Raw genomic sequence first — 144,179 nt, forward strand, 5'->3', positions numbered from 1 at the left:
ACCAAGTAAAAAAAAGGTTCAGCGTAGACACTGAGGAACCCGAGGAAGATCATGAGATGGTGCTCACACCACCGCCAGTGAACAAGCAACAAGAACATTCAACAGCATGCACAGTCTCTGCGGTCAGGCCGGACAGGCCGGAATCACCACAGGGGACACTCACGTCAAGGCTCAACAACCAGAGCCCCAACTGCGGCGCTCCACGAGAGAGCGTAGACCACCTGAAAGACTTAACCTTTGATCCCAATAAGACTTGGAGGGGTGGGGGGGGGGGGGGGAGGTGATGTCATGTATGTAACCTCTATGTAACACCACTGCAATACTGTATATACTTAAGCAATGCACACCTTGACCACAGGGGATGAACTTGTGGGAGACACTCCTTACCTGGTCGTCCAGGTATATAAAGGGAGGTCCCACGCAGGGTCATCACTTCTTGGTCCTGTGAATAAAGGTTCAGGTCATGGAGTGACCTTGTCCATAGAATGTGCCTCGTGTGGGTTTTGTGCCGTTGAGTAAGGACATTACAGCTTCTCTGTTTTACGCAAGCATTACATCATCCCAATAAACGCGGTGTTGGGGATAGAAAGCCCACCTGCTGGACCTGATTTCAATTGTTGTCGCGGGCTGTGACAGTATTGAAAGTGGTAGATTGGAGGTTTGTGGCAATGATTGCCCACAGGGTCAGGTCCTGCCCTTCGATGTGACAACAAAAGGAAAAACTGAGAAGTGAACCTCAGAATGAGCTGCTTCTTTGTTCACCCGCCCTCACGCCCTCTCCGCCCCCCTCCCCCCCCCACCCACCCTCCCCCTGCCAAAGGTGCTCACAGTGGTCCTAGTTTACTCTGCTGCAGAATACTGCCTCATGATCCTGCAACCTCCACACACAGAGGTCATGGACGTGCAGCTAAACGCTGCCATGAGGACGGTGTCGGGGACACTCAAGTCCACTTCAACTGTCCCGCATCACCCCGCCTGCCATTTACTGCGACGCCACCGTGCTCCGTGAGATGGAAAAAAAACATGAGTTGCATCGACCTTCCCATTCACGAAGACTTAAAAAAAAAACCATCACGATACGCTTAAAATCGTGCCGGTCATTCTGGTAAAAAAACAGCCAATATACATGCAGCTGGTATCGACCCACTGTCCAGATAGATGGAATCATCCAACACACACAACATAAAGAACCAACGACCAACGCCTCATCACTGACCCAACAGCAGAGGGCCCTGGCTCTGACCTCCCTCGATGACACTGGACAGCGCTCAACCCAATCCGCACAGGGCATGGACGATACGGCCGCCTGCTCCACAAGTGGAAGATCAGGGATGACCCGAAGGGCGTCAGTGACCATGAGTCCCAGACAGGGATGGATTAAAGGTGCCTTGGGCCCCAGGCAGTACCTAGGCCATGGGCCCCCTACTCCCATTCACACCCTGCAGTAAATGACATTCGTGAGCTAAGTCACAGGGCACTATACTGAGTATGCATCAGGTCAAGGTCAGGTCAGGTCTACATCTCAGGTTATGTTTTCACTGATACTATGACGACATTTAATATTTTATTATGTTTCCAAACAATCAAACCAATACCTTGATGAAATCCTGTATAACAGTAAACAACAATGCTCTGCTGACTTAGTTTGTTGGACACAACTTGAGGGTTGAAGCTCTGTTGAGGATGCCACCAAGCTAGAAAACTGGATGAATTCACTTTCAATCCTAGGTTCCAGACCTTTGGGATAGGAACAGGCAAGATTTGCTGCGGCTTGCTTGATCTCATGACTCGAGAGAGCGGCTAGCTTGGACAGGAATCCAAACTTACAGTTGATTTCCGTATGTGCTTCAAGGTGATGTTTCAAGGTATTGATTAGTTGATCAATGACGACAGGAACACTTCAGTTTTGAATTTCTCCTTGGGTGACAGCACAATGTTTTCAGCGTCTCCATCGTCATAGTGGCGGTTGTTTACCCGGAAGTGCCTCAGAGCTGAATTGTATTCATTGTGGCCACACAGTTTAATCCCGAGGTCTTCGAAGTCCTCAAACTCCGTCCACTGGGTCTTGACAAAATCGACAAGGGACTCGAGTAAGGACACTATGAGCTAGACTTTCCACTTAGCTGGCTATCGCCCCAAAAATGGACGATGTTCAAGCCTTGGCGATGTGTCAGCCTTCATGGTCACTGGAACATCGCCCATTTTTAGGATCGCAACTTTTGGCTCAGCGATAGCCCAGCGATGTGAAATGGGCCCAGCAATGTGGAATGGGCCCAGCGATGTGAAATGGGCCCAGCGATGTGAAATGGGCCCGGCGATGTGGAATGGGCCCAGCAATGTGGAATGGGCCCAGCGATGTGAAATGGGCCCAGCGATGTGAAATGGGCCCAGCAATGTGGAATGGGCCCAGCGATGTGGAATGGGCCCAGCGATGTGAAATGGGCCCAGCGATGTGGAATGGGCCCAGCAATGTGGAATGGGCCCAGCGATGTGGAATGGGCCCAGCGATGTGAAATGGGCCCAGCGATGTGAAATGGGCCCAGCAATGTGGAATGGGCCCAGCAATGTGGAATGGGCCCAGCGATGTGGAATGGGCCCAGCGATGTGAAATGGGCCCAGCGATGTGGAATGGGCCCAGCGATGTGAAATGGGCCCAGCGATGTGGAATGGGCCCAGCGATGTGGAATGGGCCCAGCGATGTGGAATGTGCCCAGCGATGTGAAATGGGCCCAGCGATGTGGAATGGGCCCAGCGATGTGAAATGGGCCCAGCGATGTGGAATGGGCCCAGCGATGTGGAATGGGCCCAGCGATGTGGAATGGGCCCAGCGATGTGAAATGGGCCCAGCAATGTGGAATTGGCCCAGCGATGTGGAAGGCAAAGCTTCCCTCGCAATGGCCTTCTGCGCATGCGCTTTTTTTTGGTAAACAGGTTTTCCCACATTTTGGGAGGACAGGGGTCATCCACACATGTGCAGAAGGCAAAGGGAGGGGGGGAGAGAGAGAGAGAGAGAGAGAGAGAGAGAGAGAGAGAGAGAGAGAGAGAGAGAGAGAAAATAGAGACGAGAGGAAAGCAGCAGTTTGAGTAAAGAAATAGAGATAAAGGGCAGTATTTTTCAAATGTTGGATTCTGATAATAGCATGCAAGATGTGGGGAGCGGGGCGGGGGAGAGGAGGGCGAAACCATTTTCTGACGAGGCGAATGAGGCCTTAGTCACTGAGGTGCACTCCCGGTGGGCTCAATTAACCCGGGGTGGGCGTGAGAAACCTCCACACCGGGCCTACAGAAAAATATGGGGCGAGATCGCCGATGCAGTCTCGTCTGCGTCCCGCGAGGCCAGAGGATCTGACCAGTGCCTGGGTGCTTTGGCAAGAGTAAGTTTGGATTTTGTATTGTAATGATACAAATTGTAAGTATAATTATAAATCTCCTGGATTGAATTTAAAGTTCAATGGCGACTGTAGCCGAGAGAGATGTTTGTGCCAAGCATTAGCTCCTAAACACGATCTTTGTTATAACCGTGCATCAATTGTGGATACAAACCCCATTTGCATAGAATGTTGGCGAATGCTGTCTTTCCATGGTATTACCTGGTCAATGAGCTTATGCCATGCTCTTTTCACGTTTGCAGAAGAAGTTAGCGAAGGATAGGTCTGAGCGAAGGCGAACCGGAAGAGGTCCTGCCCAACTAATGAAGCTAACGGAGTTGGAGGAATGGGCAGCGGCACTGGTTGGGGACCACACTCGCTCAGCCACCCGTGGTGAGGCAGAGCCCTCGCTTGCGTCACGTGAGTAATGCATCAAGCAGCGTTAAAGTAATGTAACGTCATTTCATTATAATATCCGAATGATGTCATGTGATGCATGCAGCTATCCTGATTCCCATGCAGCCTCTGTGCTACTCTCAGGATGTCAAGAGATAAGAGCAGGAGCAGGCCACCTGGCCATCTGTCTCCTTCTCTGTCCGCTCCCCATAAACATTCACTCCCTTATCATTCTGTCTTTCTCCGACTGATCCAGCCTCCAGAGCTATCTGGGTCGCTGAATTTTAACTTGGATTTACGACCATATGTACTACCGTGTCTTGCGTTGTCATGTAACGTCTCTGGTCTCATTTATTGTAGTGGTGCGGCTCATCCTTCGTGTGCCAGTGCAAAGCAGCGCAAGCTCAATTGTGTTTTGCAGGTCCACCGACAACCCATGCGCAGCGAGGCACGAGCCGAACCCCTCCCCCTCCAGCTGCAGATGCCCCTCACCGCGGGAGGGGAGGAGGAAGAGAGCAGCGACCATGAGGAGGAGGAAAGACACCATGGGATCAGAAAAGGATGCCCCAACCACCATCACCATGGCTGATGTAACTGATGTACCTGTGGGACCTGCGGCCACTTTGAGGTCTTCGCCAGAAGAGGTAGCGGGACCAAGCCGCGTGCAGCCAGAGACGCCGAGGCGTTTAACAGTGCACACGCCGACCCATGGAGGTCGGGTCAGTGGGGTCAGCCCACGCCTCCTCTGGCCGATCGGATTGAGGGCTTAACCAGACGGTGCGAGGAGAGTGTCACCATCAGTCGGGAGCATCTCCAGGCGCTCGTGGTATTCACGGGTGTGTGCTTGCAAAGCGGAGATTTCGCAGCAGACGCTCTTGGAGATGCGTGCACATACCTCCTCCATTGATGCCTCGTGGCATGCGTTATTGGTGGGACACGGCACTGAATTCCAAGGTGCCGCTGTCAGACATACCACGAGCACCAGCACACAAGTGCTGCCTCCTGACTCGGAAGGCAATGCCCCAGCTTTGTCTTCTGGACCAGCTCCCATCGAGGACACAGTTTTTTTTACCAAGGACAGTAAAGGATCCTGGCTGGTCCAGGTCCTGATCTGGCGGGCCGGAACGGGTGACTTTTCATTTTCAAATGCATCCATCACCAAGAGCAAGTCTGCAGGTTGCGCCAATTCCACCCCGGTGGTGGGCAATGGTAGCCGACTGAGAGCATCAGCGCAGTTCTCTGTGCCTGGCCTGTGGCGAATTACAACGTTATGTGCAGACAGCATGAGCGCCCATCTTTGGATGTGAGCAGAGACATTGGTATTAATACCTTTGCTCTTTGACAATAGCGGTATGAGCGGCTTATGGTCAGTTTCTAACTCGAACTTAAACTCAAACAGATACTGGTGCATTTTTTTCACCCCGTAAATGCATGCCAGAGCTTCCTTTTTCAATCATGCTGTAGGCCCTTTCGGCCTTGGACAAACTCCTGGACGCATAGGCGACCGGTTTCAATGTTCCCGATTCGTTAGCCTGTTGTAACACACACCCGACCCCGTACGAAGATGCATCACAAGCTAGCCCTAAACGTTTACATGGGTCATACAGAACAAGCAATTTGTTGGAACATAACAGATCTCTGGCTTTCTCAAAAGCAGTCTCTTGTGATTTCCCCCATACCCAGTCATCTCCCTTGCGTAGCAACACATGTAGAGGTTCTAGCAAGGGGCTTAGCCCGGGTAGGAAATTACCAAAATAATTGAGGAGTCCCAGGAACGACCGCAGCTCCATCACGTTCTGTGGTCTTGATGCGTCTTGGCGTCGGTGGACCTAATGCCATCTGCCGCGATTCTGCTCCCTAAGAACGCGACCTCTGGCAGCAGGAAAACACACTTCGAGCATTTCAACCTGAGTCCCACACGATCTAGCCGACTTAGAACCTCTTCCAGGTTCGATGGTGTCCCGACCTGTGATCAATATGTTGTCCTGGAAATCCACGGTGTGCGGAACCGACTTTAGCAGACTGTCCATGTTCCTTTGAAAATTAGCCATGGCCAATCGAATCCCAAATGGGCATCTATTGTAGATGAACAGACCTTTGTGCGTGTTGATGCAAGTGAGGCCTTTCGAAGATTCCGCCAGCTCCTGCGTCATGTAGGCCGAGGTCAGGTCCAACTTGGTGAACGTCTTTCCTCCTGCCAGCATCGCAAATAGGTCGTCTGCCTTCGGTAGTGGGTACTGGTCCTGCAATGACAAACGGTTAATTGTTACTTTATAGTCCCCACAAATTCTGATTGTGCCATCACCCTTGAGAACCAGAACAATCAGACTGGGCCACTCGTTAAATTCAACCGGCGCGATGATGCCCTCTCGATGCAGCCTGTCCAGCTCGATCTCCACTTTCTCTCGCATCATGTATGGCATCGCACGTGCCTTGTGGTGGATGGGTCATGTACCGGGAACCAAGTGCACCTGCACCTTTGCCCCAGAGAAATTTCCGATGCCTGGCTCAAACAACGACGGGAACTTGCACAAAATTTGGGCACATGAGGTGTCGTCAATGGATGAAAGCGCTTGGATGTCGTCCCAGTTCCAGCGGATTTTTCCCAGCCAGCTTCTGTCGAACAGTGTGGGGCCATCTCCTGGTACAAGCCATAGTGGTAGTTCGTGCATCGCTCCATCATAGGAGGCTTTTACTGCTGCACTGTCAATTACAGGAATCAACTCTTTAGTCTAAGTTCTCAGTTTAGTATGAATAGGGCTCAGCTTGGGCCTTTGTGCCTTGTTGTACCACAGCCTCTCAAAGGCCTTTTTGCTCATGATAAACTGACTTGTACCCTTGTCCAATTCCATAGATACTGGAATTCTGTTCAGTTCAACTTTTAACATGATCAGTGGACATTTCGTGGTGAAGGTGTGCACGCCGTACACTTCTGCCTCCTCGGGTCGAGTCTCTAGTTCAGTTTGATCCACCATGGACCAGTCTTCCTCTGCAACGTGGCGGTTTGCAGGGTTCGCAGCTCATCTGCACACTCTCTGGAGGTATCCCATTGTTCCACAGCCTTTGTACGCATAGTGTTTGAAGTGGCATTGATGGGCTCGATGATCACCTCCGCAGCGCCAACAAGGTGTTAATTGCCTCACATTATCGCTTGATAGTGGACTCTGAGTCATCTGAGGTCGTGCAGCTGCAGGTGTGTACGTTCTGCCATATGCATTCCTGCCTGAAAACGATGTTACTTTGTGTACAGTACTTGCCGATGCATCTTTATGCTGCAAAATTTGTTTTGTGTTATCGCTGGTGGACATAAATGCCTGGGCTATCGTTATGGCTTTGCCCAGGTTCGGTGTTTCAACAGTCAACAGTTTGCGAAGGATAACCTCATGGCCAATGCCAAGCACAAAAAAGTCTCTTAGCATTTGCTCCAGGAATCCATCAAATTTGCAATGTCCTGCAAGGCGCCTTAGTTCGGCGATATGGCCTTCAGACTTTAGACATGTATAAAATCGATACCTTGCCATCAGAATGCTCGCCTTCGGATTTAGGTGCTCCTGGACCAGCGTACACAGTTCTTCATACAATTTGGTTGTTGGTTTCACCGGAGCAAGAAAATTCTTCACGAGGCCGCAGGTTGTTGCCCGCAGACGGTGAGGAGGATCGCCCTTCGTTTGGCAGCGTTCTCATTCCCTTCCAGCTCGTTGGCCACAAAGTATTGGTCAAGTCGCTCCACGAAGGCCTCCCAATCATCACCTTCTGAGAATTTCTCCAGGATACCAAGAGTTCTCTGCATTTTCGCATGATGGTTTGTTCTCTATTACTCATCGCCAGTTGTTATGTCTCAAATAAAGAAATGTGACTGAGTACTGTAGACTTGAGTAAGTGTGACCTCAGTCTCTTTATTCTGACTCCAGAGTGCTGGCACAGCATGGGAGGCCTGCTCACAAGGGATGCTGGGATCCCTTGGGACTCCAACAGATGCGCCCTCTGGTGGTGGTAGAATGCTGATTACAAGGTGTTGCATACATAATGGGGGGGGGTACAGGATTTGGAGGGAAATGTGGTCGCAGGTAGCAAGGGGGGTGTTTTATTGTTATTATTGTTATTGGTCTTTTTTTATTGTTGTTGGATGATTGTTGGGGGGGGGATGGGGCAAGTTACAGTTCAAAAAAAATTAGTTACAATATTGTTAAATTAATTAAAAAATGTATTGAATTTTACAATTGTTGTGCAGTGTCTTCTAATAACGTAAGTTAAGGTAAAACAAGAATGCAACTGTTGTACAACAATGGCCAGGCCAGACCAGGCAAGGATGAAATGTAACTCAATGCAAATGCAATGGTCGTCTAACTGTAACTGTGACTGTGACTGTCCCCAATGTAAGTTCATGCAAAGCGTTCATTTATGAGCTTTGCAGCCGCGTAACTTCCACAGGGTTTCTCCAGTCTTCCGGGGTGGGGGGGGGGGGGGGGAGTGGTGGGGGGCTGGTGGGACCATGGATTCATCGGCAGGCTGATTGTTCTCCCCGAGATCCTCACCAGCCTCCTCCTCCTCCTCCTCCTGCTCCTCATCGTTTACCTCTTCCACCTCCACTCCTTCCTGAGGTGGACCGGTAGCCCCATCTGGCAATTGTCCTCTCCTTATATCTAGGTTATGCAACATGCACACCACAATAAACTCAGTGACCTGGTCAGAGTGGTACTGTAGGCTGCCTCCAGAGTGGTGCAGGCCTCCAGAGCACTGCTTGAGCACTCCAATTGTCTTTTCGATGATATTACGTGTAGCTATGTGGCTTTCGTTGTAACGCTTCTCGGCTTCCGTCAGGGGATTACGCAGGGGGGCTATGAGCCAGCTGGCAAGGCCATATCCTTTATCCCCCAGCATCGAACCATGACCTTGTGGCTGACTGTCAAACAGGTCAGAGACAGTGCTCTCACGCAAGATGTGCGCATACTGCAAATTTAGCATTAACTGCCATGATTATTTGGTTGTGGTCGACAACGAGCTGCACATTCAGAGAGAAGAATCCCTTTTGGTTACGAAACACCTCCGCATCCTGTAAAGGTGCTTTCAGGGCGATGTGCGTGCAGTCTATTGCTCCCTGCACCTTGGGGAAGTTGGCTATTCTCGATAAACCCAAAGCCCTCCCGGTCTGTGCCTCCCTGATCATAGGGAAGTTTATAAAGTCCATCCTGTGAGCCTAAAGGGCTTCAGTCACCTGTCGAATGGAGCAATATGTGGCGTGCTGAGAGAAACCGCAACTGTCGCCAGCTGAGGCCTGAAAGGAGCCCGATGCGTAGAAGGATAGTGCCACAGTCACCTTTACCTCAACGGACAGTGCGGTCCTGATGGTGCTGGCAGGCTGCAGATCCCCCTCGATGAGCTGGCATATCTCACTGATGACCTCCTTTCGGAAGTGCAGCTTCCTAAGGCACGCGTTTTCAGGCAAGTTGAGGTAAGATTGCTTTTCCCTGTAAGTTCGTCGGCCGTACGTTCTCCTCCTCCACCTCCGCATTAGTCTGCTACCTCTTCGATTGGCCCCTTCACTAAACCCTTCACTTAACTCAACTTCAGATGCCAGCATGTGAGCATGTACAAGTAATGGCAGAGAAGTTACAGGCCCCATCACTATCACTATTATTACTATCACTATCACTGTTGTTATAAATGCCCTTTGTACTAAAAAAAATATAAATGATAAATATAGATATAAATATAAGTATAAATGTGAGTGGATCGATCAGAAAAAAACCCTTAAGTAACTCACAAATTATAAGCCCCTTTGTTTAAACCGTCTCCTCACTTCCTCAGACGTTCAAAATGGCGTCGGTAGTGCCAGGTTGTGTGAGAAAGGCCAGGTAAAAGCAGCTTTATTCCAGCGATGTCCAGCGATCTTCTTGGTGAGCGATCAGCCCGGCGATGTGAGGGTGATGTGCCGAAAAGTTGCACTGGGCGATGTGTAGCCGATCACCTCGGCAATCACCTCGGCGATGTGACACGAAAGTTGGGCCGGCAATTTTCCGGCGATGTTCTGCCCAACTTTCCACTTTTGAAGCAAAATGGGTGATAGCCTGCCTTTTTGGACGACGTATGGGCACTAGCCCAGCGATCTGAAGTGGAAAGTCTAGCCCCCATGACATTCAGATTCAAGCCGGTCTCTTGAAGCGAGAGATTGGTCAGGTGAAAGCGCTTCAAGACTGTGTTCCAAATCGCTGAATCCAGGTCGCCCAGTTTGTCAAGGATCAGTTGCCAGGGATTCCAACACTTCGCATATGGGAGTGTAACCTTTGAGCAGGGCTGACACTGCTTCATGCTTTGCTGACCATCGAGTAGCAGAAAGTTGTTGACGACAGACAGCCCTAAAAACTTTAGTTTTTCATAAAGCAGTCACCAGCGATACGTTGATGGAGAGAGAAAAGTGTACAACCTTTGTACATTGTCAAAAATCTGATGATCACTGGGCTGCGTTCGACACTGTTTTTCCCCACAAGGTTGAGTGAGTGTGCTGCGCATGGTATAAACGTTGCATATGGGCATTGCTCTTTGATGATAGTTTGGACACCAATGTATTTCTCGCTCATTTTTGAAGCATTATCATAAGATTGTCTGACAATTTTGTATGTCAATCGCGTTCACATCCGGAAAGGCCAGTGTTATTTCTATTATTTCTTGTCCAGTATGACCGATTATCGGCAACAACATGAGGAACCTTTCCTCAGGAACAGTGGGTAGAACATAGCGGACGACAAATGTCAGCTGATCTGAGTGTGTGGCATCTGGCATTGAATCAACAGATATTGAACAGAACTTCGCTGATTTCAATTCCTGAATAATCGTCCCATTTGCCACCCATCAGACTAATCAGTTCTTCACAAGTGGTGGAAGACAAGTATGAAGTATGCCCCTTGCCTTTGTTGGCAAACCGCTTGATGTGTTCAGGAAGAAATGCTTCGTACTTTGCGAGACCCTCCAACACACCCAGATAATTACCATTACTTGGAGACCCAATGATTTAGTTTCTGTCTTGCAATGAAAGACCTCGTTCACAGAGAAACGTTATCACACAGACAGCCCGCTCGAGCACCTTGTGTCAGCACTGCAGTTCATTTTCAAACTGGAAGACAATGGCCCTGAAATCCCGGTTTCTTCTTCCCGCAGGCATTCGATTAAAAATAGGAGAAAAGATGTGGCCTTACTTTTTGGTCGAGCGCTCACCAGGGATTCCGGACTCGAGGCCTCCTCCTCTTGCGCAACGGAACGCCTTCACGTTGGGACGTCTGTAGGAGTCACGTGGGCCTGGACACCCACTCTAGGCTTGGGTTCCGGGCAACTGCCCCATCTATCCACCCCCCCCCCCCCCCCCGACCCATTATTCCACCCCTGGTCCTAGACCAGGGAATACATCATATCACCCTGCCCATTAAAATCTGTTGCGGGATGCATCTCATTTCTCCATTCGTCATCTCAGGAGGCCATCGAATGGCGAGGCAAACTAGACATCCCGTTACAAAAGCAAAATACTGCGGATGCTGGAATCTGAAATAAAAACAGAAAATGCTGGCAATCTCAGCGGGTCAGGCAGCATCTGTGGAGAGAGAAACAGAGTTAACGTTTCAGGTCGATGACCCTTCGTCAGAACTAAACAATACGCCATCTTGGTAAAGGAGCTGAAGCCAGTTTGAGGAACGGCTGCCCGGGAGATCGTTACGGATCTGATTGCCACTTAAATTGCTTGTTAGTGCTCATTAGGAAGGCTGCAAGGCATCTTGGTCGGTAGCACTTGAACTAATGCCCTCTCTTAATAGCGGCCAGCTGATTGGGAGTAAACAAGTCGTTGCAGAGGATTTCCAGCGCTACATAAAGGTATCTCACGATTTACTGTTCACTTGCTGGTGGAGGTTTGAAGAGGATGTTTGAAACACATCGGGAGACTTTCAGGGATATTTTGTCAAGACCTCACTAACACTGTATCACCATACATTCTGGAAATTCTCTGAGGACTTCAGCTGAAGAGAGGTGAGTGCTGTGCCACTCAATCTTAATGGACACCTTATAGGAGTCACCGGGAGAAAGGGAGCGCTTGGTCATCGGCATCTTGCTATGGGGGACCCCTGGGCCTTCAGGAGGAATGAGAGGAGGTCACCAGCCGCTGCCGGAGAGAGAGACAGAAGGGCAAGGTGGACTCCTTCCTCCACCCAACACCCCCCATCACACCCTCCCCCCCCCGCCACACCCCCTGACCTCCAGGTACAGAACATCCCTCCTCCACCAGGACCGCCATGCTGCGACCGAGAACCTGTGCACCCTCTTATTCGGTCCCTGAGCCAGCCTGAAACCTGCCACTGTGTGTCAGCCAGTGCACTCCACACCTTCAGTGGAAGTGAATACATGGAGCCTACACACCTGCTCCATGAAAATTGTGTCTAATCAGCACTTGAGTGCTAAAACTGCAGGCCTGCGGGGATCTCATAGAAACATATAAAATTCTGATGGGACTGGACAGGTTAGGTGCAGGAAGAATGTTCCCGATGTTGGGGAAGTCCAGAACCAGGGATCACAGCCTAAGGATAAGGGGTAAGCCATTTAGGACTGAGATGAGGAAAAACTTCTTCACTCAGAGAGTTGCGAACCTGTGGAATTCCCTGCCGCAGAGAGTTGTTGAAGCCAGTTCATTGGATATATTCAAGAGGGAGTTAGATATGGCCCTTATGGCTAAAGGGATCAAGGGGTGTGGAGAGAAAGCAGGAAAGGGGTACTGAGGTGAATGATCAGCCATGATCTTATTGAATGGTGGTGCAGGCTCGAAGGGCCGAATGGCCTACACCTGCACCTATTTTCTGTGTTTCTATGTTTCTATGTAACACCTCTCGGCAAGTTCAAATTCTGATAATCATAAATCAGAACCAAAATTGTATGCTTTATCCAGACTTTCAAACAGGCTAATCTTTTTAGTGCAGCATCCATTTAGAGCCTGTTTTCACCCTTTCAACTGATTGGGAGAATGGTTACAGAAAACCATAAGTAAGGGATTCAGAGAACCCGTAGATACCCAGTATTCTCTGCTCAAAGAAAATGTCTGCCAGCTGTGAGAGATCAACGGAGAACCAAGTGACATTCATATCAGTAAACAACTCAGTGCCATTCTAATACCGTGCATATAAGTAAAGCCTTCAGTGAGACTCTTGGCACTGTAACAGGACGATCAGATTAGTTACAAATAGCTCAGCTCCTGTATCCCACCATCTCAGCAGTCAAAGCAGGGATGTGAGCGACCTCTTCTCAACCCATAAGGGTTGCACCACGTAGGAGTTGTAGGTAAATGAATAGTAAAGCTTTGTAGTTGCACAAGGGTGTGTGACAAATGTTATGACATTAAGTTTGCTTTCTTTAGTACAGTCACAGTACTTATTACTTTGCACCACTTTCCTGTGTTGGCCATTCCTGGTTACTGGGTGGCAACTCACCTTTTCAGCTGTTTGTTGCTAAATGGGAAGACACGAATTGACATGAATCGCTGGAGGGCTGTGCACTTCAGCTAAGGGAAGCACTTAAGCGTACTACACATGGAATACGTAGAGGTTCAGAGCTCACAGGGGTAAATAAATCATAAAAGCACATTACATTTTACCACATTTAGAAAACTACTAAATAAAATGAATTCACTTTTAGTATGTCTTACAATCGGTCATGCGTTTATTGTGAAGCGTCAGCCATCTAAAGAGTAAAGACAAACAGAACATATGAGGGAAGCTTTCATTCAAACCCTTCAAACTTTACATTCACCGTCTCTACCTTTCTTTAGTTAACACTGAACCCAAAAACAATTGTTCATGTAAACAAGTGGACAAACTTCTCCATATTACATGCAGAATCTAATGCACATAATTGTGGTATTCCTGGTAAGACCTTGGGAAGTAGATCTGGAGTAGCATGGATTCTTCCACCCAACTTGGAAGTATGTCAGGTTGGGATTGAAGGGTGCAGTTACCATCCCCTCCTGCGATCACTGTGCCTGTGAGGAATGTAGGGGAGTCACTGTACCTGTTAAACATTGTGATAACTCTCCTGAAATGTAGACCTTTATCAGAATGAAATGCAGATGCATGTGGATCAATATGGCCACCCCTCTGCTCTTGGTAGGGTTGGAGACTATCATTGTTTGACTCGTTGAGTCCCGTGTGAGAGTGATGTGTTCTGGAGGAAGGAGGTGGGTTTCCAGCCTATTCTGTTTCGAGTTGTGGGGCACCTCCCCTGGGTAGGGTTCCTCACTATTTGCTTCTCATCGTACTGTGCCCCATACCCAGAAGGAGTGTTTCGCTTGGGGTCTGGCGCAATGTTGTCCACCATGTAAAATTGGATTTCCCTTTTCCTTAGTGTTTGAGAGAGGCCCCTCTGTCTCCCCATCCAGATTCTAGTTTCACTCCAGAGGGGTAACTCCCTGGTTGAAAGTAGGATGGTGTGGGGCTTTGCCTGACTCCACCTCTGTGCCCTATCTTACACAAGTAGTTAGTTGCAATGTGCATAGTTTTTTCTGGTTGAATATCCAATTTTTCTTATTGGTGAAAGGAATCAATACGGTTCTGTGCAGTTTGCAGCACAATATAGGTGAAATGGTTATGAGGCTAATTGTGATGTTCAACCTGAAGATATATGAGACCATATAACTGCTAGTGTAATACTGTAGATTTTTCAACAGCAGATAATGGGGAAAACAAATTATCCAACATTCTTAAATCATTCGAGGAACTGAGCTCATGTAATTACCTCTATGTATGAAGAAATGGTATTTATTGCATCAATTCCTGAAACAAATCCCATTTGGAGAAACATTCCATTGCTTTTTGCAGGTCATTGCTGTCTCCGTCCTTGAACAGCATGTGCTGCAACAGAATACTGCAGCCATCTCCGACTGGGCGATATTATGAGGATGCTTTCGTGAAACTCCAGCTGTCGTTAAGAAATACAGATGATGTCATACTGAAAAGCAACCAGCTACAAGATTTTTCCAAGCTGTCAGAACAGCTATTTATCATGATTTACTTAACATACAGAAAATAAATACTGGAATAGAATTAAGCTCAGTTTGTCAACACGTTAAGCCCATATTTCAATAAACTAAAATCTAATTTAGGTACAGAAGTATTATTATTTTACGACCTATTGAGTTGCATTATCAGGACTTGACATGTCTCCAGCTATTTCAAATCACAGCACATTTTTAGGGAGTGTTTTTCAGCTGCACAATATGTTAATATGCTTTTCTCCGCTGCTAACTGTTTTTTAAATTCATTCCTGGGATGTGGGTGTCTCTGGCAAAGCCAACATTTATTGCCCAACCCATTCATTAAACCACTCCCCATGTCCCCTTCATCCTCACCTCCAACAATTGTGAGGAGCTCATGGATTTCTTCATCATCCAAGTTATAGACCATCCGTTCAATTGCCTCTGCTGCTTCCTCCCCTTTGGCACCGTGCCAAACCTCCACCGGGCCTTCCTTGCACTACCTTTGAATCTGCACCTCTCTCCAGTTTCTCGCCTATCTCCCTGCTTATCCTCGAGTAGTCCCCTGACCCTATTCCCACTAAACAGCTGACCACCCAACTTCCTTTATTATTCCCCATGCTAGTTAACATTGTAAGTGGTTCTCTCTCCTCAGGTACTGTCTCCCTCCCTTTCACAACCGCCATCATTGGTCCCCTCCTCAAACAACCCACCCTCCACCCCTCGGCCCTTGCAAACCACCGCCCTATCTCCAACTTCTCTTTCCTCTCTAAAGAGCCTGAACATGTTGCAGCCTCACAAATCTGTACCCGCAACTCCCTGTTTGAATCCCTGCAATCAGATTTCTGCCCTTGTCACTCTCTGTGACCATAACTATGGTACGTTATCCTTCCTCGACATCTCTGCAGCCTTTGAGATGGTTGGTCACACCATTCTCCTCCAACTCCTCTTCTCCATTGTCCGGCTCAGTGGAACTGCCCTCACTTGGTTACATTCTTACCTGTCCAATCAAAGCCAGAGCATCACCTCCAATGACTTCTCTTCCCACTCCTGCATCATTACCTCAGGATTCCCCCAAGGATTTATCCTTGGCCTTCTCCCTCTCTTATCTATAGCTGTCCTTTGGTGACATCATCTGCAGGCATGAACACAAATGATACCCAGCTCTGCCTCTCCATCATCCCTCTCAACACCTCCACTGCCTTTATTTTGTTCGACTACTTGTCTGACATCCAGTAATGTATGAGCTGAAATTTCTTCCAGTTAAATATCGATATAAACAAAAGCCATTGACCTAGAAATTCGGGAGCGTCCATTTTTTGGGCACCTTTCCCTCAGAGTGCTAGCAGTCCACGCTCAAATGGGACGGTCCGAGGAGCGCAGGATTTTGGCCTTAATAAGAACATAAGAACATAAGAATTAGGAACAGGAGTAGGCCATCTAGCCCCTCGGGCCTGCTCCGCCATTCAATAAGATCATGGCTGATCTGGTCGTGGACTCAGCTCCACTTACCCGCCCGCTCCCCATAACCCTTAATTCCCTTATCGGTTAAAAATCTATCTATCTGTGATTTGAAAACATTCAATGAGCTAGCCTCAACTGCTTCCTTGGGCAGAGAATTCCATAGATTCACAACCCTCTGGGAGAAGAAATTCCTTCTCAACTCGGTTTTAAATTGGCTCCTCCGTATTTTGAGGCTGTGCCCCCTAGTTCTAGTCTCCCCCACCAATGGAAACAACCTCTCTGCCTCTATCTTGTCTATCCCTTTCATGATTTTAAATGTTTCTATAAGATCACCCCTCATCCTTCTGAACTCCAACGAGTAAAGACCCAGTCTACTCAATCTATCATCATGAGTTAACCCCCTCATTTCTCGAATCAGCCTAGTGAATCGTCTCTGTACCCCTTCCAAAGCTAGTATATCCTTCCTTAAGTAAGGTGACCAAAACTGCACGCAGTACTCCAGGTGCAGCCTTACCAATACCTTATACAGCTGCAGCAACACCTCCCTGCTTTTGTACTCCATCCCTTTCGCAATGAAGGCCAACATTCCATTCACCTTCCTGATTACCTGCTGCACCTGCAAACTAACCTTTTGGGATTCATGCACAAGGACCCCCAGGTCCCTCTGCACCACAGCATGTTGTAATTTCTCCCCATTCAAATAATATTCCCTTTTACTGCTTTTTTTCCCCAAGGTGGATGACCTCACACTTTCCGACATTGTATTCCATCTGCCAAACCTTAGCCCATTCGCTTAACCTATCCAAATCTCCTTGCAGCCTCTCTGAGTCCTCTACACAACCCGCTTTCCCACTAATCTTTGTGACATCTGCAAATTTTGTTGCACTACACTCTGTCCCCTCTTCTAGGTCATCTATGTATATTGTAAACAGTTGAGGTCCCAGCACTGATCCCTGTGGCACACCACTAACCACTGATTTCCAACCGGAAAAGGACCCATTTATCCCGACTCTCTGCTTTCTGTTCGCCAGCCAATTCTCTATCCATGCTAATACATTTCCTCTGACTCTGCGTACCTTTATCTTCTGCAGTAACCTTTTGTGTGGCACCTTATCGAATGCCTTTTGGAAATCTAAATACACCACATCCATCGGTACACCTCTATCCACCATGCTCGTTATATCCTCAAAGAATTCCAGTAAGTTAGTTAAACATGATTTCCCCTTCATTAATCCATGTTGCGTCTGCTTGATTGCACTATTCCTATCCAGATGTCCCGCTATTTCTTCCTTAATGATAGTTTCAAGCATTTTCCCCACTACAGATGTTAAACTAACCGGCCTATAGTTACCTGCCTTTTGTCTGCCCCCTTTTTTAAACAGAGGCTTTGGACCTCATTATCATTGCAGATGGAGCAGCAGTAGGACCCCACGCTGGTTCATGCGGAAATGTTCTGGTTAGTGATTGGGTAAGATCGTGAAGGTATGGAGGAGGAATGGCTGGGCCTTGGAGTGTGAGCGAAGGGCTATTAGGGAGGACGATCGCAGGTGTCAGGTTTACTTTTTTTGGGGGGGGGGGGTCGGGAGTTCTGTCGGGGTGGCGGGGGGGGGTGGTGAGGGCTAGTTGGTCAGGGCCGGGGCTAAGGGAATATCTGAGGGGGGGGGTGCCTGGAGTTCGGAGTTGGGAGTGAGGTCGGTGATCTCGGGACCAGGAGCAGCAGCGATTGTGGTATGTACTTAGCTTTTTTAAATTCCGTGCCGTTTAGCATTGGTTTTCCCGGAGGCAAAGAGCACTGGTGCTGGCTGCCTCAGGCGTAAAGCAAAATCGCAAGAGGCAGCACAAGCAGATGTTGGGCCCTTATTTGCATATGTTAATGGTCTAACGCCTGCTTCAGACATGGGTAAAGGCTGCCTCTTGTTTGACCGTCAGGAAGATGGCCTTCGGCACGGCCCACACCAGAAGTGTGCACAGGCTGCCCAGATGCTATTTTGGACACAATTTGACACTGGTAGCGACAAGCTATGGGCACTACGCAACCGAATTTGTAGGCCATTGCCTTCACTCCTGTGCCACGAATCCCATACCCAGCGATTGTCTCAGGTTGATTCAGATCATTCGTATCCTCTGCATCCTGTTCGAACCAGAGCTGAGTTTGCCACCCGACGTACACTCCCTCACAAAAGGCCGTTTACTTCCACCTCAGCCCATCCGCTGCCGAAACCCTCATCCACGTCTTTGTCACCTCCAGGATTGACTATGCCAATGATCTCCTGGCCGACCATCCATAGGTGAAGCTCCTCTCCTCTGTAAACTCCAGTGTCAGCTGTGGCTCAGTGGGCAGCACACTCGCCTCTGAGTCTAGAATGGTTGTGGGTTCAAGTCTCACTCCAACGACTTGAGCACAAGCAAACCTAGGCTGACACTCCAGTACAAGCTGAAGGAGTGCTGCACTGTCAGAGGTGCCGTCATTCGGATGCAGACGTTAAAACAAAATCCTGTCTGCTCTCTCAAGTGGATGTAAAAGATCCCATGAAACTATTTTGAAGAAGAGTAGGGGCGTTATTGCCAGCGTCCTGGCCCGTATTTATCCCTCAATCAACATAATAAAAAACAGATTATCCGGTCATTATCACATTGCTATTTGTGGGAGTTTGCTTGCGTGCGAATTGGCTGCTGCGTTTCCTACATTACTACAGTGACAAGACTTCAAAAAGTACTTCATTGACTGTAAAGCACTTTGAGACGTTCGGTGGTCGTGAAAAGCGCTATATAATTTCAAGTCTTTCTTTTTCATCCCAAACTCTGGTGCCTGTATCCGAGCCCTCACCAAATCCCATTCACCCAGTACTCTTAGCCTCGCTGATCCACACTGGCTCTTGGTCTTCCACTGCCTCAAAATTAAAATTCTCATCCTTGTGTTTAAATCCTTTTCTGGACTAACTCCTTCCTATCTCTGACCACCTTCAACCCACTACCTACCCATCCCCAAACTCTCTGTTCCTCTGATTCTCACCACTTGTGCCTCTCCCTCCTTCACCCTACCATTGGCCGTAGTACCTCTGTGGAACACCTTAGAATGCTTTTCTATGTTAAAAGTGTTATATAACTGCAATCTGTTCTTGTATTCATATTTTAGGATTTTACATTTGAGTCAATCTACAAGACGTCATTTTCAGGTGATTAATTTGCTGTTGACTGATTTATTTATATCCTACAGTCCAGATTAATAGAATTACTTGATTCATTGGTGAGGGTTATTGCTTTGATCTTTAGTCGCATAGGTGAAGCTCCTCTCCTGGCGTTTACATTTAAAAGGCTTGAAATTCAGACCAGTCTGCTCTGCCAGCGGAGGGGTGGGTTGGGGTCATTCTAATGTTCAGAGAAGGCAGTCTGTGCCTGTCAGCCTATCCGCTGTGCTCACCCCAACAGCAGCCCAGAAAACTGAAGACACTCCATGCCGTCCCGGTGGTGGATCGGTGCCCAGGAGGGGCAGAAGCTAGGGAGGCCTCAGGTTTAAAGATACTATAATGGAGCACCTTTAACATAGTGAAACGTCCCAATGAGTCAAAAATTTGACAGGTATTTAAGGTTTTAAGGTAATCAATGCCCTCCATTCTAGAGCCTGACCTGGGCTCTTAGTCGAACTCGCATCAGCTGTCACTGGACAAGTTCCATTGAGGCCTGCCGAGGGCATATTGGGCAAAATTCCTGGGGTAGTCCGGGAAGTCCCATTTGGTGTGAGAGGAGGTGTTGAAGATGCAACCTCTTCTCCCCCCTTCCCAATGGAAACTCGCTCAGCCATTCCAATGGGAGGGAACCCCTGGCGGAACTGCGTTCTACCCGCTTTTTTCATACTTTGTCAGACAATCTGCCCCAGGACCAAGCCTATTTTAAATTTATCGCTGACGGGTTTAAAATGTGTCCAGAAATTTCCGAGGACTTCTTTAAAAATCAGACATGCTCCTTCGGGGTGGCAACTTGAAACAACGTGAGAGTACCCCTTCCAGACCGAGCGAGGGTCCCGCTCCAGATTTATACCGCAACTTTAGTGTTCATGCAAAGCGGAAACTAGTTTGAGCACTGACGCTGAAGTTGCAGTTGTAAATATACCTTTAGGTTTTTAAGCCTCAGGCCTACGTCAGATGCCTAGCAAGAATGTAACTACTCTTTAGCGCTAAATCCACTAAACTTCAAACTGATCAATAAAACAACGAATACATGTGAATATGTTAGACTAATGAATGATCCATTTTAAAGACGGCATTCAAATGAATTGACATTAGAGGGGCCAAAATTCAGCCTCCCAAAAAGGCCTCTTCCCGTCGGAAAGCAGAGGGAGTCGCGTGGCTGCCGATTGGGGTCCGAATGGCCGCCACCAGGGAAATTCACTCAGTTGAATTTTCCCGCCGTCCCCACTTGCGCCCAGCCGCTGCTGACCCCTCCGAAGTGCGTCATCAAAGAGCCCACGGCTGATCTCCCGCACCGCCATCGAAATTCAGCGACAAAAGTCTTCTGGCCGCGGCGGCCCCGGACAGCTTTGTCTGCGGGTGCACTGTGTTTTCAGTGTGTGCGGCATGGCTGTGCGCCGGCCATTCGAGGGGAGGGCGCGTTGCCACGGCCAGCGTTTTATTTGTTGTGTTGGCCATCTGCCAGGTCGGCCTGACAATTATGCCCCCTCTTGGGTGCGAGGCCACACACCCCCACCCCCCCCCCCCCCCCCCCAGCCGAAACCCTCCCTGGTGGCCCACTGGACCTAACTAATATCATTCGCAGAGCTCGCAGCGGCTCGTCGCTTGAAGTGAGGGGGAGAGACGTGGTGATGCGCCCACATCACGATGTCATCAGCGCCAGGCTGATGGCTGACATCCCAACTTCCACTTCCGCCCCTCTAGACTGCTCACTTTGACTGATATCCGGTCGGCTCCAAAAAAAAAAACCAAAGAGCTGGATTTTGTGCAGGAGGCCACCTCATCCACTGCAGCGGTGGAAACATATCAGAAGCGGTAGATGTGACCCGTTTTGGACGGCGCTGAATTTCCAGCCCAAAATCTTTTGCACTTCAATTTCATGTAGATGGGGCCTTTGGGAATCATACATCAGCAATAGATGATTTACACAAACAGCCAAAATATACAGAGCGTTTCCCCCGCATTTTCACTGGCAGGTATCTGAAAGCTAAGTTGAAATGCCAACAACCTAAAAAGTCGTAATAAAGTTCAGTGAATTATTCTGAATGTGACTTTTATACTTTTTTCTTATTATCCTTCAAAATTGCCACATAATAAAGAATTCTAAACCATGTTCAGATTTTTCGGTGTTGCATTGTAAGAATAATTTTACAATCCCACGTGTCAGTTTGAGAATAGGGTGGAGGGGGCAGTGGAGTCAGAAAACCATGGAATGATCTGAGATTTCATGGCCCAGCACATCCCTCGCTGCTCGATTTAACCATTCTCGAGCCAAGACACCAGCCCTGTGGAAGGAGAGCATCAGGCATAGCCCACTATGATGCACCAATCTTATAAAACTACAACACATGGTTACCTGCATTCTAAACCCCGAACTCAGCAGGTTATAGACAGAGTAAGTGGTCCCACAACCAAACTATCAGAGCAAAGCTGTACAATCCTGCCATATTCAGTCGCGAATGGTTGTGAAAACATAGAAAACATAGAAAATAGGTGCAGGAGTAGGCCATTCAGCCCTTCGAGTCTGCACCACCATTCAATAAGATCATGGCTGATCATTCCCTCAGTACCCCTTTCCAGCTTTCTCTCCATACCCCTTGATCCCCTTAGCCGTAAGGGCCATATCTAACTCCCTCTTGAATATATCCAATGAACTGGCATCAACAACTCTCTGCGGCAGGGAATTCCACAGGTTAACCACTCTCTGAGTGAAGAAGTTTCTCCTCATAATAAGTCCTAAATGGCCGACCTCTTATCCTAAGACTGTGTCCCCTGGTTCTGGACTTCCCCAACATAGGGAAGCAGGTAACTAACTGGAGGTGAAGGCTCCAATGAACATCTCTATTCTCAACCATGGTGCTGCCCAGCATGTGAGTCAAAGAGAAAAACTCAAGTGTTTAGCCCACAGTGCTGAGTGCACAATCCTATTCAGCCACTTCTCAAGTTCCACACCGTCAGAAGATGCTAGTTTCCACTCAGTTTAGTTCAGATCATCCCATGTGGCATCTGGACACAGCAAAGACTTTTGGCCCTGGCACCATCTTGGCTGTAGTTTTGAAGACCTAGGCAGTAGAACTGTCACGTTCTCTCTGCCCAGCCCTCCCCCAAGGCAAGCAACTATGAATCTCTTTCTACCTGAGACATGGAACATTGCCTTGGTAAATCTAATCCACAGAAAAACAGGATGAATCTAATCTGACCAATTACAGCACACTCAGCCTCCTCCGAATCATCGGTAAAGTAATGGAAGGGATCAGCAAGATTACTGCCATCAAGAGGCACCTGCCAGCCAATAATCTTCCCACGGTTGATCAGTTCCATTTCTGTCAGAACCAATCTGTTCCAAACCTGATCACGGCCTTAATTCAGATTCGGGTGTAAGAGCTGAATGCCAGAGAGATGAGAGTAGCTAAGGCAAGGTTTAACTGAGGATAACACCAAGGTCAACGGGAGTCAAAAATAATTTTTTCCAGTGGCTGGACTCAAACCTGATACAAAGGAAGATAGTCATGGATGTCAGAGGCCAATCTTCACAGCCCCAAGACATCTCTGCAGGAATTCCTCAGGTTAATATCTTCAGCTCAACCTTCTTCAGCTGCTTCATCAATAGAAAAGAAAGAACTTGCATTTATGACCTTTCATGACCGCATGATGTCCCAAAGTGCTTTACAGCCCGTGAAGTGCTTTTGAACAGCAGCCACTGCTATGCTGCTATGTTGTAAGAAACTTGGTAGCCGATTTATGTTAGCCTGGATTATGTGATCAAGTCTCTAGTGTGGGGCTTGAACGCATGAATTTCTGACTCAGAGGCAAGGGTGATGCCACTGATCTAAGGCTGACATGTATCAATGGCTGTAGTGTCTCTTACAAACTCACACGAGGCATGGATATATCAGACACGGTCACTCTGTGACATTCACTTTGTTTCCAGGACTCAAGAGTCTTGATCCTGGGTGGGACCTCCCCTTTTATACCTGGAAGCCCAGGTGAGGAGCTCACTCCCGGTGGTCAGGGTGTGCATTACAAGGGTACAGGTACAGTATGCATGAGTTACAGTTACATACTTATAGTCATTGCAAGATGGTGAAATACATGACATCACCTCCCCCCTTAGGTCTTTTAGTTTCAGAGGTTAAGTCTATCGGATGATCGGTGCTCTCTCGTGGAGCGCCGCAGTTGTGGCTCTGGTGGCTGAGCCTTGGCACGCATCTCTGTCACTTGAGGTGATTCCGGCCTGTCCGGGCTGGCCGCAGGGACTGTGCATGCTGAGGGCTGTCTTTGTTGCTCGTACGCTGGCAGTGGTGTGGGTGCTATCTCATCATGCTCTTCTTCCGGTTCCTCCGTGTCTGCACTGAACCATGTCTTTACTTGGTCCAAGTGTTTGCGGCATATCTGCCCATTGTTTAGTCTGACCACCATGATCCTGTTTCCTTCTTTGCCAATTACGGTGCCCTCAAGCCATTTGGGTCCCAAAGCATGGTTAAGAACAAATACTGGGTCATCTATTTCTATACACCTCTCCCTTGAGCCTCGATCATGGAGCTCGGTTTGGGACTGGCGCTTGCCCTCAACAATGTTTGTCAGGGCTGGGTGAATGAGGGACAGCCGCGTCTTGAGCGTGCATTTCATGAGAAGTTCCGCTGGCGGGAATCCCGTGAGCGAGTGTGGCCGTGACCTGTAGGCCAGCAGGAGGCGCGATAGGCGCTACTGAAGGGAGGGTCCTTGGATGCGTAGCATGTCCTGCTTTATGACTTGGACTGCACGTTCCGCCTGGCCATTGAAAGCCGGCTTGAACGGCGCCATCCAGACATGCTTGATACTATTGCCCGACATAAACTCCTGGAATTCATGGCTGGTGAAACATGGGCCATTGTCGCTGACCAGGATGTCGGGCAAGCCGTAGGTTGCAAAAACCGTACGCAGACTCCCCACGGTGATGGATGTCGTGCACGAGTTCAATATGATGCACTCGATCCACTTCGAGTATGCATCGACAACGATCAGGAACATTTTTCCCATGAACGGGCCCACATAGTCCACGTGAATACATGACCATGGCCTGGTGAGCCAGGGCCAAGGGCTGAGTGTGGTCTCCCTGGGGGCATTGCCCAGCAGGGCACACGTCGTGCACCTGCAAACCCAGTGTTCCAGGTCTGAGTCAATTCCCGGCCACCACACGTGTGACCGGGCATTGGCCTTCATTAACACAATGCCAGGGTGCTCGCTGTGGAGTTCCCTGATGAACGCTTCCCTTCCTTTCTGGGGCATGACTACCCATAGCAGGCAGTCGGCTTGGATGGAGAGCTCATCCATCCGTCTCTGAAACGGTCTGACTTCCTCGGGGCACGCCCTGTGTGCGGGCGCCCAATCCCCAGTCAGGAAACATTTCTTTATCATGGATAGGAAGGGGTTCCTGTTGGTCCAGAGTTTGATCTGTCGGGCTGTGATGGGGGAGCTCGCAGTGTCAAAAGCCTCAATGGCCATGACCATCTCGGCGCTCTGCTCCGACGCCCCCTCGGTGGTGGCCAGTGGGAGCCTGATGAGCGCGTCAGCGCAATTTTCAATGCCGTATGGTGTACTCATATGCAGCCAGTGTGAGGGTCCATCGCTGTATGCGAGCTGACGCATTAGCGTTGACAGCCTTGCTGTCGGACAACAGGGATGTTAACGGCTTGTGGTCCGTCTCTAGCTCGAACTGTTTACCAAAAAGATACTGGTGCATCTTTTTCACACCGTACACACACGCGAGTGCCTCCTTCTCGACCATGCCGTATCCACGCTCTGCCTGGGAGAGCGACCTGGAGGCGTAAGCCACCGGTTGGAGTCGGCCGTCATCGTTACCCTGCTGCAACACACACCCAACCCCATAGGATGACGCATCGCATGTTAAAACCAGTTTTTTACAAGGGTCATACAAAGTCAACAGTTTGTTGGAACACAGCAGGTTCCTCGCCTTATTGAAAGCCCGTTCTTGACAATCCACCCCAAGACCATTCACAACCTTTACGGAGGAGCATGTGTAACGGCTCCAACAATGTGCTTAACTTCGGCAGGAAGTTCCCAAAATAGTTCAAGAGTCCCAGGAATGATCGCAACTCCGACGTGTTGCCGGGCCTGGGCGCCCGGTGAATCGCCTCAGTTTTTGATTCAATGGGCCGGATCCCGTCATCGGCAACCCTCCTGCCCAGGAACTCGACCTCTGGGGCCAAAAACATGCACTTGGCCTTTTTCAGCCACAAGCCACGGTCCAATCGGCGTAGCACCTCCTCCAGGTTGCGGAGGTGTTCCTCAGTGTCTCGACCCGTGATAAGGATGTCGTCTTGGAACACGATCGTTCCAGGGATGGACTTGAGCGAGCTTTCCATGTTTCGCTGAATGCTGGCTGCTGCCGAAAGAATGCCAAACGGGCACATGTTGTAGACAAATAATCCTTTGTGTGTCATGATGGTGGTCAGAAACTTGGATTCTTCAGCCAGTTCCTGAGTCATGTAGGTCAAAGTGAGGTCCAACTTCGTGAACAGCTTACCACCTGCCAGCGTGGCAAAAAGGTCCTCCGCTCTCGGGAGCGGGTATTGGTCCTGCAGCGACACTCGGTTGATGGTGGCTTTGTAGTCGCCACAAATCCTAACCGAGCCATCTGCTTTGAGGACGGGAACAATGGGACTTGCCCAGTCGCTGAATTCAACAGGCAAAATCATGCCCTCTCTGAGCAGCCTGTCCAGTTCACTTTCAATATTTTTCACGCATCACGTACGGCACCGCCTTTGCTTTGTGGTGCACTGGTCTGGCGTCCGGAGTGATGTGTATCACTATTTTGGTGCCCTTGAATGTTCCGACACTGGGTTGAAAGAGTGACTCGAATTTTTGCAATACGTGCGAGCATGAACTTTGCTCCACGGATGAAATGGCGTGCACATCCCCCCATTTCCAATTCATCTCAGCTAGCCAACTCCTCCCCAAGAGCGCGTGGCCATTTCCTGGAACAATCCAGAGTGGCAGCCGGTTCTGTGTCATTTTTATAACATTGATTCCCTGCTTCATTGCAACTTTAAAACCAGGGCTGTGTGCGTAAATTAGCTTGGTCTCCTCTCCCCCCGCCATAAAGGTCTCAGCTATCAACGCCGCCACTTCTAAAGTCAAATCCTTAGTCTTTATGAGCTTCCTGAAAATGCAGGCATGATTAATGCCCTCGATGAAAAAGTCCCTTAACATCTCCCCCCTGCAGGCATCGGAGAACTTACGGAGACTGGCCAAATGCCGCAGTTCCGCCACGAAGTCCGAGACATTTTGTCCCTCCCGACGCCGGTGAGAGTAGAACCGGTGCCGGGCCATGTGTACGCTACTTGCCGGCTTGAGATGCTCACTGATCAGCTGGCTGAGCTCGTCGAAGGACTTGTCCGCTGGCTTTTGGGGTGCGAGCAGGTCTTTCATCAGCGCATACGTCTGTGGACCACAGCTGGTCAGTAGATGCGCCCTCCGCTTGTCAGCCGCTGTCGCTCCCAGCCAGTCCTTTGTGACAAAGCTCTGCTGGAGTCTTTCCACAAAGTCGGCCCAGTCCTCACCCACACAGTAACGTTCCTCTGTGCCACCGGTGGCCATCCTCGTGGTTCGGTGATTCCTGATTCTCATCACCAGATGTAATGTCTCTGCACCTTGTTACAAACTCACACGAGGCATGGATATATCAGACACGGTCACTCTGTGACCTTCACTTTGTTTCCAGGCCTCAAGAGTCTTGATCCTGGGTGGGACCTCCCCTTTTATACCTGGAAGCCCAGGTGAGGAGCTCACTCCCTGTGGTCAGGGTGTGCATTACAAGGGTACAGGTACAGTGTGCATGAGTTACAGTTACATACTTATAGTCATTGCAAGATGGTGAAATACATGACAATGACGGTCATTAGGACAGGAGTGGAACTGCTGCTGCTGAATTAACAGAGTTCGGCTCCATTCACAATTCTTCCAATAATGTTGCAGCCCATGCCAGCCTTGGACAACATCTAAGCTTGGGGGTAAAAGGTGGCAGGTAACATTCAGAGCACATGAATGCCAGCTAGTGAACATCTCCAACCAGTAAAAGCCCAACCCCTTCCCTGTGACCTTCAACGGCACGACCAACTTGGGGTCATCATTGGCTAGTAATTTAACTGGGCCAGCTATATGAAGCTGGGCAGAGGCTGGGTACTCTGTGATGAACGGCTCACCTACTGACCCCGACATCTTATTCACCATCTACAAGGCTCAAGTCAGGAGTGCTTGAATGGTTAGTCGTATGCCACAGGGATCGGTGCTGGGACCACAACTGTTTACAATATACATAGATGACCTGGAAGAGGGGACGGAGTGTAGTGTAACAAAATTTGCAGCTGACACAAAGATTAGTGGGAAAGCGGGTTGTGTAGAGGACTCAGAGAGGATGCAAAGAGATTTAGATAGGTTAAGCGAATGGGCTAAGGTTTGGCAGATGGAATACAATGTCGGAAAATGTGAGGTCATCCACCTTGGAAAAAAAAACAGTAAAAGGGAATATTATTTGAATGGGGAGAAATTACAACATTCTGCGGTGCAGAGTGACATGGGGGTCCTTGTGCATGAATCCCAAAAAGTTAGTTTGCAGGTGCAGCAGGTAATCAGGAAGGTGAATGGAATGTTGGCCTTCATTGCGAGAGGGATGGAGTACAAAAGCAGGGAGGTCCTGCTGCAACTGTACAGAGTATTGGTGAGGCCGCACCTGGAGTACTGTGTGCAGTTTTGGTCACCTTACTTAATGAAAGATATACTAGCCTTGGAGGGGGTACAGAGACGATTCACTGGGCTGATTCCGGAGATGAGGGGGTTACCTTATGATGATAGATTGAGTAAACTGGGTCTTTACTCGTTGGAGTTCAGAAGGATGAGGGGTGATCTTATAGAAACATTTAAAATCATGAAAGGGATAGACAAGATAGAGGCAGGGAGGTTGTTTCCATTGGTGGGGGAGACTAGAACTAGGGGGCACAGCCTCAAAATACGGGGGAGCCAATTTAAAACTGAGTTGAGAAGGAATTTCTTCTCCCAGAGGGTTGTGAATCTGTGGAATTCTCTGCCCAAGGAAGCAGTTGAGGCTAGCTCATTGAATGTATTCAAATCATAGATAGATAGATTTTTAACCAATCAGGGAATTAAGGGTTACGGGGAGCGGGCGGGTAAGTGGAGCTGAGTCCACGGCCAGATCAGCCATGATCTTTTTGAATGGTGGAGCAGGCTCGAGGGGCTAGATGGCCTACTCCTGTTCCTAATTCTTATGTTCTTATGTTCTTATGTTCTTATGTTCTTATAAAGAAATTCGAGCCCATTCAGTGGAGTCAGCACCCCTTCCTGTGTACAGAAATTATTTCTTCAAAACTGCAGCAAGTTCCGTGGATATAGAACACTGACATACTACAATGTAGGTCAATGGATGTTAGAAATGGTTGTGGATGTTTGATTGACTGAATTATTTATCATGCAGGAGACTTAAACCGCCTGCGTATAATTGTTAAAACACAGCTCAGATGTATAAAAGAGCTTATTATGGAGGAAGATTCCCTGAGCAATTTTCCTTCATTTGAAATCAACTGGAGTTGAATTATTACAATGCCAGGAGTAATTTGCTAATGTTTGACAATCATAATTAAATCAATAAGGGGCCAATTTTCCTCCCTGACTCTGCTGACTGGAAGAACATAAGAACATAAAAAATAGGAGCAGGAGTAGGCCATTTTTCTCCTCAAGCCTGCTCCGCCATTCAATAAGTTCATGGCTGATCTGATCATGGACTCAGCTTCATTTCCCTGTGTTATATATGCATGCTTGTATTATTGTGTGATGTTTGTAACAATGAATGTACCTTACACTGTACACACCTTACTTGTACACCAGAGGGTGCTACTGCTGGAGACCTAAGGGGTTACCTGCACACTGCGGGTAACCCAGTATAAAAGGAAGCTCACAGCTTGGTGTCCTCACTCTAGGAGCTGCAAATTAAGGACTTCAGTCTGCATAGTTTAAGTATCATACTCTGCCTCGTGGAGTCATTGTAAAAGGTGCCTACATACACTACAACCTGCCCACTCCCCATAACCCTTTACTCCCTTATTGCTCAAAAATCTGTCTATCTCCGCCTTAAATATATTCAATGACCCAGCCTCCACAGCTCTCTGGGGCAGAGAATTCCACAGATTTACAACCCTCCGAGAGAAGAAGTTTCTCCTCATCTCAGTTTTAAATGGGCGGCCCCTTATTCTAAGACTATGGGTAGACTTTCCACTTTTGTGCAGATCGGCTAAAAACGGGCTTTATTTCCAGCGTGGGCGGTAAAAATGGGTTTTGAGATCGCTGGATTATCGCCCATTTTCAAAACCCTAACTTTCCATTTTTTAAAATGAGCGTTACCGTTAGCGATCTGAAATGGGCGTTAACGGTAAATTTTTTTGACCTACTGCTGTAAAGTGTCGCCGACCATAGAAACGGCATGGCAACGCTTGTTTCCCGCGTCTCAGGAGGTCAGGGGTCATCATTACATGCGCATGCGAGGAGACAAAGTGAGAGGGAGCAGAGAGAGACTGAACACGTGTGTGGGTGTAGTGTGTGCTTCTTTGGCTGTTGTGGGAGGCGGGAGGGAGATTCACCAGCCTACTAAGCACAAAGAAGGTAGTTGCCGCTGATTTTTATGGAAAAAATAATATTTAACATGGAAGGGATGGAGTAGACGGCCCAGCACGTTGTGGAGACTGAGGACACTGACAAAAGCAGTGAGCTGGGAGAGGAACAATTGGGAGGATGCAAAAGAGCGAGGAGGTTCTCAGACGAGGCAAATGCCTCCCTCATGCAGGAGGTCGAGTCACGCTGGGGTCAATTGGCCCAGGGAGAGTGTGGGAAGCCCACCCCAAAGGCCTACCAGAAGATATGGGCCGAGATAGCCGAGGTGGTCTCGTCGGCGACCAACGAGGTGCGTGAGGGCAACCAGTGCCGCAAGCGATGGAACGACCTTGTCGGATCCGCCAGAGTAAGTATTACATTTATTTACATGTACTTATATATTTATATAATTGGAATTGTAAGTGTAATGAGTGATGTCTTGCATTTATACCGGGAAGGTTGTACTCAAAGCCTGCAGTCACGGTGTATGTCTTTAGGTAAAGAATGATCATTTTCATTATAATCATGATTACAGTATGTGTTGTATCAGTCTCTGTGACAGTACCTAGTAATGATATCATGCAATGATCTCATGCCATGTCGCGCTGTTGTTACCTTTTACAGAAGAAGCTTTCGAGGAATAGGGCCGAGCAGAGGTGAACGGGTGGGGGGCCACCAGTCATCATCGACTGCACCGATATAGAGGAGCGGGCGCTGGCCCTAGTGGGGACCCACCCTTGGTTGGCCACACAAGCAGCAGCAGAGCCTGATGTGATGCCACGTGAGTAAAGTATACATCATTGCGTGATGTAAAGTCAATAGATGCCACACCCACTCATATCCGACCAATATTATATGCTAGATGAATCATAAAATTCTTCTCTAAAGAATGACATCCTCAAGAGAATTATTGCAATGTAGAATGTGTTGATGGTCATGAAATGTGATGTCCGTGATGATCTTGATAGCGGTGTTGCTTTTGTCGTGCATGTGTTGTGTGTAGCGCGGGACTCACCTTGTGATCCTAGCACACCTTTCTCCTCTTATAACTTAATTTGTGTTTTGCAGCTCAGCCGGCAAGAACACTGGGCACAGAAGCTGGGGGCGCGGGGATAGACTTGCCAGATTCTCCTCCACCTGGTGCTGAGGAGCACCGATTCTCGCCCGTGCATCTGCTGGGTCCCTTCTCAACGGATGACAGTGCCGACTTCGAGGAGCCTGCATCGCCAAGCTCTATAATCCATTCGACACCGATGACATCTAGTGCTCCGGCGGCCATTCTCACCTCCACAGGGGAGGTACCGGACCCAAGCACCTTGCCATAGGGCACCTCAGGTGTCTCCAGGACAGTGCCGACCAAGCGGTGGTTGGTTCAATGTGGCAGGTCTGCTCCACGAGCAGCAGATCAGAGCGGGGACATGGTACACTTGTCCAGGAGGAGTGTTGACATAGGTCAGCAGATCCAACAGACAATGGGGGGCATATCCCTCCAGCTGGCCAGCATGTCCACCACCATGACTGAGTACGTGCCGTGGATGGCGGAGGTCCTGGAGCTGTTAGCCAGGAACACTGGTGGCAGAAGCCTCCCAGTGGTCCCGGAGCGTAGCACTGCACCCCAAGGTGTCGCAACCTCATTGCCAATGACATATGAGAGCCAGGGGGAAGATCTTGCTTCTGGCTCAGAGAACATTCCCACCTCGGGAACGTCCTCTCCCGTATCCGTCCAACCAGCGGTTCTGTCGTCATCCTCCCCAATGAAGCATCACCTGAGGAGCTCCTCGGCCAGGCGGCTTGGAGTCAGAAGGGGAATGGGTAGAGGTGGGGAGGAGAAGCGGGGGGGAGGGAAGGAAAGTGAGGTGCATGGCCGCATGTGTTGTCTTAGGCATATTTTTATGTTGTTGGTGCTATTTTGGTGGAGGGTTGGGGGAAGGGGTGAGGGAGCTACCTTGCTGGTTTGCATTTGTGTCCTGTGTTGCTGGAAATGGTGACCAATTGAATGATGTAAATGTGATAAATTTGTTGTGGGGTGGGGCGTGGATGGGGGGTGGGGTGCTTTTATAGTTATAATTATGATTTCACACAGATGGTTGGCTTAAATGTTTTTTTATTTAACATAGCCTTGTTGCGCATTGTCTCAGATAGCTGCACCGTTACACATGAAAGGGTATAATTACACTTAACTTGAATCAACTTAAACGTTAACTGTCACCAAGGTGATGCACACCATTGATGTATGAGCTGCACACCCAGCAGTGTTGCAGCTTTGTAAATAACAAAAACGTTGTTTCAAGCAAAGCGCTCATTTATGAGCTGCTGACCTAAGAGTCTTGAAGCTATGTAGCCACCACGAGTCCTTTCCTGCGGTCTACAGAGGGGCGGGGGCATAGCTTCATCATCAGCCTGATTGTCTGGCCTGAGGTCAATGTCCATCTCCTCGTCCTCCCCTTCCTCTCTCTCTCCTGAGGTGGACCATCAGTCCCTTCTGGCAGTTCTTGTCCCCTCCTGATAGCCAAGTTGTGCAGCATGCAGCACACCACCACGAATTGAGCTACCTGCTCAGGGTGGTATTGGAGCTCTCCTCCTGTGTGGTCCAGGCATCTAAAGTGCTGCTTCAGCACACCAATGGTTTTCTCGACGATATTGCAAGTGGCTCTGTGGCTTTCGTTGTATCGCTTCTCGGCTTCGGTGTGGGTGTCAGGCAGGGGAGTCATCAGCACCCAACACTGACCTTGTGGCTGAAAGGTAAACATATCAGATACAGCGCTGTCACGCAGGATGTGAGCATCATGGATGCTGCCCGGAAATTTGGCATTCACTGCCAGAATTATTTGCTGGTGGTCGACAACGAGTTGCACCTTCAGGCAGTGGAATCCCTTGCAGTTCCTAAAAACCTCTGCATCCTGAAAAGGTGCCCGCATGACGATGTGCGTACAGTCTATTGCTCCCTGCACCTTGGGGAAGTTTGCAATTCAGTAGAATCCTAAAGCCCCCTCAATCTGAGCCTCCCTGGTCATAGTGAATCTGATAAAGTCCCTCCTGCGTGCGTACAGGGCGCCAGTGACATGTCTAATGCAGCAATGTGTGGCATGCTGAGATATAGCACAAATATCACCAGCTGAGGCCTGAAAAGAACCCGATGTGTAGAATGAAAGTGCCGCAGTGACATTTATGGTGTATGAAATGATATAATGAACTCCGTACTGTGAGCCATGACTAGGTGTAACCTGGTCAGTCTTTAATGGCTTCCAGAAGTGAAGGTACAAAGGTCAAGTTCAGGTTATGTACCAGGCCCAGCACCAGTGTACCTGTGACCCTAGGACCTCTGACAGTAGTGCCCCCTGATGGTGGGCAGACCTTATGTACATTACCTCATTCCTCCCCCCAGTTCTTGGAACAAGTCCATATGACAAGTTCAGACGGTCCGGAGCACTTCACTCCCTGGTTGACCGCCTCAGTACAATCCCAGTGCTTTCCGAGTCTCTCACGACTTGGGGCTGGGTGTTGACCACAGTGGGTTCTTCTGATGGCTGGACGTGAGCTGGTTGATCATCTAAGTTCGCGGTGTCTTCTTCCAACTGTTCCAGTTCGTCAGTGTGTCTTTGCTTGATTTGATCAATGTATTTCCTGCACATCTGCCCATTCCTGAGCTTAACCATAAACACCCGATTACCCTCCTTATCCGTAACATTGCCCGGGAGTCACTTGGGCCCTTGACCATGGTTAATTACATACACTGGGTCATTTACAGATAGGTCATGTGACACTGTGGCACGGTCGTGATACCAGTGCTGGCGTTGACATCGGGTGTCGACATGATCGTTGTCATGATGCACTGGAGAGCCTGGTTTTGAGGTCTCTCTTCATCAATAGTTCTGCAGGCGGGACCCCGGTGAGCGTGTGTGGCCTTGTCCTGTAACTGAGCAGTGTGTGTGACAGGCGTGTCTGCAAGGAACTGTGAATTACGCGTTTCAGGCTCTGCTTGATAGTTTGAACTGCCCGCTCCGCTTGACCATTGGACACGGGTTTGAACGGGGCTGACCTCACGTGTTTTATGCCTTTCTTTTTGGACTTTCAAAAGGCTTTTGACAAGGTCCTGCACAAGAGATTGGTGTACAAAATCAAAGCGCATGGTATTGGGGGTAATGTAGTGACGTGGATAGAGAACTGGTTGGCAGACAGGAAGCAGAGAGTCGGGATAAACGGGTCCTTTTCAGAATGGCAGGCAGTGACTAGTGGGGTGCCGCAGGGCTCAGTGCTGGGACCCCAGGTCTTTACAATATGCATTGGCGATTTGGATGAAGGAAGAGAGTGTAATATCTCCAACTTTGCAGATGACACTAAGCTGGGTGGCGGTGTGAGCTGTGAGGAGGACACTAAGAGGCTGCAGGGTGACTTGGACAGATTAGGTGAATGGGCAAATGCATGGCAGATGCAGTATAATGTGGATAAACGTGAGGTTATCCATTTTGGGGGCAAAAACACAAAGGCAGATTATCTGAATGGCGGCAGTCGAGAAAAAGGGGAGGTGCAATGAGACCTGGGTGTCATGGTTCATCAGTCACTGAAAGTGGGCATGCAGGTACAGCAGGTGGTGAAGAAGGCAAATGGTATGTTGGCCTTCATAGCTAGGGGATTTGAATATAGGAGCAGGGAGGTCTTACTGCAGTTGTACAGGGCTTAGTGAGGCCTCACCTGGAACATTGTGTTCAGTTTTGGTCTCCTAGTCTGAGGAAGGATGTTCTTGCTATTGAGGGAGTGCAACGAAAGTTCACCAGACTGATTCCAGGGATGGCTGGGCTGTCATATGAGGAGAGACTGGATCGACTGGGCCTTTATTCACTGGCGTTTAGAAGGATGAGAGGGGATCTCATATAAACATATAAGATTCTGACGGGACTGGACAGGTTAGATGTGGGAAGAATGTTCTCAATGTTGGGGAAGTCCAGAACCAGGGGACATAGTCTTAGGATAAGGGGTAGGCCATTTAAGACTGAGATGAGGCAAAACTTCTTCACTCAGAGAGTTGTTGACCTGTGGAATTCCCTGCCGCAGAGAGTTGTTGATGCCAGTTCATTGGCTATATTCAAGAGGGAGTTAGATATGGCCCTTACGGTTAAGGGGATCAAGGGGTATGGAGAGAAAGCAGGAAAGAGGTACTGAAGGAATGATCAGCCATAATCTTATTGAATGGTGGTGCAGGCTCGAAGGGCGAATGGCCTACTCATGCACCTATTTTCTGTGTTTCTATGTTTCTATGCTGTTGCATTTCATGAACTCTCGAAACTCCAGGCTCATGAAACACGGTCCATTGTCGCTGACAACGATGTCTGGCAGATCATGTGTGGCAAACATGGCTCTCAGGTTCTCAATGGTGGCAGTGGAAGTGCTGGATGACATGATGACACATTCTATCCATTTGGAGTATGCATCTGTTATGTATGAATATAGAGTCTGACCAGATACTGTGAGCTCAAAGTAAAGTGTGACCTTAGTCTTTTATTACAAGTCTCCAGAGTGCCTCTCCATCCTGTGAGGCCTCCTTAAGTACAGGTGCTCCCAAGGGATTGTGGGATCCCTTGGGACTCCAGGGGATGAGCCCCCTAGTGGTTAAACAAGGTATTTACAGGTTTACATATATAGCAACATTCCCCCCCAAAGTCAATAGTGTAACTATTTACAAGGTGAGTCGATCTGGGGCCTTTCTTTCCCTGGTTGATCGTCTCGGTGCAAATGCTGGTTTTGGGCCCTCGCTGGGCTGCTGTGCAGCTGGCCTTGCTGGGCTGCCTGGTGTGGTGAGTCCTGCTGGGCTGCTGCGGGTGATGGGTTCTGCTTCATTTTCAACCGCCATGTCGGTTGCCACTGGTGTGTGTGCGTTGGGGAGTCAAAAAAGGTAAGGTCTAATGTGGGTTGCTCTGGATAGTCCGTGAATCTGAGTTTGGTTTGGTCCAAGTGTTTCCTGTAGATGAGTCAATTTGAAAGTTTGACCCGAAACACTCTACTCCCCTCTTTGGCCACAACAGTGCCGGGAAGCCACTTGGGACCTTGTCCATAGTTCAATACAAATACAGGATCATTGATTTCAATTTCGTGTGACACATTTGCGCTATCATGATATGTACTTTGTTGAAGCCGCCTGCTCTCTACCTGTTCATGTAGATCAGGGTGGACTAACGAGAGCCTTGTCTTAAGTGCTCTTTTCATGAGTAGTTCAGCGGGTGGAATCCTGGTGAGTGAGTGGGGTCTCGTGCGGTAGCTAAGCAGGACTTGGGATAGGCGAGACTGCAGTGAGCCTTCAGTTACCCTCTTCAAGCTCTGCTTGATGGTTTGCACTGCTGTCTCTGCCTGACCTTTGGATGCTGGTTTGAACGGGGCAGATGTAACATGTTTGATCCCGTTGCGGGTCAAGAACTCTTTGAACTCAGCACTGGTGAAACACGGCCCGTTGTCACTCACAAGGACATCAGGCAGGCCGTGCATGGCAAACATGGCCCGCAGGCTTTCAGTGGTGGCAGCGGACGTGCTTGCCGACATTATCTCACATTCAATCCATTTGGAGTACGCATCTACAACCACTAGGAACATTTTACCCGAGAACAGGTCTGCATAGTCGACATGGACTTTAGACCATGGTTTGGAGGGCCACGACCATAAACTTAGTGGTGCCTCCCTGGGTGCATTGCTTAACTGTGAACATTTGTTACATTTGTGCACGCAGGACTCTAAGTCTGCATCGATACCGGGCCACCACACGTAGGATCTGGCTATTGCTTTCATCATTACAATGCCTGGGTGGGTACTGTGGAGATCACTAATGAAAGTGTCCCTGTCCTTTTTTGGAACCACTACCCGATTACCCCACAGAAGGCAGTCTGCCTATATAGACATTTCATCTTTGCGGCGCTGGTATGGCTATGTTTCTTCTTGCATATCTAATGGAACACTGGACCAGTTCCCGTGAAGCACACAGTTTTTTTTACCAATGGACAGGAAGGGCTCCTGGCTCATCCAGGTTCTAATCTGTCGGGCGGTAACGGGTGATTGCTCACTCTCGAATGCTTCCATTACCATGACTAAATCTGCGGGCTGTGCCATTTCCATCCCCGTGGTGGGCAATGGCAGCCTACTGAGAGCATCGGCACAGTTTTCTGTGCCTGGCCAGTGGTGGATGGCACAGTTCTATGCGGACAATGTGAGCGCCCATCTCCGGATGCGGGCCAATGCATTCGTATTTATCCCCTTACTTTCAGAAAAGAAGGATATAAGTGGCTTATGGTCAGTTTCCAATTCAAATTTGAGCCCAAACAGATATTGATGCATTTTTTTTACCCCACAGACACACGCTAACACTTCTTTTTCAATCATGTTGTAGGCCCTCTCAGCCTTAGACAGACTCCTGGATGCATAAGCAATTGGTTGCAATTTCCCAGAATCATTAGCTTGTTGCAATACACACCTGACACCGTATGATGACGCATCACATGCTAGTACCAAACGCTGACATGGATCATACAACACCAACAATTTGTTTGAGCATAACAATTTTCTGGCTTTTACAAAGGCATTTTCTTGGCTTTTACACCATACCCATTCGTCCCCTTTACACAGTAAGGCGCGCAGTGGTTCTAACAGTGTGCTGAGACCTGGTAAGAAGTTAGCAAAGTAGTTCAGGAGTCTTAAAAACGACCGAAGCTCCATCACGTTCTATCGCCTTGGTTCATTCTCGATTGCCTCCGTTTTCGAATCGGTGGGCCTGATGCCATCCGCCGCAATTCTTCTCCCCAGGAACTCCACTTCAGGCGCGAGGAAAATGCATTTCGAGCGTTTTAACCTGAGCTCCACACAATTAAGCCGACTAAGAACCTCCTCCAGGTTCTGCAGATGCTCGATGGTGTTCCGACCTGTGACCAAGATGTGGTCCTGGAAGACCACGGTGTGCGGGACCGACTTCAGCAAGCTTTTCATGTTTCTCTGGAATATCGCCGCGGCTGATCGAATCCTAAATGCCCATCTGTTGTAAATGAAGAGATCTTTGTGCGCGTTGATGCAGGTGAGGCCCTTTGATGATTCCTCCAGCTCCTGTGTCATGTAGGCTGAGGTCAAGTCCAGCTTCGTGAATGTCTTTCCTCCCACCAGCATCGCAAAAAGGTCGTCTGCCATTGGCAGTGGGTATTGATCCTGCAGGGAGAAACGATTGATAGTTACTTGGTAATCACCACAGATTCTGACGGTGCCGTCTCCCTTGAGGACTGGAACAATCGGACTGGCCCACTCATTGAATTCGATCGCTGAAATGATGCCCTCTCTTTGCAGCCAGTCTAGCTCAATCTTCACCCTTTCTCTCGTCATGTACAGTACTGCACTCGCCTTGTGATGGATGGGTCGCGCCCCCGGAATTAGGTGGATTTTGCTCCTTGGAATTTCCTGATGCCTGGTTCGAACAGCGAGGGGAACTTATTTAGGGCCTGGGTACACGAAGTGTCGTCGACGGACGAGAGCACTCGGACATTGTCCCAGTTCCAGCGTATCTTCCCCAGCCAGCTCCTGCCAAGCAGTGTGGGACCATTGCCCGGTACGACCCAGAGTGCACTGCTCCATCGTAGGAGACCTTTACGGTAGCACTGCCGATTACGGGAATCAGTTCCTTTGTGTAAGTTCTCAGTTTAGTGCGAATGGGAGTCAGGACTGGCCTTGAGGCTTTGCTGCACCACAATTTATCAAAAGTCTTTTTGCTCATAATGGACTGGCTCGCGCCCATGTCCAGCTCCATTGACACCGGGAGTCCATTTAATTCAATCTTCAGCATTATCGGGGGACACTTTGTGGTAAATGTGTGCACCCCATATACCTCTGCCTCCTTGGTCTGAGGCTCTGGTTCATCGTGATCCTCCATGGATCTGTCCTCCTCTGCAACATGGTGGTTTGCAGAATCAGCAGGGTTTGCAGCTCGCCTGCACATACGATGGCGATGTCCCATTGTTCCACAGCCCTTGCAAACGTATCCTTTGAAGCGGCATGAATGGAATCGATGATCACCCCCGCAGCACCAACAAGGTGTTAATGGCCTAACATTCATCACCCTTGATGGTAGACTCTGTGACATTTGCGGACGTGCAGCTGCAGGCATGTGAGGCCTGCCCTGTACGTTACGATTAGAACACACCATTACTTTGTTCACAGTACTTGTAGCTGCACTCGTGTGCTAGGGGATTTGCTTGGTGTTGTCACTGGTGGTGATGAATGCCTGGGCTATCGCTATGGCCTTACTCAAGGTTGGGGTCTCCACAGTCAAAAGTTTGCGAAGTATTACTTCATGGCCAATGCCAAGTACAAAGAAGTCCCTGAGCATGTGCTCCAAATGTCCTTCAAATTCGCAATGTCCTGCAAGGCGTCTTAGCTCGGCGACGTAGCTCGCCACTTCCTGGCCTTCAGACCTCGTGTACGTGTAGAACCGGTACCTCGCCATCAGAACGCTTTCCTTCGGGTTTAGATGCTCACGGACCAGTGTGCACGAGTCATCATATGATTTCTCTGTGGGTTTTGCTGGAGCGAGCAGATTTTTCATGAGGCCATACGGTGGTGCCCCGCAAACGGTGAGGAGGATCGCCCTTCGTTTGGCAGCGTTCGTGTCTCCTTCCAGCTCGTTGGCCACGAAATATTGGTCGAGTCGTTCCACGAAGGTTTCCCAACCATCTCCCTCTGAAAATTTCTCCAGGATGCCCACGGTTCTCTGCATCGTTGCGGTGGGGTTCGTCATCTGTATCTCGTCGCCAGCTGTCATGTATGAATAAAGAGTCTGACCAGATACTGTGAGCTCAAAGTAAAGTGTGGCCTTAGTCTTTTATTATATTACAGGTCTCCAGAGTGTCTCTCCAACCAGTGAGGCCTCCTTAAGTACAGGTGCTCCCAAGGGATTGTGGGATCCCTTGGGACTCCAGGTGATGAGCCCTCTGGTGGTTAAACAAGGTATTTACAGGTTTACATATATAACAGCATCCACCACCACAAAAAACATTTTACCGAGGAAGGGGCCCACAAAGTCGATGTGGATGCTCGACCACGTTTGAATGGCCATGACCACAGCCTGAGTGCAGCTTCTTTTGGGGCATTGCGTAACTGCAGGCAAGGGCTGCACTGATGCATGCATGACTCTAAGTCCGACTCAATGCCAGGCCACCAAACATGGGACCTGGCGATGGCCTTCATCATGACATTACCGGGATGCATACTATGTAACTCCCGTAAAAATCTCGCCCTGCCTTTCTTGAGCATTACAACACGATTACCCCACAGTAAGCAGTCAGACTGGATGGAAAGCTCATCTTTGCGATGGCTGTACGGTTTGGTTTCATCACCTATTTCCTTGGGGATGGTTGACCAGTCCTCGTTAAGAACACAATGTTTTACAACCGATAGGGTCGGATCCTGGCTGGTCTCGGTCTTGTTGAGCAGTGACAGGCGACCCTTCACTCTCAAAGGCATCCATGACCATGAGTAGCTCTGCGGGCATTGGTGTTTCCACCTCCGGTGTGGGCAACGGTAACCGGCTCAATGCATCAGCGCAATTGTCGGTTCCTGGTCTATGGTGAATGACATAATCATCGGCAGATAATGTCAGCGCCCACCCCTGGATGCGGGACAATGCATTGGTATTGATACCTTTGTGTTCTGAGAACAACGATATAACATTTAAGAAGGTTAGACAGAAAGGAACAGGAGGTGGGGTGGTGTTGCTGGTTAAAGAGGAAATTAATGTAATAGTAAGGAAGGACATTCGCTTGGATAATGTGGAATCGGTATGGGTGGAGCTACGGAATACCAAAGGGCAGAAAATGCTAGTGGGAGTTGTGTACAGGCCACCAAACAGTAATAGTGAGATTGGGAACAGCATCAAACAAGAAATTAGGGATGCGTGCAATAAAGGTACAGCAGGGCGACTTTAATCTACATATTGATTGGGCTAACCAAACTGGTAGCAATACGGTGGAGGAAGATTTCCTGGAGTGTATTAGGGATGGTTTTCTAGACCAATATATCAAGGAACCAACTAGAGGGCTGGCCATCCTAGACTGGGTGATGTGTAATGAGAAAGGACTAATTAACAATCTTGTTGTGCGAGGCCTCTTGAGGAAGAGTGACTATAATATGGTAGAATTCTTTATTAAGATGGAGAGTGACACAGTTAATTCAGAGACTAGGATCCTGAACTTAAGGAAAAAAAACTTCAATGGTATGAGACGTGAATTGGCTAGAATAGACTGGCGAATGATACGTAAAGGGTTGATGGTGGATAGGCAATGGCAGACATTTAAAGATCACATGGATGAACTTCAACAATTGTACATCCCTGTCTGGAGTAAAAATAAAACGGGGAAGGTGGCTCAACCGTGGCTAACAAGGGAAATTAAGAATAGTGTTACATCCAAGGAAGAGGCTTATAAATTGGCCAGAAAAAGCAGCAAACCTGAGGACTGGGAGAATTTTGTAATACAGCAGAAGAGGACAAAGGGTTTAATTAGGAGGGGGAAAATAGAGTATGAGAGGAAGCTTGCTGGGAACATAAAAACTCACTGCAAAAGCTTCGATAGATATGTGAAGAGAAAAAGATTAGTGAAAACAAACGTAGGTCCCTTGCAGTCAGATTCAGGCGAATTTATAATGGGGAACAAAGAAATGGCGGGCCAGTTAAACAAATACTTTGGTTCTGTCTTCACGAAGGAAGACACAAATAACCTTCCGGAAATACTAGGGGACCAAGGGTCTAGTGAGAAGGAGGAACTGAAGGAAATCCTTATTAGGCGGGAAATTGTGATGGGAAATTGATGTAATTGAAGGCCGATAAATCCCCAGGGCCTGATAGTCTGCATTCCAGAGTACTTAAGGAAGTAGCCCTAGAAATAGTGGATGCATTGGTGATCATTTTCCACTATCGACTCTGGATCGGTTCCTATGGACTGGAGGGTAGCGAATGTAACACCACTTTTTAAGAAAGGAGGTGAAGAGAAAATGGGTAATTATAGACCGGTTAGCCTGACATCAGCAGTGGGGAAAATGTTGGAATCAATTATTAAAGATGAAATAGCAGCACATTTGGAAAGCAGTAACGGGATTGGTCCAAGTCAGCATGGATTTATGAAAGAGAAATCATGCTTGACAAATCTTCTGGAATTTTCTGAGGATGTAACTAGTAGAGTGGACAAGGGAGAACCAGTGGATGTGGTGTATTTCAAAAGGCTTTTGACAAAGTCCCACACAAGAGATTGGTGTGCAAAATTAAAGCACATGGTTTTGGGGGTAATGTACTGATGTGGATAGAGAACTGGTTGGAAGACAGGAAGCAGAGAGTCCGAATAAACGAGTCCTTTTCAGAATGGCAGGCAGTGATCAGTGACGTGCCGCAGGGCTCAGTCCTGGAACAATAAACATTAATGATTTGGATGAGGGAATTGAATGTAAAATCTCCAAGTTTGCAGACGACACTAAGCTGGGTGATGGTGTGAGCTGTGAGGAGGATGCTAAGAGGCTGCAGGGTGACTTGGACAGGTTAGGTGAGTGGGCAAATGCATGGCAGATGCAGAATAATGTGGATAAATGTGAGGTTATCCACTTTGGTGGCAAAAACACGAAGGCAGAATATTATCTGAATGGTGGCAGATTAGGAAAAGGGGAGGTGCAACGAGACCTGGGTGTCATGGTACATCAGTAATTGAAAGTTGGCATGCAGGTACAGCAGGCGGTGAAGAAGGCAAATGGTATGTTGGCCTTCATTGTTGTGTAGGCATGCCTGTTCACTGTGTGATGTCTGTAACACTGTCCTGCAACATTGAATGTACCTTTGTACTGTACACACCTTACCGGTACACTAGAGGGTGCTGTTGCTGGAGACCCAGGGATTGCCTGCACACGGCAGGTAACCCAGTATAAAAAGGATCACACAGCTTGTTGTGAGCACTCAGGAGCTGCTAATAAAGGACTGCAGGTCTGCACAGTTTAAGTATTATACCCTGCCTCGTGGAGTCATTACTAAAGGTGCCTACATACACCACAACTGGCGATGGGAATACGGAATCACGAACTACACGCTCAACATGTCTAACCTCAGCAACTTTCAGCATTTTACAGAGGGGGAAGATTGGGATGCATTTGTGGAAAGATTGGAACACTTCTTCATAGCCAACGACCTGGACGGGGACACACCGGCCACACTACCGAACAAACGCAGGGCCATCCTGCTGAGCAGTTGTGGGCCCACCATCTACGGTCTCGTCAGGGAATTACTAGCCCCGGAGAAGACAGCCACCAAGAGCTATGAGGAACTTGTAACAATCATGCAGGAACAACTAAAACCAAAAGAAATCATCCTCACAGCCAGGCACCAGTTCTACACTTACTGGCGACCTGAGGGCCAAGAAATTGCCAAGTATGCTGCACATTTAAGAAGACTAGCTGCACCGTGTGAGTTTGGCGACCACCTTAATGAAGCACTAAGGGTTATATTTGTCATCGGAATCGGCCACGAAGACCTCCTACACAAATTGCTCTCTGCTGACATTACGGTCACCCTGCAGAAAGCAGTTCAAGTGAGCCAGGCCTACATGGTTTCGGCCAGCGACTCCAGGTGAATACTGACCCAGGACTCTAAACCAGCGAGCGCAGTGCACCGCATGGACACTTCTAAAGGCAGAAATGCTGCCCCGAGTCCCGCAACCCTGAGTCCGCCACATGGGGCAAACTGGATGGCCCCGTGCTGGCGCTGTGGAGGAAACCACAGGGCCCACCAGTGCCGCTACAAAGACTATACATGCAAAAGCTGCAAAGAAAAAGGGCACCTTCACAGAATGTGCAGAAAAGGCTGTACTCACTGTGCCTCTGATGAGCTGGCTGATCACCGGGACTCCGACATAGATGAAGATGTAGCTGCTCTAACCCTGGGAGAGGAGTATGGAATCTTTACCTGCTCCACCGGAAGTTCTCCGTGGATGATGGAAGTGGACATCGACAGGGTCCCAGTCTCCATGGAGATCGACACAGGGGCGAGCCAGTCTGTGATGAGCCAAAAGACCTTTGAAAAAATTTGGAGGAATCCTGCCACTTGACCAAAACTGTCTCCTGTCCAGGCAAAGCTGCTCACCTACACCAAAGGTAAAATCCAAATCGTTGTCAGTGTAGACGTCCAGGTCTCCCAGGGCGGCGTGTTGCACAAACTCTCCCTGTGGATTGTAGCCGGCAACAGTCCCACACTGCTGGGCAGGAATTGGATGAACCGGGTCCACATCAGGCGAAGTGGTGCTGTGGAAGAAAAGAGCACCACAATCTGCCTGCAGCAAGACCACAGAATGGCTGCAGCACCACAAGCATGTGGAAGAAAAGAGCACCACAAAATGGCTGCAGCAGACCTGCATTCAAATTGGCCTCCTCCATGCCACGAGTCAACATGGAGGAGCATCACGTGACATCGAGCAGCCACTCGGATTTGAAAGCTCCCTTAAAGGAGACCGGTAACCAAAAAAATTTAAAGGGAAACTTCCAACTATTTGAGTACACGGACTTTAAAGCTAAAGGTGCAATTAAAGGGTGCAAGTATGAAAATGTATGCAATGTAACCATGAATTGTGATGCTGGTTTAACTAATGTGACTAATGAGATGAATGCAGGTGTCGGTAAAGTTAAGAACAAGTTTATTATGCTTAACAATAATGATAGAGATTGTGAAATGCCTAATGTGACCATGTCTGTTGAAACCAGGACACCCAAAATTGATGCAAGTACGAGAATGTATAATGCAGGCTCAGCTATGTGTGATCACAGCCAAGGTGTCATGTATATTGATAGGACACTGCCACAGCACATTGGGTCCTACAGGGACCATGCTGATGCCAATGGAATCCCCCTGTGGGAGACCCCTAGGTCCAGCAGGCTACCTGACCATGTAGCCTGGACCTTTGGAACGAATGTGATGCCCCTTGCAGGACACACACACAGCCAGTGGGAGCAGACCCACTACAGGGACAGTGGTCAATGGGCAGCCCAGCCATCACCAATGGCAACCAGCACCAGACCAGCCCTACAGCCCCTGGCCACCAGGGCCAATACCAGAAGCATGAGGCCAATACCCTCCAGCTTCCCTGGCAAACACTGGGATGACCTGACCCTCATCCCCATTGGTGGACAAGGAGCCCACCCAGTCTTGTGGCCCTGCCCACCACCCCACAACTACCCACATCACAGTGTATACACAGCACCCACTGCTGCCGTGGCTACCTCCCCGAGGGATCCCACAACAGTGACACCCACTTGGTCTGTGTGTGAGGGAGGGGAAACGTACGAGGCCAGTCTCAAGCACAGGGGTCACACCTGGAAACCACACAACCCTCACCACAACCCCCCATAGCCCACCACTGATCACCTCCCCTGGTCATGACAATAAGGATATGAAAAATGCTCAGGGGGCAGTACTGTTGTGTAGGCATGCCTGTTCACTGTGTGATGTCTGTAACACTGTCATGCAACATTGAATGTCCCCTTGTACTGTACACACCTTACCGGTACACTAGAGGGTGCTGTTGCTGGAGACCCAGGGGTTGCATGCACACGGCAGGTAACCCAGTATAAAAAGGATCACACAGCTTGTTGTGAGCACTCAGGAGCTGCTAATAAAGGACTGCAGGTCTGCACAGTTTAAGTACCATACCCTGCCTCATGGAGTCATTACTAAAAGTGCCTACATACACCACATTCATAGCTAGGGGATTTGAGTATAGGAGCAGGGAAGTCTTGCTGCAGTTGTACAGGGCCTTAGTGAGGCCTCACCTGAAATATTGTGTTCAGTTTTGGTCTCCTAATCTGAGGAAGGACGTTCCTGCTATTGAGGGAGTGTAGCGAAGGTTCACCAGACTGATTCCCGGGATGGCAGGACTGAGATATGAGGAGAGACTGGATTGACTGGGCCTGTATTCACTGGAATTTAGAAGGATGAGAGGGGATTTCATAGAAACATATAAAATTCTGACGGGATTGGACAGGTTAGATGCAGGAAGAATGTTCCCGATGTTGGGGAAGTCCAGAACCAGGGGATGTAGTATAAGGATAAGGGGCAAGCCATTTAGGACTGAGATGAGGAGAAACTTCTTCACTCAAAGAGTTGTTAACCTGTGGAATTACCTGCCACAGAGAGTTGTTGATGCCAGTTCATTGGATATATTCAAGAGGGAGTTAGATATGGCCCTTACGGCTAAAGGGACCACGGGGTATGGAGAGAAAGCAGGAAAGAGATACTGAGGTGAATGATCAGCCATGATCTTATTGAATGGTGGTGCAGGCTCGAATGGCCTACTCCTGCACCTATTTTCTATATTTCTATGTTTGTATGTAAGCAGCTTGTGATCGGTTTCCAGCTCGAAGCGAAGGCCAAACAAGTACTGGTGCATTTTTTTTAACCCCATAAACATATGCTAAAGCCTCTTTCTCTACCATGCCACAGGCTCTTTCCGCCTTGGACAGGCTTCGAGACGCGTATGCAACTGGTTGTAGTTTGCCTGACTCATTGGCTTGCTGGAGTACGCAGCCGACCCCATAGGACGACGCATCACAGGTCAAAACTAGACGCTTGCATGGGTCATACAGTACCAGTAGCTTGTGGGAACACAACAGATATCTAGCCTTCTCAAAGTCTCTGTCTTGAAGTTCACCCCACACCCAGTCATCTCCTTTCCTGAGCAGCTTGTGCAAAGGCTCTAATACTGTGCTCAATTTGGGTAAGAAGTTACCGAAGTAGTTGAGAAAATCCAGGAACGAACGCAGCTCCGTCACATTCTGGGGCCTGGGCGCATTTTTGATGACGTCTGTTTTCACGTCTGTAGCCCTGATTCCTTCTGCAGCAATCTTTCATCCAAGGAATTCGACCTCTGGTGCCATGAAAACGCACTTCGTACATTTCAGTCTGAGTCCCACTTTGTCCAGACGATGCAGAACCTCTTCCAGATTGTGCAGGTGCTCAGCGGTGTCATGACCTGTGAGTAGGATGTTGTCTTGGAATACCACGATCCTGGTGATGGATATCAAATAGGCTCTCCATGTTTCTCTGAAATATGGCTGCCGAATGAATGCCAAAAGGGCAACTGTTGTAAATAAACAGTCCTTTGTGTGTGTTGATGCACGTAAGTTTCTTTGATGATTCAACCAGTTCCTGTGTTATGTAGGCCGACATTAGATCCAATTTGGTGAACGATTTTCCCCTGGCTAGCATTGCAAACAGGTCATCAGCTTTCGGTAGTGGATACTGATCTTGTTTCAAAACTGGGTTGATCGTGACCTTGTAGTCTTCACAAATCCTGACCGTGCCGTCGCTCTTTAACACCAGCGCAATGCGACTGGCCCATTCATTAAATTCGACCAGTGAGATGAACCCTCACGTTGTAACCTGTCCAATTCGAGCTCGACCTTTGCTCTCATCATGTGCCCTGGCTTAGGGATGGATGCGCCTTGCGTCTGGGCCTAGGTGAATCTGCACCTTGGCTCCCTTGAAGCTGCCAATTCCCGGTTCAAACAGTGAGGGAAATTTGCTCAGCACTTGAGCACACAAATCATCATCCGCTGATGACAAAGCTTTGATATCGTACCAGTTCCATTTTATTTTCTCGAGCCAACTCCTGCCGAATAATGATGGGCTGTTGCCCGGGATAATCCATTATGGTAGATCATGAACCGCTCCCTCGTACGACACTCTTATTGCTGCACTACCGGTATGAGTTCTTTGGGGTAGGTATGCAACTTCGCATTTATCGGACTCAGCTTGGGTTGCACAATGGGCCGTGCAGCACTGCTGTGTACCAAGGCTCCCTTCCCTCCTTTAAAGGGAAGGGCCATCGCTGCAGGCTCTGCATTGGGACCAGTGAGCTGGTCCCCGACGGCAGCCGCGATCGGGGCCCGATCAGCCGCAGACACTGCAGCAGAGCGCCGGGCTGATCGATCGCAATCGAAAAGGAATGAAAATAATTGAAGAACAGCAGTGTAGAAATTTTTGGTATTCACCTCGGCCACCTCCCCTTTAACTTTTGCCCCTGAAGCGCCCGGCCTCCCGAACGACGCTTGCTGCAGTAGCCGGTGTTTACGCCCGGCGACGATGCAGGGGACAGAACCAAAGTTTGGGTCCGGGGCGATGCACATGGCAATGACGTCACGATCTCCGGGCGTCTTACCACCGCCACAAACCTCCCGCCGAAGTTAGCGGGAGCAATTCATCTCCCTGCACCCGGGTCGGTAAGTAGTTAGCAGCCCGTTATCGCCACCCCGCCGGAGGCAATAACCAGAGGCGCTAAGGAGACCAATTTCTAGGACCATGTCTCCAACGCCCCCCCGTTACAGGCAGGCAGGCCTCCTGGACCACTGTTGCAGGTCTGACTGGTAGTAATGGCCGCCAGTGGCAAAGCCTTCTGACTGCAAGAACAGCAGTATGAAGATCTTGAGCCATGATGAGCCTTCTTGTTCTCTCTAGGGAGGAAAAAAGCTTGTCTGTTTGGAGATGGGAGGAGATGCCTTGCAGCCCCTTCTCGGAACCTGCAGTCTGAGGGGTCTGAGAGCAACATTGAAGGCCCACTTGCAATAGGCAAGCTGGCTTCATCACAACTACCAAGCAGAGATCCAGGAGAGTGAGGCAGGGAAGATGTTCATGTCACTCCCGCCATTTGACTGTTTCTGCGTTGTTCCAAGGTGGAACTGTTATATATGTGGACTTGTATTTACTCTGTACAGCCACCAGAGGGCTCACCCCCTGGAGTCCCAAGGGATCCCATAATCCCTTGGGAGCACAGGTATTTAAGGAGGCCTCACAGGTTGGAGAGGCACTCTGGAGACCTGCAATAACAGACTAAGGTCACACTTTACTTTGAGCTCACAGTGTTCAGTCTGACTCCTTCTCCATACACAACAGAAACCATTACGCTCTTCCTTGGAAAAACCCCCGGAGGCAGACATGAAGCATAAAGAGGCCAGAGACACAGGAAAGTCACCCCTAATAATTCCAAATTGGTGAAGTAGTCTTGCTTCGTCACTGATGACAGCACTATCCATGTGGACAGCTTAACACAGGTTTCTCAATGAGATTATGGTACAGTGACCATTAAAATAAAGCTCCATAACCTTAAGACAAGTTAGTTTGAGGTTGGAATGGTTGGATTAGGGTTTTGATTCCCTCAATCGTAAAACAAAGTTAAACTTTAAAATAAAGGTATCTGCAGGAGGAATAAGGGTAGATGAAAACAACATTTTAAGCTGCATTTATCCATCTACAAATAGAAGCTCGATGAAGCTGGTTGACAGATGTTTACAGTTGTTCACTTCACTTCAGATTTACTGGTGGGCCAGCATGGAGGCAGTGCTGCAATGAGCTTAGTCCATTATTGATGCTATACTAACTTCCAGGCTTTTAGCCACTTGGGCAGCAGGGAGAGGGGTGATGGGGATAAACATGTATGTTGACATCACTAAGCAATACCTCATTAAGGCTCCAAGCTGTGTACGGTGATGTGGTTATCTGTTTTGTTACTGGAGGTGAGTTGCAAGGTCAGTGAAGCATTTCAGCATTTCTTGGCTGTACTGATCTAGATAAGATATTGGGAGACTTCAGGTTGTTTATTTTCCAACAGCAAAGAATTGCTACTGATATTATCAAGATTCCTATGACCTGAACTTTGAGTAATATCGATAGGAAGGTGTTATTGTCCACCAAATTTTGTTTGGAAATATTGCACTATGTCTTTACTATTAATTCTGCTACTTTTGCACTAGTTCCACAATGGGTCTGATGTTGTTCTCTCTGTTTCATATATTTTTATGCCAGAATGTGAGCAGAAGGATTTGAATTTGTAGTTCAGTTTATGGGCAAGATTGGGAAAGGAGTGAGCATTTCTTATGAGCTGCTTCAAGCATATAACTTGTAACCTTGTAAAGGGTCATATTCTGGGTAGAAAGTGTTCCTATAAATTTTAGGCTTCACTGTGTTTGGAAAGCAGGGTTTTTTTCTGATCGGGGAATTCTCAAATGAGATAGAGGTTGCTGCCACCGAGGAACAAGTTGAGGAGTTAAAACGTAACTGCAAAACAAGCCAGGCTTAAAAGAAAGGAAGAACATCTATTTATATAGCACCTTTCAGGATTTCCCAAAGCACTTCGGGTACTTTTGAAGTTTAGTCACTGTTGTAATGTAATGTAATGTGACAGACAATTTGTGCACAGCAAGGCCACACAAACAGCAATGAGATAATGACCAGACAATCAGTTTTAGTGGCGTCGGTTGAGGGATAAATATTGGCCAGGACACCAAGGACAATTCCCCTGCTCTTCCTCAAAATAATGCCATGGGATCTTTTACATCCATCTGAGAGGGCAGACAGGGCCTTGGCTTAATATCTCATCTGAAACATAGAAACATAGAAACATAGAAAATAGGTGCAGGAGTAGGCCATTTGGTCCTTCGAGCCTGCACCACCATTCAATATGATCATGGCTGATCATTTTTGCAACTTTAGTACCCCATTCCTGTTTTCTCTCCATACCCCTTGATCCCTTTAGCTGTAAGGGCCACATCTAACTCCCTTTTGAATATATTTAATGAGCTGACCTCAACAACTTTCTGTGGTAGAGAATTCCACAGATTCACAATTCTCTGAGTGAAGAAGTTTCTCCTCATCTCGGTCCTAAATGGCTTACCCCTTATCCTTAGACTATGACCCCTGGTTCTGGACTTCCCTAACATCGGGAACATTCTTCCTGTCCAATCCCGTCAGAATTTTATATGTTTCTATGAGGTCCCCTCTCATTCTTCTAAATTCCAGTGAATATAAGCCCAGTTGATCCAGTCTTTCTTCATATGTCAGTCCTGCCATCCCGGGAATCAGTCTGGTGAACCTTCGCTGCACTCCCTCAATCGCAAGAATGTCCTTCCTCAGCTTAGGAGAACAAAACTGTACACAATATTCAAGGTGTGGCCTCACCAAGGCCCTGTACAACTGCAGTAAGACCTCCCTGCTCCTATACTCAAATCCCCTCGCTATGAATGCCAACATGCCATTTGCCTTCTTCACCGCCTGTTGTACCTGCATGCCAACTTTCAATGACTGATGCACCAAGACACCCAGGTCTCGTTGCACCTCCCCTTTTCCTAATCTGTCACCATTCAGATAATGCCTTCCTGTTTTTGCCACCAAAGTGGATAACCTCACATTTATCCACATTATACTGCATCTGCCATGCTTTTTCCCACTCACCTAACCTGTCCAAGTCATTCTGCAGCCTCTTAGCATCCTCCTCACAGCTCACACCGCCACCCAGCTTAGTATCGTCTGCAAACTTGGAGATATTACATTCATTCATCTGAAAGACGGCTCTTCCGACACTGCAGTGCTCCTCAGTACTGCACTGAAGTGTTAGCCTGGATCTTGTGCTCAAGTCTCCGGGGTGGGACTTGAGTGGCTTCAAATGACTTGCACACAAAATCCAGGCTGACTCCGAGGTGAGAGTGCGAGCAACTGAGCAATGGCTGGCAAAAATAGGAGAACCAAGGCCTGAGAATGGAGCCTATGGAAAGAGGAAACCTGACTAAATGATGATCCAGTCTGAGATTTTTGAGCCACTGTTTTTCTTATGAAAGTTTCCTAATCTCCTACTCAGCTTCAAGAATAAGCTGGTCAGGCTATGGTCTGACCGTGAGTTACCCTGAAGCAATGACATTTGAAGAGGTAAAGTGAGCTACCCCATCAGATTCTCCCACCACAATGTTGACTAATTCAAGAAAATGTTCAGCTACGGAGATTGGAGCACCAAAAATGGTCACCTGTGAAGAACCCAGGATCTGATATGTGCCTCTAATTTGTCCCTTGACCAATGAGTACTCCCCCTGCACCCCCTCCCACATTTCACATTATATCACAAGACGCCCTGTTTCACTCAATGGCAGATCAGGGTGAGCTGACTGCACAGGTGAAGAGGGACTTGGCAATGAAGGATAATTTATACATGACATGGCGGGTGCCAGGGAGCAGTCTGGTTTCGGAGGTGCTGAATTACTGAAAATGATCTGCACATTCTAATGTATGAACGTGTAGATCATAGGGATATTATTTTCAGAAATGACAAGGGGATAAAGTATCTTGGGTGTATTGCTCAAACTAGATGCAAATTTCTTTAATAAAAATGGTGCAATAAGTCTCTGAGGGCCACAGCATGAGTCATACAATGAGATATCTTACATAAGTTGTCAGAGTGGCACTGTGATCTACGTCCCTTTATGGCATGAGTGAACAATTTTGCCTTTCTAGTATTACGCACAAGATGCTTCAGCAAATGACTCTGAGCAAGTGGAGGGCCTGATATGGTAAAACAAACGTTATTACTGAGACAGAACTTTGTCAGGTTGGATCTACCAGTAATAAATCTGCTGTCACCGACCACAGTGTGACATCACATACAAATATAATGTTATGATTCATATTTCTACTGTCTGTACCATTTGCACAGCTGATCTATGCATAAATCCAGCACATTCTTGCACCGTCGAGCTTCAGTATCCATCTGAACTAACAACCGCTAACTACAACAGTGCTGCTCCCTCTGTTGGATGAGTTTGTTAATGTAGGGGTCAAAATCCTGGGAATTTTCTCGGGATTTCACCTGCTCCGCCGCCATAACTTCGGCAGGAACCCCTTTTACATGTGCAACAAGGGTTTCCGTCAAAGCTGCGGGGAAATAATGTACCAGGTGGAGTGGGAGGGAGGGGAGCCCCGCAGTTCCTGGCTTTGATTCTCGATTATTGAAAGGGAAACTATCATCGCAACAGCGGCCATAGAGTAGAATTCACTACCGTTTGGTTGACGGTTGATCCATGAATAACACTTTGGCAAGGGTTAGAATTTCTATGTTATATGAAAGAATAGAATTTGTGCATGTGCTTCAATCAGGATTACTTAACTCACAAATATGTTCATTTATACTCCACTGGACAGAAATAATGAGAAAATTAATGAGGGTCAGATTCAATGGCCCCAAGTTTCCACATGATTTGCTCCTGATTTTTAGGAGCAACTGGTGTAGAACGGAGTATCTTAGAAATCGGAATTCTCGTCATTTAGTTTGCTCCAGTTCTAGTCAGTTAGAACAGTTTCACTTTGGAACAGAATTTTTTTTTCAAAAGGGGGCGTGTCCGGCCACTTACGCCTGTTTTCAAAGTTTCGTCAGTGAAAACTTACTCCAAACTAACTTAGAATGGAGTAAGTGAAGATTTTTGTACGCTCGAAAAAACCTTGCCTACACTTTAGAAAATCAGGCGTAGGTTACAAATCAGGCGTAGGGAATGGTGGGGGGGGGGGGGAGTTTAAAGGGAAGTTTACACTTCAGTTTTACAAATAAAGAGCCATTATCAAAATAATAAATACATCAATAAATTAACCAATAAATCAATTAAAAAAAATTAATAAGAAATAATTTTTTTTTAAATCAATAAATAAAACATTTTCTACTTACCGACTGCAGCACCGGGAGCCCTCCAACAGCGTGCTGGCACGGCCCCCCTCAGTGTGTCTCTGTCAGTGTCTCTATCTCTCTGTCTGTCTGTCTGTGTGTCTCTCATTCTCTGTCTGTCAGTGTCTGTGTTTCTGACAGCGAGGGGAGGGGGAGGAGGGGGGTAGAGGGAGAGAGGGGGGGAGCAGAGGGAGGGAAGGGGGAGAAGGTGGAGGGATGGGGAGAAGGGGGAGGGGGGAGAAGGGGGGAGGGGGGAGAAGGGGGTAAAGGGGAGAAGGGGGAGAAAGGAGATGGGGGAAAGGAAATGGGGGTAGAAGGAGATTGGGGGGGAAGGAGATTGGGGGGGGAAGGAGATGGGGGGGAAGGAGATTGGGGGGGGAAGGAGATTGGGGGGGGAAGGAAATTGGGGGGGAAGGAGATTGGGGGGGGGAGGAAATTGGGGGGGTGGGGGGGAAGGAGAAGGGGGAGGGAGGCTGAACGGGCCGGGCCTGAGACTTCGGGCAGGGCCCGTCCCCAGCACCAGATTTACAGGTAGGTGGCGTTGGATCGGGTCGGGGGATGGTGGGAGGGGGGTCGGTTCGGTTCGGGATGGGGGGAGGGAGGGAGGGAGAGGGAGGTCAGGTCGGGGGGAGGGAGGTCAGGTCTGATCCAGTCCGGGGGCGGCGTGTGTGTCGGGTCTGGTCCGGGGGCGGGTGGGGGGGGCGGGGAGCGGGTGTCGGGTCCAGTCGGGGGTGGGGGGGGAGCGGGTGTCGGGTCCAGTCGGGGGTGGGGGGGAAGCGGGAGTCGAGTCGGGTCCAGTCGGTGGTGGGCGGAGGGGGGGGAAGCAGGAGTCGGGTCGAGTCGGGAGGAAGCAGGAGCTGGCCGTGGGAGGAGCCTTATTCACGCAGCCCCAGTGAGGCCATTGGGCCAGGGCTAGGGGCTGCGTGCATCGGGCCCCTCCCACACAGTTTTGGGCGCCTGGAGCTACTGCACATGCGCGCCCACTGTAGCGCGCATGTGCAGAGGTCCCGGCACTGTTTTCAGCACAGGGACCTGGCTCCGCCCCCTACCGCTCCTGCTGCGCTGCGCCGAGGGCCAGAGGACCTGCAGGGAGCTGGAGAATCTGGAGGTTTTTTTTAGGCGCACTTTGTGGCGCGAAAAACGGGCGTCCAGGTCGGGACTGCGCCGTTCTAGGCGCGGCTCGAAACTTGGGCCCAATGTTACATTGTGTTTGTTCTGGAGACAGCTGACACAATAAAAAGACCATCATTAGATTCCCAAATTCCTTCCAGTCCTTTCAGTTGAATTCTCCCATGATAAAGAGGTGGACCAGTTACATATGGTTACCCTTGTGTCATATTCTTCTTAACCAACCAAGTGTTGTTATAATGTAAAGATCAATCCCGGCTTCTATTCTACACTGCTAACCATCTTTTAAACCCCTCTCCCCAGTCTCCACCCTCACCTCCGACAATAAATGTGAGGAACTCATGGACTTCTTTGTCTCTAAGATTGAGACTACCCGTTCGCCCACCTCGGCCTCTTCCCTTCCTTTCCCTACCCTACCAGGCCAAACTTCCTCGAAGGAAGCCCCCTGCCCTAGTTCTGACCTCACATCTTTCTCCAGTTTCTCTCCGATCTCCCCTCATGACCTTTCCGAGCTCATCCTGTCCATCAGACCCACTTCCCGCTCCCTTGATCCTATTCCCACCAAACAGCTGACCACCCAACTTCCTTTTCTGGCTCCCATGTTAGCTGACATTGTTAACGGTTCTCTCCCCTCAGGTACTGTTCCAGTCTCCCAAACCAACCCTCGACCCCTCCGTCCGTGCAAACTACTGCCCCATCTTCAACCTCCCTTTCCTCTCCAAAGTTCTTGAATGTGTTGTCACCTTCCAAATCTGTGCCCATTTTTCCCGCAATTCCATGTTTGATTCCTCCAATCTGGTTTCTGCCCCTGCCACAGAACCGAAACGGCTCTCATCAAAGTGACAAATGACATCCTTTGTGACTGTGACAAAGGCAATCTATCCCTCCTTGTCCTTCTTGACTTGACGGCAGCCTTTGACACGGTTGACCACTCTATCCTTCTCCAATGTCTCTCCACCATTGTCCAGCTGGGTGGGACTGCATTTACCTGGTTCCATTCTTATCTATCTAATCGTAACCAGAGAATCACCTGCAATGGCTTCTCTTCCTGCCCCCACATCGTTACCTCTGGTGTCCCCCAAGGATCTATCCTTGGCCCCCTCCTATTTCTCATCTACATGTTGCCCCTTGGCGACATCATCCGAAAACACAGCTTCAGTTTCCACATGTACGCTGATGTCACCCAGCTCTACCTCACCACCACTCCTCTCAACTCTCCACGGTCTCTAAATTGTCAGACTGCTGGTCCGACATCCAGTTCTGGATGAGCAGAAATTTTCTCCAATTGAATATTAGGAAGACCGAAGCCATTGTTTTCCGTCCCTGCCACAAACTCCGTTCCCTAGCCACTGACTCCATCCCTCTCCCCAACTTCTGTCTGGGGCTGAACTTTGTTCGCAACTTTGGTGTCATACTTGACCCTGAAATGAACTTCAGCCACATATCCGCAGCATAACTCAGACCACCTATTTCCACCTCCATAACATTGCCTGTCGTCACCCTTGCCTCAGCTCATCCACTGCTGAAGCCCTCATCCATGTCTTTGTTACCTCTAGACTTGACTATTCCAATTCACTCCTGGCTGGCCTCCTACATTCTACCCTACGTAAACTTAAGGTCATCCAAAACTCGGCTGCCTGTGTCCTAACTCGCACCAAGTCCTGCTCAACCACCACCCCTTTGCTCGCTGACCTACATTGGCTTCCGGTTAAGCAACGTCTCAATTTCAAAATTCTCATCCTTATTTTCAAATCCCTTCATGGACTCGTCCCTCCCTATCTCTATAACCTCCTCCAGCCCCATAGCCCCACAACCCTTGAGATGTCTGCGCTCCTCTAATTCTGCCCTCCTGAGCATCCCTGATTATAATCGCTCAACCAACGGTGGCCGTACCTTCTGTTGCCTGGGCCCCAAGCTCTGGAACTCCCTGCCTAAACCTCTCTGTCTCTCTACTTCTCTTTCCTCCTTCAAGAGGCTCCTTAAAGCATACCTCTGTGACCACCTGCGTTAATTTCTGCTTATGCGGCTCTGTGCCAAATTTTTTTTTATCACATAATACTCCTGTGAAGCGCCTTGGGACATTTCACGCCATTAAAGGTGTTGTTTGAGGCAGCTTCCACACAACTTGTATTTGTATAATGCCTTTTAATGTAACAAAATGTCCCAAGGTACTTCACAGGAGCGAAAATTGACAATGAGCCAAAGAAGGAGACATTGGGACATGTGACCAAACATTTGGTCTATGTCGCAAGTTTTAAGCAATGTCTTAAAGGAGGAGAGCGAGTTGGTGAGTTGAAGAGGTTTGGGGAGGAATTTCCAAGAGCTTGGCCTCTACATGGCTGAAGGCATGGCCAACAATGCTCAGGGGAAGGAAGCGGGTGATACTCAGGAGGCCAGAGTTGAAGGAATGCTGAGCGCTTGGTTTCTGACATCGTTGCAATGCTCGCGCATGCGCAGTACAGCTCCGAGTTGGCAATCGGCCATTTTTAAAGAGCCAGTTGCCTGTGTTACAAGTCCTGCATGAGAGCATTGGAAAAATCACAGCTGGAGCAACACAAGATGCAACGCGGTGCAAGGACCAAGAATTTCTTACAGGAAGAAGTGGAGACACTTGTTACTGTGATTGAGAACAGATGGCAGGAGCTGGACACCAGCAGAGGTCACTTAAAAGTTCACCCAAAGAAACAAAGAAATGCTGGAACCAAGTTGCAGAAGATTACTGCCCGGTGGTGACCACCACAATATCTGGAGGCCAGTGTAAAAAGAAATGGCAGGACCTTGGTCAAGTAGTTAGTGTAAGTTATATTTTCATTTATTCACTGGAATTACAATTGTAAATCTGTATATGTCCCACCCAGCAAAAAGACACCCTCTATAAAAAGTTAGGTTTTCATCTTTGCAGAGGAAGGTGGCACATAATAAAAGGGAAAGAACTCGAACAGGAGGAGGCCCGGCAAATCTGCACCCACTGACACCCTTGGAAGAGAGGGTCGCTGCTTTGATGGGTCCTGCCTGGAGAAAAGCAATCAGTACTGCACAAACCGGGAGAGGGTAAGTCCTGCAAATTCCACAGTCTGGCTTTGCTAAATGTTAAGTACTGTACGGGCTAGCCAGGCTTTGGTTCATGGGGATGTCTCCGTCAGCTACACTTCGGTTGATGCAATGTGCTATCATTCATCGTGCTCCTTCAAATCAGCCTGCTGTCTGGCCTGTGCTGTCTAAGCCACTCACCCTGGCCCCTCCTCTGCTGCTAACCATTTGTCTGTGCTCTGTTATATTTTGCAGAACTTGAGGCTGACTCTGATGATGTGGAAGAAAATTCAGACGAGGACGAGCCTGAACAGGATCACATGTTTAAATCCAACCCTCCAGACCAAGAACATGGGGGTGAGGGGGAGGGAGAGGGGATGGAGCTGGATGAAGCTCCCACTGTTGTACTGACTTTGGAGGAGGTGCCACACATTGCAGTGACAGCCCCTTCCGTGACTAGTGGTTTGAGTTGGTGGGACATTCCATGGTTTCACACCTTCCCAGGCTGCGGGTCCCAGTGTTGGGGTGCAGCGAGGCACACCCAGGGCCCCACCTTCCCAGGCTGCGGGTCCCAGTGTTGGGGTGCAGCGAGGCACACCCAGGGCCCCACCTTCCCAGGCTGCGGGTCCCAGTGGTGGGGTGCAGCGAGGCACACCCAGGGCCCCACCTTCCCAGGCTGCGGGTCCCAGTGTTGGGGTGCAGCGAGGCACACCCAGGGCCCCACCTTCCCAGGCTGCGGGTCCCAGTGGGGTGCAGCGAGGCACACCCAGGGCCCCACCTTCCCAGGCTGCAGGTCCCAGTGTTGGGGTGCAGCGAGGCACACCCAGGGCCCCACCTTCCCAGGCTGCAGGTCCCAGTGGTGGGGTGCAGCGAGGCACACCCAGGGCCCCACCTTCCCAGGCTGCGGGTCCCAGTGTTGGGGTGCGAGCCACACCCGTTGGGAGGAGGGGAAGGAGAGCTCGACTGCGCTCTCCTGAGGTGCAGCATCTAACAGATGTGGTTCAGATGATGTCATTGAGTGCGGAGAGCATTGACCTTAAGTTAAGTACAAAAGAACTATTTATTAAACTTTAGAATAAAATATATTTTACATTAAGACTGAATCATTTCCATTATTTGTTCCATTCTTAACACAACTTTTGGAACTCAAAAAGGGCTAGACTTTCCACTTCACATCACCCATTAATGGCCCACATATGGCCCAAATCGGACCTCGATCGCCCATTTTGAGCAAAAAGTGGAAACTAGGCTCAAAATATCGTCCAAAAAACCAGGTGCCTAAGTTTCCATTTTGATCGCCGAGAAGATCATCAAAATTATAGCCCACACAAGGCCCATCCCAAGTTTCAGCATCTAGCATGCACTTCGCTGGGCTGAGAAAAGAGTGCTGAGAAATAGTTGCTTTTTCTGGGCCTAAGAGAAGGAAAATGGGCACTACAGACGCCATTTTGACTTCAGAGGACTGGTGGAGGATTAGTTTTGAGTTATTTAGAGAGTTAGTTGTACTCAGAATATTGGGACAGGGAATATAAATAGGTATTATGATGTTATTTTTAGTAATATAATAGAATTTATTATGTTTTATATATTGAATCTATTAAATAGCTTTTACATAGTGAACTTATTTACTGATATAGAATTTAATAGGTTTTATATATTGAATTTATTAAATTGCTTTTACATAGTGAAGTTATTTACTGATATTGTTGGGGCTTATCGAACTGACTGGATACAGTGTCGAGAGTACAGAGAGTACAGAGTACAGTGATTAGATATTGTTGTGAGATTATTAAAATTAGATATCAGCACGCTACATATTTGACAGCTGACTGAAGCTCTTTATGTTCATGGAGAGACTTCATTAGCTTCACAATGACCAGGGAGGCACAGACCGAGAGTACTTTTCAGTTTCCATAGAATAGTAGACTTCCCCAAGGTGCAGGGAGCAATATACTGTCCACACATTGCCTTCAAAGCACCCTTAAAGAACACGGAGATCTTTCGTAACAGAAAGGGGTTTCACTCGCTAAATGTGGACATTCAGGTGTTGATTTACAGTTAGGGTTAATCAAAAGTTTCAATTGCGTGGGGTGTCCTTGTTGTCTTAGGCCTATCATCAGAATTTATGTTGTCTTAGGCCTGCACAGGCCTATCATCAGAATTTATGTTGTCTTAGGCCTGCACAGGCCTATCATCAGAATTTATGCTTAGTTTATAAAGTTTAGTGTTACTAAAGTGTTACTAAAGTACTTGTATATTAAAATAATAAACAAATATGGAACAACATCTTTATAGTTGATAACTAATGTAACTAAGAGAGAAGACACACACAATTTATTGAATTGAAGACATTTTTTTTATTAACAAATATGAAAAAAAAATGTGATAAATTATCCCACCAACCCACCCTTCCCTCAAATACACAAAATCTTAACAATTAACAATTAACAATTAACCAATAACAACTAACAAAACTACCAAAACAGGAACAAGAACAATTGAACAAGTGAACAAGTGACAAAATGCCCCCCTCCCTACCTGCGGCCACGTTTCCCTCCAGGTCCAGTCCCACCCCATGTTCGTACCCCACCCGCCCGTTTTGGTCTACACAGACCGACACCAAGATGTTGTGCAGAGTGGGACGGCAAGACTTCCTGCCATGGTGGAGGTGACGGAGCAGAAGCGAAAGCCTGAAGCTCCACTTCCGAGTCAGGAGGAACTGTGTCCTCCGTACTCGCTTGCGTGCTCGGGGTCTCACTGCATGCAGACACGAGACCTTGGGGTGCAGCGCCGTGTCCAGCCAGCAACGCATGCCATAGGGCATTGCTTGCAGTTGTCTGCTGCTGAATGGCCTCCAAGGTCTCCCTTGCAGTCTGTGCCTGCTCGGAAGACCAATTGGAAAAGTTTGTGCAGAACTCACTCTAGGATGCTGGAAACTGGCTCCAGTTCGCAGAGAACCCCGCGAAACCCTGGATAAGGTCGCAACCAATCGCGATCGTCTTCCTGCACAGAGAAATCAAACTCTCTGTCTGGCCCTCCATGGTAGGCGATTGCTTGCCACATTGACCGGACCTCCGTGGGGTCGGTGTTTGCAAAATGACGCGCCTTGGTGTTGCCACCTGCACACCGCTTGGTCCCGGTGCCTCTTCCATCTCAACCGAGATGGCCGCAGGTTGTTCCCCCCCCTCACAAAAAAAATATCATCATCCTCCTCCTGCTCCTTCTCCTCCTCCTGGTCTTCCTCCTCCTCCTCTTCCTCCTGCGAGCTGTTGGAGGGGTCTAGATTTGCGGATGTCTCGGCTACCGAGCATTGCTCAACGGACACTTGACCTTAGAAAGATGAATGAAATTTCTGAACAATACACATCAATATATATCAATATTTCAATATCAATATCAATATCAATATTCCAATAACCCAAAACATTGCAATACTTTGCAAAACCACATATGCACAAGGGTTCATCAGGGTTAACATGGCCTCATTCGTAGATCAAGACTGCATCGAAATTATTGAATTATAATTGCATAACATTACATGCGTAACTACAATATTTTTCGTATGTATTTAGCAATGTTTGACACATTGCACATTTCCCATTGCTGACGAGACTCAAGGGTGGGCTTGGCCACACCACGGGTCATGACCGAACGGCTTTCAGGCCCCACCAAGGCCACTGCAAGCTCCTTGTATGCATTAAGAGTGTGCACCATCGCGGAACCACCACCCGTCCTCCTTTGCTCTGCACGGTAAATGCTTATCTTTTTCTGTAAATGATAATTTAACATTGCATGGCATAAGCTACTGTACTTGACAATAAACATTGAAGACTGACAGATTTAAATGTTCAATTATTACATAACATTGTAGCGCAAATGAATAATTTTTAATATTATTCTAATTATAAACAGCAAGTAAATAATACATATGTATGATTTTAAATATTACTTTTAAATATGTTTTAAATATTAAAATGCAACATACTTTGGCAGCTACATATGAATAATTTTTAATATTATAACATGCAACTTACTAATATATGAATAATTTTTAATATTATAACATGCAACTTACTAATAGGGTGACTAAATGTAATTTTTAATTTAATGTAATTTTTAAATTACTGTTATTACTTTACATTATAAATAAATAACATTGAGGATTTTGTTTGCAATTTATAAACATGAAGTAAATAATACATATGTGTGATTTTAAATATGACTTTTAAATATGTTTTACATAGAGATAATCCAACTTACTCTGGCAGCTGCCAGCAGGCTGTTCCATCTCCTGCCGCACTGGTCAGCCGTCTGCACCTCATTTGATGCCGATGTGACGACATTGGCAATCTCCAGCCAGATCCGTCTATAGGCACTGGGTGGAGGTTTCTCATGGCCATCCCGTGTCAAGTCCTCCCATCTCGTGGAGACCACGTTTACAAGGGCCTCGTTCGCCTCCTCACTAAAGGCTTTTGCCCTTTGCCTTTCCATCTCCCTTGCTTTTTGTGGTTCCATTGATGATTTTTAACAGATTTAACAAAGTTAACAGATAGCTAATCGAAAATAGCTAGCAATACAATCAAATTTAATACAGATTTTTAATAGATTTCTCAAATTATTGAATATTTCTTCCTCACTGCTTCTCTCCTTCTCTCCTCTCTCTCTCCCACTCTCTCCGACCCTCCCTGTGCTTCTGAGCATGTGCGATGACCCATGAACTCTCCAAACGCAGCAAAAAAAAATCAACCCAAAAAAAAAATCCCACACATGCGCACACTAGCGTTGCTAGGGAAGCGTTTTTTTCACTTCCTCTTCCTCTTCCTCTTTTTTTGGCCGATCGTGAGATCGCTGAAAAATCAGATCACCCATTTGACATCGCCGGGGTAAGGCTGAGTGGAAAATCGTGAAAAAAAATGGGCCTCGTGCCAGCGATCAGCACGTGCGATACATCCCACATCGCTGGAATAAGGCCCATTTTTTTTAAGTAAACAAGAATAATTTCCATAAATATTTTCCATTAACACAACACAATATTACGGAACAGCTCCAAACAGTAAACGTCTCCATGTGGCATAGTTGTCGCTGAGCCCTCAGGTAGCAGTATAGCGTTCATGGATGAGCTGCTGGTGCAAGGCTCGAGCAATCGTTAAAGGGGCATGATGGCCCGCCCTCCTCCGTCGTCGTGCCTCAGCCTCAGGCACTTGCATGGCTTCCTCATCCTCGTCATCCTCCTCCTCCTCCTCCTCCTCCTCCTTGTCATCTGCATCTTCCACATCATTATCATCAGCCACTCTCACCTCAGGTGGGTCTTCCACTACCAGCTGCTGCTGCTGCCTCATGATGGCTAAGTTATGCAGCGTGCAACACACCACAGTGAACTGACCGACAATCTCAGGGGAGTATTGCAAGTAGCCTCCGGAATGGTCCAGGCATTGGAAACGCCGTTTCAAAATGCCAATGGTCCTCTCTACGTGCGACATGTTTTATTCACAATCAGCTTCTGTCCGGGTTACGCGTAGGGATGTCATGAGCCAGGTGGTGAGGCCGTACCCTTTTGTCTCCCAGTAGTCAGCTCTGCCCTTCTGGCTGCTGCTGAAACATAGCAGATATAATGCTGTTGTGTAGTATGAAGCCACCATGGGTGCTACCAGGGTATCTTGCATCGACTGACATGATGCGATGCATGTTGTCACACACGAGCTGTACATTAGTGCAGTGGAAGCCATTTCTGTTCCTGTACATCTCGGAATCCTCCACAGGTGCTCGCAAGGCGATGGTGGGTACAATCAATGCAGCCCTGTACCTTTTGGGAAGCCAGCAATCCTGGAGAAGCCCACAGCCCTGTCATGGATTGCTTGGGAGGTCATGGGGAACTTTATGAAGTCATTCCTCTGCGCATACAGTGCAGCTGTCACCTTGCGAATGGAGACATGTGTTGCATGTTGAGAGATGGCGCACACATCCCCAGTTGTAGCTTGAAACGATCCAGAGGCATAGAATGAAAGTGCAGCTGTAACCTTCACTTCAACTGGCAAAGCAGTCCTCCTGACGCTTCTCGGTTGCAGGTCTGCTTTGACCAACTCACAGATCTCATTTACAACTTCTTTGTTGAAACGCAGCCTTCTGACACAGTCTGCATCACTCAGCCTGTCTCGATATACCCGAGGTGGGTAAAGCCTCCTGCCCAGCACCCTACGGGCTCTGATGTTCCTGATGCGATGATGTTGAATCAATTGTCTCCTATTTAGCACCATGGTGCAGAAGGTTTGCACGAGGTACAGCATTATCAGTATTGTCCCCGTGCTTAAATTTTACCTTTGAAAGAAGCTCAAAACAGCAGGAAAGCAGGCAGGACAGGTTCACAGTTGTCCTTCTCCCCAAGGTCTGTATGGATGGACTACACCAAAGGTCGTGACTTCTCCTTTCTCTCCCCCCCACCCCCCCTTAACTAATTGCAGTCTTGTGGCTTTTCCCCTTCTCTCTCCCCACCCCCCCCCACCCCCACTCCCCGACCCCCCCCTACTCATTCTTCAGAAGCCTTCCGATCAGCACCACACTCCCTGGGCTCAGTGCATAAGCCTTCTGATCAGCACCTCGCTCTCTCTCCTTCCCCCCCCACAATGGCTTGTTTTCCAGCCGAGCCCCGAGCACCTGTGACTGGGCATGGGGCCGATTCTGCCGGTGAAAGCTACAACCCTCCAGCCCTGTTTCAAGATGTTCGGTGGTGGCGTGTGAGTTAAAAAAAGAGAAAACTTATGAAATCCAAGAAACTTCCATTTACTAAGTTAACAGGTAAAAAAAGTTGAACTTTATTATTGATTTTGACAGTGTTCTTGACTCATAGAAACATAGAAACATAGAAACATAGAAAATAGGTGCAGGAGTAGGCCATTCGGCCCTTCGAGCCTGCACTGCCATTCAATGAGTTCATGGCTGAACATGCAACTTCAGTACCCCATTCCTGCTTTCTCGCCATACCCCTTGATCCCCCTAGTAGTAAGGACTACATCTAACTCCTTTTTGAATATATTTAGTGAATTGGCCTCAACAACTTTCTGTGGTAGAGAATTCCACAGGTTCACCACTCTCTGGGTGAAGAAGTTTCTCCTCATCTCAGTCCTAAATGGCTTACCCCTTATCCTTAGACTGTGTGAGCCCTGGTTCTGGACTTCCCCAACATTGGGAACATTTTTCCTGCATCTAACCTGTCCAGTCCTGTCAGAATTTTAATCGTTTCTATGAGATCCCCTCTCATTCTTCATATGTCAGTCCTGCCATCCCGGGAATCAGTCTGGTGAACCTTTGCTGCCACTCACTCCAAAATCTTTGATTAAAAACAATGGCGTCTTTCAGCGCAGATTTGTCAATGTGCGCTGGTTTTCTTAAATACCCAGAAGGTTTTTCGGGAATGGCCAGATATGCCGACCTAGGAGGAAAAAAATTTGAACCAATTGTGAAAAATTATAAAAGCCGGCTCAAGTATGAGGGAACTATGACGTTAAAAGAAACTGGCCTAGAAAACTCATAACTAATCTGTTACGTCGGCGCAGATCGCAGGGGGAAACAGTGGGAAAAAAATACACCATAAAGAACAGCGCACGCCAAAAAAAACGGTGCAAATGACCCGGGAAAATTGAGCCCCTTGTCTCCGAAGTTGTTAATGAATTCGCTTGAAATGGAATTGTCAGCCAGTATTTGATTGAAATTGAGTAAAAAAATGAAGGGAACATTGGACTGAAATTATAGAAAAATATGTTATTGGAAGAACTTTAACTTTTCTTTTACATTTATTCACTTTCAAAAATGCAGTGCACTCAGTAAACAAAAATGATTACAATTGGATTGCACAGAGTCTCAGAGTTACCAATAGGGATGAAATGGGACCAGAACAAAGAAATAAACTGGATAACTCCAATCTTCAGAATCGACATGACACACAGATATCAGGGTCACAAAGTAGCTTCTACTACTCTCGTTTCCTAAGCTCAGGTTTGTTTTATATTTGGTCCTCATGGAAATAATGACTGGAAGAACAAAGTATAAAGGGAAGAACAAATACAGATGTAGTATAATGTAGATAAATGTGAGGTTATCCACTTTGGTGACAAAAATAGAAAGGCAGAATATTATCTGAATGGTGACAAATTAGGAAAAGGGGAGGTGCAACGAGACCTGGGTGTCATCGTTCATCAGTCATTGAAAGTAGGCATACAGGTACAGCAGGCGGTGAAGAAGGCCTTCATAGCGAGAGGATTTGAGTATAGGAGCAGGGAGGTCTTACTGCAGTTATACAGGGTCTGGAATATTGTGTACAGTTTTGGTCTCCAAATCTGAGGAAGGACATTCTTGCTATTGAGGGAGTGCAGCGAAGATTCACCAGACTGATTCCCGGGGTGGCAGGACTGACATATGAAGAAAGATTGGATTGGCTAGGCATATATTCACTGGAATTTAGAAGAATGAGAGGGGATCTCATAGAAACATGTAAAATTCTGATGGGATTGGACAGGTTAGATGCAGGAAGAATGTTCCCGATGTTGGGGAAGTCCAGAACCAGAGGACACAGTCTAAGGATAAGGGGTACACCATTAAGGACCAAGATGAGGAGAAACTTCTTCAGTCAGAGAGTTGTGAACTTGTGGAATTCTCTACCACAGAGAGTTGTTGATGTCAGTTCATTAGATATGTTCAAAAGGGAGTTAGATGTGGCCCTTACGGCTAAAGGGATCAAGGGGTATGGAGAGAAAGCAGGAAAGGGGTACTGAGGTGAATGATCAGCCATGATCTTATTGAATGGTGGTGCAGGCTTGAAGGGCAGAATGGCCTACTCCAGCACCTATTTTCTATGTTTCTATGCTTTTTTCCATTTTGTTTTTAATATGATTATATTTAAGTTTTGCTCCCAAGTCTCTCTCACAGGAAAGAGCTGGAGCTCAATAAAATAAAAGAAATAAAATGGAGACCACTTTATTTGTACAAATACAATTGAAAAGTAAAGTTATGTTAGACTTGTATAGAACCCGGGTTAGACCACATTTGGAATACTGTACACTGTTCTGATCACCATATTATAGAAAGGATATATAGGCACTGGAGAAGATGCAGAAATATTTACAAGGATGATACCAGAACTGCGAGGTTATACCTATCAGAAAAGGATGAACAGGCTGGGTCTCTTTTCTCTAAAAGAGAATGGTGAGGTGACCTGATACAGGTCTTTAAGATTATGAAAGGGTTTGATCGGGTAGACATACAGAATATGTTTACACTTGTGAATGAGACTAAAATTAGAGGCCATAACTATCAGATAGTCACCAATAAATCAATAGGAAATTCAGGGGAAATGTCTCTACTGTGTCCATGGTAAACTATCTCTCCTTACCCTTCTCAATTTGCCAGCAGCCTTTGGCATGGTTGACTATACCATTCTCCTCCAACGTCTCTCTATCAAGCTAGTTTCAACTCACCCCAACAGCACTAGCAAACCCCCCCTGCGAGGATATTGGTCCCGGCTCTGTTGAGGTGCAACCCGTCCGGCTTGTACAGGTCCCACCTCCCCCAGAAGCGGTCCCAATGCCTCAGGAAACGAAAGCCCTCCTGCCTGCACCATCTCTCCAGCCACGTATTCATCTGCTCTATCCTCCTATTTCTGTACTCACTAGCTCGTGGCACTGGGAGTAATCCGGAGATTACTACCTTTGAGGTCCTGCTTTTTAATCTCTCTCCTAGCTCCCTAAACTCTGCCTGCAGGACCTCATCCCTCTTCCTACCTACGTCATTGGTACCGATGTGGACCACGACCTCTGGCTGTTCACCTTCTCCCCCCAGAATGCCCTGCAGCTGCTCAGTGACAGCCTTGACCCTGGCACCAGGGAGGCAACATACCATCCTGGAATCACATCTGCGGCTGCAAAACACCTGTCTGCTCCCCTGACTATTGAATCCCTTACCACTATTTTAAAAGCCAGCAAAGAACAACTAGAAAAATGATTAAGAAAGGGAAGATAGACTATGAAAGTAAACTAGTACAAAATATAAAAACAGATAGCAAGAGTTTCTATAGGTTTATAAAAAGGAAAAGAGTAGCCCATTAGAGGACGAGACCGGGGAATTAGTAATGGGAAACATGGAGATGGCAGAAACTCTGAACAAATATTTTGTATCAGTCGAACGAGTTCGATGAAGGACCCGATGTTCCCGTCCTGAACTCCAATTGAGGGGATGGAAGTTGCCTGTGCGTGGATTTTTTTAACGTGGGGTGACCGTTGCACACCAGCCACCACACGGGCTTGACAGAGCTAGGTCTTGGTCCAGTGGCAAGGATTAACCAAGACGACGGCTGCATGGACCTAGCGCGCACACATATCGCAGTGTGGGCTGGCACGTGCTGCCCCTGGGCCCTCGCCTCTTCTGGGCCCCGTATCCTCATCTGTCGCAACTCCGCCACGATCTCTCACCGCTCCTCCACCATAAACATTCACCGCATCTCGCCACAAACACTCGCCACTCATCCGCCCCGACCTTCCCACTCCTTTGTACCTGGTCCTCCCGATGTTCCTGCCCAGGCTCCAGAACGGCGACCAGGGTTTTGAAGACATCACCCAGTCGCCCATCTCAAAATCCTTGGAGCAGCTTGCGCTGGAGGTTGAAGTGGTACACAGCTCCAGATCTTTTATAGCCCGACCTGCAGAGCTGTTCTCTCGCAGGTTGGAGTGTGGGGGGGGGCACGATGTCCCAGGCCCACTGTTCCAGCTCTTTTATAGCCCAACTGCGAGAGAACAGCTCCGCAGATTGGGCTATCAGTTTTTACAGTAGAGGACACTAACAATATTCCAACAGTGGATAGTCAAGGGGCTATGGGGGGGAGAAACTTAACACAATCACAATCACTAAGGAGGTGGTACTCAGTAAGATAATGGGACTAAAGGCAGATAAATCCCCTGGACCTGATGGCTTGCACCCTAGGGTCTTAAGAGAAGTAGCAGCAGGGATAGCGAATGCATTGGCTGTAATTTACCAAAATTCCCTGGATTCTGGGGAGGTCCCAGCAGATTGGAAAACTGCAAATGTAACGTCCCTATTTAAAAAATGAGGCAGACAAAAAGCAGGAAACTATAGATCAGTTAGCCTAACATCTGTGGTTGGGAAAATGTTGGAGTCCATTATTAAAGAAGCAATAGCAGGGCATTTGGAAAAGCAAAATTCGGTCAGGCAGAGTCAGCATGGATTTATGAAGGGGAAGTCATGTTTGACAAATTTGCTGGAGTTCTTTGAGGATGTAACGAACAGGGTGGATAAAGGGGAACCAGTGGATGTGGTGTATTTGGACTTACAGAAGGCATTTGACAAGGTGCCACATAAAAGGTTACTGCACAAGATAAAAGTTCACAGGGTTGGGGGTAATATGGATAGAGGATAGCATGCCAGAGAACAGAGAGTCAGGATAAATGGTTCATTCTCTGGTTGGCAACCAGCAACTAGTGGGGTGTCGCAGGGATCAGTGCTGGGACTCCAACTATTTACAATCTATGTTAACGTCTTGGAAGAAGGGACTGAGTGTAACGTAGCCAAGTTTGCAGACGATACAAAGATGGGAGGAAAAGCAATGTGTGAGGAGGACACAAAAAATCTGCAAAAGGACATAAACAGGCTAAGTCAGTGGGCAAAAATTTGGCAGATGGAATATAATGTTGGAAAGTGTGAGGTCATGCACTTTGGCACAAAAAAATCAATGAGCAAGTTATTATTTAAATGGAGAAAGATTGCAAAGTGCCACAGTACAGCGGGACCTGGGGGTACTTGTGCATGAAACAGGATAGTATGCAGATACAGCAAGTGATCAGGAAGGCCAGTGGTTTCTTGGCCTTTATTGCAAAGGGGTTGGAGTATAAAAGCAGGGAAGTCTTGCTGCAGCTATATAAGGTATTGTTGAGGCCACACCTGGAATACTGCGTCCATATTTACGAAAGGATATACTTGTTTTGGAAGCAGTTCAGAGAAGGTTCACTCGGTTGATTCCGGGAATTATGTGGTTGACTTATGAAGAAAGGTTGAGTAGGTTGGGCCTCTACTCATTGGAATTCAGAAGAATGAGAGGAGATCTTATCGAAACGTATAAGATTATGAGGGGGCTTGACAAGGTGGATGCGAGAGGATGTTTCCACTGATGGGGGAGACAAGAACTAGAAGGCATGAGCTTAGAATAAGGGGCCGCCCATTTAAAACTGAGATGAGGAGAAATTTATTTTCTCAGAGGGTTGTAAATCTGTGGAATTTGCTGCCTCAGAGAGCTGTGGAAGCTGGGACATTGAATAAATTTAAGACAGAAATTGACAGTTTCTTAAACGATAAGGGGTTATGGGGAGCGGGCAGGGAAGTGGAGCTGAGTCCATGATCAGATCAACCATGATCTTATTGAATGGCGGAGCAGGCTCGAGGGGCCATATGGCCTACTCCTGTTCCGATTTCTTATGTTCTTATGTTCTTATTATCATCCAGCTGGGTGGGACTGCACTTGCCTGGTTCCATTCTTTTCTATCCAGTTGTAACCAGAGAACCACCTGCAATGGCTTCTCTTCCCACTTCCGCACCATTACCTCTGGAGTTCCCCAAGGATCTTTCGTTAGCCCTCTCCTATTTCTCTTTTACCTGCAGCCCCTCAGCAACATTATCTGTAAACACAACGTCACCTTCCACCTCTACGCTAGTGACACCCAACTCTAACCTCACCACCACCTCTTTCAATCCCTCCACTGTCTCTGATTTGTCATGCTGCTTGTCATATCAGCTCCATCACCAAAATCACCTACTTGCACCTCTGTAAGATCGCTCGTCTCTGCCCCTGCGTCAGCTCATCTGCTGCTGAAGCCCTCATCCATGTCTTTGTAACCTCCAGACTTTAACTATTCGAATGCTCTCCTGGCCGGACTCCCATATTTCACTCTCCATAAAATTGAGGTTATCCAAATCTCTGCTGCCCGTACCCTAACTCGCAATGCGTCCCGTTCATCCGTCACTCCTGTGCTCACTGACCTACATTAGCTCCCGGTCCGGCAACACCTCATATTTCAAATTCTTATCCTTGTTTTCAAATCCCTCCATGGGCTCGCTTCTCCCCATCTCTGTAATCTTCTCCAGCCCGACAACCCTCCAAGATTTCTGTGCTCCGCCAATTCTGGCGTCTTGCATATCCCAGATTTTCAACGCTCCACTACTGGTGGCCGTGCCTTCAGCAGCCTGGGCCCTAGGCTCTAGAATTTCCTCCCTAAGCCGCTCTGTCTCTCTACCTCTCTTTCCTCCTTTAAGACACTCCTTAAAACCTACCTCTTTAACCTCACCTGTCCTAATATCTCCTCATGTTGTTCAGTGTCAAATTTTGTCTGCTAACGCTCCTGTGAAGCACCTTGGGATGTTTTACTACGTTACAGACGCTATATAAATGCAAGTTATTCTTGTTGTTGAGAGTGGTTCGAATATGGAACGTGCTACTACAAGGAATAGCTGAGATGAATAGAACAGATGCATTTAAAGGAAAGCTAGATAAGGGAGAAAGGAATAGAAGGTTCTTCTGATAGGGCTAGATAAAGAAGGGTGGGAGGAGCTCGGCTGGAGCATTAACAGCGGTATGAGCTGATATGTCCTTACTGTACAGTATAAAAGCACACGAGGCCCATACTTGAGAGAAGGTCACTCTGTGATCAGTCACCTTTATTGCCAAAACCTCAAGTGATGAAGGAGGGTGGAGCTTCCCCTTTTATACCTGAAAGTCCAGGTTAGGAATGTCTCCCACAAGTTCACCCCCTTGTGGTCAATGTTCTTAAGGTGTACAACTTAGGTCAGTTTATACATGGGTTACAATGATCGTTGAATACATGACATCACCTCCCCCCCAAAGTCTTATTGGGATCACAGGTTAAGTCTCTCTGGTGGTTTACGCTCCCTTGTAGAGCGCCTGAGTTGGGGCTCCGGTTGTTGGGCGCTGGCCTGAGTGTCTGCTGTTTGCAGTGCCTCAGGCCTGTCCGGACTGACCACAGTGACTGGGCTCTCCTCCACTTGGTTCTGGTGTTCGGTCACCTGTGGTGGAGTAAACTCTATGTCGTGTTCTTCTTCTGCTTCTTCTATGGGGTTGCTGGACCTCCTTTTAGTTTGATCCACGTGTTTGCGGCAGATTTGTCCATTGGCAAGTTTAACTACCAAAACCCTATTCCCCTCTTTGGCAATCACAGTGCCTACAAGCCATTTGGGTCCTGCAGCGTAATTAAGGACAAAAACAGGGTCATTGACATCAATACATCGCGACCTCGCATTCCTGTCATGGTAGTCATATTGTGACTGGCGCCTGCTCTCAACAATTTCTTTCATAGTAGGGTGTATAAGGGATAACCTGGTTTTGAGCGTCCTTTTCATTAGCAGCTCTGCGGGTGGAACCCCTGTGAGCGAGTGTGGTCGGGATCTATTGGCCAACAGGAGGCATCTTTTGTGTGGCACCTTATCGAATGCCTTTTGGAAATCTAAACACACCACATCCATCGGTACACCTCTATCCACCATGCTCGTGATATCCTCAAAGAAGTTCTGATGAACGCCTCTCTGCCCATCTGGGGCATGACTACTCGGTTTCCCCACAGTAGGCAATCGGCCTGAATCGAGAGTTCATCCTTGCGCCTATGAAACGGTTTAAACTCCTCAGGGCATGCCCAGTACGTGGCTGCCCAGTCCTCATTCAGGACACATTTCTTAACTAAAGACAGTAGCGGGTCTTATTTATCCAGACTTTAATCTGACGGGCTGTCACGGGTGAGCCTTCGCTTTCGAAAGCTTCAACAGCCATGACCATCTCAGCATCATGCTCAGTTGCCCCCTCAGTGGTGGCTAGTGGGAGCCTGCTGAGTGTATCGGCACAGTTTTCAGTGCCCGGTCTGTGCCGAATTGTGTAGTCATAGACGGCTAACGTAATGCCCATCTCTGTATGCGGGTTGATGCATTCGCATTTATGGCCTTGTTGTCGGCCAAAAGGGACGTTAGAGCTTTGTGATCTGTCTCCAGCTTAAATTTCCTGCCAAACAGGTATTGGTGCATTTTGTTTACTGCATATGCACATACTAGCGCTTCCTTTTCTACCATCCCATAGCCCCTTTCTGCCTGGGACAGACTTCTGGAGGCATAAGCTACCGGCTGTAACTGACCATTGGCATTGACATGCTGCAACACACACCCGACCCCATAGGACGACGCATCACACGTTAAAACTAGTTTCTTACATGGGTCATACAATGTTAACAGTTTGTTGGAGCATAACAAATTGCGTGCTGTATCAAAAGCCCTTTCCTGGCTGTCCCATTCACGACCTTTGCGTAGGAGCACGTGTAGCGGCTCTAGCAGCGTGCTCAATTTGGGAAGAAAGTTGCCAAAATAGTTCAGGAGCCCCAGGAACCAACGCAGCTCCGTCGTGTTACGGGGTCTGGGTGCTCTCTGGATCGCTTCCGTCTTGGACGCAGTAGGGCTGATCCCATCTGCTGCTACCCTCATCCCCAGGAATTCTACCTCTGGAGCTAGGAAGACGCACTTCACCTTTTTCAGTCGCAGTTCAGTCTGCGTAGAACCTCCTCCAGCTTGTGGACATGTTCTTCTTAATCGTGACCCGTGATGAGGATGTTGTCTTGAAAAACCACCGTCCTTGGAATCGACTTGAGGAGGCTTTCCATATTTCTTGAAAGATCGCGGGCGGCCGAGCGAATCCCGAGCGGACATCTGTTGTACTCAAACAATCCCTTGTGTGTCGTGATGGTGGTCAGCTTCTTCGACTCACTCGCCAGCTCCTGGGTCATGTAAGCTGAGTTCAGGTCCAATTTTGAAAAAAAGTTTGCCACCGAATAGCGTCGCAAAGAACTCTTCTGCTCTCGGTAGTGGGTACTGGTCTTGGAGTTACACCCGATTGATGGTGGCCTTGTAATCACCACATATCTTGACCGACCCATCCGCCTTGAGCACCGGCACGATCGGGCTTGCCCAGTCACTGAAATCGACTGGCAAGATGATGCCTTCCCTCAGCAGGCGGTCCAATTCGCCTTCTATCTTTTCCCGCATCACGTACGGCACTGCTCTGGTCTTGTGGTGTACTGGTCTGGCGTCCGGGTTTATGTGGTCCCCATGAAAGTGCCGTTGCCGGGTTGAAATAATGAGTCAAATTTGTCCAGGACCTGTGAGCATGATACTCGCTCCACAGAAGAAATTGCATTGACATCGCCCCATTTTCAGTTCATGACAGCAAGCCAACTCCTCCCCAGTAGTGTGGGACTGTCCCTCGGGACAATCCAGAGTGGCAACCTGTTCTCCGAAACTTTATGGGTCATGACTACCATGGCGCTGCCTAGCACCGGAATGATCACCTTTGTATATGCCCGTAGCAGTGCGTCAATCGGCAATAATTTTGGCCTCCTGGCCTTGGACACCCACAACCTTTTGAACTGTTTGATACTCATCAGGGACTGGCTGGCCCCCGTGTCTAGCTCCATTAATACTGGGATGCCATTGAGGAGCACTTTCATCATTATCGGTGGCATCCTGGTATATGAACTGAATATGTGCTCCACATGAACTTGCTGAACTTCAGCTTCCAGCAATTTCCCCCAGTATTCATTTGGCCTCGTAGGGCTTACATCGGGCCCATCTTCCTTGTACATCAACCTGGCTGCAGGCTTCCTGCACATACGCGCCAAGTGACCGCTGACGTTGCAGTTTCTGCAGGTATATTGCTGATACCTGCAAGCTCTGGCTGTGTGTTTGCCTCCACACCTCCAGCATGAGCTGGAGGCCCCATTGTTGGAAACAAAAGGTCCATTACCAGTCGATCGTCTCTGATTGTCTCTGTAACTGTTCTTAAGTGCACCATTAACAGGTGTTGATGGCCCCATTACTGGCCGCATTGTCTATTGCGATGGCATCAATCGCCGTTCAGCTAGCCATTGTCTCTGTTGAATTCCCCCTTTGGGTTCAACTGCATGCTGGGACATGTCCGATTGCCCTTGTCTGCCTAGAGAACTGTGTGCCGCATTAATAATGTTGACTCCCTGGTCATTTGCCGCCTTTGAGCCAAGATTTTTGCCATAAATCATTCTGGTCTCTTCCTCCCCTGAGATAATTGTCTGGGCTATCAGAGCCGCCGCTTCCAAGGTCAAGTTTTTGGTTGCAATCAGTTTCCTGAAAACCCCAGTGTGCCCGATGCCCTCAATAAAAAAGTCTCGCAGCATCTCCGCTCTGCATGCATCTGGGAACTTACATAGACTCGCCAGTCGTCGGAGGTCTGCCACGAAGTCTGGAACGCTTTGCTCTTCTCACCGCCGGTACGTGTAAAACTAGTGTCTCGCCATGTGCATGCTGCTCGCCGGTTTAAGGTGTTCCCTTCATCAGGGAGTACGTCCTGGATCCACAAACCGTCAGGAGATGAGCCCTGCGTTTGTCAGCCGAATCCTGTCCCAACCATTCCTTAGTGACAAAACTTTGCTGTAGTCTCTCAATAAAGTCGTCCCAATCATCACCAACACAGTACCTCTCTTCTGTGCTGCTAGTGGCCATGCCCGCGTGGTTTAAATCCCAGTTTCTCGTCGCCAATGATATGCCCTTACTATGCAGTATAAATGCACATGAGGCCCATACTTGAGAGAAGGTCACTCTGTGACCAGTCACGTTTATTACCAAGACCTCAAGAGAGTGAAGGTGGGTGGAGCTTCCCCTTTTATACCGGAAAGTCCAGGTTAGGAGTGTCTCCCACAAGTTCGCCCCCTGTGGTCAATGTTCTCAAGGTGTACAACTTAGGTCAGCTTATACATGGGTTGCAATGAAAGTTGAATACATGATATGAACAAATTGGGCCTAATGGCCTGTTTCTGTGCTGTACGTTCTATGTAATGGCAGATGCGACAAACCAGCACGCCCTTGACATTTCACTGAAGTGTTAACCTAGATTATGCATTCAAGTCCTGGAGTCAGGGTTGAACTCATACCTTTCTGACTTAAAGGTGAGGAAGCAAATTAGTTAAGCTTCTTTCAAAACTACAAATGTATTGCCAAAGAATTCAGAGTCCCACACCATGTTGTGTCTTTTGGCCATGTTATTAAATACTAAGTATACACCAATTTACCTGCAATATTCTAATTGTTTCCCCAGGTATCACTCGTCCTTAGGCTGCAACCTACAGATGAACAATGGTATAAGCCCTTCCAATACTGCGAGCATGGTATAAAATGTTGACCAATAGGGGTGATTTTTCTAATTCTCGGGAGTGGGCGACACCGGCAAGGCTGCATTTATTACCCATCCCTTGTTTCCCAGAGAAGGTGGTGGTAGGCTTCCTCTTTGAACCATTGTAGTCCTTGTGGTGATCGTGTTCCCACAATGGTAGTAGGTGGGGAAATTCAGGATGTTGACCTAGCAACATGAAGGAACTGTGATTATATGTCCCAAGTTAGGATGGTGTTCCCAAGACATTGGTGATCTTATCCAGTTTGGTAATATAGATTGCAGGTGAGGGAGGTAAAAAGAAAGACTTGCATTTATATAGCACCTTGCATGACCTCAAGACATCCCACAGTGCTTTACAACCAATATAGTACTTTTGAAGTCGAGTCACTGTTGTAATGTAGCAAAGGCGCCCACCAAGATGTGCACAGCAAGCTCCCGCAAACAGCAATGAGATAGAGTCCAGATAATCTTTTTTGGTGGTGTTGGTTCTGCTGGAGTAACCTTGGTGAGTTGCTGGGGTGCATCCTGTAGATCACACATACAGCAGTTACACTACACCTGTGATAGAGAGAGTGGAGTTTGAATCCAACAGCAGGGAGTGCTGATTCGTTGATGTGCTCTGTCCTGGATGTATCACTGTTGTCTGTGTTGGTCTTTTCAGTATCTTTGCATTGAGCAAGAAATTGTGATTATTTGTTTTGTGAACTGCATTTTTCGGCATGGACCAGGAAGTTTAGGGGCTGAAATATCCTCTCCCAATAAGGCCTCTGGCCGCCTGAAAGCAGCGGCCATGGGGGAGGCACGGAATGGCCGCTGACTCTCCGCGGAGGGACCGCCATTTTGTAAATTGCCCTTTGTGAGTTTTGGAGCAGTGCCGAGGACCGTTCCACCTGTTTTCCCACCACGGCGTGCCCACGCTGACCCCTTACCGACTGCCGGGGGCCCCTTACCAAAATTGCCCCTCAGGAAATGGGCCCTTTCCCAGTATTGTCCCGCAGGAGCGGTCCCGTCGCTGATCGGTGCCCCCTTCAGCTTTTGCTGTCAGTGCACTATCTGTGGCATGGTGGCCCAACTGCTCGAATAGGGGAGGGCGCACTGCCGCAGCCGCCATGTTGTATTTTTGTCGGCTGACTGCCAGGTCGGTCCGACAACTATACCCTCATGTTCGGCCGGGCCACCAACAGGCAGCCTGGCACCCCTCCTTGGGTGCCCACCGAAACCCTCCCTGGTGGCCCAGTGTTTGCCACTGAAGTGGCTGCAGAGTTCACAGCAGGCCTCACCGTTAACTGAAGGGGAGCGATGTTGTGACACGCCTGCGCGATGCGGCACGTCCCCATTGGGCTGATGACTGGTCAAGGCGGCGGAAACATTTCAAGGGCACCTCCACCCCACAGCTGCCACAACTTACGCCCTGTTATGTAAGCTTGCTTGTATTATGATGTCTGTAAAATTGAATGTACCTTACACTGTGCACACCTTACTGTACACCAGAGGGTGCTGCTGCTGGAGACCTAAGGGTTACCTACACACTGCGGGTAACCCAGTCTAAAAGGGAGCTCACAGCTTGGTGTCCTCCCTCGAGGAGCTGCAAATAAAGGACTACAGTGTACACAGTTTAAGTACCATACACTGCCTCATCGAGTCATTACCAAAGGTGCCTGCATACACTGCAATTGGCGATGAGGTCATGAACTACATGCTCAGCATGTCGAATCTCAGCAACTTTCAGCAATTTACCGATGGGGAAGATTGGGATACTTTTGTAGAAAGATTGGAACATTTCTTCATAGCCAACGACCAGGATGGGGACACACTGGCTACACGACTGAAAGCGCAGGGCCATCCTGCTTAGCAGTTGTGGGCCCACCATCCATTGTCTCGTCAGGGACTTGCTAGCCCCTGTGAAGACAACCACCAACAGCTATGAGGAACTTGTAACACTAATACAGGAGCAAGTAAAACCAAAAGAAAGCATCCTCACAGCCAGGCACCGGTTCTTCACTTACCGGCGACCCGAAGGCCAGGAAATTACTAAGTATGCTGCACATTTAAGAAGACTAGCTGCACCGTGTGATTTTGGAGACCACCTGAATGAAGCACAAAGGGACATGTTTGTCATCGAAATCGGCCACGAGGGCCTCCTACACAAATTGCTCTCTGCGGACATCGCAGTCACCCTGCAGAAAGCAATTCCAGTGAGCCAGGCCTACATGGTTTCGGCCGGCGACTCCAGGTGAATACTGACCCTGGACTCTAAACCGCCGAGCGCAGTGCACCGCATGGACACTTCTAAAGGCAGAAATGCTGCCCCGAGTTCCGCAACCCTGAGTCCGCCACATGGGGCAAACTGGATGGCCCCGTGCTGGCGCTGTGGAGGAAACCACAGGGCCCACCAGTGCCGCTACAAAGACTAGACATGCAAAAGCTGCAAAGAGAAAGGGCACCTTCAAAGGATGTGTAGAAAAAGCTTTACTCACTGCGTCACTGAAGAGGAGGCTGATCACCGGGGCTCCGACACAGATGAAGATGAAGCTGCTCAACCCCTGGAAGAAGAGTATGGAGATAATACCTGCTCCACTGAAAGTTCTCTGTGGACGATGGAAATCTACATCGGTGGGGTCCCAGTTTCCATGGAGATCGACACAGGGGCGAGCCAGTCTGTGATGAGCCAAACGACCTTTGAAAAAATTCGGATGAATCCCACCACTCGACCAAAACTGTCTCCTGTCCAGGCGCAGCTGCTCACCTACACCAAAGGTAAAATCCAAATCGTTGGCAGCGTGAACGTCCAGGTCTCTCAGGGCGACGTGTTGAACAAACTCTCCCTGTGGATCGTTGCTGGAGATGGTCCCACACTGCTGGGAAGGAATTGGATGAACCCGGTCCAAATCAGGGGAAGTGGCGACGGACTCCAGGCTCCAGCAATCGACATCCCACGCAGCCCCGAACATGGATCCATCGCTGCATCGAGAGATCCCAGCGACCAGTCGACTGCGGGGTGACGACTCCACAACACCGTGACAAGATCTCAGGAACCGAAAATCCAACCTTCATCTTCCAGGCCAGGGCAGGACTCCAAGAGGTGAACATCATCGAAAGAAGTGGATTCCCGACGTCCATGGCCAAACCTGAGGAAGAAAAGATCACCACAGCCGACCTGGAGGAGAGCCAGAAGATAGCTGCCTCACCACGAGGAAAAAAACCTAAAATCAAAATGGCCGCGACCAGACCACGAGGGGCAGCATTGGAGGAGCGACACGTGACACCGAGCGGCCAATCGGATTTGAAGGCTCCCTTAAAGGAGACCGGTAATCCAAAAAATTTAAAGGGACAGTTTCAACTTAAAGATGACAGGGACTTTAAAGCTAAAAATGCAGTAAAAGGGTGGACGTATGATAATGTAACCATGAATTGTGATGATGGTGTAACTAATGTGAAAAATGAAATGAATGCTTGTGTAAGTAAGTTTAGGAACAAGCTTGTTATGTTTGATGATTATGGCAGGGAGTTTGAAATGCCTAATGTAACCATGTCTGGTGAGACCATGATACCAAAAAGTGATGCAAATGCTGTTATTAACAATGTAAAGGCAGTCAATAATGTCGACTCGACAATATATATAATCAGAGCTAGGGTATCATGTATACAGGTAGGACACTGTTAAAACACACAGTGTTCCACAGGGACCATGCAAATGCTAGAGGAATCCCCCCCATGGGAGACCCCCAGGTCCAGTTGGCTACCAGACCATGTAGCCTGGATCTTTGGAACAAGTGTGATGCCCCAGGAAGGACACACACACACCCAGCACACCCAGTGGAAGCAGACCCACTACAGGGACAGTGGTCAATGGGCAACACAGCCACCACCACTGGCAACCTGCCCCAGACCAGCCCTACACCCCCTGGCCACGGAGGCCAACACCAGGAGCGAGAGGCCAATACCCTCCAGCTTTCCTGGCAAACCCTGGGATGACCAGACTCTCATCCCAATTGGAGGACAAGGAGCCCACACAGTCCTGTGGCCCTGCCCACCACCACACAACTACCCACATCTCAGAATATGCACCCTACCCACTGCTGCAATGGCTACCTCACTGAGGGATCCCACAACAGTGACACCCACATGGTCTGTGTGAGGGGTGGGGGGGAAATGTATGAGGCCAGCCTTAAGAACAGGGATCACACCGGGCACCCACACAACCCTCACTACACCTAGCACCCACACAACCCTCACTACACCTAGCACCCACACAACCCTCACCACAACCTCCCATAGCCCACTACCGATCACTTCCCCAGGTCATTACAATAAGGACTTGAAAAATGCTTTGGGGGGAGTGTTGTTATGTATGCTTGCTTGTATTGTTATATGATGTTTGTATCAGTGAATGTACCTTACACTGTACACACCTTACTGTACACCAGAGGGTGCTGCTGCTGGAGACCTAAGGGTTACCTACACACTGCGGGTAACCCAGTCTAAAAGGGAACTCACAGCTTGGTGTCCTCCCTCGAGGAGCTGCTAATAAAGGACTGCAGTGTACACAGTTTAAGTACCATACCCTGCCTCATGGAGTCATTACCAAAGGTGCCCGCATTCACTACACGCCCCAAGCCAAAAAAAATACCGAATATCGACGGCATCTCTGCTGCATGGGATGCAGCGGGAAAAAACGTTTAAAAAGGGAGGGTGTGCCCCATTTCAAGTGGAGAGCAGTTTCTACCCCTTATTGTTGTATTTTAACCAAACATGTATTTCTTGACATTGCTTGCTGTGACGTAATAATTCATGTGAGAGAACAATTAACCAAAGTGGGATTGGAATGTATTTTATAGAATCGGTTGACGCTATGACTTTGTCTGTGTGTGTGTATCTGTCTGTCTGCGAGATCTGTTATCTCTTGCGCGAGTTGTTGGATACAAAAGGTTCATAATTAATAGTTGGTTAGAGGCAGTCAGGATTACAGGACTAATAAAACATGATGGAATAACGCCAAGGGCTGCAGGGTATAGCTGAGGGTGTGGAAAAATATATTTCTCTAATTGGTATGTTCTATGTTTGGTGGTAGAAAAATATTTTTATCTTGACCAAACTCATAATATCTGAGGCAACTTCTGTACCCTAGCAGAGATCATTACAGGCGATCCCTCGAACGAGGATGACTTGCTTCCACAAGTTCACAGTTGTTTCAATGAAGGACCCGATGTTTCAGTCCTGAACTCCAATAGAGGGGGTGGAAGATGCCTGTGCGTGGACTTTTTTAACGTGTGTTGACCGTTGCACATCAGCCACCACACGGGCTTAACAGAGCTAGGCCTTTATCCAGTGGCAAGGATTACCCAAGACGACTGGAGACCTGCTCTGCTGCATGGACCGAGTGCGCACATATCGCAGTGTGGGCTGGCCCGTGCTGCCCCTGGGCCCTCGGCTCTTCTGGGCCCCGTACCCTCATTCGCTGTACCTCCACCACGAACTCTAGCCGCACCTCCGCCACGAACTCTCGCCACACCTCCGCCACAAACACTCGCCGCACTTCCGCCACGAACTCTCGCCGCTCCTCCGCCACGAACTCTCGCCGCTCCTCCGCCACGAACTCTCGCCGCACCTCCGCCATGATCACCCACCAAATCTCAGCCACGATCCCTCATCACTCCTCCGCCCTGATCACTCGTCGCAAGTCCGCCACAACCTTCCCACTCCTCCGCTGTACCAGGGCCCCGCTGATGCTTCTGCCCACGCTCCAAACGGTGACCCGGGTCCTGATGACGTCACCCAGTCGCCCACCTCGAAGCCGTCGCACATTTGTGTCGGTTCGCGCTGGAAGCTGCAGTGGCCTACTCCAGCTCTTCATCCTCCCGACCTGCGGTGGTGTCCTCTCGCAGCTTGGGGTGGCCCATGATGTTGCAGGGGCCCAGCGCTCTCGCTCTTCATCCTCCCAACCTGCGGTGGTGTCCTCTCGCAGCTCGGGGTGGCCCTAGCAGAGAACAGATAGAATGAAACACATGAGTGAACATGTGCCCTTGATGAACCGACAACAGAGCAATGGTCAGAGACCTCATCACAGACTTGGATGCACTGCCAAGTCATGGAAGATTCGAAGATGCAGCAGCTATCACCAAGTAGGGACATGGGGTGTGAGAGTCTTGTTGTTCTGGTTCTTCCAGGGAGCACTGCGATTTGACATTATTTCTTTCTATTCGGCATATTTACAATCACAGGAGTGCTTTATTTGCAAAATCTTTTGCAGAGTTGTTTGTTTTGCTTTGCTTTGGACAACTGACACATTATTTCATATACAGTAGAAAAATGAAAAGACTACAAGGGAATTAATTGTATTACATTTCTCAGTGCTTTTGTTGCATGCAGTTATTGTTTCTCCTGGTCCATTTGCCCTTTGTGCGGTTATGAAGTTCTGCTCTCGGTGACCGAGTAACACTGCCCGCTTATTTCTGTAAGCATAGGAAACTGCACATCTGCAGCTGTTCTCCAAGTGAGTTGGCGCCATGATTGAAGGAGTTTGAATCCCAAAGTCTCCACTGCAGCTCTGGGAGTATTTATTGGCATCCAGCAACAACTGATATTTATTTACCACCTTTACATCCCAAGGTGCTTCACAGGAGCATTATCAAAGAAAATTGACACCGAGCCACGTAAGGAGGTTTTAGAACAGATGAAAGAGGTAGCTTTTAAAGAAATCTTAAAGGAGGAAAGAGAGGCGGAGAGGTTTAGGGATGGAATTCCAGGGCTTAGGGCTTAGGCACCTTAAGGCACGGCCACCAATGTTGGAGCGATAAAAATTGGGGATGCACAAGAGGCCAGAATACACCCCTATTATGGCTGTGTCATATCTTACTGAGGTTTCCACTACAACTGTCACCAACGTTGCTCCCAGCTAAATAACAGACCGCAAAGCTGAGAACCATTGGTGCAGTGAACCGTAACACCTTCTACTTTTGTGTGTGTATAGAGGTGAGTTCTAACATTGTGTTCTAACATCCTGCACTGTATCCCTGAATACTCGTGACCTCCATCCACACTGTAGCTGGAAACTGCTCGACAGCCCTTACCATTGCCACCTCTTTGGCACAGTGTTGCGTGCCTCACCCTGCCAATACTCAAGCTCCCGATGAACCTCTACTGTGTGAGGACTTCTCAAGTACATATTGCAAAAATGTACTTAGATAACTATATCATGTCCATTATATATTGTGCATTGCATGTGTAACACTCCTATCATTATACAACAGCCTATCCACTGACTCACCTTGAACAATACTCTGGGAGATTCACTAGTTGTTAATTATCTGATCTGTATCTTTGAATTTCTGCTTATTGTACTGATCTTAATAAATATTATTCTGAGTAGTTAAAGCAACTTTTGGAGCATTCCGACCTGGTGGAGATTAGAAAGAAGCTGGATCTTGTTCTGGGGAATGAGGTCGATCTGGTGGATCAAGTTTCAGTCGGGACACATTTAGGGAACAGAGGTCATAGTATCTATCATAAGATTTAGGTTAGCTATGGAAAAGGACAAAAAGCAATGTATTTAACTGGAGGAAGGACAATTTCAGTGGGTTATGAACAGATCTGGCCCGGGTAAATTGGAATCAAAAATTGGCAGGAAAAACTGTAATGGAACAATGGGCTGGCTTTAAGGAGGAGATGGTTCGGGTACGGTCGAGGTACATTCCCATGAGGGGAAAAGGTGGGGCAACCATAGCCAGAGCTCCCTGGATGATGAAAGAGATAGAGAGTACAATGGAGCAGAAAAAGAGGTGTATGACAGATGCCAGGTTGAGAATAGAAGTGAGAACCAGGCTGAATATCGAAAGTTCAGAGGGGAAGTGAAAAAGGAAATAAGAGGGATAATGAGGGAGGATGAGAATAGACTAGCAGCTAACATAAAAAGAAATCCCAAAGTATTTTCTAGGCATATAAATAGTAAATGGGTAGTGAGAGGAGGTGTGGGGCCGATTAGTGACCAAAAAGGAGACCCACGCATGGAGGCAGAAGACAGGGCAGAGCTACTAAATTTTTCTTCTGTCTTTACCAAGGAAGACATTGCTACCAAAATCATGGTGAAAGAGCAGTTCGTTGAGATATTGAATGGGATAACATTTGATAAAGAGGAGGTAATAGAAAGGCTGGCTGCACTTAGTAGATAAGTTTGCAAGATCAAATGGGATGCATCCTAGGATGCTGAGGGAAGTAAAGGTGGAAATTGAGGAGTTACTGGCCATAATAGTACAGGGCCTTATTTCAAAATTTGCAGATGACACAAAACTTGTAAGTATAGTGAGGAGGATACGGATAGAATTCAAGAGGACATAGACAGGCTAGTAGAATGGGCAGACACATGGTAGATGAAGTTTAACACAGAAGAGAGTGAAGTGATACATTTTGGTAGGAAGAATGAGGAGAGGCAATATAAACTAAAGGGTATAATCCTAAAGGGGGTGCATGAACAGAGAGACCTGGGGGTATATGTGTACAAATTGTTGAAGGTGGCAGGACAGGTTGATAAAGCGGTTATAAAAGCTTACGGGATCTTGGCTTTTATAAATAGAGGCATAGAGTACAAAAGCAAGGAAGTTATGATGAGCCTTTATAAAGTACGGGTTCGGCCCCAACTGGAGTATTGTGTCCAATTCTGGGCATCGCACTTTAGGAAGGATGTGAAGGCCTTAGAGAGGGTGCAGAAAAGATTTACAAGAATTGTTCCAGGCATGAAGGACTTCAGTTACGTGGATAGACTGGAGAAACTGGGGTTGTGCTCCTTCGAGCAGAGAAGATGGAGAGGAGATTTGATAAAGGTGTTCAAAATCATGAGGGGGTCTAGACAGACTAGATAGAGAGAAATGGTTCCCATTGGTGTAAGGATTGAGAACCAGAGGACACAGATTTACGGTGATTGGCAGAAGGTCCAAAGGCCACATGAGAAAAACTTTTTTACGCAGTTGTTGTAGAGCCACCTAGTGCACTACTGATATAATAATAATAAAGCCATGTGCTGCATCTGCTCTTACCCAGGAGCCATGTTGGACAATTCTCTGTGTTTACTGTGTTTCAAGATACAGAATTGGCGATGAAGATGGGATCTTGGATTTCCTAACTGAAATTTTTGATGGAGGATAATGCTGCCAACCAACGGAGAACTGTTAGAGGTTCTTTGTTTTGCTGAAAAACTTAAAAATCCAAGGAAAATTTCGAGCACACGTGGCTGAAATTTTGATGTTGCCAGAGTCCAGATGGCCACGCCTATGGGAATAATAGGGCACTTCCATCACAACCGAGAGACTGTTGGAGCATATGTGGAGTGGCTAGAAATGTTTTTCACCGCGAATAGTATCGTCAAAGTCCCCGAATGGATGTGTAATATGATGGATGTGTAATATGATGGATGGGTAATAGGATGGTTCTGTTATATAATGGATGTGGAATAGGATGGATGTGTAATAGGATGGATGCGTAATATGTTGGATATGTTATAGGATGGATGTGTAATAGGATGGATGTGTAATAGGATGGATGCGTAATATTTTGGATATGTTATAGGATGGATGTGTAATAGGATGTATGTGTAATATGATCGATGTGTATCATATGTAAACCATACCCGGGCGGTTTTGACTGAAGCAGGCCCCGAATTATATGAAACCCTGAAAAATGTGCTTAATACGAAACATAAGAAATAGGAGCAGGAGTAGGCCATACAGCTTCTCGAGCCTGCTTCGCCATTCAATACGATCATGGTTGATCCAATCATGGACTCAGGTCCACTTCCCCTCCCGCTCCCCATAACCCCTTATCCCGTTATCGTTTAAGAAACTGTCTATCTCTGTGTTAAATTTATTCAATGACTCAGCTTCCACAGCTCTCTGAGGCAGTGAATTCCACAGATTTACAACCCTCTGAGAGAAGAAATTTCTCCTCATCTCTGTTTTGCAAGATGCCCAGTTGCTTGTTCCCACCAAGCCAAAGGACACATCACTGAAGGATATTCTAACCAAGTTACAACAGCATAACAGTCCTGAGCCCCTGGAAATTGCTGAAAGTTATCATTTTTGAACATGCCATCAATTAAATGACGAGGGAATCATTGAGGACATCATAGTTTTAAAAAAAGTTATCATTCACTGTCATTTTGGAAACTTTCAGGACCGAGCTTTGCGTGACAGCATTGTCTGCGAGTTGAAAAATGAAGGCATCAGAAGTAACTTCTTGACAATTCCTAACTTGACTTGTGATTTAGCTTCCAGACAGCTATGTCGCTGGATATGGCCGACCAATACCCGTGAGAATGTCACACCATTTCCAGTCGTCAGACAACTGAGGTGAATCGGCTGCAGGCTAAACATAAAATGTAGTTGGGTCCCAAGGCCTCGGCAACTGGCCATGGTAACAGTGCATTGAAATCGTGCTATTGATGCCAGGGACAACACATCGCTCAAAGCTGTCCATATGTGAAGGCAGAATGTTTCTACTGCAAGAAAAGTGGGCATCTTGCAAAGTCGTGCCGACAGAAGAGTAAATCAACTGGAAATGCAAGAAATAGAAATTGCCAGACACGACAAAGGGCCCAAGTTTTGGGCCGCGCCGAGAACGACGCAACCCCGACCTGGACGCCCGTTTTTCGCGCCCGAAAGTGCGCCTAAAAAATACCTGCAGATTCTCCGGCTCCCTGCAGGTCCTTTGGAGCTTGGCACAGCGCAGCACGAGCTGTGGGGCGCGGAGCCATTGCCCTGCGCTGAAATCATTGCTGGGACCTCTGCACAGGCGCGCTACAGTGGGCGCGCATGTGCAGTCGCTCCAGGCGCCCGAAACTGTGTGGGAGGGGCCAGAAGCACGCAGCCCCTAGCCCTGGCCGAATGGCCTCACTGGGACGGCAAAGATCAGGCTGCACCTCCCACGTCCAGTTCCTGCTCTGGCTCCAGCTTCCTCCCCTGTTCAGCTGGCTCTCTCAACACTCCCCCCCGCAGATCCTTCTCCGCTCCACTCCCAGCTCCCGCTCCGCCCCCCCCCCTCCCCCCCGCCCCAGCTCCCGCTCGGAACCCCCCCCAGCTCCCACTCCGCTCCTCCACAGCTCCCGCTTGGACCCCCCACCCCCAGCTCCCGCTCCGCCCCCCCCCCCACCCCTCAGCTCCCACTCCAACAACCCCCCCACCCCAGCGCCGGCTTCCCCCGGCCATCTACCTTTAACTCCACCCCGCTCCCTCTTCCTTCGGCGGGGCTCGCCCGTCTGCCCGGCATCTTGCTGGGGGCGGGCCCCGCCCGAAGTCTTGGACCCGGCTTCTTCATGTTGGCCGGGCCCATTCAGCCTCCTCCCTCTCCTCTCTCCCTCCCTCTCCTCTCCCCCTCCCTCTCCCCCTCCCCCTCTCCTCCCTCCCTCCCTCTCCTCTCCCCCTCCCTCTCCTCCTCCCCCCTCCTCCCTCCCTCCCTCCCTCTACTCTTCCCCCCTTCTCCTCTACCTCCCGCCCTCTCCTCTCCCCCCTCCCCTCTCCTCTCCCCCCTCCCTCCCTCTCCCCCTCCTCTCCCTCCCTTCCCTCACTCCCTCTCCCTTCCCTCCCTCCCTCTCTCTTCCCTCCCTCTCCCTTCCCTACCTCTCTCTTCCCTCCCTCTCCCCACCCCTCCCTCTCCCTCTCTCTCCCCACCCCTCCCTCTCCCTCCCTCTCCCCATCCCTCCCTCCCTCTCCCCACCCCTCCCTTCGTCTCCCCACCCCTCCTCCTCCTCCCCCTCCTTCTCCCCACCCCTCCTCCTCCTCCTCCTCCCCTCTCAATCACCCCACTCCTCCCCTCCTCCCCCCTCCTCATCTCCCCCTCCCCACCCCTTCCCGCACCCCTTCCTCCTCTCCCCCCCTCCTCCTCCTCCTCCCCTCCTCCCTCCCCCCTCCCCTCACTGTCAGAAACACATCGATACTGACAGAGAGAGAGACACTGACACAGACAGACAGAGAGTGAGAGACACACACTGACAGTCAGAGACAGAGAGAGACACACTGGGGGGGCCCCGTCCCAGCACGCTATTGGAGGGCTCCCGGTGCTGCAGTCGGTTAGTAGAACACTTTATATTTATTGATTTTTTAATTTTTTTTATTTTTTATAAATTTTTTTTGATTGATTTATAGGTTGATTTATTGATGTATTTATCATTTATTATTGATGATGGCTCTTTATTTGTAAAACTGAAGTGTTTAATGTTTGTAAACTTCCCTTTAAACCCCCCCCTTCCCTACGCCTGATTTGTAACCTACGCCTGATTTTCTAAGTGTAGACAAGGTTTTTCTGAGCGTACAAAAATCTACACTTACTCCATTCTAAGTTAGTTTGGAGTAAGTTTTCACTGCCAAAACTTTCAAAATGGGTGTAAGTGGCCGGATACACCCCCCTTTGAAAAAAAAAATCTGTTCCAAACTGAAACTGTTCTAACTGACTAGAACTGGAGCAAACTAAATGCCGAGAATTGCAATTTCTAAGATACTCCATTCTAAACCAGTTGCTCCAAAAAAACAGGAGCAACTCAGGCCGAAACTTGGCCCCGTAGCGTTGAAGAAAAGCGGCAGGACGAGGATTTTCTGGAGATTCATGTCATCAGGAGCATGAAGGTCCGCGCAGTATCACCATCCAAATCGACATCGCAAGAACCAGGATACCCATGGAAATCAACACTGGTGAGCGTAGTACCGGAATCGCTATATCACGACAAGTTGCGTGATTATCGACTAGAGAAATCGAAGATAGAGCTGCGAGACTACTCAGGAGAGCAAATCCCTGTCGTAGGACGTATCACCGTACCAGTGAAATACAAGGATCAGTATCAGAGCATGTCTCTCATAGTAGTAGCAGGAGATAATCTTGTCTTGATTAGGAGAAATTGGTTGGGATCACTGAAGCTGGATTGGAATGAGATTTTTCGTGTGGAAACAAAATATGCATTGAAAGATGATGTCATCAAGCAGTATCCGAAGGTATTTCAGGAAACAGGCTGTCCGATCCAAGACTTCAAGGTGAGTGTCAGAGTGCAGAAGGACGCCAGACCAGTTTACTGCAAGCCACGTCCCGTACCATACGCACTCAAGGAGCAAGTTGAGCAAGAACTCAAAAGATTGAAACTGAAATCTCTAAGGTAGATCTGAGTAATTGGGCTACACCCATTGTTGTTGTACCAAAGTCAGATGGTAAGGTAAGGTTGTGTGATGATTGTAAGGTAAACCAGGTTCTATAGTGTAACCTACCCAATACATTGCCAAATGTAAAAGATTTGTTTACAATGCTGACAGATGGCCAGATCTTTTCAAATTTAATCTAATAAATGCGTACCTACAACTTGAGTTAGATGAAGAGTCCACGTGATGCTTGACTATAAATACTCACCTAGGCCTATATCAATTCAATAGGCTACCATTTGGAGTGTCTTCTGCCCCCAACATAATCCAGGGGGTGATGAACCTAATTTTGCAAGGGATTGAAGGGGCAGTATGTTATTCAGATGACAGACTCATTTCAGTGCCAAACAGGCAAATCCATAACAAGGTGTTGAATGAAGTGCTCAAACGGCTAGAGAAGCACAGAGTACGAGCGACTGCCCACAAGTGTGAGATGTTTCAAAACTCAGTGCAGTACTTAGGGCACAGAGTCATCATCATCATCATTGGCAGTCCCTCGAAAGCGAAGAAGACTTGCTTCCATTATAAAAGTGAGTTCTCAGGTGACTGTACAGTCTGTAAGCGGTTTTGATCCTAGCCCAATGGCTAGATGGATGGTTCGAATCGCCCCCACCTTACGAGAATTCCATACCCGGGGATTATTATTCAGAGTGTAAATGGAATAAGTCACGGACAGGAATGCATTGGTGAAAAATCGTACTTATATTTATTTAGTCTAACATAGTCTGGCTAAAACATGCACTACTAAACAAAATCACTGTCTCTGTAGAGAATAAGATCCAGGTTAAAACAACACACAGTACAACACTGGGGACCGGTGACATGCAGTAATTTCCTTGTCGCTATGGTGGAGTCTAACTTCACCCTTCCAGTGAATTACCCAGTCGCATGAAGCTCCCTCCCCAGAATAGCCCGAAAAAGCTTCACTTCCAAGAAAACTCTGAGCCCTTTACACCCCTCACAGCTCGGCTGGCGCTCTGGTTACCGGCTTGGGACACTCGCGACCATGCTCACCAGTGGGTCTCGATCGCTCAGCTGGTCCTTCTTCTTGTCACGTCGGTCTTGGTGGAGCGAGAGAGAGAGAGGGGGAACGCTCGAACGCTGGAGAACGCTCCAGAATGCTAGAGAATGGTGGAAAAGAATCTATCTTTAAAGGACTCCTGCTGTCCTTATCTCTCCTGCTAATCTTTGAAATCCTTTTGCTTCTAAGTACTCTGGTGCTTAGTCGGTGATGGGCCATCAGACCCATGTGTATTGAACTGATGGCCCTGGGTCTGAGACATCTCCCGGCTTTTGTGTAGGGAAGAACTGGCCCCTCCTGGTCTGGCCAGGCTAGTGGGTCCATTGTTCTGCTTCTCTTCTGAGATGGAGGTGAGAAGTGCCTTTACATATTAGAGTGGTTTTCCAATAGTTTATGCATGCCTCAGATATCTGAGCCCCTTTCCTTTTGCAACCCGCACATTCTGGATGACTGACAGTTCTTTGTCACAGCCAACTGCCATGCAGTCTCTGGAGTTTTAACAAACCAGCCTTTTCATGTATCTGCACAGGGTGACCCCATCACAGGGAAAGTACCCTCAGAGAAAAAAAAACATAAAGTCCACGAAATATTCTCGACTGAGTCCATTCTTTAAACAGAGACTTTGCGATCTGTTCAAGTCCAATATGGGAATTACAGTCTCTGTCACAGGTGGGACAGACAGTGGTTGAAGGAAAGGGTGGGTGGGACTGGTTTGCCGCACGCTCCTTCCGCTGCCTGCGCTTGCTTTCTGCACGCTCTCGGCGATGAGACTCGAGGTGCTCAGCGCCTTCCCGGATGCTCTTCCTCCACTTAGGGCCGTCTTTGGGCCAAGGACTCCCAGGTGTCGGTGGGGATGTTGCACTTTATCAAGGAAGTTTTGAGGGTGTCCTTGAAATGTTTCTTCTGCCCACCTGGGGCTCGCTTGCCGTGTAGGAGTTCTGAGTAGAGCGCTTGCTTTGGGAGTCTCGTGTCGAGCATGTGGACGATATGGCCCGCCCAACGGAGCTGGTCGAGTGTGGTCAGTGCTTCGAAGCTGGGGATGTTGGCCTGATCGAGAACACTAACGTTGGTGTGTCTATCCTCCCAGTGGTTTGCAGAATCTTGCAGAGGCAGCGCTGGTGGTACTTCTCCAACACTTTGAGGTGTCTACTGTATATGGTCCACATCTCTGAGCCATATAGGAAGGCGGGTATCACTACAGACCTGTAGACCATAAGTTTGGTGCCAGATTTGAGGTCCTGGTCTTCAAACACTCTCTTCCTCACATGACCGAAGGCTGTGCTGGCACACTGAAGGTGGTGTTGAACCTCATCGCCTATGTCTGCCTTTGTTGATAGTGAGCACCCGAGGTATGGAAAATGGTCCACATTGTCCAAGGAAACACTGTGGGTGGGCGGGGGGGGGGGGCAGTGCAGTGTGGCAGGGTCAGTTTGGTGCAGGATCTTTGTCTTACACATGTTTAGTGTAAGGCCCATGTTTTCGTATGCCTCTGTGATGATGTTGACAATGATTTGGAGTTTGGCCTCTGAATGTGCGCAGACGCAAGCATCGTCCGTGTACTGTAGTTCGATGACAGAGGAGGGGATGACCTTGGATCTAGCCTGGATGCGACGAAGGTTGAACAGGTTCCCATTGGTTCTATAGTTTAGTACCTCTCCAGCTGGGAGCTTGTTTATAGTGAGATGGAGCATTGCAGCGAGGAAGATCGAGACAAGCATTGGCGCGATGACACAGCCCTGCTTGACCCTGGTCCAGAGCTTACGGCACAGAGTAGACAAAGATGGTTTACAGCTAACCAACGGAAAGCTGGATGCAATGAGAAATGCATTCATTCCCAAGAATGCCTCTGAACTTCGATCATTTTTGTGTCTTTTGAATTATTCCGGAATGTTCCTCCCAAATTTGACTATAGTGTTACATCCACTGAATGAGCTGTCGAGAAAATAGCTCCCTTAGAAGTGATCAAAAGATTGTGACACAGCATTCACAGAGTGTAAAAGTCAGTTAGTAGAGATTACCATATCAGTTCACTATGAAATATCTAATGAGATCAAGTTAGCATGTGACACCTGTCTGTACGGAGTGGGGCCATGATCTCTCATGTACTACATAGTGGGGCAGAGGCCAATTGCTTTTGCTTCATGCACTCTCACGGCTAGTGAGCGGAATTATGCGCAAATCGAAAGGGAAGCTTTGCCATTGATTTTTGGGGTCAAGAAGTTTCCCAAATATTTCTTTGGTCGTAAGTTTACCATAGTTACCATCGTTTACCATAGTTACTAACCAGAAGCCCCTGGTAGCAATCCTCCATCTAAAGTCCTCAGTTCCAAACTTAGCTGCAGCCCGAATGCAGAGATGGGCTTTGATTTTGTCAGCATATACGTATGATTTTGAGTACAGATAATCAGCTGGTCACAGTCATGCAGATCCTATGGCCAGGTTGCCATCCCCATCACAAGTTACATCCAATGGGGAAGAAGTGTTCTATTTCTCATAAATTGATGAGCTGCCAGTAACAGCTGAAGAGATTGATAGGGCAACAAACGTGACCCAGCTATTTCAAAGGTGTATAGAAAATGGATGGCCAAACCAGGTATCCGAGGAAGAAATTCATCCATACTTCGTTCGTAGGAATGAATTGTCAGTGGATATAGATTGTATTATGTGGTGAGCAAGATTGGTTATCCAAAATAGGTTCAGATCTAAATTGTTAGGAGATCTTCATGACCAGCACCTTGGAATGTGCTTGACCAAGAGTTTTGCATGCAGTTACTTATGGTGGCTAGGTTTAGATAAAGAGATAGAGTACGTCATCATTCAGTTACAAGATGTCAATTGGTGAGCAGGAAAGCACCATCAGTACCATTACAGCCATGAAAATGGCCTCCCAGTGTGTGGCAAAGGTTGCATGTAGATTTTGCTGGGCTAAAAGGACAGCAATTGTTCATAATGTTAGATAGGTAAAGGTTACAAAGGCAGATAGGGGATGGGTGACCATCAGGCAGAGCAGGAGTAGGAAGATAATGCAGGAGTCCCCTGCGGTCATCTCCCTCCAAAACAGATATGCCGCTTTGGATATTGTTGGAGGAGATGGCTCACCAGGGGAAGGCAGCAACAGCCAAGTTCATGGCACCGTGGGTGGCTCTGCTACACGGGAGAGCAGGGAAATGAGTGGGAGAGCGATAGTGATAGGGGATTCAATTGTAAGGGGGATAGATAGACATTTCTGCCTACGCAACCGAGACTCCAGGATGGTATGTTGCCTCCCTGGTGCAAGGGTCAAGGATGTCTCGGAGCGGCTGCAGGGCATTCTGAAGGGGGAGGGTGAACAGTCAGCTGTCGTGGTGCATATAGGTACCAACGATATAGGTAAAAAGCGGGATGAGGTCCTACAAGCTGAATTTAGGGAGCTAGGAGTTAAATTAAAAAGTAGGACCTCAAAGGTAGTAATCTCAGGATTGCTACCAGTGCCATGTGCTAGTCAGAGTAGGAATCGCAGGATAGCTCAGATGAATACGTGGCTTGAGGAGTGGTGCAGAAGGGAGGGGTTCAAATTCCTGGGATATTGGAACCGGATCTGGGGGAGGTGGGACCAGTACAAACCGGACGGTCTGCACCTGGGCAGGACCGGAACCAATGTCCTAGGGCGAGTGTTTGCTAGTGCTGTTGGGGAGGGGTTAAACTAATATGGCAGGGGGATGGGAACCTATCCAGGGAGACAGAGGGAAGTAGAATGGGGTCAGAAGCAAAAGATAGAAAGAAGAAAAGTAAAAGTAGAGGGCAGAGAAACCAAAGGCACAAATCAAAAAGGGCCACGTTATAGCAAAATTCTAAAAGGACAAAGAGTGTTAAAAAGACAAGCCTGAAGGCTTTGTGTCTTAATGCGAGGAGTATTTGTAATAAGGTGGACGAATTAACTGCACAGGCAGCAATTAATGAATCTGATATAATTGGCATCACGGAGACATGGCTCCAGGGTGACCAAGGCTGGGAACTCAACATCCAGGGGTATTCAACATTCAGGAAGGATAGACAGAAAGGAAAAGGAGGTGGGGTGGCATTGCTGGTTAAAGAGGAGATTAACGCAATAGTAAGAAAGGACATTAGCTTGGATGATGTGGAATCTATGGGTAGAGCTGCGGAACACCAAAGGGCAGAAAACGCTAGTGGGAGTTGTGTACAGACCACCAAACAGTAGTAGTGAGGTTGGGGATGGCATCAAACAAGAAATTAGGGATGCGTGCAATAAAGGTACAGCAGTTATCATGGGCGACTTTAATCTACATATAGATTGGGTTAACCAAGTTGGTAGCAATGCAATGGAGGAGGATTTCCTGGAATGTATTAGGGATGGCTTTCTAGACCAATATGTCGAGGAACCAACTGGAGAGCTGGCCATGCTAGACTGGGTGTTGTGTAATGAGAGAGGACTAATTAACAATCTTGTTGTGCGAGGCCCCCTGGGGAAGAGTGACCATAATATGGTAGAATTCTTTATTAAGATGGAGAGTGACCATGTTAATTCAGAGACTAGGGTCCTGAACTTAAGGAAAGGTAACTTCGATGGTATGAGACGTGAATTGGCTAGGATAGACTGGCAAATGATACTTAAAGGGTTGACAGTGGATAAGCAATGGCAGACATTTATAGATTACATAGATGAACTTCAATAATTGTACATCCCTCTCTGGAGTAAAAATAAAACGGGGAAGGTGGCTCAACCGTGGCTAACAAGGGAAATTAAGGATACTGTTAAATCCAAGGAAGAAGCATATAATTTGGCCAGAAAAAGCAGCAAACCTGAGGACTGGGAGAAATTTAGAAATCAGCAGAGGAGGGGGAAAATAAAGTATGAGAGGAAGCTTGCCGGGAACATAAAAACTGACTGAAAAAGCCTCTATAGATATGTGAAGAGAAAAAGATTAGTGAAGACCAACGTAGGTCCCTTGCAGTCAGATTCAGGTGAATTTATAATGGGGAACAAAGAAATGGCAGACCAATTGAACAAATACTTTGGATCTGTCTTCACTAAGGATGACACAAATAACCTTCCGGAAATACTAGGGGTTTGAGGGTGTAGCGAAAAGAAAGAACTGAAGGACATCCTTATTAGTCAGGAAATTGTGTTAGGGAAATTGATGTGATTGAAGGCCGATAAATCCCCAGGGCCTGATCCCAGAGTACTTAAGGAAGTGGCCCTAGAAATATGGATGCATTGGTGATCATTTTCCAACATTCTATTAACTCTGGATCAGTTCCTATGGACTGGAGGGTAGCTCATGTAACACCGCTTTTTTAAAAAGGAGGGAGAGAGAAAATGGGGAATTATAGACCGGTTAGCCTGACATCGGTAGTGGGGAAAATGTTGGAATCAATATTTAAAGATGTAACAGCAGTGCATGTGGAAAGCAGTGACAGGATCGGTCCAAGTCAGCATGGATTTATGAAAGGAAAATCATGCTTGACAAATCTTCTAGAATTTTTTGAGGATGTAACTAATAGAGTGGACAAGGGAGAACCAGTGGATGTGGTATATTTGGACTTTCAAAAGGCTTTTGACAAGGTCCCACACAAGAGATTAGTGTGCAAAATTAAAGCACATGGTATTGGGGGTAATGTATTGACGTGGATAGAGAACTGGTTGGCAGACAGGAAGCAGAGAGTCAGAATAAATGGGTCCTTTTCAGAATAGCAGGCAGTGACCAGTGGGGTGCCGCAGGGCTCAATGCTGGGACCCCAGCTATTTACAATATACATCAATGATTTAGACGAAGGAATTGAATGTAATATCTCCAAGTTTGCAGATGACACTAAGCTGGGTGACGGTGTGAGCTGTGAGGAGGATGCTGAGAGGCTGCAAGGTGACTTGGACAAGTGAGTGGGCAAATGCATGGCAGATGCAGTATAATGTGGATAAATGTGAGGTTATCCACTTTGGTGGCAAAAACACGAAGGCAGAATATTATCTGAATGGTGACAGATTAGGAAAAGGGGAGGTGCAACGAGACCTGGGTGTCATGGTTCATCAGTCATTGAAAGTTGGCATGCAGGTACAGCAGGCGGTGAAGAAGGCAAATGGCATGTTGGCCTTCATAGCTAGATGATTTGAGTATAGGAGCAGGGAGGTCTTACTGCAGTTGTACAGGGCCTTGGTGAGGCCACACCTGGAATATTGTGTATAGTTTTGGTCCCCTAACCTGAGGAAGGACGTTCTTGCTGTTGAGGGAGTGCAGCGAAGGTTCACCAGATTGATTCCTGGGATGGCAGGACTGACATATGAGGAGAGACTGGATCAACTGGGCTTGTATCCACTGGAATTTAGAAGGATGAGAGGGGATCTCATAGAAACATATAAAATTCTGACAGGATTGGACAGGTTAGAGGCAGGAAGAATGTTCCTGTTGCTGGGGAGTTCCAGAACCGGGGTCACAGTCTAAGAATACGGGGTAAGCCATTTAGGACCGAGATGAGGAGAAACTGCTTCACTCAGAGAGTGGTTACCCTGTGGAATTCTCTACCGCAGAAAGTTGTTGAGGCCAGTTCGTTAGATATATTCAAAAGGGAGTTAGATATGGCCCTTTTGGCCAAAGGGATCAAGGGGTATGGAGAGAAATCAGGAAAGGAGTACTGAGGTTGAATGATCAGCCATGATCTTATTGAATGGCGGTGCAGGCTCGAAGGGCCGAATGGCCTGCTCCTGCACCTAATTTCTATGTTTCTATAGTCAATCGAAGTGGGTAGAGGTGTTTCCGATGTGGATAACAATAAGTAAAACACTAGACAATTTTCAAAGATTCTTTTCTTCATATGGCCTCCTAGAAGAAATTGTGTCTGATCATGGGCCTTAATTTTGTTCAGAAGTGTTCACATAGTTCATGAGCAGAAATGGTGTGAAACATACCAAAGATCCACCGTACCACCCTGCTTCAAATCGTGTAGCAGAGTGCACAGTACAAATTGTAAATCGTGCTCTCATCAAGCAAACGTTGGATCCAAATCCAAAGAAATGTCAGCTGTCATCGGACCACAAACTGGCCAATTTTCTGATTGCTTATCGGAATACTGCTCCTACCACTGATAGAAAACCAGCAGAGTTGTTTCTCAAATGACAGCCACAAATCAGGTTCTCGTTGTTAAAGCCAAACGTGGGTAGAAGAGAAATAATCAAGGCAGAAAGAGAGTCATGATGAAGGTAGAGTAAGAGACAGAAGTGTGAAGTTGAACCAGAAGGTTAGAGTGAAGAACCATCACCATAGCGAAGAGATGTGGCCTTCGTACATACTTGGCCAAGATGTTTGATCATGGAAAGGTTAGGTTTGTTCACATTGATCATATCCTATCTACAAATGTGGAAGGAGTTGAAAGTTGGGTTGACCTAATTTATTCTGATGAGTCAGATAGTCTTGTTACAAGAAGAGTACCAATAGCCAATCCTACAACAGATGTACTGGAAACAAGTCCAAGATAAAGTCAGTCTGAAAGTGTGGAGTCGAAATGTAGATCAAGATCAGCCTTTGGAGAAAAACTCCCCTCGGGCTCAGCCTAGAATGTGTTAAACATTCCGACAACAAGATCGGAAAGTTCTGTTCAAGAAAGAAGGTATCATCTTCAAAACAAAAAGCCAGTGGTTGATTTTAATCTGTAAATATGGAAAATAAGTTTATATCTTTTGTTTGTGTTACAGAATTATACAGTAGAATTTGGAAACATAAAATGGGTTCCATTTGAGAAATGTATATCAAGAGCTGTGTATATGTCGTTACAAAAGCAAAATATTACGGATGCTGGAATCTGAAATAAAATCAGAAAATGCTGGAAATACTCAGCATCTGTGGAGAGAGAAACAGAGTTAACGTTTCAGGTTGATGACCCTTCATCAGAACTGGAAAAAGTCAGAGATGTAACAGGTTTTTAAGCAAAGTGCAGGGACAGGGAAAGGGGAGGTGGAACAACCAAAGGGAAGGTCTGTGATTGGGTGGAAGGCAGAAGAGATTAAGAGACACAAGGGATGATGGTGCAAGACAAAAGGAGATGGTGATGGGACAAGTTAAGAAACAAAGGATGAGTCTAGATAGGGTGTAAATGGAGATGGCAGAATCGTCAACAGCTGCCGTGGGAAAGAGAGAAAAGAACAGAGAAAAAGAAACAAAATAGGGGCCGAGGTTATGGTTTGAAATTGTGGGAGCAGAGCAGAGAATTAAAGTGAGAGGTGACCGGAGGCTTGGGGTCACACTTACGGACTGAACGGAGGTGTTCTTCAAAGCGGTCACCCAATCTGCATTATGTCTCCCCAAATGTAAAGGGGACCACATGGTGAACAGTTAATACAGTGTACAAATAAATCGCTGTTTCACCTGGAAGGAGTGTTTGGGGCCCTGGACAGTGGGAAGGGAGGGGGTAAAAGGGCAGGTGTTGCATCTCCTGTGCTTGCACGGGAAGGTGCCGTGGGAAGGGGAGGGCGTGCTAGGGGTGATGGACGAGTGGACCAGGGTGTCATGAGGAGAGTGGAGCTGAGCCCAAGATCAAATCAGCCATGATCTTATTAAATGGCAGAACAGGCTCGAGGGGCCAAATGGCCTACTCCTGCTCGTATTTCTTATGTCCTTATGTATCATCCAGGGCCCCAAACACTCCTTCCAGGTGAAACAGCGATTTACTTGTACTTCTTTCAATTTAGTATACTGTATTCGCTGCTCACGATGCGGTCTCCTCTGCATTGGAGAGACCAAACGCAGATTGGGTGACCGCTTTGCAGAACACATCCGTTCAGTCCGTAAGTGTGACCCCGAGCTTCCGGTCGCCTGTCACTTTAATTCCCCGCTCCACTCCCTCTCTGTCCTCGGCCTCCTACATGGTTCCAATGAAGCTCAACCCAAGCTCGAGGAACAGCAGCTCATCTTTCGTTTAGGCATTTTACAGCCTTCTGGACTCAACATTCAGTTCAACAATTTCAGACCAGAACCCCTGCCCATCTTTTTTTTCTTTTTTTCTGTTTTTATTTCTCTCTTTCCCACGACAGCTGTCGATGATTTTGTATTCTGCATTTACACCCTATCTAGACTCATCTTTTGTTTCTTAACTTGTCCCATTACCATCTCCTTTTGTCTTACACCATCATCCCATGTGTCTCTCAATCTCTTCTGCCTTCCACCCTATCACAGACCTTCCCTTTGGTTGTTTCCTTCCCTACCCCTTTCCCTGCCCCTACGTTTTCATACAAACCTGTTACATCTCTAACTTTTCCAGTTCTGACGAAAGGTCATCGACCTGAAACATTAACTCTGTTTCTCTCTCCACAGATGCTGCCTGACCTGCTGAGTATTTCCAGCATTTTTCGTTGTGTTTACAATGCAAGTCATGTAAAATGATTATTTGTTATGATTAACTTCTTCATTAGGAGGGAGAAGTCTAGTAGAGCCACCTAGTGGACTACTGATGTAATAATAATAAAGTCATGTGCTGCATCAGTTCTTACCCAGGAGCCATGTTGTGCAGTTCTCTGTGTTTACTGTGGTTATGATCTGGGATGCATTGCCTGAAAGCGTGGTGGAGGCAGATTCAATCATGACTTTCAAAAGGGAATTAGATAACTACCTGAAAGGAAAAAAAATGCAGGGCTACTGTAATGTATTTGCTTCATGGGTTCTTTGCTTAAGAATTCATAGCAACACATTGCTATTAAGAGCTTGTTCGTTTATTAGTAAAGGTTTAACAATCACACTACACATTAACAGTTCATCCACTAGGCTCACAACCACCTGCCTCATCGTGGATCTCCTGAACCCAAGTGGCTGGGGTTTTATTGAGTCTTGTGAACATCATGTGACTTGCTAAGCCACTTACAACTCAACAGCTGTGCAAACCTGTGAGCATATTGTCACAGGTGCATACATTACACTGCTTCCCCCTTTGTTAGAAGCAAAATATTTATACAATATTTGAAAAGGTTACTTATGATTACAATTTCACAAATTTGACTGCTGAGCCTGGATATCTTGTAAGCATTTAGCTTCCTCCTGCTCTGACATCTATTTTTTGCAGTTAGCTGGCGATGCCCATTTTCTATATTCTTAGTCGAGTCCGGAGACCATCTTGGGGAATTTCACCTGTGAGCATACTCACAGGTACATACATTAGAGCTACGGAGAAAGGACAGGGGATTGGTACTAGCTGAACTGCTCTTGCAGAGAACCGGCCAGGAGCCGAATGGCCTCCTACTGTGCTGTAACAATTCTATGATTCTACAATTCTATCAAATGTTTCTGTTATGGTTAGGGAAAAAGAATTCCAGAAATATTGGTATTAAACAATATGATCAACCTCACTAACTTTTGAAGCTATATCCCTACCTCTTCAACACTGTGTTTGTATATGTATATGTATTCCACTAAACATCGAGGTATTGAAGCCCAAAACATAAATTGTAAAGCAGATATTGGTCGATAGAGAAATTAGAAATGATATATCATGTGTGTATTTGTAACATCCGCTAACGTTAATCTTCTTGGGCTGAAATTGATGAAGGGCTCCGCCGTACAAGTGCCACCCAAAGGAGCGCCAATGGCCCCCGAGGTACCTGACTGTACTTTCGGCGGAATTTTCATCGGGGAGGTCCCTCGAAGGTCAGCGGGCGGCAAATGAGCAACTTAGGCCGCCAATCTGGGCGGCAGCCGGCGGGAGCTCCTATTCTCGGCGGCAAAGGCGCTTGTCGCCCAAGTGCCGCCGAGGATGGAGTCGGGCCCACGGAGGGTCGAAGAGCTGAAAAGCAAAAGCATTAAAAAAATATGTTAAAACCATCAGAAGACCTTCAGGGGATCCCAATCCAGGTAAGTCCCTGTAAAGAAAAAATTACAAAAAGTGCACTAACCCTTTTTTCACTATCGGGGATAGACCAGCCTCCGGCCAGCGGTTCACCCCCATTCTGCCGGGCGACTCCCGCCCACATAAATATCACAGCTCGGCGGGCGGGAGTTGAGTTGCACGATTCGGCCGTCTGTTGACGTCAGCAGGCGCTTTCCAGCCTGCTCCAGGCTACATCAAAAGTGGCACTGGGTGGTTCGACCAGAGTAATGTCGGCGGCAGTAGGTGGCAGTGGATGGCAGTGGGCGGCAGTGGATGGCAGTGGGTGGCAGTGGGCAGCAGTGGACGGCAGTGGATGGCAGTACATGGCAGTGGGCAGCAGTGGATGGCAGTGGACGGCAGTGGATGGCAGTCGGCGGCAGTGGATGGCAGTGGGTGGCAGTGAATGGCAGTGGATGGCAGTACATGGCAGTGGGCAGCAGTGGATGGCAGTGGACGGCAGTGGATGGCAGTGGGCGGCAGTGGATGGCAGTGGATGGCAGTGGATAGCAGTGGGCGGCAGTGGATGGCAGTGGGCGGCAATGGATGGCAGTGGATGGCAGTGGGCAGCAGTGGATGGCAGTGGATGGCAGTGGATGGCAGTCGGCGGCAGTGGATGGCAGTGGGCGGCAGTGGATGGCAGTCGATGGCAGTGGGCGGCAGTGGATGGCAGTGGGCGGCAGTGGATGGCAGTGGGCGGCAGTGGATGGCAGTGCATGGCAGTGGGCGGCAGTGGATGGCAGTGGGCGGCAGTGGATGGCAGTGGGTGGCAGTGGATGGCAGTGGATGGCAGTGGATAGCAGTGGGCGGCAGTGGATGGCAGTGGATGGCAGTGGGCAGCAGTGGATGGCAGTGGGCGACAGTGGATGGCAGTGGATGGCAGTGGGCGGCAGTGGATGGCAGTGGGTGGCAGTGGATGGCAGTGGGCGGCAGTGGACGGCAGTGGACGGCAGTGGATGGCAGTGGGCGGCAGTGGATGGCAGTGGACAGCAGTGGATAGCAGTGGGCGGCAGTGGGCGGCAGTGGATAGCAGTGGGCGGCAGTGGATGGCAGTGGACGGCAGTGGATGGCAATGGGCGGCAGTGGGCGGCAGTGGGCGACAGTGGATAGCAGTGGGCGGCAGTGGGCGGCAGTGGGCAGCAGTGGGCGGCAGTGGATGACAGTGGGCAGCAGTGGGCGGCAGTGGGCGGCAGTGGATAGCAGTGGGCAGCAGTGGGTGGCAGTGGGCAGCAGTGGATAGCAGTGGGCGGCAGTGGATGGCAGTGGGCGGCAGTGGATGGCAGTGGATGGCAGTGGATAGCAGTGGGCGGCAGTGGGCAGCAGTGGGCGGCAGTGGATGGCAGTGGGCAGCAGTGGGCGGCAGTGGGCGGCAGTGGATAGCAGTGGGCAGCAGTGGGTGGCAGTGGGCAGCAGTGGATGGCAGTGGACGGCAGTGGATGGCAGTGGGCGGCAGTGGATGGCAGTGGATGGCAGTGGATAGCAGTGGGCGGCAGTGGATGGCAGTGGGCGGCAATGGATGGCAGTGGATGGCAGTGGGCAGCAGTGGATGGCAGTGGATGGCAGTGGATGGCAGTCGGCGGCAGTGGATGGCAGTGGGCGGCAGTGGATGGCAGTCGATGGCAGTGGGCGGCAGTGGATGGCAGTGGGCGGCAGTGGATGGCAGTGGGCGGCAGTGGATGGCAGTGCATGGCAGTGGGCGGCAGTGGATGGCAGTGGGCGGCAGTGGATGGCAGTGGGTGGCAGTGGATGGCAGTGGATGGCAGTGGATAGCAGTGGGCGGCAGTGGATGGCAGTGGATGGCAGTGGGCAGCAGTGGATGGCAGTGGGCGACAGTGGATGGCAGTGGATGGCAGTGGGCGGCAGTGGATGGCAGTGGGTGGCAGTGGATGGCAGTGGGCGGCAGTGGACGGCAGTGGACGGCAGTGGATGGCAGTGGGCGGCAGTGGATGGCAGTGGACAGCAGTGGATAGCAGTGGGCGGCAGTGGGCGGCAGTGGATAGCAGTGGGCGGCAGTGGATGGCAGTGGACGGCAGTGGATGGCAATGGGCGGCAGTGGGCGGCAGTGGGCGACAGTGGATAGCAGTGGGCGGCAGTGGGCGGCAGTGGGCAGCAGTGGGCGGCAGTGGATGGCAGTGGGCAGCAGTGGGCGGCAGTGGGCGGCAGTGGATAGCAGTGGGCAGCAGTGGGTGGCAGTGGGCAGCAGTGGATAGCAGTGGGCGGCAGTGGATGGCAGTGGGTGGCAGTGGATGGCAGTGGATGGCAGTCGGTGGCAGTGGATGGCAGTGGGCGGCAGTGGATGGCAGTGGGCGGCAGTGGATGGCAGTGGATGGCAGTGGATGGCAGTGGGCGGCAGTGGATGGCAGTGGATGGCAGTGGGTGGCAGTGAGCGGCAGTGGATGGCAGTGGGTGGCAGTGAGCGGCAGTGGATGGCAGTGGATGGCAGTCGGTGGCAGTGGGAGGCAGTGGATGGCAGTGGGCGGCAGTGGATGGCAGTGGATGGCAGTCGGTGGCAGTGGGAGGCAGTGGATGGCAGTGGATGGCAGTGGGTGGCAGTGGATGGCAGTGGATGGCAGTGGGCGGCAGTGGATGGCAGTGGGCGGCAGTGGATGGCAGTGGATGGCAGTCGGTGGCAGTGGATGGCAGTGGGCGGCAGTGGGTGGTAAGTTCTTCAATTTCGGGCCCGTTGTGATTGGCTGAAAGGTATTTTGAATCTAATGCAATATTAACAGTGACAAAATAAACTTAAAAGATGCACACGGATTGTGTCAAAACTGACCCGCTTTTGCAAAATATGTTTTACTACTTGTTTTACTAGTTTAAATTAAGGTTAAGCACCGAGGCAACAAGACTTTGGATTAAGTTTAGGTAGCACATTCCTAATCAGATTTAGAGCACGATCCCTTTAAGAGTTTGCCCTCCTTTCTGGACATCACTGAGCTATTGTGAACTCAGACTAGACAGTGCACAGTCCATTGATCCCCTCAAGATAATCTGTCATGTTTTTTCTCAAAAGTGTTTCAATTCCTTTCTAAATAAATAATAGTCAGAAAATTCACTGCGGCAGATTAATCAACCTTATTCAATCAAATTAAATCTGAAAATCACAGTACACATTTTATATCACAAATAAAAAAGCAACAAATTACATAATTGATAAGATGAGGATTAATAATTATGTAATCAAACTTCAACATGGAGCATAATTGGGAATGTATAGTCAGAGGGATAGATACGATACTCTGCAGCCATGAGTGGGAGTTCCGAAGGTTGGGTTGCCTGCACGGTGCCTGGGTTAAAGACATCTCCTCGTGGCTGGAGAAGGTGATGGTCCATGTAGGAACCAACGACATAGGTAGAGCTAGGAATGAGGTTCTGCTGAGAGAGTTTGCGGAGTTGGGGTCCAAATTAAAAAGCAGATCCTCAAAAGGTAATAATCTCTGGGTTGATACTTGAGCCACACGCCAATTGGCAGAGGGATAAGCAGATTAAATGGTTAAACGCGTGGCTCAAAGGGCCCAAGTTTCGGCATCGGGTGAAAACGGCGCACCGCCGAGAGTTACGTGACCTGCCTGGGCTCGAAGGTGCGGCGGAATATTCTGTAGCAATTCTGCGGTCCTCCTGGAGTGTGGTGTGGCACAGCGTAATCTCCCTGGGGCGGAGCAAGCCGATCGCAGCCTGCAGGGGGGCGGGGCTAGGGATCAGCCTTCTTCTCAGTTCAGGCAGCGTTGGAGCATGCGCGCCTGCGCAATGGCTCGGGGGAGCGTGGGTACCGGGGGGGGCGGGGGTGGGGAGAGCGTGGGTACTGGGGGGGGGGCAGCGTGGGTACTGGGTGGGGGTGGGGGGGAGAGTGTGGGTACTGGGAGGGGGGGGCGTGGGTACGGGGTGGGGGTGGGGGGGGGGGAGCGTGGGTACCGGGGAGAGTGGGGGGGGGAGTGTGGGTACTGGGGGGGGGAGCGTGGCAAGGGATGGAGGGGGAGCGTGGCAACCCGGCTGGAGGAGCGTGGGTTGGGGGGGGCACTCGAAATGATCGAAGGACCGGAGGAGAGAGCAGGGGCGCCTCCTTCCAGCCTACCCCCCCTCCACAGACACCACCCCCCCTCCACACACACCCCCTCCCACCCTCCCACACACACCCCCCTCCCACCCCCCCACACACACACCCCCCTCCCACACCCCCACACACACACCCCCTCCCACACCCCCACACACACACCCCCTCCCACCCCCCCACACGCACACCCCTCCCACCCCCCCACACGCACACCCCCTCCCACCCCCCACACGCACACCCCCTCCCACCCTCCCACACACCCCCCTCCCACACCCCCACACACACACCCCCTCCCACACCCCCACACACACACCCCCTCCCACCCCCCCACACGCACACCCCCTCCCACCCTCCCACACACCCCCTCCCACACCCCCACACACACACCCCCTCCCACACCCCCACACACACACCCCCTCCCACCCCCCCACACGCACACCCCCTCCCACCCTCCCACACACCCCCTCCCACACCCCCACACACACACACCCTCCCACTCTCCCACACACACACCCCCTCCCACACCCCCACACGCACACCCCCTCCCACCCCCACACACACCCCCCTCCCACCCCCCCACACGCACACCCCCTCCCACCCTCCCACACACACACCCTCCCACCCTCCCACACACACCCCCTCCCACCCCCCCACACGCACACCCCCTCCCACCCTCCCACACACCCCCTCCCACACCCCCACACACACACACCCTCCAACCCTCCCACACACACCCCCTCCCACCCCCCCACACGCACACCCCCTCCCACCCCCACACACACCCCCCTCCCACCCCCCCACACGCACACCCCCTCCCACCCTCCCACACACCCCCCTCCCACACCCCCACACACACACCCCCTCCCACCCTCCCACACACACCCCCCTCCAACACCCCCACACACGCACACCCTCCAACCCTCCCACACACCCCCACACACACACCCCCCTCCCACCCCCCCACACGCACACCCCCTCCCACCCTCCCACACACCCCCCTCCCACACCCCCACACACACACACCCTCCCACTCTCCCACACACACACCCCCTCCCACACCCCCACACACACACCCCCTCCCACCCTCCCACACACAACCCCCTCCCACACCCCCACACACACACCCCCTCCCACCCTCCCACACACACCCCCCTCCAACACCCCCACACACGCACACCCTCCAACCCTCCCACACACAGCCCCCCTCCCACACCCCCACACACACACACCCTCCCACACCCCCACACACACACACCCTCCCACACCCCCACACACACACACCCTCCCACCCTCCCACACACACCCCCCCTCCCACGCCTCCACACACACCCCCCTCCCACACCCCCCCACACACACACCCTCCCACCCTCCCACACACACCCGCCTCCCACCCGCCCGCACACACACCCCCTCCCACCCTCCCACACACCCCCCCTCCCACACCCCCACACACACACACACACCCTCCCACCCTCCCACACACACACCCCCTCCCACACCCCCACACACACACACCCTCCCACCCTCCCACACACACCCCCCTCCCACACTCCCACACACACACCCCCTCCCACCCTCCCACACACACCCCCCCCACACACACCCCCCTCCCACCCTCCCACATACACCCCCCCTCCCACACCCCCACACACACCCCCTCCCACACCCCCCCACACACACACCCTCCCACCCTCCCACACACCCCCCCCCACACCCCCACACACACACACCCTCCCACACCCCCACACACACCCCCCTCCCACCCTCCCACACACACCCCCCCTCCCACACCCCCACACACACCCCCCTCCCACACCCCCACACACACACCCTCCCACACCCCCACACACACCCCCCCTCCCACACCCCCACACACACCCCCCCTCCCACACCCCCACACACAACACCCCCTCCCACATCCCCACACACACACCCGACACACACACCCCCACACACACATACACCCCTCCCCCACACATACACACACACACACACATCACACCCACCCCCCCCACCCCCAACCCCTCACTGTCAGATACAGAGAGAGACACTACCGAGAGAGACACTGACAGAGACACCTTCCCTTCACATAAAGGTAGGACTTCTATTTTTTATTGATTGATTGCTTATTACTTTGATCTTGGTGCTTTAGGTGCAGGGTTCCTTCTATTTTTTATTAATTAATTGCTTATTACTTTTAGTGCTTCGTTTAGTGCTTGGTGCTTTAACTGTGCTGCTTTGTTTAGTGCTTGGTGCTTTAACTGTGCTGCTTTGTTTAGTGCTTAGTGCTTTAAATGTACTTTGCTTCTTTAATGGTGTTGTGAAGGTGTTTATGGAAAATCCTCTAACTTCCCTTACCCCCCGCTGTTGTGATGTTGATGTGTCCTTTGTGTTTAATGTTTCCCACCCCCTGTCTCTGGCTGTGCCTGCACTAAACTTAACTCTAGGTAAGGTTTTTCAGAACTTACAAAAGTGGACACTTACTCCATCCTAAGTTAGTTTGTAGTAAGTTTTCACTGCCGAAACTTGCAAAACAGGCCTGAGTGGCTGGACACACCCCCTTTTGAAAAAAAAGTACCTTACCTAAAGCCAACCTCAACTAACTCACTAGAACTGGAGCAAACTAATATCCGAGAATTGCAATTTCTAACATACTCCAAACTAAACTAGTTGCTCCAAAAAACTAGGCGCAACTCCACCCGAAACTTGGGCCCAATGAGTGGTGTGGGAGGAAGGGGTTTCAGTTCCTGGGGCACTGGCACCAGTACTGGGGAAAGAGGGAGCTGTTCCATCGGGACAGACTCCACTTGAACTGGGCTGGAATCAGTGTCCTGGCAAATCAAGTTACTCGGGCAGTAGGCAGGGCTTTAAACTAATGAAGCCGGGGCAGGTGGGGGGGGGGGTGGGGAGGATTCTGGAGAGAGTACATTTAAAAGCAGCAAGAGAAATATCAAGGCTCTAGAGCAGAGCAGAGTTTTTGGTAAAAAAATAAGCAGAGTGGATCAGAGAGAGTAACAAAGGTATTGGGGCATCAGTGACTAAAATGACATCTGGGAAAAAGTCAAAGCTAAAGGCGCTATATCAGAATGCGCGAAGCACTTGCAACAAAATAATAGCACACCTAGAAATGATCTAATACCCATTATGGAGACATTATGGAGAGTAACCAAGGTTGGGAATGTTCCAGGATACTTACTTTTTAGAAGAGATAGGCAAATTGGAAAAAAGAATGGTAGCCCTGATAATAAAAGGATGGGATAAAGACAGTCGAGAGAAAGGATCTTAGCTCGTATAATCAAGAAGCAGAATCAGTTTGGGTGGAGCTAAGAAACAGCAAGGGGCAGAAAACATTGGTGGGAGTTGTTTATAGGCCCCCAAACAGTAGTTGTAATGTAGGGCAGAGTATAAATCAGGGAATTAGAGGCGCATGTAACAAAGGTAATATGGTAATCATGGGGGAGTTTAATCTACATATAGACTGGGCAAACCAAATTTGCAGTAATAGTGTGGAGGACAAATTCATGGAACGTATACAAGGTAGTTTTCTAGATCAGTATGTTGAGGAACCAAGTAGGGAGCAGGCTATTTTAGACCGAGTATTGTGCGATGAGAAAGGGTTCATCAATAACCTTTTAGTAAAGGGGCCCCTCAGGAAGAGTGACCATAATATGATAGAATTTTATATTAAGTTTGAAAGTGATTTAGTTAAATCGAAACTACGGTCTTAAATCTAAACAAAGCAAACTACGTAGGTATGAGGGGCGAGTTGGCTACGGTAGATTGGGAAACTACAGTTTGATGGTAAACAAGCAATAGTTAGCATTTAAAGAATTAATACATCATTTACAACAAATATACATTCCTTTAAGGCACAAAATCTCTACAGGAAAAGTGGTTCAGCCGTAGCCAACAAGAGAAGTTAAAGATAGTATTAGATCAAAGGAAGAGGCATATAATGTTGTCAAAAAGAGCAGTAAGCCTGAGGATGGGGAGAGTTTTAGAATTCAGCAAAGGATGACTAAGAAATTGATAAAGAAGGGAAAATAGAATATGGGAGTAAACTCGCGAGGGACATAAAAACAGACTGTAACAGCTTCTATAGATATGTAAAAAGGAAAAGATTAACAAAAGTAAATGTGGGTCCCTTACAGGCTGAGACAGGATAAATTATAATAGGGAATAAGAAAATGGCAGAGAAATTAAACAAATAATTTGGGCCCGAAATTCATTGCACTACTGCCCACAACCGCCGAGCTACACCCAAAAATCTCAGTTTGGTGAAAGAAACTCACATACCACCGACCTACTGCCCAACTACTGCCTGGCGGTAAATTCATCAGAGAAGTATCACCGGTGGTAATCCATACTGCCCGCCCATGGGAAAATCACCCAAACGCCAGTTTCACCAGTAAGATTGTATAAGATCCTGTTACCGCCCGCCAGAATCTGAAAAAGGTGATTTTACCTCGATCTTGAGCGGACGGTACGGACAATAGAGCTGAACCGTACTGAACAGTACATCCCAGGTCTGATTCACTATTTGAGTGGTAGTGAGGATCACTACAACGGTCTCTGCTCAGATCATTACACAAAGTAAGAAACTGTGTTGAGGGAGAACAAATGCATTTTTGGGGTCATAGAAATTTCGTCCGACCAACTTTAATTCCAGGCTCTCGTAGCTCTCCAGAATAGCACATTGTAGTAGGGGATGCAGATATCAGAGCTTGGCTGCAGGATCTTGGTCATTTGAGTATTGATGTTCACCTCCGAGCCGTCAGTTTTTCTTTGTGATTGGAGAATGACCACCTCGGATCGTTGCACAGGCAGGTAGAGTATGGTGCCATCAAAAGCTGTGACTTGTCCAGTAACTGGCCGATGCTCCTTCAACATTCCATTACGTCTATTCTGGCATTCTATATGAGGCTTGAAGGTGATGTAGTACTGATACACGGCCTCGTTCCTGCAGTGTATTTGATATCGTTTGCTGCCAGAGATACGGGCGTCTCCGATGATCCCTTCTTCACAACCGGCTCCTCGTGCGTTATCTTCTGATCGTGCATCTGAAAAGCCACCTTTGGAGTAAATGGGTACTTTTCGGAATGGCAGACAGTGACTAGTGGGGTACCGCAGGGTTCTGTGCTGGGGCCCCAGCTGTTTACATTGTACATTAATGATTTAGACGAGGGGATTAAATGTAGTATCTCCAAATTTGCGGATGACACTAAGTTGGGTGGCAGTGTGAGCTGCGAGGAGGATGCTATGAGGCTACAGAGTGACTTGGATAGGTTAGGTGAGTGGGCAAATGCGTGGCAGATGAAGTATAATGTGGATAAATGTGAGGTTATCCACTTTGGTGGTAAAAACAGAGAGACAGACTATTATCTGAATGGTGACAGATTAGGAAAAGGGAAGGTGCAACGAGACCTGGGTGTCATGGTACATCAGTCATTGAAGGTTGGCATGCAGGTACAGCAGGCGGTTAAGAAAGCAAATGGCATGTTGGCCTTCATAGCGAGGGGATTTGAGTACAGGGGCATGGAGGTGTTGCTACAGTTGTACAGGGCCTTGGTGAGGCCACACCTGGAGTATTGTGTACAGTTTTGGTCTCCTAACTTGAGGAAGGACATTCTTGCTATTGAGGGAGTGCAGCGAAGATTCACCAGACTGATTCCCGGGATGGTGGGACTGACCTATCAAGAAAGATTGGATCAACTGGGCTTGTATTCACTGGAGTTTAGAAGAGTGAGAGGGGACCTCATAGAAACGTTTAAAATTCTGACGGGTTTGGACAGGTTGGATGCAGGAAGAATGTTCCCAATGTTGGGGAAGTCCAGAACCAGGGGTCACAGTCTAAGGGTAAGGGGTAAGCCATTTAGGACCGAGATGAGGAGAAACTTCTTCACCCAGAGAGTGGTGAACCTGTGGAATTCTCTACCACAGGAAGTAGTTGAGGCCTATTCACTAAATATATTCAAAAGGGAGTTAGATGAAGTCCTTACTACTCGGGGGATCAAGGGGTATGGCGAGAAAGCAGGAAGGGGGTACTGAAGTTGCATGTTCAGCCATGAACTCATTGAATGGCGGTGCAGGCTAGAAGGGCTGAATGGCCTGCTCCTGCACCTATTTTCTATGTTTCTATGTTTCTATGTTTGAGAACCACTTATTCAGGTAACGAATCCAACGAAGCGACTGCTTTCCCCTGACAGGGTCGTGGTACACCATTCCGAACACCATCAGCTGCTTCAGCGGGATGCCCACATCCCAAAGCTCGCCACCCAGTTTGCAGTTGATCTGTAGCAGGACCCATGTGAAAATTACATTTCCAGGTCTTGAAAGGGGACTTTACTCCTCTTCCTCTTCCATTGCATTTCTATTGTGCACATCGAAATTGTGCGCCTTCTGCTTCAGTATAGGTTTCCATCTTGGAAACGGGAGTATTTCCCCAAAAGTTGCTGAGAGAACAGTGGCTGAGCAGCACGATTTATAGGGCGCTGGCAAGGATTTTGACAATGTTAGCACATTGCACGACTTATAAATGACGTTTGTGTGTATCTCATCACATACACCTCATTATCTAAAAGTTAGACTCCTACCAAGAGTGGTTAAAACAAATATCTGTATTGAATTGTACAACATTCAAAAGTGGCAGAAGATTCAAACATGTCAAGCAAAATATTTTACACTATTTCCAACAGTGAATTTAGCATCAAAAGGCAACATCTTAAACGACAACAATAACATGAACAATATATCCAAACATCACCAACACCCAACCCGCTACCCACTCCCATCACCTCGCTCCCTCCTCTCAAAGTAAGTCTCATTCTCCTCTTGATGGGTTGCCCATCCCCACGTCGACCCACACCCCTGCCCCTCACCATGTCGGTACCAACACGTCGGGCAGCAGTGCGCCCGGAGCACTGCTGTCGTGTTCGTCGGGGAGAAAATGGCAGAGCTGAGCTGGAAGGCGCTGGCATCGCCGGACCCTCTGGTTCTGTCAAGCCTGGCTGGTATGGCATGGCATGTCCCGAGACCATCGATTGCCGCGTGGCATCGACAGTGTCGGCGGCTCGCTGCCCCGCGGTGATCAGCAGCGACAGACTGTCGGCATGCTGGTCTGCAAACACAGCGATGTTGGCAGCTATTCCAGCCATGGCCCAGAGGAGGTCTCGACCGAGGTCGACGCGTGTGCTCGACAGCTGAACCATTTCCTGCATTGCTTCTGACCGTCTTGCTGCATCCACCTGGGTGGATAGCGGTATGGTGGCTTTAACGGAGCCGGTGCAGTGCTGCACAACTCTTGGTCCTGCTTCCTCCGAGTCGAACCCCAAAATCTCGGACCCCGATACTGATGTTGTGTGCACAGGTGGCACACATGTCAAGAGGATGGAGTGGTCTTGTCAGGAGGACAAGTGCCTCCAGCTCATTATCTATAAACCAGGGAGCTCTGAGCGTCCCTGCATTCGACATCCTGGCAACGTTTCTTCCACTCATGATAGGTTTTCAAGGCGGATGGCTGATGATTCGCTTCCCTCTTTCTGTTCAATGACTTCCTTCTCGAACTGTCAGGTGCAAGTCACTCCCGAGCTTTTCTGTGCATGCGCAGCTGACCCCTGAGCCCCAGTCGCGGGAAAAGTGCATGCAAAGAAAAATTCCAAATCTTGCGCATGCACAGTACACAGCCTGCGATCTCTCCCGAGTCACGAGGGCCTGCACCTACCGCCGACTCCCGGTACCACCCACTACTGACCGCTGCCTCCCGCTGTCTACCGCTCCCACCGAGAAAACCGGGATGAGTCCCGTGTCCAATCGGCCTCAGCGGTTGTGGGCGGTAAAAACACAAGGACCGCCCGGGTAACACCGAGAAATGGGCGGGAGTAGCAGTTGATTAATTTCGTGACCGTTGTGTCTGTCTTCATGGAAGAAGACGCAAAACTCCTCCTGGAAATAGTGGAGAATCAAGGGTCTAGTGTGATTGAGGAACTAAAAGAAGTAAAAAAAATAGTACCATAGAAATGAATGGGACTGAAAGCGGATCAATCCCCTGGACATGATGGTCTACATCCTAGGGTTTTGAAGTAAGTGGCTATAGAGATAGTGGATGTACTCGTTGTCATCTTCCAAAATTCCACAGATTCTAGAAAGGTTCCCGTGGATTGGAACGTAGTTAATGTAACCCTGCTATTTAAGGAAGGAGGGAGAGAGAAAACGGGGAACTACAGACCAGTTAGCCTGACATCAGTAGCAGGGAAAATGCTAGAATCTATTATTAAGGACGTGGTAACAGGGCATTTAGAAATAATATTAGGATTGGGCAGAGTCAACACAGATTTATGAAAGGGAAATCATGTTAGAGTTTTTTGAGGTTGTACCGAGCAAAATAGATAAGGGGGAATGAGCAGATGTGGTGTATTTGGATTTTCAGAAGGAATTTGAAAAGGTGCCACACAAGAGGTTATTAAACAAAATTAGGGGTCATGGGATTGGTGGTAATATACTAGCATGGATTGAGGATTGGTTAATGGACAGAAAACAGATATTAGGAATAAATGGGTCATTGTTAGTTTGACAGACTAACTACTGGGATACCACAAGGATCAGTGCTGGGGCCCCAGCTATTCACAATCTATATCAATGGTTTGGATGAGGGGACCAGATGTAATATATCCAAGTTTGCTGATGATACAAAGCTCGGTGGGAATGTAAGTTGTGAGGAAGATGCAAAGAGGCTTCAAGGGGATATAGACAGGATAAGTGAGTGGGCAAAAACATGGCAAATGGAATATAATGTGGAGAAATGTGAAGTTATCCACTCTGGTAGGAAAAATAGAACAGCAGAGTATTTTTTAAATGGTGAGAGATTGGGAAATGTTGGTGTTCAGAGGGACCTGGGTGTCCTTGTACACAAATCACTGAAAGTTAACATACAGGTACAGTAAGCAATTGAGAAAGCAAATGGTATGTTGGCCTTTATTACAAGAGGATTTGAGTATACGAGTAAAAGCCGTTTTATTGCAATTATACAGGGCCCTGGTGAGACTGCACCCAGAGTATTGTGTACAGCTTTGGTCTCCTTACCTAAGGAAGGATATACTTGCCATCGAGGGAGTGCAACGAAGGTTCACCAGACTGATTCCTGGGATGGCAGGACTGTCGTATGAGGAGAGATTGAGTAAACTAGGCCTATATTCTCTAGAGTTTAGAAGAATGAGAGGTGATCTCATTGAAACATACAAAATGCTTACAGGGCTTGACAGGGTAGATTCAGGGAGGGTGTTTCCCCCTGGCTGGGGAGTCTAGAACCAGGGGTCACAGTCTCAGAATAAGGTGTCGACCATTTAGGATTGAGATGAGGAGAAACTTCTTCATTCAGAGGGTGGTGAATCTTTGGATTTCTCTACACCAGAGGGCTGTGAATTCTCAGTTGTTGAGTATATTCAAGACAGAGATTGATAGATTTTTGAATATTAAGGAAATCAAGGGATATGGGGACAGTGCAGGAAAGTGGAGTGGAGTTGAGGTAGAAGATCAGCCATGATCTTATTGAATGGTGGAGCAGGCTCGAGGGGCTGAATGGCCTACACCTGCTCCTAATTCTCATGTTCCTAATAAGTGGGGATGAAATATTAATGTCTGTAACTGAACATATTCTTAGGAAATGCTTTGGCCAGCTACATTAACCGAGACAGACATTCATTTGTTCTATTAAAATGAGTTAAGGGGGTAGTAATTCATCTTGGCCCATATTTGGGAGGAGGCTTGGACCTGTCTAAGGAAGGAGGGGGATGGTGACTGCTGTGAAATCAGTGGAGCACTCCTGCTCCACGGGAAGATTTCTTAAGAAACATTTTTTTTTTAAGTACCTTACATTGCCAGCCGTAGCGAGGTAAGCTCCAGATCTGGCCAATCACCAGAAACAGAGGGTTCCTTCAACAGGTGTTATGCCCCTACTTAACATATGCACGGGGCCTAACATTTGTTCAAGTGACGATGAATTTAACGGTGGCCCGAACACATACTCAGTTTGGGCTATCCCACTGCTAAATTTGTCAGTGTGCGCTTGTTGGCCTGATAAATGGGAGCAACACATATCAATTTCTAACCCAAGACTATTGCTGAAATAGAAAATAAATTCTTTTTACACCAATACAGTGTTCAGCTTCATTTCATCATAAGCATTACTTAAGAGCTAAGTGGACAAACAGGTGTGTGATATTTGTTGGACATCCTGGAGAGTTGTATGTTGTCTGTTATGTCCAGAATAAAGGAATGTGATTGAGTACTGTAGACCTGAGTAAGTGTGACCTTAGTCTCTTTATTCTAACTCCAGAGTGCTGGTACAGCATGGGAGGCCGTCTTATATACAGTGCTCCCTTGGGACTCCAACAGATATACCCTATGGTGGCGGTAGAATGCTGGTTACATAGGGTTGCATACATAACATCACTCCCCCCCCAAAGTCAATCGTACACTTATTTACAGGGTGAGACGATCTGGGGCTTTCCGCTCCCTAGTCGATCGTCTCGGTACAAATGCAGCTGCAGGTGAGTTGCTAGGGCCTTCGCTGGGCTGCAGCGCAGCTGGCCTTGCTGGGCTGCTGGGGATAATGAGTTCAGCTTCGTGGTCAACCATGATGTCGGTTGCCACTTGTGTGTGTGTCAGAGTTGGTGGTGTCCTCTTCAGGTTGCTCGTGGCTGTTTGTGAATCGCAGTTTGGTTTGGTCCAAATGCTTTCTGCAAGTTCGTCCATTTGCAACTTTAACCTGAAACACCCTACTCCCTTCTTTGGCTACGACAGTGCCAGCAAGCCATTTGGGACCATGTCCATAGTTGAGTACAAATACATGGTCATTGACATCAATATAGCGTGACAAATTTGCGCGATCATGGTACATGCTTTGTTGATGCCGCCTGCCCTCGACGTGATCATGGAGATCAGGGTGGACAAGAGAGAGCCTTGTTTTGAGCGCCTTTTTCATGAGAAGCTCGGCAGAGGGAACCTTGGTGGACGAGTGGGGTCTTGTGCGGTAGCTGAGCAGGACTCGGGAGAGGTGGGGCTGTAGGGAGCCTTCCGACTTGCGTTTCAAGCTTTGTTTGATGGTTTGGACTGCCTCTTCTGTCTGGCCGTTGGAGACGGGCTTGAACGGGGCAGATGTGACGTGCTTCATCCCATTGCGGGTCGTGAATTCCTTGAATTCAGCGCTTGTGAAACACAGCCCGTTTCACTGACAAGGACATCAGGCAGGCCGTGCTTGACAAACATGGCTTGTAAGTTTTCGATGGTGGCAGTGGACGTTCTTCCAGACATTATTACACACTCATTCCACTTTGAATAAGCATCCACAACAACCAAGAATGGGCCAGCAAAGACAACGTGGATCCTAGATCACGGTTTGGAGGGCCATGACCACAAACTTAGCGGTGCCTCCCTGGGTGCATTGCTCAGTTGAGAGCAAGTGTTGCATTGGCGCATGCAAGACTCCAACTCTGAGTCGATGCCGGGACACAACACATGGGATCTGACTATGGCTTTCATCATTACTATACCTGAGTGGATACTATGTAGGTCGCATATGAACGTTTCCCTGCCTTTCTTAAGAAAATCATGCGATTACCCCACAAAAGACAGTCCGCCTATATGAACCTTTCGTCTTTATGCCGCTGGAAGGCTCGATCTCTTCATGCATCTCTGCTGGGACGCTGGACCAGCTCCCATGGAGGACACAGTTTTTTTTACAAGGGACAGTAAAGGATCCTGGCTGGTCCAGGTCCTGATCTGGCGGGCCGTAACGGGTGACTTTCCATTTTCAAAGGCATCTATCACCAAGAGCAAGTCTGCAGGCTGTACCATTTCCACCCCGATGGTGGGCAAAGATAGCCAACTGAGGGCTTCAGTGCAGTTCTCTGTGCCTGGCCTGTGGCGAATTACATAGTTATATGCAGACAGCGTGAGCACCCATCTTTGGATGCGAGCAGAGGCATTGGTATTGATACCTTCGCTCTCTGAGAATAGCGATATGAGCGGCTTATGGTCAGTTTCTAACTCGAACTTAAGCCCAAACAGATACTGATGCATTTTTTTTACTTCGTAAACGCATGCCAGAGCTTCTTTTTCAATCATGCTGTAGGCCCTTTCGGCCTTGGACAAGCTCCTGGACGCATAAGCGACTGGTTGCAATGTCCCCGATTCATTTGCTTGTTGTAACACACAACCGACCCCTTACAAAGACACATCGCAAGCTAGCACTAAACGTTTACAAGGATCATATAGGACAAGCAGTTTCTTGGAATATAACAGATTTCTGGCTTTCTCAAAAGCAGTCTCTTGTGATTTCCCCCATACCCAGTCATCTCCCTTGAGTAGCAACACATGTAGAGGTTCTAGCAAGGTGCTTAGCCCGGGTAGGAAATTACCAAAATAATTGAGGAGTCCCAGGAACGACCACAGTTCCGTCACGTTCTATGGTCTCAGCGTGTTCTTGATGGTCTCTGTCTTGGCGTCGGTGGGTCTGATACAGTCTGCCGCTATGCTTCTCCCTAAGAACTCGATCTCTGGCGCCAGGAAAACACACTTCGAGCATTTCAACCTAAGTCCCACACGATCTAGCCAACTTAGAACCTCTTCTAGGTTCTGCAAGTGTTCGATGGTGTCCATACCTGTGATCAATATGTCGTCGTGGAAAACCATGGTGCACGGAACCGACTTTAGCAGGCTCTCCATGTTCCTTTGAAAAATAGCCATGGCCGATGGAATCCCAAACAGACATCTATTGTAGATGAACAGACCTTTGTGAGTGTTGATGCAGGTGAGGCCTGTTATGTATTGTCCAGGTACATTAAATTTATGGTTACAATGGTGCGCCACAGAGGGCGCTTGGTGGGAGACCTGAAAGTACCTGCAAGACAGAGTATAAAAGGCTGCCCACCACACCTGAGAGGCACTCTGGAGTTGCACAATAAAGGACTAAGGTCACAGCAGTTACTACAACACCAGACTGTGTGGAGTCAGTGATTTGAGTGCTACATACATCACATTGGTGACGAGGACATGGATGAGCTGCACACAACCACGGCTACTCTGGGCTCGCTAAAGGATTTTACCATGGGTAATGATTGGGAGGCCTTTACGGAAAGGCTCGAGTACTACTTTATAGCAAACGACCTGACGGGGAACACGAACACACTGAGAGAGAAGCGTATGGCGATATTGCTGTCCAGTTGTGGCGATGAGGTTTACTCTCTCATCAGGGATTTGCTGGCACCCGCGAGCGCCAGGGACAAGTCATATGAGGAGCTGATCACACTCATTCGTGACCAACTGAAACCGAAGGAGAGCATCCTCACGGCCAGGCACAAATTCTACCACCACTGCAGACCTGAGGGCCAGGATGTCACCAAATATGCTGCGGACCTCAGGAGACTCGCGGCGCCGTGTGATTTTGGCACACACCTTGACGAGGCGTTGTGAGACGTTTTTGTTATGGGGATTGGCCATGAGAGTCTCCTTCACAAGCTGCTATCCACTGAACCTACAGTCACCCTGAAGCAAGCCATCACCATCAGCTGGGCATTTATGACCTCGACTTGCAGCACCAAGCAGATGATCCACACAGTCTCGAACCCGGCAGGCACTGTCCACAGGATAGCGGCCACCACGGACAAAACTGCAGAACGTGGCTCTGCCCAGGGCAGAGAGCACAAACCTCGGGGTCCTGGAACTCAGAGTCCGCCGAGGGGAGCTAATCGAGTAGCACCATGCTGGCGCTGCGGAGGAGGCCATGGGGCTCACCGGTGCAGGTTTGCGGAGTATACGTGCAATACCTGCCACACGAAAGGCCACCTTCAGCGTATGTGCAAAAGAAACCTGACTCACCGTGTGGCTGAGGAGATGGTAGATGATCCACCATCCAGCGAGAAGCAGACAGAAGAAGATGATGCGTTTGGACTGTATACGTGTACCGACGGTTCGGCCCCAGTGATTATGGAGGTCAAGATTAATGGAGTCCCAGTGAGTATGGAAGTGGACACTGGATCGGGTTAGTCGCTAATGAGTCAGGAAACGTTTGATAAACTGTGGGTCAACCCAGCTGCACGACCCAAGCTGGTCCCGGTCACGGTGAAGCTGCGTACCTACACCAGGGAACTGATACCTGTTCTTGGCAGAGCGGAGGTGCAGGTATCTCACGGGGGCGAGACACACGGTTTACCTTTGTGGATCATTGCAGGCAATGGGCCGACGCTACTCAGCAGGAGGTGGATGGGGAAGGTCCGTGGGAGCTGGGAAGACTTCATTCCTTCACAGACCGCTGTCCCCCGGGTTCCCAAAGAGCAGCGCCGACCGAGCTGGAGGAGAGAGAAGGGCTTCGACGGGCTGCTCCAGCAGGTACCATCGGCCTGCGGGCAGAGGCCGGCTCCGGAGGTGCGGGGGTTGGTGCGTTGTGGCTCCCGAGTTCCATTCGAAGTGAGGTGGGTCCCGAGAGAGAGTCGAGAGCGAACTGGTAGGCAGCAGCAGGCTAGAGTTCAGCAGGGAAACCAACCTCGCAAAAGGGTCCGGAGAAGGAAAGCTGTTCATCGGCAGTCTAAATCTCGACAAAGGTGAGCAGGCCCTGGAAGAAGTGCTCTCCAGGTACGGGCAGATCTCCGAGATGCGAGTGATCAAGGATACCCAAGCGTCCCGCGGTTTTGGCTTCAGCACAAATGTTCTTGCCCATTTTTTTTTTTTGCTGACACCTAATCCTTCTTGAAACTCAACCCCATCCACAACTGCACGAAGAGAGTAACATGTCATGCCAGAAGCCTCTGAATTCTCCACCTCTTGGAAACGCAGACGGCATCCTCTGCGCTTGCAAAACAGATGTAGAGCAGAAACGGGATTCACGTTTTTCTTCTCAAACTCGCTCAGCAGTGCAGTCAAGCCACTCACATCCTCAATTGGTTGAGTAATTGCAGGAAGCTCCTCCTCAACAAAATGAGCGTTTAACCTACGCCTTTCCTGTCCCATTTCTTCAGGCACGCTTCGTCTCTTTTGGCTTGGAACCTCCTTTTCTGTAATCGGCTGCAACTGTTGGCGGAGTTGTTCCTAGGTAAAGGGGCACAGCGAGCTCAAGATGGTGGTGAGCCTCGTGGCAGCAGAAGTCTGCAGAGAAAGGCAAGCAGAGCAACTAAAATGGCAGCGCCCAGTGGAGGCCTCATGGGAACAACAGGATGGTGTCTTAAAAGGGAAATGTACCTGGGAGTTTTAAAAGGGCCTTACACTGTTGGCGGTCCCCACAAAGAGACTTTTGTAAGGCAAGAGCGAGTCTCAATGAGTAATGTGATTTGTCTGATGACGTGATTTAAGACAGGAGTTAATATTTTGATGCTGAAATGATTGCTGTGTTTAAAATGATGGGTGATTTACGAAAAGAGTTAATACCACGAGGTACAAGTAAAAGGGCTAATGGATCTGTGACTAACATGACTAATGGACTAATGCGATTTCCGATTTTATGTGATTCGTGCAATGGTTCAGCAGCGGCAGACAAGCCGCAAAGGCAACTACTTTCTGAGAACAGAGGCAATGCACCAGTTGCGATACCTTGTCTCAGCGCAGCCCATTACCTCGGGCAAAAAGGGGCAATATACCACCACCACACCTCACCCAGTGGAGCTGCGATTAAATAACTGTTCAGTGTACCTGCAACCTTTTGTCATAATTCTTCAATGCATCTATATGTACCATACAAATGCACTGTCTATGTGTACCTGCTTTCTGTTGGAGGTTATGCTCGTGTACTTCATCACCCATGTAAGGACTGCAAATACCTCATGTTTGCACTGGATCGCAAGCATAATCTCTACATGGGGGAGAGGAAGGAAGTGGATGGTCATGAACTCACACTCACAAATCAACCAGGACGAACAAGGCCGAGGTTACCAGCAATGGCTTTTGGAACTGCGGCGGGAGTGAGATGTTATGTTTTGTCCAGGTACATTAAATGTATAATTACAATGGTGCGCCACAGAGGGCGCTGTGGTGGGAGACCTGGAAGTACCTGCGAGGCAGAGTATAAAAGGCTGCCCACCACACCTGAGAGGCACTCTGGAGTTACACAATAAAGGACTCAGGTCACAGCAGTTACTACAACACAAGACTGTGTGGAGTCAGTGATTTGAATGCTACATACATCACAAGACCTTTCGAAGATTCTGCCAGCTCCTGCGGCAAAAAGGCCGAGTTCAGGTCCAACTTGGTGAATGTCTTTCCTCCTGCCAGCGTCGCAAATAGGTCGTCTGCCTTGGGTAGTGGGTACTGGTCCTGCAGCGAAAAATGGTTAATCGTTACTTTATAGTCCCCGCAAACTTTGACTGTGCCATCGCCCTTGAGAACCAGAACAATCGGACTGGCCCACTCATTCAACTCCACCGACGTGATGATGCCCTCTCATTGCAGCCTGTCCAGCTCGATCTCCACTTTCTCTCGCATCATGTATGGCACCGCCCGTGCCTTGTGGTGAATGGGTCATGTACCGGGAACCAAGTGGACCTGCACCTTCGCCCCCGAGAAACTTCCGATGCCTGGCTCAAACAACGACGGAAACTTGCTCAGAACCTGGGCACATGAGGCGATGTCGACGGACGAAAGCGCTCGGATGTCGTCCCAGTTCCAGCGGATTTTTCCCAGCCAGCTTCTGCCGAACAATGTGGGGCCATCTCCTGGTACAATCCATAGTGGGTGTTCGTGCACTGCTCCATCATAGGAGACTTTTACTGCTGCACTGCCAATTACAGGGATCAGCTCTTTAGTGTAAGTTCTCAGCTTGGTATGAATAGGGTTCAGCTTGGGCCTGTGTGCCTTGTTGCACCACAGCCTGTCGAAGGCCTTTTTGCTCATGATGGACTGACTTGCACCCGTGTCCAATTCCATGGATTCTGAAATTCCATTCAATTCAACTTTTAACATGATCGGTGGACATTTCGTGGTGAAGGTGTGTACCCCGTACACTTCTGCCTCCTCGGTTCGAGTCTCTAGTTCCGTTTGATCCACCATGGATCGGTCTTCCTCTGCAACGTGGTGGTTTGCAGGGTTTGCAGCTCATCTGCACATTCGCTGGAGGTGTCCCAATATTCCAAAGCCTTTGCACACATAGTGTTTGAAGTGGCATTGATGGACTCGATGATCACCTCCGCAGCGCCAACAAGGTGTTAATTGCCTCACATTAATGCTTGATGACGGACTCTGGGTCATCTGAGGTCGTGCAGCTGCAGGCGTGTACGTTCTGCCATATGCATTCCTGCCTGAAAATGACGTTACTTTGTGTACAGTACTTGCTGAAACATCTTTATGCTGCAAAATTTGTTTGGTGTTATCGCTGGTGGACATAAATGCCTGGGCTATCGTTATGGCTTTGCCCAGGTTCGGTGTTTCAACAGTCAACAGTTTGTGAAGGATAATCTCGTGGCCAATGCCAATCACGAAAAAGTCTCTTAGCGTTTGCTGAAGGAATCCATCAAATTCACAATGGCTGCAAGGTGCCTCAATTCGGCAACGTAGCTCGCCACTTCCTGGCCTTCAGACCGTTGACATGTGTAGAATCGATACCTTGCCATCAGAACGCTCGCCTTCAGATTTAGGTGCTCCGCGGACCAGTGTACTCAGTTCTTCATACGATTTGGTTATTGGTTTCACCGAAGCAAGAAGATTCTTCATGAGGCCATAGGTTGTTGCCCCGCCGACGGTGAGGAGGATCGCCCTTCGTTTGGCAGCGTTCACACTCCCTTCCAGCTCGTGGGTCACGAAGTATTGGTCAAGTCACTCCACGAAGGGCTCCCAATCATCCCCTTCTGAGACTTTCTCCAGGATACCAACACTTCTCTGCATTTTTGCGTGGTGTAGTTATCTTGTCGCCAGTTGTTATGTCCAGAATAAAGTAAAGTGATTAAGTACTGTAGACGTGAGTAAGTGTGACCTTAGTCTCTTTATTCTTACTCCAGAGTGTTGGTACAGCATGGGAGGCCTGCTTATATACAGTGCTCTCAAGGGATGCTGGTTCCCTCTGGTGGTGGTAGAATGCTGGTTACATAAGGTTGCATACATAACATTGTCCATGTTGGAGACTTAAGGGTTAACAATCGAAGTTCCTTGTATCTTGGAAAAACAGGTTTTTCAACTTAAACAGGATGGCTTTGAAGTGCCATAAATATGCATGGCTTCTGCTTTTAGTATCTGAGTACTATTTACTAGAAAAGCTTGTGGAAGGAAATAAGTGACTGGGAAGACATCAAGCATGAGTGATTAAAATATAACTTTATTGGCTAGTGTAATAAACTGAGGCAGAGGGATCCATTATCCATAGTACAGAAAGATAACAGTTAATAAAACTAATCTTCAAATGATTCAAGAAGTTAAGTCAGAAATTTTTGTTTGAGAGAACTGGCTTTGATGTAAACAACTGTGCCTGTTTATGTATTCAAAGCATTCAGGAACAGATATGTCATTAGGTCTTATCTGTGACATATTCCTTTGATGTAGGCAAAATAAGATGCATAAAGGAGCATGATTTTCAGCAATCTTTTGAAGGGCTCGAAAGCTAGAACCAGAAACCGAAAAGTCGCACTATGTGTACAGTATAGATCAGTCACCTATAAAGGAGCGAAGAGTGGCAGCCCCTGGACAGCGTGGAGGCTTACCACTTCAAGGTACAGCGCGAGCTGGTGCAGGAGGGCGACGGCAGTGAAGAGAGACGTCATCAAGGTCCAGGTTGGTGATTGGAGTGTGGGCAGGTACAGCAGGAGTGGCGAGGTCGGGGCTGTTATATCTTTAATACTCTGATGAATGACTCCACGAGGTCCAGTGTTGTACTTGAGCTGCTGTATTTGTAACTCCAGAGTGAGGCACAAGCATGGTGGGCAGCCTTTTATACTGGGCCCTGCACACCTATGCAGGTGACCCTCAGGTCTCCCACCGCAGTGCCCTCTGGTGGCACACCTTATGTGGCTATGTATTTAGTATACATGGTGTACATACATGACATCACTTCCCCCCCAAGTCTTTAATGCAAATTGACTCGTACGTTGACGGTGACCTGGGCTTTGCTCTTCCTGGTTGACCATTGGAGGGTCGCTTCTCGCTTGGGTGGGTTGGTAGTGAGATTTGTTGCCAGTGGAGGTCCCAGTGGTTTCTGGTTGTGAGTCCATGACTACTCCATTCTCCCCCCCACACAGAGATCATGCAAATGGCCGGTTACACGCAAGTTGCATTCAAGTTCATCACATGGGTTTTACATTTACATCTTGGTACATTTGTTGGGTGGATTACAGTTGCGTTTCTTTTTGTGTGATACATTTACATGATCAGTACCAGTATCTCAGTACAGGTACACAAGGACAGTCTCGTTCCAGCATGGCCGGATGAGATCCGGGTCGTCTGGTGGCAGTGCAGCGCCCCATGCTCGTGGGTCTGTGGGCGAGGTGAGCTCATTTTACTCGAGTTGCCGGAGCTCGGGGCTCTTGCCGTTACTCCTAGTGTCGGGCAGGCCCAAAGACAGCTGATGTGTCTGTCACCTCCCTGTCCTTTGGGAGCGGTCTGAGCGAGTGAGCGTTTCATCTAAGCGACGTTGGGGCTGCCTCGTCTTGTCCAGCAGTTCACAGGGGACTGCCGACTCGCTTTCCTTGAGGGCACCGTTGGGAGCACTCTCTAGTTTGGGATCCTGGCTGGTCCAGGTCCCGTTCGGAGGAGCCGTTACGGGTGACCCTTCGCTCTTGGGCATTGCCGTGGTGGCGAGTGGGTTTGTGGGCTGCGCCTTTTCCACCCGGGTGGTGGGCGACGGTAGCCGACTGTGAGCATAGGCGCAGTTTACTGTTTCTGGCCTATGGCGGTTCATGCCGTCGGGTGCCTGTAACGTTAAACAGATCTGAGGCAGGGTATGGCTACCGGTGCCTCTGCTCTCCGGAGATCGTTTACTCTGCGGCTTGTCTACTTCTGTCAGCTGTGGGGACACTTTGTGATCCATCGTTCTGGTCCTGGGGACACAGGTTACAGCACTGGGTAGCCCGCTGGACCTGCATACGACTGTTAGGTGTTTTCCCGCTACATTGACGGATTGCAATTTGCACCCGACATCGCTCAACATCATATTGCTCGCTACAGCTGGACTTTTACATTGATTACCACTTTCAAGCAGTTCATTCAAAAATGGCGGTTTGCTGGCCTCCTTTAAAATGGCTTTACTACTTTTACAACAATCGTCTTCCTTGCGTGGAACCACGTGTCGTTGCTCCACTAGCGCTGCACCTCGTGGTTTGGACGCCATCTTTTCCCTGTCCATGATGTCGACTGCCGCGATCTTCTTTCCCAGGAATTCTGCCACTGAAGTTGGGAAGGCGCCCTCGGATCCAATCTTCCTCCCCAGGAGTCCTGCCACTGAAACCGGGAAGGTGCGTTCGTGTCATCTCGGCCGGATCATCGCTACGCAGTCCTGATGGGCGGTCTGTGCCTCGGGGGCTGCGCGGATCTGCTCTCCGGTGCCTGGTCCAACCGAAGGTGGGGGCTTGCTCTGCCTCTGAGCACGGGGGACGTCGATCGCTGGAGGGATGAAGTCTTCCCATTTCCAATGAATCTTCCCCATCCATCTTCTTCCAAGTAGCGTTGGTCCATCACCTGAAACCTGGTAAATTATGCACCGCGCCATGATGGGATACACTTACTTCTTGTTCCTTGGTGTAGGTGCGCAGCTTTGCCTAAACCGGGACCAGCTTGGGTCGTTCAGCTTGATCGTTCCATAGCCTCTCGAAGGCTTCCTGGCTCATTACTGACTCACTCGCCTCCGTGTCCACTTCCATGAAGCCTGGAACGCCATTTATCTCGACTTCCATTATCACTGGAGGACAATCTGTGGTGCAGGTATATACTCCACACACTTCGTCCTGGGACTGAGCTGCCTCTCTAGCCATCTCCTCATAAACCGCGCTGGATTCACAGCCATCTGCTGACTCCTCTTCCATGTGGTGAGTTACAGCTGTTTTGCACATTCGCTGAAGGTGGCCCTTTGTGCTGCAGCCTTTGCACACACAGTCTCTGAACCGACACTGATGAGCCCTGTGATTACCTCCGCAACGCCAGCATGGTACTACTCGGCTTACCGTTGCACCTCTCGGCGGACTCTGAGTTAAAGGACTCGAGGGCCTGTACACACTCTGCCCTGGGCAGATTCATGTTCAACAGTTCTGCCGGTGAAAGGCGCCATTCTATTTACAGTACTTGCCGGGTTTGAGTCCTGAGAGTGAGTCATCATCTGCTTGGAGCTGCAGCTTGAGGTCATGAACGCCTGGCTGATGCTGATGGCCTTCTGCAGAGTGACGGTGGTTTCGGCAGACAGTAGCCTGTGAAGATAGTCCCCATGACCGATGCCAATTACGAAGACATCCCGCAACGCAACGGCGAGGGATGCGCCGAATTCACACTGACCTGCCAGGCTCCTGAGGTCAGCAGCATACTTTGCGATTTCTTGGCCCTTGAGGCGGCGGTGTGTATAAGATCGACGCCTGGCCGTGAGGATGCTCTCCTTCGGTTTGAGTTAGTCCCGAATTAGCACTTTCAGCTCCTCGTATGACTTGGTTATTGTTTTCTCTGATACAAGCAAGTCCCTGGCGAGGCGGTAGACTGCGGGCCCACAACTGGTCAACAGGATAGCTCTGTGCTTATCTACCAGCGTGGCCGCATCATCTCTTACCAGGTCGTTTATTATGAAATATTGGTCAAGCCGCTCTGTAAAGGCTTCCCAATCTTTACCATCTGAGAACTTTTCTAATGCAGCAACATTAGTCATTTTTGCGTGAAAGTTCGTAATCTCGTCGCCAATTGTTATGTCTTTAATACTCTTATGAATGACTCCACATGGTCTAGTATTATACTTGAGCTGTTGTGACCTTAGTCCCATTTGTTGTAATTCCAGAGTGAGCACAAGCATGGTGGGCAGCCTTTTATACTGGGCCCTGCACATCTCTGCAGGTGACCCTTAGGTCTTCCACCACAGTGCCCTCTGGTGGCACACCTTATGTGACTATACCGTTAGTATACATGGTCTACATACATGACATCGGCAAAGGAGCGGCGAGAAATTGTGGAGTGCCCAGGAGAGGCGCGGGTTCGGGGCCAGAAGAGGCGAGGGCATAGGGGCAGCACGGTCCAGCCCACACTGCGATATGTGTGCACACTAGGTCCGTGCAGCAGAGCAGGTCTCCAGTTGTCCTGGTGAACCCTTGCCACTGGATAAAGGCCTAGCTCTGTCAAGCTCGTGTGGTGGCTGGTGTGCCACACGTTAAAAAATCTATGCACAGGCATCTTCCACCCTTCAAGATATAGTTCTGGATCTGGAATATTAGGTCCTTCATTGAAACACCTGTGAACTCATCCGTTATCGACATGGCAGCAAGTCATCCTCGTTTCGAGGGACTGCCGATGATGCTGTATATGAATAACGTTTGTTCCATGTACTCCTCCAAGTGTCTCGAGCTTACTCAAAGCGTGTCGTTGTGAACCATGGAGTGAAGGAGGTTGAATAACAGTTGAATGTTAACAATATTGTTTGGGTTAGGAAAAGTACAGTCAGCAATACTGTTCTATTAATGGTTATCGTGTACAAATGTTATACCTTCAAGCAGCATTGCAGAACGTTGTGATTTACATGGCGATTGTGGAACACAGGACGGATATTAAAATATTTTGGAAGGAATGATAAGTGAGGAACGTTCAAGTGTAAATGGGAAGAAGCAGAATCTGTAACTGTTAATGGCTACGTGTCTTGCTGCTCCTCTGTTGTGTCACATTGTTAAATAAATTGTTGACCAGCACTTGACGAATACATATTCCTTACAACATGCCATATCCTGCAGCTGCTGCCTCTTAATCATCCTCATTGTCTTCCTTATCTCCATTTTGTTTCAGTCGTAGTGTCCCGCCAGAAACAATTGCTCTACCCTTCATAGTGTTGTGCAGCCCCCAACAGGCTACTACAATCTTCCCAACATATTCAGGGGCATATTATAAAGTTCCCCCATTACATTCTGCTAGATAACACCCCTCGCTCTGATGTGTGCCTTGCTGGCTGATTCTTTGCTTCAGTGCAAGAGTTGTCCAGTGCAGTTATAAACCACAGTATTGCAGTGTAACCAATATCCCCAGAAGCCACCCCTGCCATTTCCACTGAAAAGAAGAGGCACCCAGGACAATCACAATGGCATCCTGCACCATGGAACTGGGCACTGGCATCTGTATATGATGCTGGTGGTCATGAACCATCAGTGTGTTGAGGGAATAAAATCTCCTGCCGTTGACAAAAACCTCCTCAACTGCTGCAGGCAACTATGTGGGTGAAATCAGTAACTCCCTGAGCTTTGGAGAAACCCAAACTTATGGTAAAAATGGTAGACTTCTGCTGCTATTGTTGCTGTGCTACAGCTCTAGGCTTATGTAAGTGCCAGGATGGAATGCATCGAAGAAGTATCAGTATTTATTTGATACAGCGGTAGATGACAAACTGACTTATTGGGGGGACAAGGAGATGCTAGCAGCATAAAACCTAAGGACAATATTAAGGTTCACTGGTACTGGAGATGCGAGGAGTACAATGGAGCATGGCTGCAAGCCTACACAGGATGTAGAAACATAGAAACATAGAAAATAGGTGCAGGAGTAGGCCATTCGGCCCTTCGAGCCTGCACTACCATTCAATAAGATCATGGTTGATCATTCACCTCAGTACCCCTTTCCTGCTTTCTCTCCATACCTCTTGATCCCTTTAGCCGTAAGGGCCATATCTAACTCCCTCTTGAATATATCCAATGAACTGGCATCAACAACTCTCTTCGGTAGGTAATTCCACAGGTTAACAACTCTCAGTGAAGTAGTTTCTCCTCATCTCAGTCCTAAGTGGCTTACCCCTTATCCTTAGACTGTGTGCCCTGGTTCTGGACTTCCCCAATATTGGGAACATTCTTCCTGCACCTAACCTGTCCAGTCCCGTCAGAATTTTATATGTTTCTATGAGATCCCCTCTCATCCTTCTAAACTCCAGTGAATACAGGCCCAGTCGATTCAGTCTCTCTTCATATGTCAGTCCAGCCATTCCGGAAATCAGTCTGGTGAACCTTCGCTGCACTCCTTCAATAGCAAGAATGTCCTTCCTCAGATTAGGAGACCAAAACTGAACACAATATTCTAGGTGAGGTTTCACTAAGGCCTTGTACAACTGCAGTAAGACCTCCTTGCTCCTCTACTCAAATCCCCTAGCTAAGAAGGCCAACATACCATTTGCCTTCTTCACCGCTTGCTGTACCTGCATGCCAACTTTCAATGACTGATGTACCATGACACCCAGGTCTCTTGCACCTCCCCTTTTCCTAATCTGCCGCCATTCAGATAATATTTTGCCTTCATGTTTTTGCCACCAAAGTGGATAACTTCACATTTATCCACATTATACTGCATCTGCCATGCATTTGTCCACTCACCTAACCTGTCCAAGTCACCCTGCAGCCTCTTAGCGTCCTCCTCATAGCTCACACTGCCACCCAGTTTAGTGTCATCTGCAAACTTGGAGATATTACACTCAATTCCTTCATCTAAATCATTGATGTATATTGTAAATAGCTGGGGTCCCAGCACTGAGCCCTGCGGCACCCCACTAGTCACTGCCTGCCATTCTGAGAAGGACAGGCAGAAGTTTGTGGGTCGCTGCAGTTTCTTCTCAAACACCGTTCCATGACATATCAAGGTCGTTCTGATGTTGTCGATGCACCAATTGGGTGGCTTAATATTGAATGTGGATTGTTTACACCTCCCATGGAATGTGATTTGTCCTGCACCCCTCTTCCAGCTCCATATTCAAGCTGGATCAGTGCCCTATGCATGTTCAGACAGAAAAACACATGGAGAATGTAGAGAAGAGATTTAAATTTGTGGGGACCATCAACAAAGATACATCAAAGAAAAAATAGGGGCAAGTAACAACAAAAAGCAATGCCCGCTATATTAAGTGAAGAAAGCAAACGATCCATCAGGAACTAGCAAAAGCCAATGTACCTCATAAAATCATTCAGTCAGATGAATGCTGTGGTACTGCCAACTTTTAGCATGAGAGATTTTTGCATGGGTCCTGTGATTCATAAAGCAGTGGGAGATCTCATAAAGTTCCTGCAATGGCTATTAACAAGCAATTAACAACATCAATTAGTTTCACACACATGACTTATATTATTACGTGGCTCAGTAATTCTATTTAAAGTGTGATTTTCTCCAATTAACAGTCCAAATGAAGGCAATCAGTGTAACCTTGGACACACAAGAACCCACCAGAGGTATATACCTTTTACAAATTTGTTTAGCCTACAAACACAGGATTTTATTGGTTTGTAAAATTTCTCCCTAGTTCTGAAATGCAATTGACCAAAAGAAGCACGATATCTGCTCTACATTACAAGAGCTGTCTTAATGATTCCAGAATCACACAAACCATTATGTTCCTTCGAGAGTTGAACCTTCTTTTCTCTTCTTGCGCTTTGACCTTTACAATTTTCTTTAGAGGGGCATAATTCTTCCACTCTCATTTGAAGTTTTGTTAATTTTGTAATCCTGTCTTCTAGATTGTGATCGCAAGTGAAATTAAATCAGTCGCTTAATTATTGTACGCTTTTTAAAGACATAGGACACATCAAATTTCACTCTGTATCTCTTCTCAGAATGGTGATGCATTCGTGTCCATTTTTCAGGCGAATATCAACACAAGCTGTGTTGGAGCGGATTTTTGGACATATATTTGATTGTATACGGGACCAAACATTTGTTTTATTTTCCCCTTTAAATGAATTTTGTAAGGGACAATACTGATGCATTATGCTTTAAACAGTTAGACTTTAAGGCATGCTGGCCTTGAGTTAATGGAGATTGGAAAGTGAGATAATGAACACTGGAGAGTTAAGTGCTCGGTATGTTTGTTTATACCGGTGTCAAATGCCTGCACTTGTTTATACTGCCCTGTCACAATGCAGGATGGGTTATATATCAAAAGCTTAGCCTTCGATAAGTCAAAGCTTTGTAGTGCTAAAGCATATGTTGTAAAGTGACGTAATTTGTTAGATAAAAGGACTTCACTGCAGATACCAATTTGAGAAGATGGTTCAAAGACAGGGGTCTTTAACACTTCTCCCAAAGCTTTGTCTCCGATTTAATAAACCTCTCTTTATATATATTATACAGTCTCGGAAATATTTTTCCACAACAAGCTGCTTGTTACAGTATATAGCAAAAATACTTCTGAAAACTCTGCGCTACCACTTTCAAATTTTAAGTGTTACTTCTGTTGAGAATATAAGGTGAGGTTTTTCAATTATTTGGCTTGGGCTGAAAATTTTGCGCAGATGCAAATCACAAAATATTTAATGTCCACCTGAGAGAGCAGAGGGGATCTTGGTTTAACATCTGAAAGACAGCAACGCTGACAGTGTAGCACTCCCTCGGTACTTCGCTGAAGTGCCAGCTTAGATTATGCGCTGAAGTCTCTGGAGTGGGGCTCGACTCCATGACGTTCTGACTCCGAGATGGGGCAAGGTTGACATTTTTTTAAACTTTGTCCAGGGAATATATCGTGCAAAATGAGGCAGCAGTAGATCATTGGGCAAATCAGGCAATTGGATAAGGCCATCTTTATGAGAGCCTGGCATATGATTCTTCCTGGCTGCAAAAATGTTTCAGCTTGATAGGCAATATAAACGAAAGGGTACAATTCTAAAGGGAGTGCAGGCACAGAGGCCTGGAGGAATATGCGCACAAATCATTGAAGGTGGCGTGGCAGGTCGAGCAAGCGGGTAAAAAAGTAGATGGTTTCCTGCGCTTTATAAATAGAGGCTTGGGGTTAGAAATTCATCATAGCCAAGGAATGGGCAGTGTTTAGATTTAAAATGGTTAAGTAGCACCCGTTGAAAATGATCTAGACTGCACACAAAATTCGTCCTCACGCCTCAGTAAAATGAGTACAGTCATGATTCCCGTCTAAAACCCCAAGCTCATTGGCGTTACATTGAAAAGATAGACCAATATTGGGTGTAGTCTAAACGCAAGTAATGAATTGCCGCATGCTTTTTCCACGACTTAAAAGGAAGGTTAATTGATACTACAGCATCTCATTCTTAGCATTGTTGGGTGTGCAGCTGCCTCAACAGCCATAAGAAGAAAGACAAAGAGAAAGAAAACCTATTTACAAATGCTGATAGCAGGGTCGCCACCTCAGGGTGAGAGTCCGGAGGTTTTCCGAGGAAGCTTTGGAGACATTGGTTTTAGCAGTGGAGAGAAGGCGGGCAGTCCTATACCAACTGGCAGGAGGCCCTCGCCACAAGCCTGGCAGACTATGTGGAGGGAGGTGGCACACCATGTCACGGGCAGCACTATGGTCCCCAGGTCCCACACCCAGCCCAGGAGGAAATTTAACGAGCTCACACGGGTGGTCAGATTAAGTGAAGGCTTCAGCAAATGCTACAGACCATCACTTGTACCACAAGCTTCACACACTGCTCAATGTACCACACTCCCAGCACTCACCCACCAACAATCTTCACCTAGCAACAGTCACACCCACATCTCACACACAATGAAAGCTATTCAACTATGGTAGGCACAAGGGTCATTAGTTATTAGAATTCATGTGATATATGTGATGTGTTTATAGATCAATTTATTAATGGTGTTTGGAATATTTTGTGATCTCTCTCATTTCGCCTTTGTGCCCAGGAGGACGTTGTGATATGGCATAAGATAGGGATGGTATGATGGGGATATGGTGAGCAACGGGGATATGGGGGTTCAGTCATTCAAATCTCAGTCTGATGAGCCAATCACGGACAGCCCATCCGGAAGGCCGATTGTCTCGTTGCCTCCTCCATCCTGTTCCTCCTCCTCCTCATCCACCGCTTCCTCGTCCTCTTCCTCCTCATCCTCCTGCTCATCCTCCTCTGCCTCGTCCTCCTCCTGGAGATGGTCCCGCAATCCCTGTTGGCAAGGGCTGCGCCTTCATGATGGCCAAATTGTGGAGCATGCAGAAGACCATGCGCCCTCTCGGATGCACTTCCTCCACTTAGGGTGGTCTATGGCCAGGGACTCCTGAGTGTCAGTGGGGATGTTGCACTTTATCAGGGATACTTTGAGGATGTCCTTGTAGTGTTTCCGCTGCCCAGCTTTGGCTCGTTTGCCGTGAATGAGTACCGAGTAGAGCACTTGCTTTGGGAATCTCGTGTCTGGCATGCGGAAAATGTGGCCTGCCCAGCGGAGCTGATCGAGTGTGGTCAGTGCTTCAATGCTGGGGATGTTGGCCTGAATGAGGACGCTGATGTTGGTGCGCCTGTCCTCCCAGGAGATTTGTAGGATCTTGTGGAAACAGCGTTGGTGATATTTCTCCAGCAACTTGAGGTGTCTGCTGTACATGGTCCATGTCTCTGAGCCATACAGGAGGGCGGGTATTACTACAGCCCTGTAGACCATGAGCTTGGTGACAGTTTTGAGGGCCTGGTCTTCAAACACTCTATTCTTCAGGCGACCGAAGGCTGCACTGGCGCACTGGCGACGGTATTGGATCTCGTCGTCGATGCCTGCTCTTGTTGATAGGAGGCTCCCGAGATATAGGAAGTAGTCCACGGTGTCCAGGGCCGCGCCGTGGATCTTAATGACTGGGGGACAGTGCTGTGCGGTGAGGACAGGCTGGTGGAGGATCTTTGTCTTACGGATGTTTAGCGTAAAGCTCAAGCTTTCGTACGCCTCAGTAAATACGCCGACTATGTCCTGGAGTGCGGTCTCTGTATGTGCACAGACGCAGATGTCGTCCGCGTACTGTAGCTCGCCGACAGAGGTTGGGGTGGTCTTGGATCTGGCCTGGAGACGGTTCCCACTGGTTCTGTAGTTTAGTTCCACTCCAGTGAGGAGCTTGTTGACTGTGAGGTGGAGCATGGTAGCGAGAAAGATTGAGAAGAGGGTTGGGGTGATGACACAGCCCTGTTTGACACCGGTCCGGATATGGATTGGGTCTGTAATAGATCCGTTGGTAAGGATCACGGCCTGCATGTCATCGTGGAGCAGGCGGAGGATGGCGACGAACTTTTGGGGGCATCCGAAATGGAGGAGGACGCTCCATAGACCCTCGAGGTTGACAGTGTCAAAGGCCTTTGTAAGGTCGAAGAAGGCCATGTATAAGGGATGGCGCTGCTCCCTGCATTTTTCCTGCAGCTGTCCGTTGTACCCCATAGGGGACGAAATCCACACTGTGACTCCGGGAGGAGCTCCTCGGCCATGGGAAGAAGATGGTTGAGGAGGACTCTAGCGACGACTTTCCCAGTGGCTGATAGCAGGGCGCTTATATACACCATGACCGCGCACATACACATACAGCCCAATGACCTCCAACAGTAGCGCCCTCTGGTGACCCCAGGCATCAATACAAAACAAGGAAAGGTGTGAAGGACTGAGAGAGGTTGCAGAAAAGATTTGCAAGAATGGTTCCAGGGATGAGGGGCTTGTTATGTGGATAGGCTGGAGCAGCTGGGGCAGTTCTCCCTCGAGCAAAGAAGGTTGAGAGGAGCTTTGATAGAGGTGTTCAAAATCATGAGGGGTCTGGACAGAGTAGATAGAGAGAGAAACTGTTCCCATTGGTGGAAGGGTCGAGAACAAAAGGACACAGATTTAAGGCGATTGGCAGAAGAACCAAAGGCAACATGAGGAAAACCCTTTTTACGCAGCGAGTGGTTAGGATCTGGAATGCACGGCCTGACTGAGAGGGTGATGGAGGCAGACTCAATCACGGCTTTCAAAAGGGAACTGGATAAGTACTTGAAGGAAAAACACTTTCTGGACCACGGGGAAAGGGCGGGGGAGAGGGATTAGCTGAAGTACTCTTGCAGAGAGCCGGCAGGCGCTCGAAGGCCGAATTGTATCCTTCTCTCCTTTTGTGTGATTGTCAGGATCCTATTCTGCCCTTTGTTACAGATGAGCCTCCATCTCCACCCACTCCACAGTTAGGTCTCTGGATAGTAAATGTGTGCAGTAGGCAGCAAACGATGATGTTGGAGATGAAGCTTGGATTCAGGATACCTGTGGGCACCTGTGGAGTGTTCAGTAATGATTGTGGTGATTGCATTGGCCTGGTATATGATCACTCAGCTGTTGTTTAGGGCTGAAGAGGGTAGTCTCCATTTCCTTTGAAGCCCTCCTTACAGTCTGTCTTCTGCAAATAGCCCAAAAATGAAAATGTCATCAGAAGCAGACATTCATCGACAAGCTTTTTTATTGCTCAGTGATGGAGTGGAGCCCCTTTAGTCCCTGAAGGCCAGGGCGTCGTATATCAGGGCGAAGTTAGTCACATGAATGTCATTAGTAACAACCTGGACTTTAAAGGATCGTGAAATTTGAAAACATTTTTGTAGCCTTTCATTCTGCCGTTGGTTTTCCTGGGGAAAGTGATAAAGGTTGTCCTGGTGAACAATACATCAGTGAACTGCTTGATGCATCGGTGAAATCCGTATTGACTGTTATTACTGATGTTCCCTGAAGTAGTTGTGCATGAGCTGCAGGCAGGCACGTTCATAGCTGTAGCGATTTCCACTACTTTGGAGATTGTCCGTAGGTTAGATTCCAGTAGATAGCACAACGCCACTTCTATCTCCCTGGACCTACAATGGCAGTGAGCCATAGACATTCCCAGCTAAGTATGCTCGAGTCTGCACACACAGCTGCCTGTGTAAGGCCAATCCACCTCTGTTGAAGCAAACCTGCCTCTCAACTCTCATTTGACCCAATTTTACTTCCAAAAAAAACTCGGAGACACACATCCATAGGGATTCCTATAGTTTGATTTTTGAGCAGAAAAGCCACCTTTGAAGAATCAGGTGGTTCAGTCGTTAACTCCTAACCTCCTGAAACCCTGCAATGTGCCTGGCATTCATTGCTCAATATGGATGAGCTGAGCACAAAATATACGTGAGAAAAGCAGGGAGTTGCGCAATCACTCACCTTAAATATAATTTCCAGTATTTGCATGAAATAAAGTTCATTTACAGAGGGCTGGCTGGAAGATTCAGCTCTGCACAATTCAGCAGAAGATCCATTGATAGGGATCTCTGCCAGGTTTCCCAACCTTCACTTGCTCACTCACTGCCAGCGTTAACAATCCTTCTGGCTGGCAAATGCACCCTGCAGTTAACACTGACTGAGAAGGAAATCAGGGGAGAAATTCATAGGGTTCGCCTGTAAAGTTGCTGGCATCACCGGCAGCTGGAGTTAACAGCCACGGAAAATGGCTGCAAAGCTAACAAACCAAAATGTGTCTGAGGGGCTGGAGATTGGTGGTGCAGTGCTTACCTTCCATGCAACGGTGTCCTGGTGGTATTGGTGGTGGCATTCGACCCGAGGTTCCTGCCCAGTTGTGGTGTTTCAGCTTCACATAGCCTATGGAAATGAGGTTGTGGAGCTCACATGGAATTCTGGGCAATGAAAAGGCCTGTGAATTAAAGGGGACATGCACTGTCAGAGTAGGAATCGCAGGATAGCTCAGCTGTATACGTGGCTTGAGGAGTGGTGCAGGAGGGAGGGATTAAAATTCCTGGGACATTGGAACCGGTTCTGGGGGAGGTGGGACCAGTACAAACCGAACGGCCTGCACCTGGGCAGGACCGGAACCAATGTCCGAGGGGGAGTGCTTGCTAGTGCTGTTGGGGAGGGGTTAAACTAATATGGCCGGGGGATGGGAACCACCTGCAGGGAGACAGAGGGAAGTAGAATGGGGGCAGAAGCAAAAGATAGAAAGAAGAAAAGTAAAAGATGAGGGCAGAGAAATTCAAGGCAAAAATCAAAAAGGCCAATTGCAGCAAAATTCTAAAAGGGCAAAGTGTGTTAAAAAGACAAGCCTGAAGGCTCGATGCCTCAATGCGAGGAGTATTTGTAATAAGGTGGACGAATTAACTGCACAGGCAGCAATGAATGAATATGATATAATTGGCATCACGGAGACATGGCTCCAGGGTGACCAAGGCTGGGAACTCAACATCCAGGGGTATTCAACATTCAGGAAGGATAAACAGAAATGAAAAGGAGGTGGGGTGGCGTTGCTGGTTAAAGAGGAAATTAACGCAATAGTAAGGAGGGACATTAGCTTGGATGATGTAGAATCTGTCTGGATGGAGCTGCGGAATACCAAAGGGCAGAAAACGCTAGTGGGAGTTGTGAACAGACCACCAAACAGTAGTAGTGAGGTTGGGGACAGCATCAAACAAGAAATTAGGGATGTGTGCAACAAAGATACAGCAGTCATCATGGGCGACTTTAATCTACATATAGATTGGGCTAACCAAACTGGTAGCAATACACTGGAGGAGGATTCCCTGGAGTATATTAGGGATGGTTTTCTAGACCAATATGTCGAGGAACCAACTAGAGGGCTGGCCATCCTAGACTGGGTGATGTTTAATGAGAAAGGACTAATTAGCAATCTTGTTGTGCGAGGCCCCTTGGGGAAGAGTGACCATAATATGGTAGAATTCTTTATTAAAATGGAGAGTGACACAGTTAATTCAGAGACTAGGGTCCTGAACTTAAGGCAAGGTAACTTCGATGGTATGAGACGTGAATTGGCTAGAATAGACTGGAAAACGATACTAAAAGGGTTGATGGTGGATAGGCAATGGCAAACATTTAAAAATCACATGGATGAACTTCAACAATTGTACTTCCCTGTCTGGAGTAAAAATAAAACGGGGAAGGTGGCTCAACCGTGGCTAACAAGGGAAATTAAGGATAGTGTTAGATCCAAGGAAGAGGCATATAAATTGGCCAAAAAAAGCAGCAAACTTGAGGACTGGGAGAAATTTAGAATTCAGCAGAGGAGAACAAAGGGTTTAATTAGGAGGGGGAAATAGAGTACGAGAGGAAGCTTGCTGGGAACATAAAAACTGACTGCAAAAGCTTCTATAGATATGTGAAGAGGAAAAGATTAGTGAAGACAAACATAGATCCCTTGCAGTCAGATTCAGGTGAATTTATAATGGGGAACAAAGTAATGGCAGACCAGTTGAACAAATACTTTGATTCTGTCTTCACGAAGGAAGAAACAAATAACCTTCCGAAAGTACTAGGGGACCGAAGCTCTAGTGCGAAGGAGGAACTGAAGGAAATCCTTATTAGGCAGGAAATTGTGTTAGGGAAATTGATGGGATTGAAGGCCGATAAATCCCCGGGCCTGATAGTCTACATCCCAGAGTACTTAAGGAAGTGGCCCTGCATTGGTGATCACTTTCCAACAGTCTATCGACTCTGGATCAGTTCCTATGCACTGGAGGGTAGCTAATGTAACACCATTTTTTAAAAAAGGAGGGAGAGAGAAAACAGGTAATTATAGACCGGTTAGCCTGACATCAGTAGTGGGGAAAATGTTGGAATCAATTATTAAAAATGAAATAGCAGTGCATTTGGAAAGCAGTGATAGGATCGGTCCAAGTCAGCATGGATTATGAAAGGGAAATCATGCTTGACAAATCTTCTAGAATTTTTTGAGGATGTAACTAGTAAAGTGGAAAAGGGAGAATCAGAGGATGTGGTGTTTTTGGACTTTCAAAAGGCTTTTGACAAGGTCCCACACAAGAGATTGGTGTGCAAAATAAAAGCACATGGTATTGGGGGTAATGTATTGGTAGATAGAGAACTGGTTGGCAGACAGGAAGCAGAGAGTCGGGATAAACGGGTCCTTTTTAGAATGGCAGGCAGTGACTTGTGGGGTGCCACAGGGCTCAGTGCTGGGATCTCAGCTATTTACATTATACGTTAATGATTTGGATGAAGGACTTGAGTGTAATATCTCCAAGTTTGCAAATGACACTAAACTGGGTGGTGGTGTGAGCTGTGAGGAGGACGCTAAGAGGCTGCAGGGTGATTTGCACAGGGGAGACTGGACCAACTGGGCCTGTATTCACTGGAGTTTAGAAGGATGAGAGTGGATCTCATAGAAGCATGTAAAATTCTGACGGGACTGAACAGGTTAGATGCAGGAAGAATGTTCCCGATATTGGGGAAGTCCAGAGCCAGGGCACACAGTCCAAGGATAAGGGGTAGGCCATTTAGGACTAAGATGAGGAGAAACTTCTTCACTCAGAGAGCTGTTAACCTGTGGAATTCCCTACCACAGAGAGTTGTTGATGCCAGTTCATTAGATATGTTCAAGAGGGAGTTAGATGTGGCCCTTACGGCTAAAGGGATCAAGGGTGAAGGGGTATGGAGAGAAAGCAGGAAAGGGGTACTGAGGTGAATGATCAGCCATGATCTTATTGAATGGCGGTGCAGGCTCAAAGGGCCGAATGGCCTACTCCTGCACCTATTTTCTATGTTTCTATGAAGTAATACAAATTCAAATCCAGTGAAAGAATGCAGTTTAAAGCCCTTTCTGCTTAATTTTCAAAAATAAAAATTACATTAAAAATAAGTCCCAAATTCAGCTCTTAAAGCTGAATTCCTTTCCTAACCTCAAAAAATGGACACTGAGAAGTGTAGAGGAACAAAGGGGCCTTGGAGTGCAGGTCCACAGATTCCTGAAAATAGCAGGCCAGGTCGATAAGGTGGTTAAGAAGGCATACAGAATACTTGCCTTTATTAGCCGAGGCATAAAATACAAGAGCAGGGAGGTTATGCTTGAACTGTATAAACACTGGTTAGGCCACAGCTGGAGTACTGCATGTAAGCCTGGTCACTGCATTATAGGAAGGACATGATTGCACTAGAGAGGGTACAGAGGAGATTTACAAGGATGTTGCTGGGAGTGCAGAATCTTAGCTATGAGGAAAGATTGGATAGGCTGCGTTTGTTTTCCTTGGAACAGAGGAGGCTGAGGGGAGACCTCATTGAGGTGTATAAAATTATGTGGGGCCTAGATCTAGTGGATAGAAAGGGCCTATTTCCCTTAGCAGAGGGGTCAACAACCAGGGAGCATAAATTTAAAGTAATTGGTAGAAGGTTTAGAGGGGATTTGAGGGGAAATTTCTTCACACAGAGGGGTGTGGGGGTCCGGAACTCACTGCCTGAAAGGGTGGTAGAGGCAGAAACCCTCACCTCATTTAAAAAGTACTTGGATGTGCACTTGAAGTGCCGTAACCTGCAGAGTTACGGACCAAGAGCTGGAAAGTGGGATTAGGCTGGATAGCCTCTTGTTGGCCGGCACAGACACGATGGTGCTGCAAACATCTATGATTCTATGATTCTATGAAATGGGTAAAGTACTTCAGCACTAACACAACACTAACACTCAGCAAGCCAGGGAAGGGGCGCCCAGGGTCTTAGACACAGCACTCCAGCTTTGTGCAGTGGGGTCAACAAGATAGGCTTTCTACCCACAGGGGCCCAGAGACCCTACAGAAAAGAACAATGTGGGAGTACATCACCCAGGCCATCACTGCCAGCGATGTTACTCCCACCACCTGGCTCCAGTGCCCAAAGAAGCTTCATGACCTCAGACCGCTGGACAAGGTCAGTGAATGCATCTTCAAAAGCCCTCCCCTACCAACTGCACCATTGGCCTCACAAACTGCTCAATGCACAGCCCCAGATCACTCACCTACCAACAATCTGCACCAGCCATGAGGCACATCTCCCACCGCTAGCCTCACCTCACCCTCTTGGAAGGGGACGGTGCAGGCCATTCTTGGCAGGGGCATGGCTGGGCCCTTGGCCAGCAGCAGAGCTGAAAGAATAAAAGATGCTGGTGTCCTTGTATGGTATCCTCCTTCTGGCATGCACCTCTTGCTTTCCTGCCCCTCCCGTCCCCACAACCCCACCCTTGTGCCTTCCTCATTTCACACACTCACAAAATGCAACCTGCCCAGCAAGAGGGTGACGAAGAAGAGGAAGATTGAGGCGACACTCCCAGCCATCAGCTCCTCAAGGTCGACTAGCATGACCATTTGCCGTCTCCCCCACTGAAAATTAGCAGCCTTCCACTAGCTATGCTGCAGCCACCGGGGTAACACTGCGTGGCATTAGTAGGATCGGCAAAGGCACACACAAGACAATCACTAAGAGAATGCATACGGGTGATGTTGATTTATTGATGTCACATTGGATGGATAGATATATATATATATATATATAGCTGAATTGGAAAGTTTGCTTTGTGGTGGCCTTTATTTCAGCATTGTGACCAATAGGACGTGGTCAGTCACAGCGGGAAGGTGAGGTGTGGGACTAATTGGGGCCACAAGTGGATCATTCCATCCCGGATATCCTGGCCACAAAGGGGCTGTCAGGGATGCATCCTTCCGTCTGCTTCCGCCTCTTTGGCTTTCTCCTATTCCGTGCCTTCCTCTTCCCTCTGCGGGCGGATGCTGTAAATTTGAAATGGCAGCATAAAATGCTGTAACGTCTCAGCTGGTCAGGCAGCATCTCAACGTGAACTCTGTTTTTCTCTCCACAGTTGTTGCCTGACCGACTGAGTATTTGCAGCATTTTCTGTCTTCTCAAAGCCCTTCGTTTAACAGCTGAGCCCTTGAGTCCAACAGCACTTCCTACACACCTTTCACATCTATTGTAGCCAGCCAATATTTCGATAATGTAAAAAAAATGTCCAAAAGGTTACATATAAACTTACCTGAAAGATGTGCGTGTCCCTTTAAGAGGTGCTGACATTGCCACTGTCAGCCTGCTTACACGGCAGGTTTACCTGGTGTGCTTAGGACCCGGCGCTGTATGCACAGTGCCACCACCTTGTTTGAGATGGCGCTGCCAGTTATCGTCAGTGCAATGCTCGGGACCAAATGGCAGCCGCCACGGGACCTGCTATCAGCTGACGAAAGAGCGACAGCCGGCGTTTTAGCACCATTTAATGGCGCTACGGAGTGGCGCTAAGGCCACAAATCTCTCGCCCTCAGTATGTAACAAGTTGTAATGTATTTGATCACCACAGGAGGGTGTGGTAATATGGTTAATATTTATTGTAAGAGAAGTCCCTCTTATATATATATATTGGACTTCTGATGCACATTTTAGATGATTAACTGGAAATAATGTCTATTAGCGGTATGTCTGTTTGCTTCTAAAAGCACTGTAAAATATTATAACCAGTGCAATGCAATGAGAACAGACAAGCTGCTCAGCTTAAACACCTATTTGATCAACTCCCATTTGATCGGCAGATTATATCTGATTCATTTCTCTGGAACTAAAGCTCCATTAAAAGCAAGCTGTTTTGTTAGCAGCTGTTGTGCATCTTAGTGATGTCAGATAACCTGCTGTCTTCGTCATCCTGTACTCTGCACTATTATTATCAATTAATAGCTCGCTGTGACATCACAAAAGGTTTAAATAGTCTATTTTAGCTGCAGCGTAGAATTGATGGTTGTGGATTCTCTGGTGTAATTTCCTAAACAATGAGGTTCTAATTTCGGTAGATCCATCCTGGGGAGGTGGTGACACTACACAGGGAAAAATCAGAGAATGAGTTAACCTGCACCAATCTCGAAGCTTCCTCATAACTGGTTGAGGAGTTGTATTGCCAGAAATCTGACTCTGGGATAAGCTGGCCATCCTTTCTGTTGGGGAATACACGTGTTCCATGGAAAAGTAGTCTCTCAGAGGTGGCAGAGAAGTAACATGCAAAGCAGGCGGGAGGGAAATACATTTAAAACACAAATGAAAATTAGAATCTTCTATGCCACCTATTTTAACCATGCTACTTTGCATAACATAAGAATTAGGAACAGGAGTAGGCCATCTAGCCCCTCGAGCCTGCTCCGCCATTCAACAAGATCATGGCTGATCTGGCCGTGGACTCAGCTCCACTTACCCGCCCGCTCCCCGTAACCCTTAATTCCCTAATTGGTTATTGTGAGAAGTGTGTACAGCTCATATATTTAACTTCGGATATTAAAGGACCATGGTTTTTTACAATTTCCTCAACTTCAAGCATTTGTTGTCATGCTGACAATTTGAGATGAAGACACAATAGTTGGAACAGGTAGTAATACCCATTGGTGTTGTTATGGCAATGGTGAGATTAGATGCAACCGCTTTAAAGGTTTCATTATTTTCTGATTGCAATTTCTATTCCCGTCTATAAGTAAGTCCATCTTTCCAGGCTTTCAGCTTGAGAGTCTATGGCCCAGAAATTCGGGTCGTTTGTGCCTCCCGTTAGTGCCCCGGGGGGGGGGGGGCGCTAATGGGGCACAAACGTCTTTTCGCCAGGGCGCGATGTCACTAACGACTCCCGCTAAATTCTGCAGGAGTTTCGCGGCAGCATCATGTGCAACGCTCCGTTTTCGCCCCGGATCAAAAAATGGGGAGTGTCCCCGGAAGCTGTGCCGGGCGAAGCCAGCTGCAGGGCGCTCACGGCACGCTACTTTAAAGGGGAGGTGACAGGCATCTTAAAAAAAATGTGGCTGTTTTTTTTTTTGGCGCCCCGTTAGCGCTGTGATCGCGGGGTCCGTGTCGCGCGCGTTCGGCCCAGCACCCTGTTCAGCCCGGCACCCCTGTTTCCCCGGTGGTCCATGGCGGCCTGGTTCTTAACTGCAGAGATTGCAGCTTGGACCCTTCCCTTTAATGAAGGTAAGAGTCTCTCCTACTTGGCAGCGCTACGGGGTCCAATGCATAGCGTTGCACCCCGTTCCCAACCCGCCTGCCCCACTACCGCCCCAGAAACGAAGTGGATCGCATTGTTATGCGCCCCACTTCCTTTTGGGGCGGTAACCCGAATTTTTCGAGCGGGGTGGGACTTCCTCGCCTGGTGCAGAAAGTCCCGCCTCCCGGTTGTTACCATCCCCAAACGGGTCGCAAGGCAATTTCTACCTGTATACTTTCCCCCAAAAAGTCAGCCATTTTCTGTTTTACACAGAAAATTAAAAACAAAAACAAATTCCTTATAAAACCACTCCTCCCAAGTATAAATGTCTCCCTATCTACTTGGCTACGTAAAATATCCCACGGTACAATGCAAGGAAGAGCAGGGGAATTCTCCCAGTGTCCTGGTCAACAATTATCCCTCAACCAACAGAGTATCTGTTCATCTATATTATTATTGCTGAGCACAAATTGTCTGCCATATTTGTCTATATTACAATAGTTATTACACATCAAAAATATTT

Source organism: Pristiophorus japonicus, chromosome 3 (assembly GCF_044704955.1).
Source record: "Pristiophorus japonicus isolate sPriJap1 chromosome 3, sPriJap1.hap1, whole genome shotgun sequence".
Lineage (NCBI taxonomy): Eukaryota > Metazoa > Chordata > Chondrichthyes > Pristiophoridae > Pristiophorus > Pristiophorus japonicus.